Source organism: Equus caballus, chromosome 4 (genome assembly GCF_041296265.1).
Source record: "Equus caballus isolate H_3958 breed thoroughbred chromosome 4, TB-T2T, whole genome shotgun sequence".
Taxonomy (NCBI): domain Eukaryota; kingdom Metazoa; phylum Chordata; class Mammalia; order Perissodactyla; family Equidae; genus Equus; species Equus caballus.
In genome coordinates, this window is record NC_091687.1 from 102,227,573 (window position 1) to 102,371,751 (window position 144,179).

Sequence of the window (144,179 nt, forward strand, 5' to 3'; positions counted from 1 at the left end):
CATCAGTCATATTCAAATTTGTGGTTCCTTTAGCTTCATTCAATACACATCTCCCTTGGCCCTAGGGCTATGTCATAAGTAAATGTATAATTTCAGCCCTCAGGTGACTCAGGTCATAGTGTGGGAGAAGAGAAGAAAAAAAGGAAATAAGAGGTATATGGATACGAAGGGGGGAGAATGCCCAAGGACTTTACTGGCCACACAGTAGTAATGAATATCAGATTTGCTCTACTGCAGTAAACAAACTATAACACTGCACAAGATATGCAAAGCAGCTGTTTTCAAGAACTTGACAACAGATGCGCTGGGTGTGATTCTTGAGAAAAAGGAAGCACACAAAGTGAGCTCTCTCCAAGGCTACTTTCTAAACCGTGACATGGGGAAGTGAAACCCAAACCAAGAGCGGTGGCCTTGCTGGACTAATGAAACCCATTGAAGGCTGCAGCTGGAATTGGCGAGCAGGTACGGGAGAGGAGCTTGGGAGCAGCTTGGTCTGGCTTTTGGTGGTAAGGAGGGTTGAAATATGAGCTGATGACATCTTTTCTCCCCAGTTAGATCTCTACTCTCTGTGCCTCCCACAATGTTTAGGATGTCTCCTTCACATAAGCTCTCAGTAAATATTTTAAGTTCTTTGGGATGTTTGAGCCGGTTCCTGTGGCTAGCGCCTAAACAGATCAAGAATTCTCATGTATAAGGACTGTCCAGTTAAATTTCCTATGCTCTCTGATTTCATCCTAAGTATATCTATTTGCATTTCTGGGGGAAAAAAGGAGGGGTTCAACTTAATGTTACTAATATCATAATGATTTGAGGAATGAAAATATTTCATGACATCAAAACTAATTTTTGGTTTCTATTGAACTATACAATTTCAATAAAAAGCTTTAAAAACCTCAATAAATTGAACTCAAAACTATCCAATACTAAAATAATGAGAAATAATTTTTATCTCCATTATTACTTTTTGGTACTGCAGTCTTTCTCAGCATCTCATTCACCCATGCACTGTTTCATAGAAATTCAGAAGACCATTTCCCAGATAGCAAATGATACCTCTCAGAAATCAATTACATTTCAGGACAACACTAACACTACACATCTTTTTATTAGGAAATAAAACCACAGGATATGGATAGTAATAAAACTGGAATTATTTTACTGGCAAAGTCCATAAAAGTATCCAATAATTTCAAAATCAAAGAGAAAAACATATCCAAGATCTGCTACTGAGCAGTATTAGTCGTATTATTTCCCCCAAGTTCACATTAATTTCCTCTCTCCACTTCTGATATATTGCACACATTTAAAAAACCATGTGTCATTTGCTTACTCCCCAGTTATGGAATGCTGAACTTTCTCACATTATGCTAAAGTTGGTATCTTAATTCTACTCCCTCTTAATTGATTAATGAGGGAGGAGTGAAGGAAACAATGTTAGAGAGAAATTTCATTAGGTGTAAATTGCAAGACATTTGTTTGAATGAACATCATATCTCAGCTCTATTTTGATGGGCCTTCGGGGAATGCTTTAAGTATTACTGTAAGTACCAGACCAAGCCCTGAGCAATTTAATGGTGCCATTAGAGCATGGCCTTATATCTGGTTTTTGCTCCGAAATGTTCTTGGGGAAAACTTCACTGCCTGATAATAGGGAACAAAAGGATTCTTTCAAGTATATGTGTTACCAACAAATATTTCAGATGGGAGTTATTTAAGGTAAAGAAACAAAAAGTCTCTTTCTAAAGCTGAAGTCACTCTAATTTACCTCTTCTATAAAAAAGAAAATCTAGATCTCTCAAAGCTACCCATGACAAGCAAAACCAGATCCCCCACGTGACTTGTGACTTGTCGTGGTACTTGCAATGACCCAAGATTCCCTCAATTATTTTTCACCACCACCAATTTCTGTCATCTGTTATACAAACAGTGAAATTTTTTTAAGCTTTATGACATTTAAAAGAACAATAGAGGATAAAGAATAATATACAATTACTTACTTTTTTCCATCTAAAATTGACAAATTTAGTATTTTATCACAAATCTCTTTTAGTATTTTTTTCTCAAATAAATCATTATAGATTTATCTAGACTATTCACAATTCTGACTGTGGATAAATTCTGTGATGTTTACTCTTCCATTCTTTAAAAACAAACAAGCAAAACACATATGCTGTATACTGTGTTTTATGTATTTGTCTATGTGTGTGTATATTATATATATATATATCATACTATTGCTTTTTATAATCTATTATGTTAAGCTCAAGCCATGTTTATATACATATATAGATAGATAGATCTCGTTCGTTCTTTTTAATTGCTAAAAAGTATTTCATCATAAGGATACTGCATTTGTTCATTTTCTTGTGTTTATGTACAATTAGATTTGTCTCCCCTTCTTTATTTTTGTTATTAAAAATATGCTGCAACAAACCTCCTTGAATATGTTCCTTGTGCATATACACGCTTTTTAGGGGGAGGGGCTTGGGAGGAAGAGGCTATATATTCAGAAATGAAAGAGCAGTGCTTCCAGGTTGTAAGTGTTTTCAATGCTGTTAGGCTCTGCTTAACTGCCCTCTGAAGTGGCTGTACCTATTTTTGCTCCCACCTGCAGTGTATGAGAACTTCTTTCTTTAGATCTTTGCTAGCACTTTATACTATTGGACTCATTTGTATTTGACTTGATGGAACAAAAATGGTATCTCCTGTTTTCAATCAGAGGTTCCTTGATTATTATTGAGGTTGAACAACTTCTTGTACATTTATTTTCCGTTAGCATATCCTCTTCTGCCAATCATCTTTTGCCAATTTTTCCTATTTTTACCATTAATGTGTTTTTATTACTGATTTTCAAGAATTCTTTACATATCCTGGATACTAATTTTTTTCCTGTTCTTTCCTTGATCTTGAATATTCTTAACAGTTTCTTTAGCCCTACAGAAGTTCTGAGCTGTGATGTAGTCAAAGGCATCAATCTTTGCTTCGTGTCTTTTGATTATTGTGTCTTAATCCCATCTTCTCTACTCTGAGGTGTGCACACCCTCTCTTTGTTTTCATTTCTAAAAACTGTTTGAGTTTATTTTTTTATGTGACTTTTAGAAAGACACTTTTGATTGAAATTAAATTGAATTTATAGGTTAGTTGGAAGAGAATAAATGTATTTAATATCTTCTCCTGGCAAACATGGTATGTGTCTTCATGTATTCATAATTAAGTTAACTCTTTTAGTAACCTTGTGTAATCTTCTCCACAAAGGTCTTATTCACAGAGTCTCTGCTGAGCTCAGAGCCTCCTGCCCATCTCCAGTAGCTGCTCACAACTGGGCCTCGGGGAGACTTGTCCCGTGAATGCACAACATAGGATTTGGCTAAGAGCAAAATGGACACTGTCTGGAGCCGTCCAGGGCTCCTCCTCTCCTGTTCCCTGCCCATAAATTTCACTTCCCTCAAAGCCCAACCTCCCATCTGTGTCCTTTGCCCAACAAGGCCACTGCATTGTCTTTGGCTTCCATTTTGCTCCATCACAGCTTGGAAAGTAGAGCTTACTTTGGTTTTCTTTCTCTCAAGGACCAAAACCTGCACGTCTGTTGTCCAATTCTTGGAAAGATTTGCTTCATCCAGTGTTAAAATTTCTTACCAGTGATAGGGCCAGAGTCATACTTTTCACCACTTCTGATCTCTTGACCAATTTCTAGAAAATTGCCAGCTATTGTTGCTTCACATGTTTTCTCTCAGTCACATTCTCTCCTCTCTTCTGGAACTCCCCTTAGACAAATGTCAGAGCTGCTCATTCTCGTTGTCCTCCAAGCTTTGATTTCTCTTTTGCAGATTCTTTATTTCTTTGTGTTATATTCAGGGAGATGTCCTTTTTTCTTCCAATGTCCTAATTCTCTTTTCATTTGTGTCATTATTTTCTTTAGTCTACTGAGTATTTTACTTTTATTTCAATGACTTAACGTTTCATGCCTAGAATTTCTACCTTGGCTATTTGTCATTTTCTCCTTTTCTTGTTTTATAACTGCTTGTTCCTGTTGAACGATATTCTCTCCCTTGCTATCTTGTTGAATACTTTAAACAATCCTATTGTAAAATTGGTTTATTTTTTCCAGTTTGCTTTATTCTATTCTGTGAATTATCTTATTTGTTCATTTTTACATGGCCTAATATGGCTTTGGACTTGCTCATGTATTTTGCAATCCTTATGTATACTCATCATCTGAGAGAATCGTCTTGAAAGGTTCACAGGTGAGGACTCCTATGAAGCTACACCAAAGGATTGACTCTTCTATGGTTTCTGTCCTTCAAACCAAGTTTACATTAGTGTTTTGGGCTTATGCATTCTATGTGGAGAGCTTGACTTTAGACCAAACAAGCATGTGTAGCACAAGCTCGGTATTTCAATCTCTTTTTCATTGTAACTTTTTTTCCCCCAGGGCCTGAGGTTATTGGTTCACTTATGGCCTTAACCCCAGGTTAGCGAAGAGATATTCAGCTTTATAATCAGAGGAGGGCAACATGTTCTGGATCTCAACTTCATGAGAGAGAACAAGCACAAAATCTGAGCTTGTAAGGCCTCCAGCCAGGCCTCTCCTTGCTGCTGTGCTCATCTTGTTGGCTGTGAGTCTCCCGCGGGTAAGCCCAACTGCTAGCTATCCCTAGCTGCCTCGCCTAGTAACTCGAGTCTGGTAGGTCTTCAAATGGTGCTTGCCATTTTAAACCATTTTGTTTTAAAGATTGCTTTATAATTTATTTTATCTAATGACAAAGTAATATATATTCATTAAAAATTTAAGAGATGTAGAGAAGAAAAAGAAAGAGAGAAAGAAAGAAAATTAAAATACTTTCTAATTCCATTTTTCAGAGATAATATTTTTGGGTGTGTATTTCAATTTAGTAATCCATTCAACAACAGCTGCTGTGTGCCTCCTAACTGGCAGCATCGTTCTAGGACCTGGGTATATCACAGTGCCCAAAAACTTCAATTTCTTAATGTATACATACATTTTTATTTATATTTTTATTTTTTAACAAATTGGGGCAATTTTTTTCTTCAAAGGGAACAAGCTGCATGGTATCCAGTTGGAAGTGTGCGATGTAATTTTATAGGTTGTGATGAGGCCCACATTTTTCCCATTGGTGATATTCTCTTAAGCATAATGACATTTTGACTATAAAATTTGCCTGTATCATATTTTAATAGCTAATCATACAACTACATGTTTTTATTTTGTCACTTCTTTATAAAACTACTGGGTATAATCAATATTTTTGTGCAACTAATTGTACTTTTAGTTTTCCACTTACACTCTTTTAAAAATTGCTGCTTTAAGAATCCCATATGGAACATCATTCCATTGTTGGGCTTATTATGCCACCTCTTTATTGCCGAGAAGTCCAATTGCAGTCCAATGTTTGATATGATTTATAGATTCGTTACACATTATTATTCTCTTTCCTGTAGTATATGTGGCACTTAAATGTGTCATATTATTAGTTTGACTAAATATCATATAGTAAATCTTATTAGTACCTTATATGTTACTTTGTAGGGAGAAGAAATTAACATGAGGAGTTCATAACATAGCTAAGTTTGTTTGGTTCCATTTAAATGATGGTTTTAAATATCCAGGAATACAGAGGACAAACATTCTTTAAGAAATCAGTTTCATCAAAATGACATGTGGACAGAGGCTGAATGTATATGTAGATTTCCTCTGAAGAAAATATCTTTCTATGGAGACAGAATGTTCATGAAGAAGATGGATGTTAATTAAAACATCAAGAATTTAGTTTCCAAGGATTTTTTGATCTATATCGTCTTAAAAAGAATGTATTTAAGTATACATGAATATTTTCTTAAAGCAGAATAAATGGAGTTAATCTTTTTCCACACCATTTATGACTGTCAAAAGTTTGGAATATATCTTTCCAGACCATCTTTTAGGCATTGCATGTGTTTATATACAAAATATTTTCAAACTTTTCCCATACTGATACATATGTATTTACCAAGGAAATTTTTAAATGACTAGGAGAGTGTCACTGGGTCCTGTTCAGAGAAGAAGAGAAACTCAAGATATTTTCTCAATTTTTTTTTTCTGTTTTGACTTTGGAAAGAAAAAGTAGTAAGAAGAAATCAGAAGGAAGCAAGTTCTCCATGACCCAAATATGCTGATTTTATTCCCCTGAGATTAATGAAAGTAGATATTATTCTAGCTTGGGTGATTAGCCTTGCTTGCAAGTAACAGTGCCCATGTGACAGAGTTCTGGCCAGTGAGAGATGTGGTCAAGCAGATGCTTATAGGCACCACCTTTCCGCTATCCAAATTTGTCTTCTCTGGCAAAGGATGGGAGGGCTGCAGCCATAGCAGTAATCAAATGACCCTGATAAAAGGCCAAGAAAATCATGAAGACATTGCACCTGCTATCATAGAGCCACTGAGCCGAGCCAAGGCCAGTAGTCACTTAACATTTTCTCTTTCCTTTTTTTTTTTTTTTTTTTTTGCTTAGGAAGAGTCGCTCTGAGCTAACATCTGTGCTAGCCTTCCTTTATTTTGTAAGTGGATCACTGCCACAGCCTGGCTGATGAGTGTTGAAGTTCTGCACCTGGGATCTGGGCCCGCAAACCCGGGCCACTGAAGCAGAGCGCTTGAATTTAACAATTATGCCACAGGACCAGCCCCTCTCTTTCTTTTAAATAGATCTCTGCTTGATAAAAATTGACCCCTGCAGCCCAAAGCATTGCTGGTTATGAAAGAGTGAGTTTCTGGAGATGGAGCTTCCAGAGTCAATGAACTAAAAGGGTCCATACATCCCAGGAGAGAGATCCCGATCTGACCCAATGAAACCACACCACCACAGTATAGTGGACCAACACTTCTGGCTTGTAGAGCTGAGCCTCTTGATGTACATCCTGCTGAAGTAGCAGGAGAGGAACAGAGAGGAACAGAATAGTCGGGCCGGCTCCACAGTCACAGAGTTGGCTGTCTGTATCTTTTCAGAGGAAAGAGCTGAGAGTAACCCCTGATTTCTGTGGCTCTGACCCCTAAGGTACCTGCTGTTACAGCGTAGCAGGGAGTATACTGGTCCATACGTAGAAAAACAATCAGGATCTTGTCCTAAATGTGGAATATACTTTTCTCTGAGACTTCAAAATAAAACAATATTTGAAAGCAAGAGACGGATTTATCCCTTCACTTTTTTTGCCATTTAAAAAATAATTTTTGAGAACTATTTATAAATTAGCTCTTTATTCTGATAAAAGTGAAGCTAATGACTTCTCTCAAACTCAGTTTTCTTATCTGTAAAATGATGGTAATGGTATCTGCGGCTCCTACTTCACAAAGTTGCGAGCATCAGATGGAGTAAAGTGTGTAGAGTGATTTGGAAATATCAAGTGTGATCCAGTGGTTTCCATGTGGCTGTGAAAGGAGGGTGATTCTACTGACTACCTACCTTGTAATATTGTAGCAAATGAGATAATATATGCAGATGTGGTCTGAAAACTGGAGAGGACTCTGTGAATGTACAGCATCATTGTATTGCTCAGAAGGCTGGTCATTCAAGGGATGTTTGTGTTGGAGTATCTTACCTCCACCATGCAGTACTTGAGCACAGAAAGCTATTTTCTTCCTCTCTGTGTGAGGAAGAGTGAGGGCGCTCATGAAACATTTACTGTGCGTCAGGTTCCATGACAAGCAAGTTTATTTACATTATGTTATTTCATACTAACTTCTGCTCCGTGAAATACAGGTTATCTGCATTTTATAGGTAAGCAGTGTTATGTCACTTGCTCAGGCGAGAAATCTGGAATTCAAACAAATGTCTGCTTTGCTCTGAAATCAGTGATCTTTCCATTGCACTATACTGACGTAGTTAGTGGCTGGTTAGGGTTTGAAGTGGTAGAAGACGCACGTTGCTGAAGCTGATAGAGGACCGGCTGAATGCTAAGCGTAAGAAGTAGTGTTGTACTGGGCAAATCACTTACGTTCCAGGAATTTCTCTTATCTGGAACCAGAGGTTTTGAAACCAGAACTTTTTTACTAAGGAAATTTTCAACTCCCCAACTATGATGAGGACAGTACTCTAGGGGGATGGAGTAACAGGAGGGAAAGAAACTGGACGGCAGTATGACCTCATGGAAAAGAGCTGCCCCCTCCCCCTACCCTAGACCAGTTGGAACAGTATGTGAAACAGAAACGTCTATCTAATTTAGGCCATTGTATTTTAGGGCTTCTTTGCATAGAAACTTAACCTTTTCCTTAAATACTGTAGCTGTCCCAATTCTCAGAACAGTAACTTAGGCTAGGAAGTAAGCTTATTCATTTTAATGGAGTAATATAAGTGCCAAGCAGAGCAAAATTCTCATATTAAAGATCGGCACATAACCAAAGAGAAACTCACTCACTTTTTATGTCATGGAAATGAGCTTTTGGTTCTCTTGATTATAAACATGACAGCACATATAATTAAAGAATTAAAGAATATTGAAGCTTGAAAGAATTTTAGAGACGGAGGGAGAAAACGGAAGCCCAGATAATTGAAGTAAACCCTCCAGAGTCACATTATTAATTAGACAAAGATCTGGGGCTGGAACTGAGTAGTGCTGTTTCTACTCCCTATCCTGTTTTGTTTTTTTTTTTAAGAAAATCTTTTATATTAATTTCCATTGTAATAACTATAGGATGTTAAATTTGCTATGATTTTAGTGAAAGATTTATTTATGATGTAAACTGCCTCATTCTCTGAATGTATTATATTTTGAAAACTTTGCCAAAACAGGACATCAGCGTTTTTGTTGATTGATAGGGACATGTTTAGTTATGCCAATTTAATTCACAGAATGCTATAGGAGGCAGAGTCTGGGATCTCCAAATGGCAAATTTGAAAATGAATTCCTAATGAGAATCACTAGGTTTGAAAAGAAGTGAAAATGTTATTCGTTCCATATGTCATTTCTAATATACAGATAGTGACATATTGAGGTTCAATATTTTGAGCAATGGCAATTTCATTAAAAAAAGTGGTAGAGTCATCTTATCTTTGTATCATAGCAGAAGTGGCTCATAGTTAGTGAAAATGATGTCAGCCTACAAAATTATCACTAAAATAACACTATTGTAATTAATATACTTTTAAAACTGAAACGGAAATAGTCATGTGAAATGTTAAAATTTTTCTTTACGATCTAATTTAGTTATTTGGACCTTATTACTACTGAAACGTATTTTTAAGAATAACAAAACCTCCCAAGTGTGAAATGTCTTTATCAGACTGAGGAAAAAATCCTGAATTTTATACTGCGAATAAAAAACTTTGATGCTCTTTTTTTCTGTTACTCCACATCCTGTGATCAGATCACATACTAGGGACCCAACACATCTAACGCAACCATCAAATAGGGCTCACAGATATTAATCTCGACATCATATGTCATTCAGGCCTGCGTTCTGCCTTTGAGTCTGAGCTAGATGACAAGAGATTCCAAGCTCCAAATCTTGGCATTCATCGGCATATTTGAAATGGAAATTATCTCAGAATATAAAGAACATATAAGAATCCCAGGTTTGGGGGAAATCATTGCTTTCCTGGAGGGGTTTTTCACTGTATGAAATGTATCATGAGTTCACCTGTAATCTAGTCCAGTTCTGTAATTTCAGATTTTAATGGGAGAAGGCAACTCAATTAGATTTGAGTCTCTAAAATTTAAATTACGTCTGGATCTTGAGGTCTGAGAGCTCTCCAGCTGTCTGAGCAGCTCAGCTTTCCAGTCCATCTCCTTGTCTAAGTGAGCCAGATATTCTGATTTATTGTGTCCAGGTGGAGCTTGGGGATCAGTAGTTTTCAAAAACTCCCAAATGATTCTGTCATGAAGTCAATATTGAGAGCCACTTAATTAGAGGAAGGCAAATCCTAGCAGGTTAGTGTTCCAAGTCTAAGCCATTTTCTTCGGGAAGTTTCCATATTAAAAGACATCCTTTTTTTTTGTTGTTCAATATTTTATGTATGTTTAACATTATTATTATATTCTCCTGTTTACTGAGCGCTTATTATATGTTATCTTTATTTACATGATTTAGATTAATTCTCACAAAAATATCACACTGTAAGTGTAGAAACTAAGGCTTAGGGAGATTAAAAAATGTGGTCCAGGTAGAGCCAGGCCCATGGTGCAGCGGTTAAGTTTGCACGTTCTGCTTCAGGGGCCTGGGGTTCGCCAGTTTGGATCCCGGGTGTGGACCTACCCACTGCTTGTCAAGCCATGCTGTGGCAGGCATCCCGCATAAAATAGAGGAAGATGGGCACAGATGTTAGCTCAGGGCCAGTCTTCCTCAGCAAAAAGAGAAGGATTGGTGGCAGATGTTAGCTCAGGGCTAATCTTCCTCAAAAAAAAAAAACATGTGGTCAAGGTAATGTAAGTGGTAGTAATGACAGTCAAACACAGGTCTTCTGATTGCAACCTCTATATTATTGATCACTGCTTTTCTGTCTGCCGTTAGTATTAAAAGCAGATTGAAAAGAAAAGAAGAGAATTAGAATTTTTTTCCTAATCTGTTTTGCGGAATTGATGTTGCACCAAAAATAGACCACGCTCAGGCAGCTCAGCTGTATGTATGTAAAGGTATATGGAAAGAAGGCAAATTAGTAAGGTCTGCATTTTAAGCTGAATATAGAAAGAGCTACTTTTGTTTTGTGTACCTATAATTTTTGACTTGTCCATTGATCTGCCAACACCTGTCGTCAAGTACTTTTTGTGTCGCACTGGAGAGGGTGCTTCTGGAAATGTTGAAGTAGCTTATTAAAGGAACGTCTTACGGACATAAAATGTCAAAGCTTGAGGGATACTTAGAGGTCCTCTCAGGTCAAGTTCTTCACCTCACAGGGAAGGATAACGAAGCCCCATGAGGTTAAGGCAGAGGCCCAGCTTACAAAGCTCCGGAGTGGCCGAGCTAAGCGAACTCTGTCCTCTGTCCAGGCTTCTTTCCACTACAACCCCAGCTGTCTTGGTTCAGCAGCAGAGAGGAAGAGCCCTGAGCCTGAGGTGACAGCCACAAACCAAAGTCCCAGGTCCTTATGATCGCCCTGAGGGCAGCGGAGCTGCTGTGCTGGGCCTGACTCAAAAAGCTGGGAGGGATTCTAAGCAGGAAATCTATTCTCCATGTTGGGAGAGGGTTATAATTCTCCCAACAAGTGCCTTACCAGGATTCTCTTTTCTCTAGTGTGATGTTTTATAAAGACTTAGAGTAAGTGGAAAATTACATCATTGGATCTTATCTTTTAGTGGATAATTTCTAGGCTTTTTTTCCTAAAGCGTCCTGGAGTTTAAAGGTTTGTTTGGGGTTTTATCAGTTTTTCGGCAAAACAAACAAAAGTCTTGGGCAGTTCCATGGTTTCTCTGTGATGCCCTAACTATGCAACTTGGTTTTCAGGATCCCCAAAGTCTGGCTCACGCCTGCCTTTCCAGCTACATCTTCTACTATTTCCCTACGTAAAACCTATGATCAAGCCAAAAAGGTCACCTTTTGATTTTTTGATCATGCCTTATATGTTCCCCTATTCTATTAATTTTCTCAGACTGTTCCCACCAGCTAGAAGTCCTACTCCCCTCAATCGTGGTCCCTCCCCATCAAAATAGTGTTCACCCTTTAAGGCCCAGATCAAAGCCGCTTCCTGCACAGTCCCTGCTCTCCCTAGCCTGCAGTGATTGCTCTGAAATCTAACCTTTGATTGAATTTCCTAGTCCCTTTACATATTTTGGACGGGCTTGTCTGCCCTATCCCACCTCCGAATGGCTGTGGTGTCTGGTGTGGGCTTGATGCTTGTGAAGAGGAGATGACAACCTGGTGTTCTCCTGGGTTGTGACCCTAAGAAGTGTTGATTTCCTGTTACTACAGATACGTTAAAACAGTATTTCACCATCATGGATGGATTTTCATTGAGAAAGAATTTCCTGGGGCTAACTATAATTAAATTACTTAATCACTTTTTATATAGCAAGGGTAAACCATTTCAAAAAATTTCCACTCTATTTTTATTTTAATGAAACTATTTAAGTGGAAAACAATTTTCTGCATAAATTTTACAACAGAGATTAAATCCACCCATTAGTCCAATATTAGATATTAAAATGTCCACTACTGTCAGTTTTCTTTTCTTTTTTTTTTTTTGGTAAGGAAGATTGTCCCTGAGCTAACATCTCTTGTCAGTTTTCCTTTCTTTTGCTTGAGGAAGATTGCCCTGGGCTAACATCTGTATCAGTCTTCCTCTGTCCTATATGTGGGATGCTGCTGCAGTGTGGCTTGATGACCTGTGTGTGGGTCTGTACCCAGGCCACTGAAGTGGAGTGTATGAACTTAACCACTACTCCAGCAGGCCGGCCCCATGCTGTCCAATTTCTTTTGTGTCTACTATTTCCTGTGTATAAAAAGTACCCAATTTTCTTGAGCCAAATTTGCAGATCTAGTTTTTCAAGAAATTTTTGAAATTTTCAACACTTTCTAGTCATTACTAAACATTGAATGCATAATTTTAGTCATCAGTTTTATTTTGTAGTGATTATTACTACCAGAAAGATTCATTATGAATTGGATGCAGGATTCATAGCTATTATTTAATTCTTGATACAAAGAACAAAGAAAGTTAGCAGGTCTAAAGTATGGAATGTGGGGCATGTGGGGACTACATTTTGGGGTCAAAATATTCTGCTGGCCTGGTAGTGTTGTGGTTAAGTTCGTGCACTCTGCTTTGGTGCCCTGGATTTCACAAGTTCAGATCCCAGGTGAGGACCTACAGAGAGCTCATCAAGCCATGCTGTGGCAGCATCCCACATGCAAAATAGAGGAAGACTGACATGGATATCAGCTCAGTGACAATCTTCCTCAAGCAAAAAGAGGAGGATTGGCAATGGATGTTAGCTCAGGGCCAGTCTTCCTCACCAAAAAAAAAAAAATAAAATAAAAAAATAAAAAGTAAATAAAAATCCTGCTTTGAGTAAGACCTGAAAGCATAAAACTCCCAGAAGAAAACATAGGGGGTAAGCTCCTTGACATCAGCCTTGGCAGTCATTTTTTGGATTTGACACAAACATCAAAGGGAACAAAAGCAAAAATAAACAAATGGGGCTACATCAAACTAAAAAGCTTCCATACAGCAAAGGACACTATCAACAAAATGAAGGCAACCTACTGAATGGGAGAAAATATTGGCAAATCGTATATCTGTGATAAGGAATTAATATCCAAAATATATAAAGAATGCATACAACTCAGAAAAAAAGCCAAAACCAAACAATCTGATTAAAAAATCAGACAGAGAAAGACAAATACTGTATGATCTCACTTGCACATGGAATCTAAAAACAAAAAACAAAATACAAAACAACAGAAAAAGAAACCCAACTCACAGATATAGAGAACAGATTGGTGGTTGCCAGAGGTAGGAGCTGGGGGCTGGGGGCGGGGGAAATGTGTGAAGGTTGTCAAAATGTACAAGCTTCCAGTTATAAGTCAGTCCTGGGTCTGTAACGTATAGCATGGTGACTATAGTTACCAATATTATCTATTTCAAAGTTGCTAAGAGAGTAGATCTTAAAAGTTCTCATCACAAGAAAAAAATTGTAACTGTGTCATAATGGAGGTTGACTAAGCTTATTGTGGTGATCATTTTGCAAGGCATACGCACATCAAATCATTATGTTGAACGTCTAAAACTAGTACAATGTTATATGTCAATTATATCTCAAGTTAAAAAAATATTCTGTTTTGTTGACTCAATGGACAAGAAATTTGATGAATATTATACAGTAATTATGAAGCAAGGAAAGATTGTCTATCCCGGAGTAATCCTTCCTTCAGGTACCGAATGCGTCTTGATTTATGTGGTAGACCATTAGTCTGGGCTTCAATTCTTTCTCTCTCAGCCTGGACCATGCTGAGGCCACGCTACCAACGACAGCCCCTCTGATTTCTCTAAAACTCTCCCAGCTGCCTTGTCAGTTCTAAGCCTTACAACTATTTTATGTTCTTTCATTTCATTTTATTTATTATCCTCTTTTAAACCTGTTATGTACTCTGACCCTTGTCCGCTCTACCCCAAATAGGCATATTCATTCTGCTGGTTTTCTGTTACACATTCTTGGAAATATATATATATTTTAAAACATTTGTACTCTAATTTGGAAATGGACGTGTTTTTAAATCACAAGAATGCATTAGATCAAAGTTGCTTCCTGTTTTTTATTGATAGAGGATATCAATATTATGTAGTGGTATGAGCAAGGATTTTAGCGATAGGTGGCCTGGTTCTAAACATTTTCTTTACCACTAATTAGCTATTTGATCTTGGACAAGTCACTTATTCTCTCTGTGCTTTAATTCCCTCATCCATAAGCTGGGGACAGTGACACTACCTACCACATAGGGTTTTTGCAAGGAAGAAATAAGTTAAAATAAATGTAAAGTGCTTCAAACAGTATCTGACATAGTAAGTGTTACATGGCTGCTAGCTGTTAGACTATTTTATTTGTATTTTTTCTCAACTCTCTGTTTTAAAATCAAACCACATGCTGTTCACACATGTAATTCCTTGTTCTGATTGCTGCCCAGTGTTCCATGGTCTACACCGACTATACTTTACTTATCCAATAATCTAATATTGAAAGCCTAGATTGCTTTCAAATTTGTGCCATTACAAACCAAAATGTAATGAACATTTCCTCTTATAAGACTATGTGGGAATTTTTCTCGTATTAAAGGATCATGAGATGTGTCCACACTTTATTTTGCTAAGTACTGCCAGCAGTTTGTGGAATGGCTTTACCGGTTTACACTCCCGTAACTGTACATCCTAGCTACTACTTGCGTGATTAGTTTTCATTGGCTTCTATCTCCAATTTCTAATACAGGACCTTCATGCATATAAAGACACACCAGTTAGCTCTAGTTATTTCTCAGAATCCTTAAAGATATCACGCATAGACTTACAATACAAGTTTGTTCTGCCACTTTGTGATATAGTTGTTTTCTTCATTCCTTCTCCAGCCTATTTAGCGCAGTTTCCAGCACACACAACTGCCTGAGAGGGCCTTACAGCTGCATAGCTCAATTGCCAGTTATGAGAATCTTTTTGCCTATGCGCTGGGCAACTCTGAGTGCTTCCAGAGATGGTGGCCTTGCTACCACCTCTGGTTCTCCCTTTGTCTGCTGCCTGAGTGCCATCAGCACTCCTCTGTCCTCCACCATCTCTGCCACTCCTGGATTCCATCACCTCTACTCCTGACATCTACGTCCTTGAGGTTCCAGAGCTTCATTATGTTCTCTGGATCCCTCAATGCTCCAAAGTCATGGAATTTTCCGTGCCAAAGCAGCAAGAATGCCTGGCTCCTCTTCTATGTTTCTCTCTGTTTAGGCTGAGACAGTAGTGTGTGTGTGTGTGTGTGTGTGTGTGTGAGTGATGTGTTGGATGGACAATCATCCCCTCCCCTTAGTTTCTTCATTATTTACAGCACCCCTTCACAACCTCTAAGACCGGCCCCCTGTTGTGGTATGTGGACCACTGGTGACATGCAAGATGATTTTAAGTAGCATAGGGATAAGAGCAAGTTAAAAAAGCAAGCCATTCCAAAGTCAATGCTAAGGAAGGTGTGGAGCAAACAATAATTCAGGTCATATAAGAGCTAGCAAAAATTGTGAAAATAGTATGCAGAATAACTAAAGTTTGAGAAACACTGTCTTTGGATAAGTTCTCTTCCAGAATTCCCTTGGTCCCTAATGGACATATTCTTCTGGAGGGCACAGCTCCACAGCCTACTAACTACGCCCGGAGAAGTCTACAGCTCTTTGGTAGAACACAGCTTAGATTTGAGCGGGGCCCCCACCCCAGCTCTGCCTGACACCATCCCCTGGGATCCTTTCCTGTGGCTTTAGTTCTGGGGACACACAGCGATCTTTATCTTCCTCCTCATAGCATTTCCTCCTCTATCTTTGATTCTTAGAATTTAATTCATTTCAATGCAATTCAATCCAATATTTAGTGAGAAGACAAAAGATTTATTTAGATAAAACATTTTTTTAACGTTTCTTTTGGAATAATTTTAGACTTACAGAAAAGTTGTGAAAATAGTACAAAGAGCTTCTCTCTACCTTTCCTCCGGTTTCCTCTAATGTTAACATTCTATAACCACCGTACAATGATCAATACCAAGAAATTGACTTTGGTATGATACTATTAAGTAAACTACAGACTTCATTTGGATTTCACCAGTTTTCCCACTAAAGTCCTTTTCTCTGTTCTAGGATGTAGTCCACAATGCCAACTTTCACTGAATTTGTCCTGTCTCCTCCGTCTCTTCAAATCTGTAAGAGTTGCTTACAAGAAAGACTGTCTTCCCTTGTCTTTCATGACCTGGAAACTTTTGCAGATTACCATTGTTTTGCAAAACGGCCCTCAGTTTGCACTTGTCTAATGTTTTCTCATGAATAGATTGAGATTACGTATTTTTGGCAAGACTGTTGCAGATGTGGTGTGCTCTTCTCGGTGCACTGTATCAGGGAGTGCATGACGTCCACATGCCTAGTACCGGTCAGGGTGCTGTCTGCCAGCCTTCTCTGCTGTGACCGTACTAGTTTTCTTTTTTCATTAATAAATATCTTGGGGAGGTAGTTTGAGAAATTCCTGTTCCTCAAACTTTAACCCACTAATTTTAACATGTCTGAGTGGCACCTACCTGCACAATTATTACTGTGGTGTTGTAATGGTCTATTTCCCTCATTTCTTCCATATTTATTAATCAGAATTCTGCTGTAAATAAGAGCTATTTCTCTTCCCACATTTATTAATTGATACTTATTTTATTCTATGAGTTCTAATCCAATACTATTATTTGCTTATTTATTTATTCATTCATTCATCTCAAAGTGTTCCAGTGTTGGCCATTGGGAGCTTTTTAGGTGGTTTCTGTGCCCTTTCAATATGCTACCTCTTCCATTTTGGAGCAATTTCTTACTTTATGGCCCCTCAGGATGCTCCAGGCTCATCTGCCTTTTCTCTGCCCCAGTTCTGGAATCAAACACTTCACATGTTTCAGTTTATGGGAGAACACTATATGTAAACCGAGATGTGGGTGCCAAGATGTGTTCATTTCTATTGGGTGTTCTCGCTTCTAGGCTCTCTCAGCAAACAGAATTAGGAAATGTATATATATAAATACCAATCCATGCACACACACAGATTATCTGTCTATCTACCTACTTATTTACCTATCTGAAGACTATGAGTTCATAATAATTATACCTCCAAACCCAATCCATAGCACATGATTCATTCTAGTCTTTCTCTTCTTCATTTGAACGTTCTTTCTTCAACAGTGAAAAACCTGGCTTTCATTGTGTATAAACTATTTACTTATTTGTTTGATACTAGAGTATTCTTAAAGTAGATTCTAAATTGATAACCCATGCTCTGTAAGAAATAAATCTACTAGCCAGAGTACAATATTCACTCACAGTTCCTTTTTCTTTAGCCTTAAAATATCTAGTTAAAATACTGTTTTAAAAATTCACTTAGGGGACTGGCCCTGGGGCATAGTGGTTAAGTTCTGCATGCTCCACTTCGGTGGCCTGAGTTCAGTCCCGAGGTGCAGACCTACACCACTCGTTGGCAGCCATGCTGTGGTGGTGTCCCACATACAAAATAGAGGAAGACTGGCACAGATGTTAGCTCAGGGACAGTCTTCCTCAGTAAGAAAAAAAAAAATTGCTTAGGTTAGTTCTTTTTTTCCCTAATCCCTTCACTGTGGTTAGGAAGGGTATTTTGAAACAGAAACCACAATACCACAGGCATGAAGATTTTTAAAAGTGTAAAATCTTTCAGGTGTGCAATCACTGAAATTTATAGTGAACTCCCCGGTCTGCCTCCCAAATCTGGCCTGTGCTCTTCTCTCCTAGGAGATTTAAGAAATCTTTTCATTCTTTCTAGTTTCACTGAGATTTAGTCCTTGCTCCGGGTTCAGTTCTTCCACTGGACACTAAAGGAAACAGTAGTCAACAGGTTACTTTGGTTTGCCCTGGAGCTGCGTATTTTGCTGTTTCTAACTTCTATGACTCTGAATGTTTTTGTGGTTTATGTCAGAACCTCAGGTAAAAGCTCAGCTATTAGATTGGAACTCTTATCTTGGGGAAAAAGCTAACCGTGGAAGTTTTAGGAGACTCAAAGGACTCTGTCTCCACTGGCTTCTTGGCTATGGCTCCAGGCTGGCTACAATGACTAATATCCAGCATAGACTAGAGAAAGGTTGGTTAGATGAAAATAAAATCACTTCTCTGGGCCTAAAATCCTTCTAGTAAGGAAGACTGCCCTGGAGCAGAGTTGCCAAGGGGATGTTTGTCATTTCCCCAGAAGAACTATTGCATTTAACTACAGCAATAATAAAAATCCTTGAAAAGACAGAATTCTGATGTCATCTGAGATATTTTTCCTCAGATATATTTTGCTGTTCTTACTTCTTTGACTGTGAGCTCTCTAATCCTGGCTAAGCATGTCCTTCCCAAACTCAGCTTCTTGACACTTATTTGTGACCACACTGTAGCCCGTCGTCTCTTCTCACTTGCTTTAACACCTGTCATGACTCCACTCCCCCCGTCTGTCCCTCTGTCCTACTCTTGCTCTTGTAACAACCTGAGCACAAGCCCTGGTGGTGACCCTGATGCTGAGCGTGTCCCTTACTGAACCCAGGCTGAACCTCCCAGCCAGGGCATCTCTCTGTGGCTTGTTTTTGCTTTGTTTAACTGTATTCTGCCTACTTTCCTTCTAAGTCAGACTTTTTCACTAGATCCGTTTCATCGTGGAATTTTTGTTTGATTTCTTTGGTAAAGAATAAGATCTCCTGCTTACCCACTACCAAGGCAGTTTTACCGACAGTGTGTGCTGTCTCTCTCTCTCTCTCTCTCTGTATATATATATATATCTCTCCATCAAAACATACACACAATAAATCAAGATCCTGACTGTAAGGAAGCTGTGACACAGTGCAATCACTTACACCATCATGTAGGGATATTTAAACTTTGAATTCTATTCAACAGCCTTTCTTCACCCAACTGATTGATTTTCATACTATTTTATTAACTCCCACAATCTACGTTTCTGGCTGTTTATGCATGAGTTTGTTCCCAGGGGGAGGGCTGAAGATTTTGGTCTGAGTGAATCACAAACCACAGGTCCTGTTGGTGTAAACTAAATTATTTCTCTTTCCTAAGCCAGGGTTCCTCCACCTCTGTAAATCTCTAGAAACATCCTCAAGTAAATCTTTAAATGATTTCATCTTCCTCTGTATAAAAAACATTTACATTTCTTCAGTTACTCTGACTAACTTATTAGAACCACTCTTAGTAATAAAAAATTTAGTGGGAAACTGTACAAAGAAAAATAAGTCGAATTTCCCCCCATCCTCTCTTCAGACATGCAATGAGGGCATGGAGTGAGTTCAAGGGAAGAAAATTTGTGAGTAGATAGAGTTCAGCCTTTTGTGAAAAGGATTTTTAGTGCTATCACTCATCAAGCTTTATTAGGCTTCTGATCAATTTCTAATTAAGGAAAACATGAATCCTCATATGACAAGGGGAAAAGGTGATTCCTAAGTAAGGTACTGAATGTCTTGTCTCTGGAGTTCCCAGTCTGTCAAAACAAATCAAAACATTCTGATAATTTTAATCTAGCTTTTTTACAGGAATTCCTCTTTTCTAGGTATGAGAAATCCAAAAAGTTCTTCCTGAGTTTTTATTCCATTGCTTCAGACCATTTTGGGAAAAGAAATACGCTTCAGATCGTTTGGTGAAAAGATGACTAATGTAATTTCATTTCAGACTCTATAAATACAATTTTATATTGTTCATTTGAGATAGATTTATTACTTTCATATTTTTGGTTTTGTATAGCATAATAATTGATCCCATTTTTCTCAGATAAACCAGTAAGAAATATATCAGGTTGATAAAGTGGAAAAGAAACTATAGGAATAGAAACTATTTCTTTGTCAAATACTAAACATAAATTTGTTTAATCAAATACATTGGAAGGCAGGTGAGGAGGGAGAAGGGGGATGATGGATTATGAAATAACTAGACCAAGTTCATGTCAATGACCAGTTAATGGAAATGCCAGTTTATCAGATGACAGGAGTCTCCATTTTACATAATTAAGTCTGTCTCTCAAACCAGATATTCATAAATAAATTCTGGGTTTGTTTTATGTTTTCCCTTCATCATATAAATTATATTTATGGCTAATCCATTCATAGAACCACCAAGCTGAAGGCAATCTTAAAAATAATTCAGCTAACTCCTCATTTTCTATATGAGGAAACTGAGGTGAAGTCAATAGACATCATCATAGTGCCTTCACTTTTCAATCTTCTTTCACGGCCTTTGCCTAATTCAAATTATACCATATTTACTCACGTAACTTCATTTACTCCTCTCCCTGATTTTAAGCAAATGTTTATACTATATCAAGAAGGTAGAGACCAGGAAGAAATACCAGCCAGTAAACCACTACACTTTTCCATGAAGATTTTGTGAATCTGGTAAAATAGCCCTTGAGGTGGGATGAGAATGACCTATTCCCATTATTGGTAGGCTCCTCTCTCCTTGAATAAGATTCTGAAAACTAGCAGGCAGTCGGCTGATTCCTATTCCAGTCTTTTTTTTATACCTCCTTTCACATATTTATGAAATACTTCTTTCAACACATATTTGTATTTATGCTTTCCATTTATTGTTCAAGAAAAGAAGCAATAGAAAGCCTTGTGATATAGGCCAACAATATGGTGCCAAGTGAGGCACATTATTGATGGGTACGTTTCCTTTCATAAAGTTATTTGAAAGGGGGTTTATCAAGTAGAGATAAGAGTTAAAATGGGGGCTGAGTATCAGTGGATGGCAGTGCTGAGAAGTAGAAAGTGGCCTGGTCTAGAAGTCCAGCCTGAGATCTAATTCTAAATTTGTCACTAGTTATGTGACACTGGGTTAGCCAGTTAAATTTCCTGGGACCAGTTTTCTTAAACTGATAAGTGAGAAATTGGATGAGATTAATAGTTAGTTGGCTGACTCAAAAGACTTCAAGGACCATGGACTTAAATTTTGGATATGAAATGCCTAGGTATAAGACAACGGGAAGTTTTATGGACTGAGGAAGATGCACACAGACCCTAGACATATTCAAGTTAAAATTTATTGAAAATACCTTACCAAGTATTGGCGAAGAGTGGAGCAACCGGAAGTCACATATTGCCGATAAGTGTATAAATTAACTCAATCAGTTTGGGAAACCATTTGGCAGTTGTAAGCATCCTTATACACTATTTATAACTTGCAACCTAGCAATTTAATTCCTGGGTAGACACGCATTAGAAATGAGTGCTTATGTCCACCTAAAGTCACGTACAAGACTATTCATAGCATTTGTATTCATACACAAGAAGATGACATACTATGTGATTCCGTCTATGCAAAATTAAAAGCAAGCAAAACTAACCTGTGGGGATAGATATCAGAATAGCGGTTATTTTGGGTTATTTTGGTTATTTAAGAGGGCTGTAAGGAAACTGTGGAAATGTCCAGTATCTTGATTGGAATGTGGTTTACATAAGTATACACATATACAAAATTCACATTAAGATTTGGGCACTTCCCTGTATCTAAGTCATCCCTTGATTTAAAAAAAGAGAAAAATAGAAATGAAGAATAAAAAAAAAAAAAAAAAAAGAAGAAAAGGAGAAAGAAACATTTTGTGGGGAGAAAATAAACCCATCTGTAGCTGGACTTCTGCCTAAAGACTGCCGCTTTCTTGTCCCTGGGTTGTGCAATCTCTATAATCGTCTTCAACTATAATCATCAATGATTGTTTGAATAAGAAAAAAAGAAGGTGAAAATTTGGAAATGGCAAAGGAAAGTTAACACCAACTTTTATGGCCCAATATTATGATTGTCAATGGACCCATTAACAAGAAAATGATACTAACTATAAAAATTCCAAATTGCTGTGCCAAGTCTCCACTTTCCTTACCTGAAAGCTATGGTTACCTTGTGCATCATAACACTGACTATAAATTAGAAACCGCATTCACTTCCTCCATCTGCAGAGACCAGCGCTCAGAGAGGGTGTGTTTCAAATGGACTTTACAATTCAAATGCAGTTGCACAAAAGCTTGCCAATCTGAGCGAAAATAAAAAGCTTCCTCTTGCTATTGTAATCAGAACAAGACCCCGAGTTTACAGATTAGCTCTCTGCAGCCATTGTAACCAGAGTGATTTGGGTTAAACTCTGATTCAAACATCTAAGAAACTGAGGAGGTGGCGAAATCAGTGTCTGCTTCATTGGTATGTTTGATGGGAGGGAAGGGTCATCACCAACACACTCAGCAGAACATCAGCTTCTTCCCACAGGTTCAAACAGTGACAGAAATCTACAAAGTCATACTTTATAAGAATTACGGGATTGAGTCATTCTACCTTGGCATGATTATTCTTTCTTTTGTGTAAATAAGGGGCCTCAAAATTAAGATAAAATACTCTTGGAAGAAATAAAAGAACTGACATTTACTGAGCTTGTAACCTGTCTCAGGGTTCTAACCCTTACCCCTCATTTCATTCTAAAGCACCATTCTCACTTTGTAGATGATGCAAGTGAACCTCAGTGAACACAAACAGCCAACCCTTGCTAGGACACCCAGGATTCACCCCGGTGTGTCTGACTCTGAAGCCTGTTCTCCTCCCACTGCTGCCTTCCACAGCCTCCTTTAAGGAAGGGACGCTGCAATTTGCTCTGCTTTTAGAGTCACCCACAACTTTAGGTCAATGCTAAAGCATTGGCATAAATACTAGACCACAAATTAAGTTATGCAAGATATCTATCTTTCTTTCAATTCCTGTGAGTGGAAGTTATTTTATTTTTGTCCTCATTCTTCTGTTTGGTAGAAATTCCACCTAAGTCAATTCTAGATGTCTTCAATTCTCAGTATCCCCCATTCCTGAGTTTGCCCATTAGTCTTGGGAGGTTGATGAGTGTGATAACTAGTTATTATCCCTTCAGGCTGGCTTTTGGACGATCCTTAGCACTACAGGGTGTGTTTCTGTGTTTGCTGGGATGGGGGCTGTTGAGGACAGATGATTTTGGATCTTGCTCCATTTCAAGCCCTCTTCTCTTGAATATTTAAACTTGTCTGGGTATCCTGTCACTTTTCTCTCCTCTTCCTCAGAATAGAAACTTTATAGTCTGAGCGAAGGAGGGTGGGTAAAGGTAATGGAAAGGGCAATATTATTTCTGTCAAATAACACATTCTTCAAAATCGTTTCCATATGATATGGCTCTCTTTTGGCTCTCTAACTGGTTTACGCATAACGACTCTCCCTAGAGGCAATGAATGCCCAGTTAGCACTATAGAAAACACTGGGAGGGAACCATATACACTGTGAAATGCTAGCTATATGATGCATCTATGCTAAGCATATGATCAACACCCGGTGGATACTTACTTAATTGAGTTAAATGAAGTACCACAAAAGAGGTCATATATTTGCCAGTCTAGAGATTTCCAAACCTGGATGAGCATCAAAATCACCTGGGGAGCTTTAAAAAAATTCAGATTTCTATGCCTCATATCTGCGGTTCTAAACTTAATACGTTTGAGGAGGGATTGAGAAACTCTTCAAAAATACTCCTCCTCGGGTGGTTGGACAAGTTTCAGATCCATTGGCTTAGTTGATGTGATTACTGGAGTTTATCCAGTATGACCCAAGGAAGTGCAGAGCAGGGTCCTAAGGGGATGGGATATTAACAGAGATATTTTGGTAGTAGAAAAAGTAAGAATCTGAAACTTAGTAGAAAATGCGTGGAAGTATATAATAGAAAACTCCTTTTGTGCATAAATTTTGTTTGTCTCAGTACAAAGGAATGGATTCAGGGCACCAGTAACCCCATTCTTCAGAGACTCATTGCCTGCTTGATTTTTAATCCTCTCCTCACATCGAAATTTGATATAATTTATTTTAGCAATAAAACTAATTTACATAAGTGTATTAATTCCCAAGTCATTTGAATTTTAGCATTTTTTTCTCTAATATTGAAGTGAAAGGTTTGTGTCCCAGTAAAAGATTTTCATGAGTTGAAGAGGTAGTCTGAAAGATAGTTTTAGGGCTGCAATAGCCCTCTTGTTTCACAAATCATATCGTACCTGAGACTTGCTTTAATATTAAATCTACTTCAGAAATTTTGGTTTATATGTACTGGTGGTGGTGGAGGAGGATGGGGGAGATGGGATAGCAAAAAACCTAGAATAATCCCACTTGCTTCTTTCCCTTCATGTCAGTTAATTGTAATTTCTAGCATTCATTCATTTATCCAAATACTTATCGCTAGATATTGGTCCTAGTATTTGGAAACAGGAAGACGCTAGTATTTAGAAACAAGAAGATTTAGTAAGTTATGGTCTTGACTTGAGAGAACTTATAGGACAGTGAAGGAGAGAGATATATAAACAAATTTCAATAAAACATAAGTGGTCTGATAGAGATATGAACAGAGTGCTACATCATCATGTAAGACATATAGCCATGTTTAGAGAGATTAAGGAATGCTTTTTAGAGATGATGCATCTGAATGGGGTCTTGAAGAATGAATAAGAGTTTCTAGGGGAGGGAGGGATGGAAAGAGGTATGGGCACTCCATGAAGAAGAAACAGCAAAAGCAAGGGTTCTGAAGTAAAGGGTGTGTGTTTAGGTAAGGTATAATTAATTCAATGTGGCTGGACTTTAGAATGAATGGTAGAATGTAGGGCCAAAAATGTAGGTTGGTGCAAATTTAGGAAGGGCCTAAGATTCCAAGTCAACAATAACTTTGTTCTATGGATAGAAAGGGAGATATCAAAAGTTTTTAAGCAGAGCAGTGACATGAGTAGGCTTATATTTTAGAAAAAAAAATACACTCAAAGTATGCAAGGAATGCATTAGAGGTAGAAAGTGATGGAGGCAGAAAGTGAAGTTAGTACAGGAGCCAGAAGATGAGTGCTTAAAATAAAACAATTACAGAGGAAATGGGAAAAAAAGAAGATTTGGAAAGAAGGTAAAGAATTAGAGTTGACAGGATTTGGTTTGAAAACATCTCTTTTCTTAGTTTGGTTCTCTCAGAAGCGGATGGAACAAAGATTTGAGTGGAGGAAGTGCAGACAATGCTGGTAGGGGAGTGGGGAATGGATAAGGCAAAGGGAACGCAGCCAGTGAGTAGTGTCTGCAGGGGTGACTGCAGCGAATCTCCTGAGGAAACTGGGAGGCCGAGTGACATACATCCCTCAGAATGATCACAGTCATGGAGTGAGGGACCGGGGTATTTTATATTTCCCTTTGTCTTCGAGTTTAACAATGGAGAGGCAAAGGTCATTTTGTATTGGTTCAAAGAGTGAATACGATGTGTGAAAGTGAGAAAATGATTCTCAAACCTGTTAAATCTATTGCTGAGGACAAGAGTGAAAGAAAGCAGTAGCTTGAGAAAGATAAGACCAAAACCAAATATATGTATTTTTATTTCTGGAGATTGTTGGCCAGAGGGAACAATCAGTAGAGAGGGAAATATTGAAGATGAGAGAGAAGCTTGGAAAAAAATTTCGAGAAATGTTGGGAGTACATGGGGTCAAAACGACAGTTTTGGCGGTAGATCCTAAAGAACAGGATGGATCTTCCTCCTGTCAGGCGACGTGGAGGGAAGTGAAGATGGGAGGAGTATAAATACATTTTGAGGTGGAGGGAAGGTCAGTTGAGGGAGCTCGTGGCTGAGCTATAAAAAAATAGCTATAAAAATATAAAAAATAGTTTTATTTTCTGTGCAGTAAAGAAAAGAATATGGATGAGCCTAAGAGAAAGATTTGTCTTCCCCACAGACATTAAGATCTATGAGGACTAGAAACTTACCTGTTCATCACTATATCTCCAGCATCCAGCAGCGTGGTTGGAAAATAGGAGACTCTCAAAAAAAAGTTATGGAGTTGAATGAATGAATTAAAAGCAGAACACACTATAACAAGAAAAGAGTCAGAAAGACCTGGGTTCAAATTTTACCTTGCTTCATCACATTGAATAAATTATTTAAGTGTTAATTCTTAGGACACTTATAAAGATTAAATGAATGAATGAGTGTGTAATATTTGATACACAGAAAAATAAAGTCAAAAGTAATTATGTATTATTTTTATTCTGCTTATTATCATAACTCTCCAATAGTAACTCTCTTGGTTTTAGGATATGAACCTTTCTCCTTATTTTGTCCCACTGCAAAGGAAGGCATGTATTTAAGCTTGGCCTTTTAGTAGATGACTCCTAAATGTTATAATTTTCTCCAATGAAGCAAGAGAAATCATTGGAACACAAAGAATTTTTCTTCTTAAGATAAAATATGCATGCACATATTTTCTCATCCTGTTAGAATTTAACATAACATCCAAAGTTTGAAAGGGAGGTCATTCCATGTTATTGGAATTTTTTTTTTTTCAGGGGAAGATTCGCCTTAAACTAACATCTGTTGCCAATCTTCCTCCTTTTTTCTTCCCTTCTTCTCCCCAAAGCCCCAGTATACAGTTGTTTACAGTTGTAAATTCTTCTACCTCCTCCATGTGAGCCGCCGTCACTGCATGGCCACCGACAGACCAGTGGCGTGGTTCTGTGCCTGGGAACGGAACCTTGGCCACTGAAGGAGAGTGTGCCGAACTTTAACTGCAAGGCTGGCTCTTCAATGTTGTTGTATTTTAACTTCCCTGAATATTACTCAGTTCCGGGAAGGTAGCTAATATCACAGCAAACAAAATTAATATACAGTAGGTTTCTGAGAAGTTAGAGAAAGGACAGAAATCAATAGAGTGAGGTTTAATCAAGATAAATGGAAAGGAATTCACTAGGGAAAGACCAAATCTGAAGAAAAAACAAGAGTGAAAGCCAGAAAATTGTAGGTTTGGAGTCATTAATATGGAGGAAAAAAAGTGCTAAGGTGATATTCGTCAATAAATTTGATATGTTTACAATGAGATACTATCGCAAAAATGGGGGAACGTCATGTGAGAAAGTATTAACTGATACATCATATATATGACTGGGGAATAACAGTGTCTTTTAAAACCATATTGCTGAGTTTATATGTAAACTACAGTATTCAGTTGTTCTATGGCCCTTAGTTTGTGTTCTTTGAAATGGCTCTAAGATTTAAAAAAATAATACAAAATAGCAACAAAAACAACGCCCCTAACTGGAGAATTATAAAGTTGTCGCATCACACTGGATCACTGCTCTTCCTCAAACATGCCACATCTCATCCTCCTTCTGAGGTTTTTCCTTTTTCTGTTTTTCTTCCCTCTACCTGGACCTGCCTTTCTTCATTCTCTGCTTATAGAAATTCAATTCATTCATCTAGGCCAAGCTCAAATGTAATTCCATTGGTGAACGTTCTTGATTTCTACTGCTGTCTCCAATATGCCATGATGCCTTCTGTCTGAGAAGCAGAATGGGGCGGAGGGGAAAGTATTAGAATGGGAGAGAAAGTAGAGGAGGCTGTGCGTTTGACCTGGACAAGGCTGAGTCTAGAAGTGGAGATTTCAGAATCACCTACTTTGGGAGTCCTGAGTATGGATATGATCATGAAGTAGGGAGCACACTCTGTGAGAGACGCTCTGGAGGACACAGAGATGGTTGGGAAAATGAATGACCTCAACAGACCTCCTTGAAAGCATATTACCAGATCTCTGTGCCACTTATCAATGTATTGTCGCTCAGCTCAAATGCTTGATCAAGGGGGCCAGAATGTAAGACTAAGTAGGCAAAATTTAGTTTCTTAGTCGCTCTTTCTTGGAACATGAGTTTAACACTTCATCAAGGACCCCAGGAGTTGAGATGTACTCTTTTCAGGGGACACAGGAATGCTAGGAATGTTGTTCCTCTGAGTGACATGGAAGGCTGCTGGCATTGAGTGGCATGTGTGACAGGAAAGAGTTCTGCAGAAAGGTCAGGCTTCCCAGGCACTTGGGTCATATGATCCAACAGACTCTAAGATACTGTGGGTTTTAGTGGTGGGAAAAGATTCAGTGTGCATTTCATAGCAAGCCTCAGTGAGAAAATCACAAAAGAGGCCTCTAGAATTTGAAGCAAGACCATGCCAACTGCAGCAAAGAGTAACGTCATTTTAGACACAGTTCCTGGTGTGTTAGTGGGTGCTGGTAGAGACTGAACCTCTGATTATGAGGCACCAAGTGACTCTGTATCCGGAACTGCCTGTTGTGAGCTGGGTTATGTTGGATCAGCAGAGTCAAAAAGTCAGACAGGACCAGCAGCAGTCAATCACAAGATGGAAAAGGTACATTTGGAATTGAGTCCAGGAAGCGCCAGAGAACATGAATAAGCTGAAGAAGCAGGTATCCCAGATACGCACCACAGTAACCCCAGCAGTCTTTTCCCAGCTCACTCCCACAGTCATATGGTGGTCTTGTATGACTGGAAAAAAGAAAGAAAAAAATCATCAACTTCTGTTTATGAATGAGTCAGCTTTCTATGTGTGTGAAGGCTGAACAAGGATGGCAGCTCCATTGTAGCCGTATTCAAAGGTGGCTTTGAAAACAGCAGACAGGGAAACTCTTCCCTATGGGCAGAGCTGTGAGCAGTGTACTCTGCTTTTTATGGAATGAGAATGACAGTGGGCAATGGCCTGGCCAGCTGGTCATGGGCCTGGAAGGAGGAAGGATAGAAGATCAGAGACAAGGAGGTGGACATGGGAGTGAGAATAAAGCATAAAAATTTTTCTATCACACATTGATGCTGCCAGAAAGCATGCATCGGGAAAGTCACGGGACATCAAGTAGGCAAAATGGCTTGTCCAGTCAATGTTATCCAGGCTTTGTCACTAGCCATCCTGGATCTGGCCCAATAAGCACATTACTGGAGTGGTCATTATGGCAGAGATGGATGCTTTGCATGGACCCAACAGAAGGGACTCCATTTGTCATAGTCTGTCTAGATACTGATGCTTCTGAATGTCTGACTTGCCACCAACAGAGACCAAGTCTGAGCCCCTAAATGACACTATTCTTTGTGGAATCTAATCTGGTAGCAAGGAGACTACAACCTGGAAGGAATAGGAGTTTTTCCACAGTGATAGATACCTACTCTTGGTATAAATTTGCCTTCTTAGCCTGTAGTGCCTCAGCCAGAGCTGTTATCCAGGGGCTTATGGAATGTTTGATCCATAGATGTGGAATCTTATGCAACAGCCATCTGACCAGAGGATTCACTTAGAGCAAAGGAAGTACAGAAGTGGGCCCATGACCAGTGGATTTACTGCTTGTATCCTGTAGTACAGTATCCAGAATTAATTAGCCCATTGCTCTGACAGACCTTCTAGGAATGGCATTCTAAAGGCACAGCTGAGGCATAGCTTGGAGGCAATACTTTCAAAGGATAGAGTGCCATCCTCAGGATGCATTAATTATATGCATTAAATCAGAGACCCATATATGGTGCTCTGTCAACATAGAAGGAATACATGGCCCAGGAACCAAGGCAGGTAGCAGAAGTGGTTCCTCCTGTCATCACTTCCAACCATATATTGGGGGACTTTGTGCTTCTCATCCCTGTAACTCTGGTCTCTGCATTGTTAGAGTTCCTGGTCCAAAGTGGGTTTACTGCCAAGAGGCAGAGAAAGAGTCTCATTTAACTGAGCACTTTGGACTTCTTTTGTTCAGGTCCAGTAGGTAAGAAGGGAGTCATGATCTTGGCAGGGCTAATTGATCTTGATGAGCAGGAGGAGGTAGGGATGGTTTTAGACAATTGTGGCAGGGAGGAATGTACAGAGCTCAGGTGATCCCGTGACACATCTTGGGACTCTCTTGTCTCAGTGTAACTCTGAATAGACACATGAGCAACTGAACAGAGAAGGGCTCAGGCCCCTTAGAAATGAAGGTTTGAGTCACACTACTGGGTAGGCCGCGAAGACCCACCAACATGATCTCTGAGGGTGAGAGGAATGTGGGGACTCTCAACTTTGTCCTCCATAAGGCTGATCCCAGTTTCATTTTTGCTCTTTATTAATTGCAATGCTAATTTAATTTTTCTGTTAGATTTTAAATGCCTTCCAATTCTTATCTCCTCCATCTCTTTTTTGAATCTCACCTGATTGTCTCTTTTTCATTTCAGTCTGCATGACTTTCTGCAAAAGTTTCATAGAAACTCCTTGTATCTAAGGATACCCAACAATTTTCTTCTACTCCATAACTCAGAAGTCTGCTATTCTTCTAAGCCTTTGGAAAGCTATTTCCTTTTCCTCGCCCTGCAATATTCTCATTCCAGGTTACTTATATGGTAAGTGATGTATTCACATCTGGTAGTTGTCAACAACCAAAATTTATATTAGTAATAATATATAGTAATTAGTATTATTAGTAATAATATATATATTGTCTCTTGTCCTAATAATATATATATATATAGTCTCTGGCCCTACTATCTGTTTATTTAGAAGATTAAAGCTCCTTTGCATATTTGTAGTAGTTTGGTAAGTTGGTGTGTAAAGAATAATTAAATTCTCTCTGTATAACAAGTTCCACATATTTCCTAGAGATATATTGGCTTTAAATAGCAGAAATTCACTTAAGTAGCTTAAGTTAAAGCAAAAACAAAGTTTAGTATGAAACTGCAGAAGAGTACCTTGGAAACCACTGAGCAACAGGAGCCACTGGGCCAGGGATAAAATGCCATTGAGACTCTCTTTCTGTCTCCTCTTTGCTTTTGTGTTCACTTTCCATCTCTCCTCCTCCTCTTCCCTCCCTCGGTCCCTCCTTCTATGCCTCCCCACTCCCTTCTCCCCTTCTCTTTCCTGGCTAGCTTCCTCTAACTCACTCGATTCTGCTGTTGAAGCTGGTCTAGTCTAAAACATACCTGTCATTAGCTCCCAAACAACATCTCTTTTGTGATGAAACTAACCTGACTGATCTGAAATCTTATTCCCAAGTCTAAATTAACTAGCAAACAAGTTTATTGGCCCAGCTATTTTTCTCGCATGGTCCAGTCCACCTCAGATCTTTTCAGGATTTGGAGCAATTTTCTGTTTGCTTCAAGGCAATGACAAGGAATGACGAGGAGGAATATTTGTACTTATTTCCAGGTGGGTGGTGGCATAGCCCAGGTGGCTCACAGGTCTTCTTCTGTCATTTCTATCGGCCTTGTCATGGATGGAGTTTATTACAGATTTAGTTAACTTTCACTCTTCATTTACAGTATTGTGAGTTTTCATCTTTTTATTTTCTTAATATTGTGAAAGCAGCAATGAGGCTGGTGTTGGGGTCCCTAACACTGAGACATTTAAAAGTGGATATCAATTAATATAATTTATTGACCAAAATATTTTATTTTGAAAAATAGATATTTACCACTTTTGCTGAAGAGGCAGCATGTATTTCAGTGCATACGTAAAAAGACAATGGAACAATGTTCACAGTAGAAAGTTCTAGTCACACCTTTGGACTATGGAGTTAGCTTAGCTAACTGGGAAAGAGGGCTTGTTTTTCTATTAACTTGATTTGGTTTTTCATTATATTTAATTTCTCAACAGTGGGCACTTTAAAACATTATAAGTAAAAATAAAATAGGTTAAATAATTTAAAAATCTAGGTATTATTAAAAATAACCAAAATATCCATCTGTTGTGGTTAAATACATAATTTGTTTTAAAATATGATTATGAAAAATATAGTAATTCAGGAAATCAGCAAGGGATATAAGTAAAAAAATAGTTTCAAATAGGCTTTCCCCATTGACTACTATTTTTGAAACCCTAGCAGGATATAAAAGGAAATTAGTATTTCATAAAGAATTGGAAAGAGTGGGTAGAGATTCAGTTAACTAATTTAAGGAGAGGATTTTGAAATATGAATGAAATAGCATCAACAGTATTTTGTAGAATATTAATAAAGTCTACTAAGTGAGTTCTGAAACATTTTGTGCACTGTAAGTTGCTGATTCTTCTAGGTAAGTATGCTCCGTTATAAGAAGAGTCAATATTTGGATGACACAAGATTAAATAATAGATTGTCTGTATTGGCCTTGCTCATTTGAATTGCAAGATACTATCCTCTGAATTGAGAAGCATATATTTATATTCATTTTGAGTTTTGAACTGCTAAATTAGGCTACAAATCCAGACTAAAATGTAGTAATACAAATTTGGAAGCACGAAAACCATTTATGGGGTCAGGAAACAAATAGCAAAATCCATGAGAGCCAGCAAGTTTTAGCTTCAACTGCTTTAGTGGCACAACAATTGATAATGGGAATGAGAAATCCATAATAGAGAAAAGTGGTAAGTGATATGTAACAAAAGGAGGAATCCAATAAAGCTTTGACAGATAGACAATATATTCAAAATATCTTATGTAATTAAAAAGAAAATTATGAAGCATAATAATAAAACAAACATATCTGTAACCAGCACCCAATCTTAGCAGAAGGTTTTTACCAATACCATTGAAGCTCCAAATATTTCTCCCAATAAACGACTCCTTTCTCCTCCATTCCAGAGGACTGAACTGGATTTTGTGATACCATTCTCTTACTTCTCCTTGGAATATTGCCGCATACATATCTCTAAGCAATGTATTACTTGCTTTTGTAGTTTCTGAATTTTTAATAGTGAATTTATAATATATGTGACTTTTGAATTTGCCTCTTTCACTCAATCTAACGATTAATCCATGTTGATGTATGAACTCATAGTCCATTAATTTTCACTGTTGTATAGGATTCTGCTTTATGAATACATCATAATTTATTTATCCATTCCTTGGTTGATGGGTATTGTTTTGTTTTGTTTTAACAATGTTTAAATATCATGAACAATTCTCCTATGAACATTCTTGTCCATATCTATTGGTGCACATTTGTGAGTTTCTCCAGAGCACTGTCTAACCAAACTTTCTGCGGTGATAGAAATGTTCCATGGCTATGCTGTTCAATATCACAGCCAAACCCCATGTGAGGCTTTTGAGTACTTTCAATGTGGTTAGTACGACTGAGGAACTGAATTTTTTTATATAATTTAATTAAAAAATAAATTTTATGTGCTTAATTTCCAAGAAAAATCAATCCATGGAGTGTTGAAATAAATTTCTTATTTTGATGAAAGATTAATGGGAAAAGGGGATATTACATGTCATTCAAATTTACCTCATATAGTTTTACTGCTATTTTGTTTCTCTGATTATATCTCGTCTTTAAAAAAAAAAAACTTCAGCTTTTAGAACAGTTTTAGACTTACTGAAAAATTGTAAAGTTGGCATTGAGAGTTCCTATATATTCCTCACTCACTGTCTCCTATTTTCAACATCTTACATCAGTATCGTACATGTTAACAACGAATAAACCAGTACCGATACATTATTATCAACTGAAGACCATATCTTACTAATATTCACTTATATTAAATTATAATTTACTTACACTATTTTTACCTACTGTCCTTTTTCTGTTCTAGGACCCCATCCAGGATACCACACTATATTTAGTCATCATGTTCCTATAGGTGCTTCCTGAATGTGACTGTTACTGGGACTTTCCTTGTTTTTGAGGACTTTGGCAATTTCGAGGAGTACTGGTCATGTGTTTTGTATAGTGTTACTCTATTGGGATTTTCTGCTGTTCTTCTCATGATTAGACTGGAGTTATGGGTTAGGGGTAGGAAGACAACAGAGGCAGATTGCCGTTTTAATCACATGATATCAAGGGTATACCTACGAATGCTATCAACATGACTTGTCACTGTTGATGCTGACCTTGATCACCTGATTGAGGTCATGTTTGTCAGTTCTCTCCTCTGTAAAGTTTACTCTTTACTCTCCCTCCCTGTCCCACTTTTCCACATCGTACTTTTAGGAACAAAGTCACCATGTGCAGCCCACACTTAAAGAGTGGGAATTCTTTGGAATTCTTTTGCAAGGGGAATTTATCTTTTCTCCTCCATTTACTCTTTTATTCAATAATTAATTTACATCAGTGTGGACTGATGGATATTTATTTTATACTGTGGGTTATAATCTAACTTAGTTTTTCATTTTTTATTCCTACTTTGGCTATTGGGAGCTTTTCAGTTGTTTCCTGTGTCTCTTTAACATACCCCAATAGTGTGTGTGTGTGTATGTGTGTGTGGGTGTTTAGCACTTCCGTCCTTAATGGCACTACAAGATGCTCCAGGCTCATCTTGTATATTTCCTGCCCCCATTCTAGAATCAGACATTTCTCTAAGGGGTCTGATTCTTTTTACTAGAAAATGGCATTAGAGACCAACATCTGGGTACTAGGTCTGCTCATGACTGGGTAACATTATTTAATTCTAATTAACTAAAATTAAAAATTAAAAAAAAATTTATAGCCCCTTATGCCTAGTGGCTTCTGTATTGGACATTATAGCTACAGGCAACCTTCTTAGGAATAGACTTACTAAGTCACAGGATATGTGAAAGCTCAATTTTACGAGATAATTCTTAATTGTTTTCTGAACTGTATGTACCAATTTACACTCCCAACAGCAATGTTTGAGTTCTTGTGGCTCCACTTTCTCACCAATACTTTGTATTCCCATATTATCAAATTTTTGCCAGTATGGTGACATCTTTATTTTTGGCCCTATGTTTTTTCTCCAGAAAGAAATTGAGGAGAAGCTCTTTCTCCTTTTTACTTTTGTACAGATTTGTACATTAGCAATAGAAACAGAGATAGATTTTTAACTGCATGTTCATATACTTGCTTTATTTTGAAGAGGAATTAAAGCAATTTACAAAATGTCATGAAATAGAGAAGTATTTACTTTGACCTAATCTGCCTCCACAGGGAGCACCCCTTTCTCCAGAGAAGTAATCATCTACTACAATAATAGCCTTATGTCAGTGGTAGTTTGAAGGAATAAATCAGAGTGGTGCCCACCTTCAGTATTGCTGTACAGAAACTGTTAGCACTACAAGAAAGCAAGGTGATCTGTAAGTTGAATTAATTGGCTAAAAACAGAAATTGAGAAGCATTCTTGCCTTAAAGAAATGAAAGGTCTTGTGTACATCTCCACTTCTTTTTCCCTTTCCTCCAGCATCTGGAAAGAGTGGAGGGAATTGGTTCCCGCAGCAGGCTGGGTTGGATTCTGAAATAGTAGCTTTTGAAACTCACAAGACAGTATGATGTCAGCTGTCATCAACTTAAAAATATACACTTTGACAAGATAAAACATCAAAAATAAATTGTTGAGGAAATAGGGGTAGAGTGAAAATTGGAGTGGAAAAAATAAAATGAAATGAGGATGAGTGTATTTACTACACAAATTCCAGAAGCAAGATTATGCATTTATACTAAAAGTAACCAGCCTAAATAGGGAATACGTTGGATCATACAATTCATAGTCTCTATGAGATTAAGGGGAAAAAAAAGGCAAACCAAAAGATCCCCAACTGCTCAGGAAAATTACAGCTTTTCCTGGTGGCACAAAAAAATATTAGAAAACAAAAGCAAAAAGGGTAAAAACAACAAAAGGGTAAAAAAAGGTGTTGCCAGGGCCAGCCAGGTGGCATAGTAGCTAAGTTCTCGAGCTCCACTTCTGCAGTGTCCTGGGGTTCACGGGTTTGGATCCTGGGTGTGGATCTAGCACAACTCGTCAGACCTCGCTGTAGCAGCATCCCACATAAAATATGGGAAGATTGGCACAGATGTTAGCTTAATCTTCCTCAAGCAAAAAGAAGAAGATTGGCAACAGTTGTTAGCTCAGGGCCAATCTCCCTCACAAAAAAAAGTGTTCACTAACGACTCTCCTTCTTCTTTACTAAAAATCATTTATTTCTAAATCACATATCAAATTTTACCTGAAAGTAATGGAACATGTTGATATAGCAGTTGTGAGCATTCTCATTCCTTTCCACCCCCAACATAGATTTTTGAAAAGCTATAAATTTTTATGAAATGTACCTTTTTTCATTCAAATTGAAAATAGTTTCATTATGTATAATAGGAAAAACGTATACTTGTTTGGGCAACTTAGATCACTTCACTTATTCAATAGAAGAATATCAATTACCAGGTTGTAAATATTTGTTATTCCTAAAATGTTAATATCAGAGTATATTTTTGCAGTAGAAATTGAATGCCATCTTTTCAAAATTCATTATGAAATTGCGTCAATTGGGTCAAGATTCTAAGCAGACAAACTATAGCTCTTGAATGAGCTTTCCTATCGCTGACGTATATGATTGATACATCTGTGATCTTAGAGGGAAAGTATGAAGTATGATGTTGACTGAGGGTTTTTCCTAGAGGCCCTTTATCAAATGAGGAAATTCCCTTCTATACCTAGTTTGCTGAAGATTTTATGAGGAATGGATTTTGGATTTTGAAAAATACTTTGTCTGCATCTATTGAGATGACCATATGATTTTCTTTTTTAGTTTGTTAATATGGTAAGTTACATTGATTAATTTTTAATAGCTTTACCAAGATAAAACTTATATAGCACACAATTCACCTATTTAAAGTGTACAATTTAATGGGTTTCAGTACATTCAGAGTTGTAGGAGCATTACTGACTTTAGATCATTTTTATCCTCCAAAAAGAAATCTTGTACCCGTTAGCAGTCACTCCCCATTTCCTCCCAGTTCCCTCCACCTCGAGTTCCCAGTCCTAGGCTACAACTGGTCTATTTTCTGTGTCTATGTCTTTGCCTCTTGTGGATGTTTTATATAAATGGAATCTCACGTGGTCTTTTGTGATTGAACTATTTCACTTAGGATAACATTTTCAAGTTTCATCCATGTTCTAGCATATACTTAGTTTCTTTTTCTTGCTGAAAAATTTTCCATCATATGGATATACCATGTTTTATTTCCCATTCATCAGTTGATACATTGATTGACATTTGAACATAAACCAGGTTTGCATTCCTGGGATAAACCCAACTTGGTCAGGAGGTATTATTCTTTTTTTATGTTGTTGGATTCAATTTGGTAAAATTTGTTTAGTCTTTTTCATCTATACCATGAGGGATATTAGTCTGTAGTTTTCCTTTCTTATAATGTCTTTGTATAGTTTTGGTATCCTGATAATGCTGACCTCATAAAATGAATTGGGAAGTGTACCCTCCTCAATTTTCTGGAAGAGTGTGTGTAAGTACTGGCATTATGTCTTCCTTAAATGTCTGTTACAATTCATCAGTGAAACTCTCTGGGCCTGCAGTTTTATTTATGGGAAGGAATTTAACCCTAATTTCTTCAATAGCTGTAGCATTTTGCAAGTCCTATTGGAAGATGATTGGGATTCTTAGATGATTTCTTCTTAGCCATGACATTTTTGTGATGGTCAAGCATGAGCTTTCATCTCTTTTGAATTTCTGCACTTATTATAATTGCTTTAAGGATAAGTTTCCAGTTTGCCAAACAACCTTACAACTTGACTTCTCTAGCTGCATGTTTGCAGGGAAAAGTACAACGATCAAAGGATTTAAGAGATCGGTCCCCTCTGCAGTCATTTTTCTCACTGTAAATCACTAAATTGATATTCTGATTTTGCATGTTAGTTTTGTGAGCTTGGTTAATGTGACTGCCCCCATCTTTGTGTTGACAAATCACCGCCACCAACATGTAATGCCTTGGACTGTGGCCACTTAATTAAATGTTGGCCACTCTATGAAGCCACTTGGGAATTAGGAAGGGGCTTTCCTTAGCTTATTCAATCCCTTTCCCTCTAAATTATTGTGATGTTTGACACAATCCTTTACCTATTTGAAATTCTAAACCTACAACATGAAAATATAATTCTGAGCGAAAATGATTTAGCCCTGCTCAATTGATATGAAGGAAGGAGACAATGTATGTCAAAGTTTTGAAAATAAGTATTCAACAGATAAAAATTCAAATTCTTCTTGAATCTCTGCTCTGCTTAAGGCATTATTACATGAAAAGATATATTGCATTGGAGAAGGAAATCAATATCTGTCTGTGAAAAACCCAAGTGAAAACATCTTGAATGAAGTCTGGCATTCAATAGAAAGTTCCCTGTTATAGACTTCTAATTGTCCAGTGAAAGGAAATACCAATTCTTGACCTTCTTTAGATCATAGACCATTAGAAGTGTTTTGTAACTATGACCAAAAAAGGAAAGATCAAAATGAGAAATTAAAGGGCCCCCTAAAAAGCTATTGAAAGTTAGCAACAAAAAATCTTTAGAACAAAACTCCAAACATACCAAAATATTAAATTCTAATGCATATTTTCTAAATAGTAAGCACAAGAATAAATTACTTTCACTATATTTAATTAGTCCGTTTTATGTGCTATCATAAGAGACCTGTAATTGTCACAGAAGTGTGTATTTACAAAGCACTCACGTGCATTAAGGGATTTTTCTCGGAGAGTCCTTTTGGTTTGAATCTGCAAAGAGCATTTATAATTCTAAGTATGTCAAAGTCCTTAAAATGGATGCTTAATATTTCCTCATATTTTTATATTTATTTAGATATCTTTCAAAGTTTAATCGTTAATATTTTTTATTTTATCCTAATTAGGTCCAATTTCCTTTTTCATATCACTCTTACCTGATATTATCTGCAAAATATACTGTAAAAAACAAACTAAATTCATTAGCATGATAAATACTTAAAGAAAAGGAAAACTAGCTCTTTTAAAATGATGAAGTTAGGCCTTACCAGGTAGTATTGGTGAAGATGTTAGCACAGTAGAAAATCTCTACGTATATGGTACGAGTGTAAATCGGTAAATGAACTTGAAGGATAATTTGGCAATATCTAGCAAGGCTGAAGACGCACATGCCCTATGCCCATGAGTTGAAGGAGATAATATATGAGAACATTCCTTACCATGTTGTTTGTAATTAAACAGAAAATAACATAAATACCCTTCGATAGGAGAACACATATTTTTACAAGTTAATAATACGAATAGCAGTTAAAGTGAATAAACCAGAGCTCTGTGTCAATATGTATAAATCTAAAAAACAAAACTTTAAGTGAAAAAAAAGCAAATTGTATAAAGTTACATAAAGAATGATACAATGTACCTGTAGATTGGAAACTTGCAAACAATACTGTATAGTTTAAGGATACACACTTTACGGTCAAACTATGAAAACATGAAAGGAATGAATAATGCCAATTCAGGGTAATGATGACCATTGGGAAGGAGAGAGGTACACCATTTATGTCTGGAATGTTCTCTTTATTTTTTGGTATACCAAGTTCATGGTGTTATTTACTATCCATTTTGTACAACTGAAAATATTTCATAATAGAAAAAAAAATCTCTTTTAGGTTATTATTTCTATAGTACTTCTTGCCCAAAGTAAAACTATTCACTTGATAGGGAGTTAATCCTCTGGGCCTTAAATATGAAAAACCTACTTTGTTAGTTTATTTACCTCAGTAGTCATTTTTATTTGCGTGAAATGCACAAAACTTGAAAAGGTAGTAATGTAACTGAAATACCACTACTGAAAAATATTTCATAGTATTCCAATGATCTCCCATCAATGTGGCTACTAGGAATGCAAAGAGGGTGTGTCTTTTCATCACTTTACCCTTCCTTAGCTTTATTTCTGGGGACGGCATAGCAGTCTAGCACACATATGTACCAAAGCAGACGTAAGAAATTATTTTTGAGTGACATGATACAAATGAATTTAGAGAATAGCCAAACAGATGAAGTTTGTCTCTTGTACCAGTATTCTTATGTTTTCCCTACCCCCGTCAAACTCTTCCTTCTTAAAGTTTAAGCAGTGATAGTCTTCAGACTTGTACACTTCCAAATACTCCATCTTCTAAAATTATCACCCTCTTGCCAGGAACTGAAGCTCAATGGTGTGAGTTAAGTGGAAGATTTCCCAGGAGAACAGAACTCAGCATTGTATAAGGATTGTATACAGTGTATATGAGACAGGACACCTTGGGATACACACTATGAATCTGATGAGTTTAATGAACTAGTTAGCATGCCAAGCAATTGTTCTCTTAGTAGTAAAATTGGAAATTGGACCAGGTAAATTCTAAGATCTTTTCCAGCTCTAAAATTTGCATAATTCTACTTTATTTCGCCACTCTGCAACATTCTAAGATATTACCAGATAGCGGTAAGTAAACATGGCAGACGAGACAGAAATTTAAGAGTATGAGCACAAAATCTTTTTTAAAAGAACTTGCATTTAGGAACAGATAAATGACACAAAAGATACTGAACAACACAATAAAATATGCGATATACCGTTAATTCTTCAAAGAGATTTTCTATTATTAAATGCCATATATTGGGTACCTTTATCTATATCGCTTCTAAGTCTTAGAATACTGATAAACAAGTATAAATTATCCCTATTTTATGTTGATAAAACAAAGGCTAAGATAAATCTAGGACAATATTAAAGTTAGCCAGATAACAGGATGCAGAGCTATAGTTTAATTCAGGTTCTCTGGAAACACTGAAGTACACCGCCTGTATTACACAACGCTCTCTACTTGATCTCTTAAACTTATTTTTAAATAAGAAAAGTAATCTGAGATTACATGCTTATTGCTATTACATATGAACTATAGCAAATATAAGAGTGAAAGCAAGGTACCCCTTCCTAACCTCTTTCACCTCGGCATTCCCATCTTCTTCCTTCACAATTTGGGATTATGCTACTTATATTCTGTGACTGTTTTTAAAGGGAGAAAAATATCTTGTGGTTATTTCCTATCTGTTTGTATAAACCTATCTCAATATTCTATGCCATAATTTATTTAAGCGTTTCCTTATTTTTGGACAAAGTTGTTTGCAACTTTTTCTTATAAACAATGCTGTAATGAACATTTTTGTATTTGTCATTTTGGCGTCCCTTGCAAATATTGCTGTAGGACAGTTTCCTGGATGGGAGGTGCTGTGTCCTTAGATCTCATGAACTGCAGCAAATTCTGTTCTCACTCATTCTGAATTTAATTATTTAATTTTCCTGTTCTCTTTCCTCCCTCCCTCCCTTCCTCTCAACCTTCCTTCTTTTCTTCGTGAAGGTTTTTCTCTGAGGTATGCTTTCTTGCTAATTTCTGCCTCAATGTCTCCAACTCTTTAAAAATTGCTTGGGATAAATTGTTACTTCGGAAATTTTATCCTAAAATTTAACGTTAAAAACTGACTATAGAGCAAAACAGTGTTGTGTGTTAATGGCTTACAATTCATTATTATATGAACAAGATCCAACCAAAAAAAATGTTTTAATTTGTTTTATCTTACGGGCATTATGGAGAATTTAAAAATGAGGATTTTCCCTTGGGTGTACAATATCCATTGTAGATGTAAGTTTCTTTGAATTCACAGAATTTTGGAAATGATTTGGAAATTAAAGAGAAAGAACATAGTGGAAGTAATGGAAACGAAGTAGATTTTTGAGTCAGATTTGTTTGAATTTTAGCTCTGCCATCCATTGGTTTTTGGCTTTGGAGGAATCGTCTTAATTTTACTGTATTTAAAGTAAGAGTAATAATCACAACGATAACAATAATAATATTAAATGGCTTTCTAATTTGGTCTCAGGCAGCATTCTCCAAAGTGATTTCACTTAAACCTTGAAAAAAAATGTTCCAAGGTCAAGTTAATATAAGAACTCTGGGGTAAAGAGTTTTGCAGTTTCTTATTTTCACTCTAGATTTCCTTGGATGATTTAATATGTGAATATGTTTTGGGAATCTGAAAATCACGAAAGAGTTTGAAGCAGTACCTGAATTATCTAATTGCTAAATCCTGTTTTTTGAAAGGAACATTTTAGAGGACTTGAGCTACAAATAACCTATTTTGGGGAAATACCTGTTTAAGATTTAAAAATAATGCATAGAAAATTTCTGGAATATAATAGATACTCAATGGTTTCTATTACTATTATAAATCAACTTTTAAAATATAAAACAAAGGGCAAGAAAGGAGAGCTAAAGGTCTTCAGAGAAGAGGAAATGCAAAGAAAAATACTTACTAAAGAACCCCTCTCCCAAAAAGTTTTAGGAGGAACCTTACCCAATAAATATGCTTTAAAATGTAGCAAAGAGTTAGAGAGTTTAGAAAGTGAATGCCAGAAGTATTAGTTTTCAACACAGACACATTGAATTTCTCCTGTCTTTTCCATCATGGTCCCATGTGTGAGCACATCAGCCTGAGAGTAAAGAGCTGTAAATAGTCTGTAAGCACAAAAAACAAAGTATTAGAATGATGGCCTCAACGACAAGCAGCAGGGCAGACATTATGAAAACAGGCATGTGGAGAATGGGATATTGAAAAAACGAATTGGTAGGTGCTATTTATTCCTAGGGTTTGGTATATTCGTTTTGTTTTGTTTCACACATTGACAAATTCTGATGAAATAATGATCTCTGTTGATAATTTATTAATTCAGGGCATTTGCTTTGAATACAGTAGGAGTCTGTAGATTATTTCCGGTAACTTTTAATTGTCTGGTGCTTCTGATATTATTCTATTGATTGCACTTTTCCATTGTGTGTCCCAAAGGCAGAGAAGGGCAAACAGCAATCATGAAATATGAATGAGATGCCTCATTAACCTTTGGGCTTTTGAGGACGTGGCAGCATCTAATCTGTGTCATCGGCAAGCAAAGCCTGGAAGCACTGTGGGGGGTTGAGGAGAGACAGGAAGGACAGTTTACTTTGTGGTTGGTAAACTCCTCTATGCCGAGTGCTGGCGTGGTGCCTGCTCTGACACCACAGGATCCCGCATTAAACTAGAGATGCTGAGATTTGAGCAAACATCAATGCAATGTAGAAAGCTTGATGAAATTCAGAACATCAGGCTCATTTTCAAAGATTCTGATTCACCAGCCGAGGGTGGATTTCAGGAAGCTGCCTTGTAACAAGCGCCCGGCTGATCTGGATGAAAGTGATCCGTGGAACACACTTTGAGGGACATCACATGAGACCCACTCACCAAAGAGGGATTAAGCTGACAAAATTTAGATTCCTTGTGGTTTTTACTAGAACCTGTAGAACTGTTTTTATTTTCATATATTTTTCATGTGGAATATATTTCCAATCAAAGTCTGTGATATTTGGATTATGGCTTTTATTTCTATATCATCAGAAGCTACTTTGTCAACAAAGAGGTTGTCATTTAGACTATTTAGGGCTTTTTTTCTCCAGAATTTATAGTAGCCTTCCAGTTGTATAGCCATAATTATATGATATAAATAGATACTGTCCACTTACAGCGAGATAACTCAAAAATTTAAAGTTTTCAAATGTTAACAAAAATGCTATGTGATTCTGGAAGTTGCCCATGTATGATATCAAAGTAAATAATAGATAGCACTATTACGATTTCATGAGGTGGTAAATAGACCAAAATAACAGCTCAGGGAGAAGGGAAGTCCAGTTTTGTAGTGAGCCAGTAGAAATGCTTAAAGAATGTGAAAGGGAAAATTGTTTCCAATCGTCTGCCTTGAAGCAACTCTCTCTTCCCTTCTGGTTCCTTCAGAAACCACCCATGGCATCTTGGACTAACGGAGACTGGGGTGGTGAATGATTGGACTCAGTATCTCCATCCTACTTTCTATTTTCTTTGTCCTCACGAATCCCACCGATTCCATTGCTTTTCCTTTTATAGCCCAAAGCTTAGTTAATTCCACGTGTAACAGCTACTTTCTCATCCCACCAACACACTGTGACTGTTGTCTTTAATCCCCTACTTCCCTGCCTCCTTTACACTCTGCTTCAGGCCTCAGGAAAATCTAGAATCACCTTTATCTTTCTTTTCAGTTGAGAAGGTCAGAGAATAACTTAACACGATTGTTGAACGTAAAAATTATGACAGAGAGCTACATTATAACAAGAAAAAGAAAAGTCATACATTTTGAAATGTTAGATGTAATAATGGTTATAAGCAAAAGAGTGTCATCAGGATATAAAAGGTCTTGAAAATGTTCAGAACATTTTAAGAATTCCTAAAATGGTTTCCATCTACCAGCTCATTCTCCACTAATTAAAATTACTTTGCCTCGAGGAGCTGCTTTCAGGATAAACTATGTTTGATTAGATAAGCTATATTCAATTCTATTATTTTTCAGTTTTATTCAATTTCAGAGTTGTAGTGCTTGGTTTTTCACACACACACCCCAACACGTACACACCGACATAGACATTTTGGTTTGTTTGAATACATTAAATTCAGGATAAACCAGGTTTTCTTGGGGGAAATTGAGAGATTTTGCTTCAATTGAAAACATTGACTCTCCAGGAAAAAACCGTTCTAGTTCTAAAAACTGTCTTATAGTGAATTTCTGAACACAAAATAGGAAAAAACCCTGAGAGGAGAGGAAAGGACATGAGAAGTCATCTAACCCAGCTCCCTCATTCTACAGAAATTGGGGATTAGAAAGGTTAAGGTCACATCACTAATTAGTGGCAGAGCCGGCAGTAGAACCCATTTCTTCTAATGTGGTTTCTTTATAACATGCTGGATATTTGTACATTGGGATTGTCTATAGAGGAACTATGTTAATTAATTGTTTAATGCATGCATCAAACATGTATTATGTTATGACCATGTGCAAGAGTCTGTGGTAAACATCTGAAATACCAAGATTGGGAAAACAAAATAGTTTCAGCTCTCATGTTTTTCACGATGAGATTTATAGTATTATTTTCTTCAGAAAGAAGTAATCTCTATCTGAGTGTATTTGTTCTCAAGCAGCCACTCCCACAGTCCAATAATGAATGAATCCATGTTCAGACAAAACTATAACAGAACCCTGTGCCTTGAGGCTACTGTAGAGATTTTTGATCTTGCTCAATAGTCTCTTTTAAAAATCATTTGATGAGTTAATTAATAACCCACCTTATTCCAGAAATACTGTAGTTACATATAAGCCAATTCTTTTTCTTCCTTTTTATAAAAGTCTAGTGTAGCCTGGGAGACCTTTGGAGGAACTGATTCAGAAGGTTTAATGTAAAAGTTTTCAAATTTAGTCATTCATTTAACAAATACTTACCAAGTGCCTGGTTCATTGCAGGGACTTTTCTATTTGTGAAAAAGACAAATAATCCCTGTCTCCATGGAGCTTGTATCCTAGAGGTGGGGGTAAATTAACAAATAAGGAAAAACATAAATAAGCAAACAGAGTTAGTTTCAGATTCTGATAATTGTGTGAAGTAACTAAGCAAGGTAATATGGTAGAGGGAAGGAGAACTGAGGGAGAAATCTGCTTTGGATTGGAGGTTAAGAATGGATCTCCAAGAGCTGACGTTAAAGCTGAGATGTGAATTAGAAGAAGAAACCAACCAAATAAAGACCTGGGAAAAAAGAAGCTCCCGGAATTTGATGGCAAGTGCAGCAGCATGAAATGGGAGAGAATGTGGTGTACTAAGAACTGTGTGGCTATACTCAGTGAGTAATGAGATGAGCTTGGACACAGAAGCAGAAGAAATATCATGCAAAGTCTTATAAGACATGGAAATGAACTTAAATTTTATCTTAAGTGTTATAGAGGCCACTGGAAAGTTTTTTTTAAAAAAAAATAGGTACTGCAAAATATACTCTTTCTGTGTACAGTCCTGTGGATTTTGGCAAGTGAATGAAGTCATGTATTGATCACCATAGTCATGAAACAGAACACTTTCCTCATCCCCCAAATAGCTCACACTGCCCATGTGCAGTCAACTTCTTCCTTCTCTTTCCCTCTGGTAACCACTGATGTTTCCCCACCTATAGTTTTGCCTTTTCCAGAATACCATATAAATGGAGTCATACAATATGAAGCCTTTGGAATACGGCTTCTTTTACTTGGCATAATGCATTTGAAATTCATCCATGTTGAGGGAATCTAGTCCATTCCTTTTGATTGCTGAGTAATGTTGCTTGAATGGATGCTGGAGTTTATCAGTTTACCATTTGAAGAATATGTGAGTTATCTCCAGTTTTTGGAGTTTAAAAACTATGAATATTCAGGTAAAGGTATTTGTATGAACATAGTTTTCATTTCTAGGTAAATATCTAGAAATGGGATTGCTGGGTCATATGGTAAGTATATGTTTAACTTTTAAGAAAAGGTCAAACTATTTTCCAAAGTAGATGTAGCATTTTGCATTCCCACCAGCAATGTATGAAAGTTACAGTTGCTCTTCATCCTTCCAAGTACATGGCATTTCCAATTAAAATAAAAATTAGCCACTCTAAAAAGTGGTTGGTGGTATCCGCATTGTGGTTTTAACTTATGTTAACAATATCGAGCATCTTTTTATATGCTTATTTGCCATCAAGAGATCTTCTTTGGGGAAATGTCCAAATTTTTGGCACATTTTTTATTGGATTGTTTGTCTTCTTATTGTTGAGTTTTGAGAGATTTTTAAGTTTTAAAGACTTTCATTGACTTGTCTTCAAGTTTATTGATTTTACTTTCAATTATATCTTGTCTACAAAGGCATTCTTCATTGCTGTTACTGTTTTTCACTTCCAGCATTTTTTCTTCTTTCTTTCTCTCTCTCTCACACCCTTCCTCCTTCCCTCCTTTCTTTCCTTCCTTCCTTCAGTTCACTCTCTGGTGACATTTCCCATCTGATCTTCATTTAATGAAAGTATTTTGGAGATATTAATGTATTAGTCATAGTTATTTTAAATTCCCTGTCAGATAGTTCCAGCATCTGTGTCGTATCTGGGTATGGTTGTATTGATTGCTCTGTCTTTTGGCAATATGTTGCTCCCTGTTGCCTTTTTATATGCCTCATAATTTTGGTTGAAAGCTGGATATTTTGTATAGGACCATAGAGACTGAGATAAATAGGTTTTACGCCTAGTAATAGCTATGCCTTTCCTTCCACATCTGAAGGGTTCAAAATCATGAACTTGAAGTTTGCTTAGCATTTTTGTGTTATATGCATGAGAGTGATGCTCTTTCCAGGTATTCACATCCTGAAAAGAAACCCAAAGTCCATGTTGGAATGTTTTAAGCAGAGAAATTACATGATTTGATTGATTGCTATTATAAAAATTATACTGACTCCTGAGTGTTGGCTGGATCGGAGGAGGTCAAAAGTAGAAATAGGAGCACCAATTAATTTAAGAGACTATTGTAGTAGTTAAGGGGACAAATGACCATGGTTTGGGCTCAGCAACATATTATCTGCAGAATGTTGGCCTATTTCTGAAACTGAGTTAAAATACTGCATAGGACTGTTAAATACAAGCTAGTTGAATGTTGAGGGACATCTGCCAAAAAACATGATTTCATTTTTAGAATAGTTGATCTGCAGCTCTTATTCACAGCAATAATTACAAAAGAGTCTGTTAGAATCACTCCTAATTAATGAAAATAAAACCATGGCACCTGTCCCAAATAGGATTATATCAATTCCTCCTCTGCATCCCCCTAGGGGCTGCCTATGGCATTTCAAATGGGATTCAAACACTGTCCAGGGTTTCAGCCCCTGTCTACCTCTCTGCACTCATCTTCTGTTATTCTTCTTCTTGTTCACTAAGCTCCAGTCGCGCTAGCATTCTTCCCAGGCTTTCAACACTGCAAGCTGATTATTGCTTCAGAATCCTTGCTGTAACCAATCCTTTTGCCTGGGCCATTTATAACTCTGACTAAAGATGCTGAGATTTGTAATATATCAGGAAGGAAATGGATATAAAATTTCAATGAAACATCTCATTAGCTAATAAAGCTATAATCTGGAAAGAATTATGCATTGCCCTTTAGGCAACATTCTTTATCCAGCTATAGATGACCATGAACATATTGTTGATGAAAGTAAACAATCTGGCAAGAATCAATTAGATCCATCAGTGACAGTGGTTCCTGAACCATTCTGGATCTTCTCCAACTGCTTTATTTAGTGGGGCTGTTTTGAAGATAGAGTAAACTGTGTAATACAAGAGACTGTTACTGGGGCTTAATCAGAATGCATTCTGCAGACTAGTTTCGGACAGTTGACCTGGGCTTGAAAATTTGGGAAAATAATAGTCCCTGTTTTATACAGTGATCGCACTCATCTTTCTTATCTCTATTTTGTTTCAGGATCTGTTCTTATTCTTGACCCTCCTGGATAAAATCAAGATTTCCCAGAGGATGTATTACGGCAATAAAACTGAACATTTTTATATTTGGTAAGAGCCAAGGTTGCTTCTTCCAATGATTGTTTCACTTGTGCCCTGCCCCACCCCACTTCTCATACTGGAGCATAAGGGTTTAATATTTATGGCTAATGACTGGGGTGGGTATGGGCTCCTAAGTGGCACAGGTTGGGCTTCCAGATAAAATCCAAAACACTCAGGTAAATTTGAATCTCAGATAAACAACAAATGCTTTTGTAGTAAAATCATGTTCCAAATATTTAGAGAAAAATATTTATAGTAAAAAAGTAGAGAAAGAGTTCATTTCTCTTTGGGGTAAAATATTTTCCAACAGTTATAAAAATCAACCAAAATAAGAAATTTTTAACAAACAAAATATATTCATTGTTTATCTAAAACTCAACTTTAACTGGGAGTCTTGTACTTTTACAGATTTTGCTAAATCTGGCAACTCTAGCCATATTCACCATCTAGCCTGGCTTCAAGACTCTTATCAAGTAAGAATCCTTTAAGTTTAGCTTTCTGTTATTTCATTAAAATGTTTATTGCATAAATTATATTGTGAAACCAAGACTCTAAATCAATGTCAATTAAAAAAAATAATTTATGACTATGCTGTTCCAAGAAATCAAATGTTTAGATTTCCCATGTTCCCTTGTAGATCTTGCCCATGGTCACACATAATTTCAATATAGACATAATCATTCTGTAGAACTTGTCATATCTCACTTTTTCAATTAACATTATATTATAAACATTTTCCACTTTGCTAAAGAGTTTTTATCTTTTTAACTTTAACAACTCCATGTTTTATGATTTACACTATTTAACAAAAAATTTATTTTAGATATTCTGGTCCTTTATACTTTATACTATTGTAAATAATTGTATACAATAATAGTGCATTCTGTTGTGTTATTTTGAATGTTTTTATGCATGTGGTTTGTTTTTAACTTTTGGATAATGTATTTAGAATATCAAGAAATGTAAATATTTGATCAAGGGTTATAGCCATTTTAATAACTCTTTCCAGATTACCTCCTAAAGTGTTATGCTAATTTTCACCTGTCCCTGCCTTATATGAGTTTTGGTTCATATATATACTTTTTATATGTAGACTCACTGATTTTACGTATTTTTTTTGGTAATTATTGTTTTAAAATTTTTATCAAATCAACTTTTTGGATTTAAATACTTTTATTTACATTTTGATGCAGTGTGTATTAAAATATCTGATATATTTATAAAAATTTTCTCAAGAAGTTGTCTTTTTATTTTGATTTTTTGTCTAAATGCTAAATATTTTTGTATTCAATCATTTACCTTCAAAGCTAAGAAAGTTATCTTTTAAAATATTAGATAAATATTAAATTTATCTTCTAGTGATTTAGAATTTTAATTTTCATGTTTAACCATTCAATTTTTCTGGAATTTATTTTAGTATGAACTCCTTTATCTCAATGCTATTTTTCAAATGCAAAAATATTTCTGCAAAGTTTAGAAAAATAATGTTTTGAAAGTAAGAGGAGGTTTTTTTTGACATAAAGGAGATGTGGCTTGAATGTGCAACAGTAATTTGGAAATGGGAATCTATCATACATGATGACAGACTTACTAAGAGGAAGTGAGTAAAAATGAAAAATCCAAGGGAGATTTTTATTTGCAGTAGGATTAAAAAAAAATCCAGGTATAAAAATTATATCAGCATTCTCAGGGAATCTTTCCAGAAGCAACCCATTCTACACTGAGATTTAAAGACAATTTCTTGATTAATGCGCTTCCCTAAATGTCAGTGAGAATTAGCCTAAATGGAGGCCATTATTAGAAAAGTTAATAATTTTTAGAGCTATGGAAGGGTAAAAAAGAAAAGGAAAAATTATGATAGAACCTAGAAAAATTGTAATTGTTGAGTATGAATGTTTTTTTAGCATTATGGTACATACGTAGTTTCCTTCCTTCTTTCCTTCCTCTCTCCCTCTATTTAATATTTATTGAGAGCCACCTACAAGTCAGTATTTGAAGGTACGTAAATGATAGATAGAGTCTTTACCTTCAGAGACCTCATCCCTAGTTAGAGAAAGGCAGGGCATGGAGATTTATAACATGGTAAAATAAACATAAACACTTAGATATGGGCAGAAGAAGAGAGTTCACTAAGAAGGCTTTGGGGAGGTTATGCCCCACCAGAGCTTTGACAGATATGCAGGAATTATGCAGGAAAGAAGGGTAAATCTGATCCCTATTATTCTATCTTGCTCAGAAGCCTAGTATCACTTTTATGATCAGAAAACTGAGTTAAAATAATCTTCCTTATTTTCCCTGTGTTTTTATTCACTGGTTAGCTTTGTTTTTAAAATATTTTCTCTCCCTTCTAGGCAAAGAGATAGGGCTGAATGAAGATGACTGATCTGAGATTAGTGGACAGAGACTTTTCTCATCACAAATAAACGTATTCACTTTCTAATATACAAATCATTTTTTAAAATTTTGTTGTTGAGTCAATGAGTACATGACTATTTTATGTGGATTAAAATATAGTTTCTATACAGGCAAAAACCGTAAGTGGAATTTTGGGTACAGATTCAACATTTGATGGCCAAATGAATCTCCTTTCTTCCTCACAGTATCACCTGCTTTGTGGGCTCTAGCCTGGTTACAGAAACCCCAGAGGAAAACATACCTTCAGCGCAGAAAAAAAGAACATTTGATCAGCTTGGGTTAAGGGACTCTGCTATTCTATCAATGACTGAGAGAAAAAGAAAATGTAATCTTTGCCTAAGAAAGAGAGCTGAGAGTTATAGTTTGAAAAAAGACTTGAGGGAGGGGAAGATGTTGTAAACTAAAAAGAACTCTGTTTTAAATCCCATGTTGAACAAATGAACAGATATGGAAAAGGGACGAGTGTTGAACAGGGAGGTTATACGAATGAATACTTCATGAGCTTTGCTGATCAAAAGGTAGCTCTTCATTTTAACCTACTGGCAGAATTGAGAATACTGCAACTCAAAAAAAAAAAAATCTTTTTCAAGATATTTGGACTTGAGTAAAATATAAAACAGTTTTTCCATTACAGTTCTCTGTTAGGGCAAATGGATTCATTTGGACTCAGCCTCATATTCCTTGAAGTTTTCAGGTCCATTTTATTGACACGTGGTCCTTATCTTCTAAATCAAAAAGAACAAAGGGCAGTCTATCTCCATTAGTTATGAAATTCTGCGTGTGGAAGAGGCATAAATGAGTGCTCCGTTATTTTTTTTTTCTTGAAGCAATAACGCACTGTAGAAACATCACTAGCAATGAACACAACCCAGTACAGTTTCCTGCTGTATAGTGGCATTCAAAGGTTTCGCAAATGAATAAATATGCAAATGAATGCTAATAAAACACGAGTTCATTTCTTTGAGTTAATTATCATGTTCATCATCCAGAAACTTTATCTTTTTATTTAGGTTCATAAAAAAATTGTTAGGTTACATAAAGTCCAATGTAATATCCCGAGGACTTTATTAGACATTTCACCTTATTTGGAAACTATCATTTAAAACTGTATTATGTTTAAAATAATCACTTTAATTTTTTTCTAGGAAAAATTATGTAGGTGACTGATGATAATCTTTCCCCAAAGCTTAATTAACATATGGTGTAGCTATTTTAGTTTTGAAATATAAAATGAAATGGTTTTGATGTTTTTTTACATTTTATTGATTATCTGTTATTACTTGGATTCATTTTTCATTAGGCAGTTATTGAGTGATTCATTGTAGTCATATTTTCTACTGCAAGTTCATTATTATGACTGGACTCTCTAGGGAGCGGTAATTTGGTCAAGGATCTATCCCTTAAAGATGGAAACAATGATGTTCCATTTACTTTGCTGGTCAGAAGATACACGTATTAGCAGTTCTATTGACTCTTTTTTTAAATAAAAGCTTTATTGAGACATAATTCACATACTGTAAAATTCATACTTTTAAAGTATATCATTGTCACTTTTAGTATATTCACAAAGTTATGAACTCTAGAACATTATCACCCCCAAAAGAAAATTCATGCCCATTAGCAGTCACCTCTCATTCTTCCCCACCTCCCGCCCCTGGCAATCACTTTCTGTGTCTATGGATTTGCCTATTCTTGAAATTTCGTATAAATGAAATCATATAATATATGGCCTTTTGTATCTGGCTTCTTTCACTTGGCATAATGTTTTCAAGGTTCATCTATGTTGAGGCATGGATTAGTACTTCATTCCTCTTTATGGCCAAATGGTATTCTATTACATGGAATTAACAAGGTTCTAAGGGAGGATTTTAAAGAAACTATAATCTCATTTCTTTTCTTTTTTTTTTTTGCTAAGGAAGATTAGCTCTGAGATAACACCTGTGCCAGTCCTCCTCTATTTTGTATGTGTGTCACCACCACAGCATGGCTATTGAGTGGTGTAGGTCCACACTCAGGATCCAGGCCTTGAACCTGGGCCGCCAAAGTGGAATATACCGAATTTAACCACTATTCCAAGGACTGGCCCCTATAATCTCATTTCTAAGATGAGATGTATTGGCTATGCTTATATATTACACATTTTCTTTTTGGAGTTGAAGGAAAATGTGATGGTCTGGGGCTTTCAAAGAGTCAGAAGAGATGTGATGCAAAGTATAGTTGGGGTAATTATCCTTGAGCAGATGAGAAAATACTTCATCTTGTGAGAGGGAGAGAAGAAGGTGTGGGTGGGAGAGAAACAAAAGGGCAGGAAATTGAGATGTTTGTAGCCTGATGGCCTCTATTTCTCTGTTATACAGGAAGCTTGATGCTTCTCTGAGGATGGAAAAAAGAGAGTTGAGTGTGAGACTTTGAAATAATTGTTGTAAGGAAACATGGAGGGGCCAGTTGAGGCTATCATCCACACATTTAGAGTGGAACTAATTTGCCTAGTTTTGAGTTTTTATCCAGCAAAACTCAGCATCCAGTATTGGGGATAAAGAAGAAATATTACTGAGTTTCTATTTTTGTGTTGTTTTTAGTATTGTGGAAGGACTCAGTTACAGGGATTTGAGATTATCGGCAAACATTAATCCTACGGAGCTTCATGGAACCTAGGCAAAAAGAGAAAGAAGGCAAAACATTGGAAATATGCTGATTGAGGAAAAAAATGGAAGGAATTAGAGAACTGGAGATGTCAATGACTCTAAGAACATGTGAAGTGGAGATAAGGGAATTAGAGCTCTATAGGGATTGGAAGTTGTGATCGTTGAGTTGGGCAAAGGATTAAAGGCTTCAGAGCTGTTCTGAGTGACGGCAAGGTCAACTGTGTAGCCAATGGAATGGATGACTGAAGTATAGTGCAAAGTGAAATCAGTTCAGTTGAGAAAATTAAGAATGGTGGGTATTAGGTTGAGTCAGCCAATGAACCCTGACTTTTGGTAATATATTTTAATAGGATGAACCAGCTGTCAGTCATCCTCTATAGGTTCAGTTCACGTCCTTATTCTTAGAAAGAACATTTAACTGGTCATTAGGAAACCCAGCTCCACCGCTAGCTGTTATGTATTTTTGTGAACTTCCATTCTATAAATGTCACATACCTCCTTTTAAGTGAGTAAGTTAAACCCTCTGCTTTGTAGTGTCGTCATGTTGTGTTTAAATTCTTTATGCTTAAACTTTTTTCAACTTCAGTAATCTCCTTATTGCTCTTTAATTTCTCAATACTTCAATAATGAGTTTTAATAGAATCCTTGGTTTGATTTATTTCTTCTGTCTCACTATCTTTTCTTTCTAAGCATTTCATAGCATCACAGTGGGCAATTTTACTTAGGAAAGCTATACTGGAGGTAAAAAGAGGGACTCCCCTCCCCATCTGATTGTTTACTTATTTGTAAAGCACTTTACATACAGTATTTCATTTCAACATTAAAATATACTTATGGAACGTTATTATCATCTTTATTTTATAGATGAGAAAATTGAGGTTTAGAAGTTAAATAACTGAGCCCACGTCATATAAATAGAAAGTGGCAGAGTTGCTATTCAAACCCCGGTTTGCTTGAATCCAAAGCCCATTTAAAACAAATCGCTTCACTGTGCTGTCCCAATACATGGTCAAAGATGCTTTCATGTGGGCACTAATGTATACTGTCTTGCCCCATCTCCCACAAATATTCCACGTAAGGTTATGATTTAGACTCGTTTCTTAAGACTGAGAAAATAAAATGACTATCCACTTGCACTCTGATGAACATTTCATTCAAAATGTTAATAAAAAGGGATTTGTTTAAAAAACAACATTAGGCTCATATTGTGTGGCACAAACTGAGCATTCTATGCTGAAAAATTAATGATAAAAGGTGGTACCAGCTCTCAAAGAACTTCTGTTCTATTTAGGTTAGTTAGGTAAATAAGTTCAAGAAGATATTACAGACCAGAGTAAACAATTTTGGGGTGTCTTTCCTGCTTAAAATGTTACCCATTTGTCTGAAAAGTTTCCTTTATCCACAGGGTTTGGGCACTGGCACTCAGGTGACTTTGCTGTTGAGCTATGATCGCTTGCTCCTGGGGTTCACCTAATACTATCTGGTTTAATCATTTTCCTTCTATGTGGCATTGAACTCTAAATGTCAGTGAATCTCTGCATGTGGCTGGACTGTAAAAGTAGCCACTAGAACTGTGTGGCAGTCAGATTGCAGTATGTGGGCAGAGAAAAAGATAAGACTGGTCTGCAGAGATAAAAAATAATCAAACAAAAATGAAAATGAAGCCAAGATGAGAAAGACACTCCAAAATGTTTTTTTCAGTTCAAGTTCTATTCTGAAGATGGCTATGTTCATGCTCTTTCTATTTTCTAATTACCCTTTAAAATTTGCTGGAGTTGTTTTCTGACACTGCAATCAAAAAGCCTCAAACAATACATACTGTGATTAAGGGCTTGTCCTGCATACAGAAGACAGAAAAAGGGGTCTTGTTAATTTAACATGAGTGAGGGCTGGCAGATGGGCAGGACTTCACTCAGGTTAGCTGAGTTTTGAACGACGAGCAGCATTTATCAGTTGGACAGACTGGGAATTTGGGAAGAGAATTCTACAGACTGTTGGATAGAAAAGCAAAGACCCAGAGTTTGACGTAATGATTTAGTGACTCTGTTCTTTTCTATCTGCTAATTCTTATTATCCTTAATCTGAATTATTATGTTCCTGGGAATGTAGACAGAGCACTGAAAAAATGGCTTTAAAAGAAAAAAAGCTCCAGTCATTCATTACATGGAAGTGCTGGCCTGAACCTGAGTAATGGGTTCTCATAAGGCACAAAATCCAGGAAATAAATCAGGTGACCCTAGTGAGGTGAAAGATGAGTGCATTTTGTATCTACAGGAGTGAAAACGAAAACAAAAACCTACACAGGTATTTTCCGTTCATGGCCTCTGTAGATCTAATCTTCAAGCTTTGAAATATCTTGTTTCCCTTCAGTACCTGTAGAAAACCACTCATTTTAAAATGAAATAACTTTTCAATTTACTCCACTATTGTCCTCATTGTTGAAGCTTGAAGTTCTTCTATGGGGGTCATTTGCCTCAAAGAGTGAGCTCTGTGCCTTTTGTGAACTGGGCCCTCTACCGTATTCCTACCTGACTTTCCATTTCTTATCTGTTGAGCTGTTGTTCCCAGACAAGAAGGAATGGTGGTGACTCTTCAATAGTCAGCAGTAATCTAGCTCTTAGAATGTCCAAGCTCTTGCTCTTCCACTGAGGGCAATAGCATTCCGGAATTAACTTTATTCCCAGATTTTTCTTGGTCAATACCTGGCTCTGCTACTAAAAGGAAGAACATGACTGAGCTCTCCCGGGCCCACATGATTTGTTTTTAAACAGCAAGAGCTGAACTATATAGAAGCAGCCAGAGAAGAACAATAAGATTCTGGTCTCTAATATATCTTACTTTATTTCACAGGGTATGGTGTGGCAGACAAAGTTTACTTTCACTTCTTTCCTGCCTCCAACTCATTCCTGAAGTGAGGAGCACCTTTGGAATAAATATGCAAAGATTTTTAGTAGAATAATGTAGTTGATTTATGCTGTGAAAGCCAGTCAATAAAGATCTTACATCTTACAGATGCTCTACCCTTAAGTCAGAAGATCTCATTCTATCCAGTGATTCATTGAATGGATCCGTAGCAGAGCCCCTTTGTAACTCCTTCAAGATGGAGCCTGGAGTTCTAGGGTCAAGGACAATGGTAGAAAAGGCTTAAGGAATGTGAAGGAAGGAGAGAAGATGGAGAACGATTGGATTAAAGTAGATACTATTTAGGCATCAGAGGTGCATTTGCATGGACTGAAGGAGATATCTGAGTGTTCTCATTGCTCTCCGTTCCATGACTATCTAATAGCAAAGGTGTTTGTTCCTCTGGTAACGCATGGCACTGCAGGTCCTTCCAGACATTTTGGATCTGAAAATGGAATAGAACTCTGTTCTTCCATTATACAATCTCATTCCTGTCTATGTCTTCAATCTTGTTTTGACTCCTGCCCTGTAGGAATGTTCATGTTCTGGTCAAGCTGATTGGCAACCAAATAGGTAGTTCCAATGGAGATTAAGTCTGATTTAAATTGAATTTACCAGTAAGAGTGCCCAGGAGAATATCTCAGTTTTATTGACATTTTAAAGCTATTAAATTGCAAACTGTAAAATGCTTACCAATCTAATAGTAATTCACTTAAATTTGTGTTTCTTTAATGTTATGAGTTTTAACATTTTTTCGAATGTTTATGGGCTATTTATCTTTCTCTGTATTTGTCTTTTGTGGTTACCTTTTCATATTCTTTATAAGATTTCCTACTGCATTTTTGTTTTCTCGCATTGTTTGGAAGAGTTTTTTATGTGTTAAGAAATGTATTTTTATCTGTCATTTTTGTTACAAATTTTTTTTTCTAGGTTGTTTTGTCTTTTGACATTATTTATATACACCCTGGTATAAATCTACTAAGATTAATACTAGAAGATAGTAAATTAGCTGGATAAAAAAAAACCTTACAAAATTCATTAGGTTTTATCTACACTGGAAATAGTTTGTGTTGAAAATGAAAAAAATAAAACAGTGACAAAACTATAAAATACTCTGCAATAAGCTTAAAAAGACAGTGCCTATCTCCACACAGAAATCTATACATTGTATTAAGGGTTACAAAAACATCTGAATAAAGTTCAAATAGTATCATGTTCTAGGATGTAAAAAATTAATTTTCTATCACCAAGTAAACATACACATTTAACAAAGTACCACTTCATATGTTTTCTTTCTTTTTGAAACAGGATACTGAATCTAAAATTCAAATGGACTAATAAATATTGGAGAATAGCTCCAAAATTAAGAAACAATAAAATAGTGAAAAGATTCTTGACCAGTCAGATATTCAGTCTGACTACAAAGTCACTATAATACAGAAAATGATAACAGCAAAGGAATAGATAAGTAGATCAGCAGAAAAGAATAATACCCAGAAATGTATCTAGTATATACAAAAGTGTAATGTGTAACAAACGTGGTATTTCAATTCAGTTATAGAAGAGGGTGACGTTTAAGAAGTGGTATGGAAAAAAATGGCTTTCCATTTGGAAGAATACTAGCATAGACTTCTTCACTTACCGAGAAGATGAAATATAGCATAGATAACTTAAACTTTAAAAAAAAATTAAAAGTTTGGAAGAAAAATATTTAAAAATCTTAGTGAAGGATAGCTTGTCAAGCAAGAAAGCAAACTCAAAAACTTTAAAATGAGAGGCATATTTGACTACATAAAAATTAAAATTTGTGTAAATCCAAAGAAAGTATAAGCAAAGTTAAAAACAATAGCCTGAGGGAAATATTTACAGTGTTTACATCAGATAACAGTTAATATACAGAATTTACAAAGAGCTCCTATGCAATAATAAGAAAAAGAGATGTAAGTCAATGGAGGCGAAGCCTATGTATAGGCAACGCAGCTAAGAGGACATCCAAATCCCAGTAAATCAGTGAAAAGATGCTTTATCTTCATTGCAGCAGGAACATGTAAATTGAAAAATACCGATTCTACTTTTTGCCCATTAGATTGTCAAAAAATAAACAATGATAAAACTGAATGCTGTCAAGAAGTTGGGCAAATGGCACTCATGTATCACTGATAGCTGGAGGTTGTCAGGTAATAATGATGAAAATTAGTAATAAAATATATACATACCCTTCAATAGAGCAATCCCCTTTCTGGTAATCTTTCTTGTAGAAATGAAAGCTCGGCTATGTAAGGATATTGCCATACAATAATATTTATTGCATTATTTTTGTGATGAAAAAACTGGAAACACCTTAGTATCCATTCACATGGGAATGATTAGAAAATTGCTCAGCAAGTTTGAGAGTCAGTTGGAATAAACCATTTTTTTCTTTTAAGAGCAGAAGACCATTCTAATTGATCAACATCCAGGCCATACCAATTGTGTTTTTTTCCAGATTTATTGAGATATAATTGATATATAATAATTGTTAAGTATTTTGAATGTCATCAGTAATCCCATGGGATGTTAAATAGCTATCATAAAATGAGTTTGATTTGTATCTGTCGACCTGAAGTGATGCCTATAACATGTTTTTGGGTGGGAAAAGCAAGTAATGGAAAAAATGAGTATTATATGATCTTATTATGGTTAAAATAAAAGATAAAAAGAAAACTAGACACAGTTTGGGATGGGCCCAGGAAAAGGCAGGGGAGGGTGGAGAAAGGAAAAATGCTTTAGCCAAATGAAAAGAATGGCACAATATTCAGAAGTGAAAATTACCTACGACGTTACTCCCTTACGTGCATACGAACGAAGACTGGAAGGTCTAAAATGAATAAACGGAGAAAGAAAATTAGCATGTTTAAAGTTCTGAGATCTTTTGCACATTGAAAACTCCAAGTTAACTTGATTTAACCCAACACTTCTCAAATTTATTTCACTATAGCATCTTTATTGTTTTTAATCAAATAACATTTAATATCCAATTGAAGAGCATGCTGCTGAAAATGCCGCTCTGGAAAGTGGAGATTACATGATATTTCTCTATATGCCCAAATTCCAAGAAGAAATCCTCAAACTGTCAGGCGTTCAGTAATATTTCTTAACTTATAAACTTGCATATTCCTTTCAGCCTCAGAGTGACTCCTAACCCTAAAGCAAGACATGGAACAGTTGTTCCCAGCAATAGCAGTGCAGCTTTGGGGTTAAGAGCACAGCTTTAGCTACTTAACCTCTCTAAATTTTAGTCTCTGTGTCTGTAAAATGGGCATGATAGTACCTTGATTTAGTTGTAGGTATTCAATAAAGTAATCTAGGTAATTCTCCTGACACAGGAAATTGTAAGTAAATAATAGCAATTATTATTAAGACATATATTTATTCTGTCTCCCTGGTTTATTTTCAACAATTTCTTGGATGAGGCTTCAGGGAAAGTCACCATCAGTAACTCCCTCTCTATGGCATCCATTTTAATGGTCAGGTTTACATTAAAGAGAATAAATTGAATAGCTGGGTTGGGAATCCCACTGTGATGGGATAATTAACAGTATTTTATTGATAGCAATCTGTGGCAGAGACTGCTATTTACTGTCTAATATCTATCATCCTCTTATCCTTAGTAAAATAATTCCAATCCTATTCTAGGTGGCAATGCACCCAGCTAAATGACCACACTGCCCAACTTCTCTTGCAGTATGTTGGCCTGGTAACTAAGTACAACTGTTGTGAGTGACTTTCTTAAGGCCACCTAAAGAGAGTGGGTTCATCTGGGAGAAACACTTCTCTTGCTTCCCCTCCTTATCTTTCCAGGTAACAGAAATGCTTATGCAATTGTGGACCTCCAATGATCATAGTATAACAATGAGATAATCTCACAAATAAAAGCCACCTGCTAGAATGATGTAACAGGATGGTTCAAGCACCCTGTGTTCTTTATTACAATGGAGCTGCTATACCAGCTCTGAGATGCCTATCTCTGGATATCTTTTACATGGGAGAGAAATAATCTATATTATCTGGGCCATTTGTATCTTGGGGTTCCTATTATATGCAAACATACCTAACGAAACTGATGTATTACCACTTCCTTAGGTCCTACAGTTTAAAGTCTTGTCAGAAATGAGAAAGAAAGTTAAAGAAATGGTATTTAAATTTGTCAGACATTTTCTGAGAATAGTAAAATAAATTAAAAAAATTATGATATCAACCCAAACAACTCATGGCACAATTTTGATAAAATTTATGCCAAGGTTGTCAGTGGAGCAGGATCTGGATTAATTTTGTCACAAAATTCCCTAGAAATGTTTAATTTCAGATCAAGGCTCTCAAGGTAACTGCAAAGGTAAAGCAGCGTAGATTAATACATAGGCAACTGTTTAGGCTTCAAGGATCGATATCATAACGTTACCTAAAGCTCCCAGGTCCACAGGAATCAGAAAGGGAAATTGAAAAGGATACAAGAAGGAATGTGGGAACCTGAGGGAAATCCTCAGATCAAGATGTCAGAGTAGGAAGATACTGAGCTACAACTACATATAGAGCAACTAGTGCTGAGAATGATCTGAAGACTAGCAGAACATATTTTCCATAACTAAGGATATAAAGAAAAAGCCACAGTGAGATGAATAGGAGAGGTGGAGACACTGTCTAGTCAGGACCCCCACCCCCTGTGCAGTAACCTACAAGTGTGAGGGATGTCACAACCATGGAGGTCCTCCTGGACAAGTGAGGGGTGCAAGGCCTACATCAGGCTTCCCAGCCCAGGGGACCTGCACTGGGAAGATGAGTCCCCCTAATGTCTGGCTTTGAAAACAAGCAAGGCTTACATCCAGGAGAGCTAGAGGGCAATAGGAAACCAGGACGCCACTCTTAAATGGTGTGTGCCCAAGCCCACTAGCTCTGAGTCACAGCACAGAGCCAGCAGTTTGAAAAATGCCTGGGTTATAAGTGAAGGGATTCAGTGACTAAATTTAGGGGGTGTGCTGGAGGAGCATGGATGTGTTGGAACTTTCTCCAGGGATGGATGCACTGATAGGCAACATGTTTTTTCTCTCCTTCTGCCCAGTTTGTCCAGCTCTGGTGGGAATCATTTTTGACACTCTCCGTCTATCTTGCTAGTACCACTCACCCTGCCCAGCATTCCCCTGTGGACCTGCCCCAGCTGACACCCCTTTAAAGTGGCTCCTGTCCTGCCCCATCTGGTGGGCAGCCCTGGCCAGCACTGGAGCCCTTCCAAAGCAGCTCCAGTCCTGGGGTGACAGCCCCACATGGCAGAACACCTGTAGCAATTGCAGCCCAGGCACAACAGGAGGATACATGCAGCCTACACAGGGGACATACTTGAAGTGCCTCGCTCTGGTGACCAGGGAAGACTGTGATACTAGGCTCCACAGGACATGTTTTACATAAAGCCAGCCATTCAAGACGAGGAGATCTAACCATAGAAACAAATACAGAGAGTTAGGGAAATGAGGAGATAGAGGAATATGTTCCAAGGAAAAGAATAAGACAAAATCTCACAAAAAGAACTAAATGAAATGTAGATAAGCAATCTACCAGATAAAAAGTCCAAATTAAAGGTCAAAGATGCTCACTGAACTCAGAAGAAGAGTGAATGAACACAGTGTGAACTTCAACAAAGAGGTTGAAAATATAAAAAGAATCAGAGCTGAAGAATACAATAACTTGAATGAAAAATATCCAAGAGGGAATCAACAGCAGATTAGACGATGCAGAAGAATGGATCAGTGATCTAGAAGATAGAGTATTGAAAAATACCCAATGTGAAGAAAAAAAAGAATAAAAAGAATGAAGATAGCTTAAGAGACCTCTGGGATAACATTTTAGCTGTTTTCATAAAGTATTTTTAAGTACTTTGATCTCCATGGAGAAAAGGCTGGGAGTAACACCATAGTTTTGTCTTTGCCATTCCTGAGGGCCCGGAGTGACTTTCACCACTCAGTGTTAACCCAAGCACAAAAATCCTCTCTTCAAATGTGAGCCATTTAATTTGCAAAATCAAACAGCAGATCAATGATATATTCACACATGATATTTTTAAAAATCTACGTTGACCATTAAACAATCCTTAGGGCTTTATAGACTATGAGGAAAAACAATCATTGAGATTGAAGTTTCTATAGAGACAAATTCATATATGCAGAATTCTCCTGTGTAATACATATGCTAAGAGCAGGCAGGGGCAGCCCCATGGCCAAGTGGTTAAGTTCACGCATTCTGCTTCAGGGACCCAGGGTTTTGCTGGTTCAGAGCCGGGGCGCAGACATGGCACCTCTCATCAGGCCATGCTGAGGCGGCGTCCCACATAGCACAAGCAGAGGCTCTCAGGACTAGAATATACAACTATGTACTGGGGGGCTTTGGGGAGAAGAAGAAGGAAAATAAAAAAGATTGGCAACAGATGTGAGCTCAGGTGCCAATGTTTAACAACAACAACAAAAGAGCAGGCAGCAGGAGATTACAAAACTATCAACTGATAGAAATTTGAGAAACAAAACACCATTCACATAAACATATTTTCTGTAGCTAGACAAATTAGAAATCACTAAATGAGAAACATACCATACATTTTAAAAACAAAGTTTTTTCATAATTCCTTATTTTATTTCCAGACATATGGATTTCTATTTACTACTACAGTTTAGAGAAACTTGCCTCTGGCATTTTAATCAAATATAGGTCTTTTCTTTGATTATGAGCCCTGAATTATTACTTTCAATTCGTAGTGCCAGTTTCTTACCTTGTTCTATTTATTTCATGCAATATTCTTCAAGTCAGAATCTTCAAAAAAGATCTTCACATGAATTAATTACAATATATTTTCTAATTTCTTTGCCCAAATTAAAACACGTAACATGATTTTACATTTAATATTAGACGATATTATTTTACATAATTTTCAGAGGGGCTATATGGTGTTTGGTGACTATGAGAAATCACTGACAGTTTTACCTCAATGAAAATCAATGAGGTTAGTCTTTTTTTTCAGTTTTATTGAGATACAATTATCATATAACATTGTGTAAGTTTAAGGTGTACAACATAGTGATTTGATAGATGTATATATTCTGAAATGATTGCTACAACAAACTTAGTTAACACATCCATCATCTCAAAACAATATTTTTTGTGTGGTGACAATATTTAAGATCTACTCTCTTGGTAACATTCAAACATAGAAGACAGTATTGTTAGCTATAGTCATCATTCTGTACCTTAGATCTCAGAACTTATTCACCTTATAACTGGCAGGTTGTACACTTTGACCAACCTCTCCCCATTTCCTCCACCCTCCAGTCCCTGGTGACACCAATCTATTCTTTGTTTCTACGAGTTCAGCTTTTTTAGATTCCAAATACAAGTGAGATTGCACAGTATTTGTCTTATTTTACTTAGCATAATGCCCTCAAGTTTCATGTGTTGTCGCAAATGGCGGGATTTCCTTCCTATTTATGGCTGAATAATATTCCATTATATATATATGTAAAATCTTTATTTCTGTATCTATTCATCTGTCTATGTACACTTAGGTTGTTTCCAAGTCTTGGCTGTTGTAAATAATGCTGCAATGAACATAAGGTGCAAGTCTCTCTTTGAAATACTGATTTAATTCCTTTGGATATATATCCAGAAGTGGAGTTGCTGGATCATACGGCAGTTCTATTTTTTAACGTTTTTTGTGTGTGTGTGAGGAAGATTGGCCCTGAGCTAACATCTGCTGCCAATCTTCCTCTTTTGCTTGAGGAACATTGTTGCTGAGCTAACATCTGTGACAATCTTCATTTTATGTAGGACACCACCCCAGCATGGCTTGACAAGTGGTGCTAGGTCCATGCCAGGGATCCAAACCTGTGAGCCTTGGGCCACTGAAGTGGAGCATGTGAACCCAACCACTATGCTACCAGGTAGGCCCCCTCTTGTTAACTTTTTAAAGAACATCCATACTGTTTCTCACAGTGGCTACATGAACTTGCATTTCTGCCAATGGTGCACAGAGGTTCCCTTTTCTCCATATCCTTGCCAGCACTGGTTATCTCTCATCTTTTTGATAATAGCCATTCTAACAGGTGTGAGGTGATATCTCATTGTGGTTCTGATGTGCATTCCCCTGATAGTTAGTGATGTTGAGCATGTACTTTTCATGTACTTGTTGGCCATCTATACATCTTCTTTGGAAAAATGTCTATTCAGCTCTTTTGCCCATTTTTCAATTGAATTGTTTTTCTGACTAAAGTTGTATGAGTCTTACATATTACAGATATTAACCCCTTATCAGATATATGGTTTGCAAATATTTTCTCCTAGTCTATAGGTTGCCTTTTTATTTTGTTGACTGTTTCTTTTGCTTCACAGAAGCTTTTGAATATAATGTACTCCCACTTGGCAATTTTTTCCTTTTGCTGCTTATGCTTTTGGTTTCACATCCAAAAAAATCATCACTGGCTAATGTCAAGGAGCTTTTCCCCTATGTTTTCTTCCCTTTATACCCACTTTGTTGAGAGTCTTTTTTTTTAGTGATAAGTGGATGTTGAATTGCGTCAAATGCTTCTTCTACATCTACTGAGATGATGGTATGATTTTTATCCTTCAGTCAATGTGGTGTATCACATAGAATCATTTGTGGATGTTGAGCCATCTTTGCCTCACTAGAATAAATCCCACTTGATCCTTTTATTGTCCTACTGAATTCAGTTTGCTAATATTTTGTTGAGGATTTTTGCATCTATGTTCATCAGGGATATTGGTCTGTAATTTTATTTTGTTGTAGCGTCCTTGTCTGGTTTTGGTATCAGGTTAATTTTGGTCTCACAAAATGAGTTTGGAAGTGTTCTCTCCTGATCTATTTTTTGAAGAGTTGAGAAGGATTGGCATTAGTTCTCGAAATGTTTGGTAGAATTCAGCAACGAAGCCATCTAGTTCTGGATCTTTCTTTCTTGGGAGGTTTTTGATTACTCATTCAATCTCCTTACTAGTAATCAGTTTGTTCAGATTTTCTATTTTTTCATAATTCAGTCTTGGTAGGTTGGTGTTTTTAGAAATTTAGCCATTTCTTTTAGGTTGTCCAGATTGCTGGTGTAAAATTTTTCATAGTAGTGTCTTATAATTCTTTGTGATTCTGTGGTAGCAGCTGTAATGTCTCCTCTTTCATTTCTGATTTGATTTACTGGAGTCTTCTGTTGTTTCTCTTGGTTAGTCCTGTAAATATTTGTCAATTTTGTTTATCTTTTCAAAGAGTCAACTCTTCATTTTACCTATTATTCTATTTTCTTTTTAGTCTCTATTTCATTTATTTCTGCTCTGATCTTTGTTATTTTTTTCCTTCTCCTAACTTTGGGCTTAGTTTGTTCTTCTTTTTCCAGTTCCTTGAGGTGTAAAATTAGGTTGTTTATTTGAGATCATTTTGTTTTTCTTAATGAAGGCATATACTGATACAAACTTCCTTGTTAGAACTGCTTTTGCTGCATCTGGTAAGTTTTGGTATGTTGTATTTCCATTTTACCTGGGTGTTTATACCTTATGCTTTGTCCTCTTTTTAAGGTTTTATCCTGACATAGGAAAAGCAAAGAATTTTCTTCCTATTTCTTTGACCTCTTTATCTCTCTTTTTCTTACCCCTAAGTCGTTCCCCTTACCCAATATTCAGGGATTGGAAAGGCTTTCTTTCTTCCTGTGGAATGGAAACTTGCCATAAATCATATTATAAGTTTCTTGCTTATCTATTGTTTACTCTATGGTTAATTTCCCAAGCTTTGATTCTTGTGATATAAAGCCCCAGCCATGTAAATCCCAGAAAAATCTTTTCTATCCCTAAAGTCTGACTTTCTAGATTATTGTCTCTGTCTGAAATTAAAAGAATTCAACTAAAACTGTGCTGTGATCTAATGCATCTGGTAATTCAGCCCTCCTCTTTCCCTACAGCAACCTCATATCCTAGTTTTAATGATGGAGTAGCCACATGGGGAGGGAAAAAATTTGAGTTATGGAGAAGGAAGAATATATCATGTTGTAATTCAGAACATTAGTCTATTATTATAGTGTGTTATCTATATCCACTTATATTTATATATTTTTGAGTTCACAAAACATATATGTGACTATTTACATACACTCTCATAAGTATTATGATACATTTCCAAAACAGTTTATCATGGAAGTTTTCCAAGTTATTAAATATGCATCATCAATTTTATTTATGACATAGAATTCTACTTCATGAATATATCATTATTTAACTCACCTCTTTAGGTTGTATTTAGCTTTTCATTGTGATTTTTATATTATGAACAATGTGGCAACCATTTTGGTTTACTTGTCTTTCTTCCCCACTTGACAGTTGGAGCACTGTGTTCTTGATGTATCTACTTTTATATTCTTAAAAAAGTTAAACTGTACCTAGTATATCGTAGGACTTCAACTTACACATGTTTAGTAAATGAATGAATGAATTCCCTAATCTCACATATCTTGTAAACTGTATCAAGAATATGTAACTGAACGCTCAGTGAGATAGAGATTGATTTAATGAGATAGGGGAATAATTAGAGTCTAATATATGATATATTAATTTGAATATAAAGAGTCTATCCATAACAAAAAAACAGTTTTGGTACTTCTAGGTATAAAAATATTTTTTGGTTATATGAGCACATAAAACTTTATGAAAAAGAGAAGTTCTTGAGCGACTTAGCAAATGCCTACGTGATTTACCTGCGTATGTTGTATTAAAAGTGGAAGCAAGTAGCAGAGTACCAGGTTAATCTCAAGAATGGAATGATTTACTATGGCTTGCAAATGCAAAATCAAGAATGGTCTTCACATTGACAGAGTTGATGTTCACCTGGGTGATATAATTTTAAGGACTTGGCAGTATCCCCTCTTAAAAATATCCCTCCAAGAGCTTATCACTGATGCCAGACATTCTACAGCTGTCAGTTAATCCCTTTAGGTTACTAAAATGATTGTTTCGTTTTGAAATGATATACTCTTGAGAAACCATTTTAATAACTGCAAGACATTTTAAATAAGAGACATAAGGATTATAGCTACGGAAAATACAGGAAAGAGTAGAAGAAAGGTCATTTGTATTTGAGAATGAAGAATCAATGGCAATACCGTATGCTAGCAATTCAGTAGCTCTATGGAGAGACCATGGGTCTACGAGTTACTTCACTAAATGTGACCTTTGATGCTTACCTGTAGTACTAATTATTCACACATTTTAAAGCGTTTGGATTACAAAAGAGAAGTACTTGATGGTCGCTTACCAAGCCACAGCTCCAATCTTTCTCCTAAACTCTGTACCTGCATTTCCACAGGTCTTCAGGATACCTCTACTGGGATGTTGTGCAGGTATGTCAAACTAAAATTTCCTTCTACAAACTTTGCATTTCAAATGTCTGCTACAATACTTTTCCCATAATACTTGCTGAGTAAATATTTCTTGAATAAATTAATGTAGAAATTTTATTTAAATTAATCTGCTTATACTATAGGTTATTATTTAATGCTATGTAGACCTGGTTAATCATAGATTGTCAAATCTAGAGAAGACCATAGCAATCATCTAATTTAATCCACTCTTTTTATTTGTGAAGAAACCATGTCCTGGGAGGGGAAACAAATTTCACCAGATGGCAGAGGCAGGAATACAATTCAGGTTTTTTGATTCTAAATCACATACACTTCATGTCTTAATTCTACATGGTAATTTGGATCATTCACTGCCTAATTACTTTCTGATTTAATCCTTCCTTTATCCCCAAAAGTATTATTCAGCTTCACAGTTAATTTATATCAATATCAACTTATTAATCCCTTTGCTGATTTTAGATTCAATTTATGGCATGGTGTTTTATTTTTTATATTATTTCCCTCCTTTTCAGAAGACTCACAACTGAAATTATTCAAAATATCCCTTATTTAACATGATACAATTTTGAATGCGATGTAGTCAACAATCTCCCTAGGAAATATGCTCAGTTTGAATGGTACTGATTTCATCTCAATGCACAGAAGTCCTTGTCACTTTGTAAAATATCTTGTGCAGTGGGAATCACTTTTTAAAAAGGTCAAAAATCTGTAGGGTTTAGTGAATCAATACCATCTATTCAGGGATGAACTAGTGCTCGCTACTCATGACAGAAGATGGACATATTTATAAAAGCAATAGAAGATGGCTTTAGGAGAGTGGTGACACATTTTAATTTCATGTAGAATTGGATGCAGACGTGCTACACTTGAACAGACGAAGAGATAAAATGTCAGCCGAACAATTTGGAGAGCAGGAAGCTTGAGGCCGATAGCAGTAGAGGGGAAAGTGTTACAAAGGAAAGCGGATTAAAAACTCCCTTCTGAATCCGTGACCACATCTTCTCTTGCAGCAATCTCAAATTCTAAACATATGCTGGTGCTAAACTTTGTAAACGCTAAGGTGGGTCACTGGTGAACTGTGAAATATGTATTGACGAAATAGACAATCAAGTTAAAATGTAAATAATTTATAACTAGTTCCTGTTTAACTCTCTGAACTCGTATAAGAAGATGTGAGTTCTAGCGGTTTGTTTCATGGGGTATGTTTAAATATTTTTTATTAAAAAACAAAATCTTAAACAATAGACAACACGTTGGAAGTAAAATGTTTGTCTTTCTTTTGCAGTCTATTGCACACATTGACTGTTACTTTAAAACTCAAAACAAAACCAAACCTTGCTTTTAATTCTTCATATGGTTATAACCAACAGTAGTGTCTTCCTCAGAGCTTAATTCATGCTTCCACATGGCATCCTACACCTTCAGCCCATTAGACAGGGAGGAAATAGAATAAGACTCAGAGGCCAATGTCAAAATTTAGGGGTAGTTATTCCTTTCTGGTTTAACATTTTTATGGCATTGCCTTCTCAAATCACCTGATATTTTCTGAATGTCTCCTCTGTGCACGTGAATTAAACTTTGTTTAAAGGACTTAGGCTGACTCTTATCAGGAAATGAATGAACTGCATTTGTGCTACACAAGCAGTAAACTAGAATTATAGACTAAAATAGAACTCAATGAACTTTATTTTGATTATTTTAGAATCATACCAGGGCCAGCCCCGTGGCTGAGTGGTTAAGTTCGTGCACTCCGCTTCGGAGGCCCAGGGTTTCACCAGTTCAGATCCTGGGCACAGACACAGCACTGCTCATCAGGCCATGCTGAGGCGGCGTCCCACATAGCACAACTAGAAGGACCTGCAACTAGAATATACAACTATGTGCTGGGGGCTTTGGGGAGAAGAAGAAGAACAAAAAGAAGATTGGCAACAGATGTTAGCTCAGGGCCAGTCTTTAAAAAGAAAAAATGAATCATTGAACACGTGCACTGACAAGACCTCTGTGGTTTGCATTCTTTTTATAATCTTTCAGATTAGTTGTCCAGCTTCTGCTTGGACACATTTAGTGAAGGTGAACTGAGGATTTCCTAAAGCAGGCCCTTCCCTCCTTTGACAATTTGCATTTTAGAAATTTCTTTTTTGTATGGAGCAGAAATTTCTTCTTTTACTTTTCAAATCATTGACCAATTAGCTGTCTAACTGGGAGTTTGTGTAATCCCTGAGGCACATCAGAGGTCCATTTTTTTCCCTGGGGCCGAAACGAAATACAACAAAAAGAAATCTTGGACTTCTAGGTTAGGAGATACATATATATTCAACATTATATAGTATAAATAATGTTAAGAGATGGCCAACAGATTTGACCAAACACAGCTTCCTTCCCCCAAAATATACAGGCAGTTTGGACATTAGAACATAATTTACAAATAAATATCTGCTCCATTAAAGGACAATAGAATTGACTCAATTCAAAGACAGCTGCCAAAGACCAGGGCACCATTCACGCTTCCTGGAGGGCTTTTGGTCTCTCTTCCTACACACAGTACCTGCCACCTCTTCACTGGCAGCCAGAGGAGTTACTCGCATGTCTGCTGGGCAGCCCAGTGGAGCTCTCTCATCTCAGCCCATGCAGCTCTCCATGGTTGAGTCTCCTCCTGCATTTTTGTTCTTGAGCAGAAAAAATGGAATAATGGATGTTCAAATATGCCTGAGCATTACCCTACTTTTAGGATTAACCTCCCCTTCAGGTTTTTGGTCTTCTTCATTTTGCACTTTCTAATTGTCCCCTTCTCTATCCTGGGACAGTAGAGAAGCTCACAGCTTTGACTCAGCAGGAACAGGTCTGCAGGAGCTGGGCCAGCAGGCTGCAACCTCTGGAGCACAGGCAGGGAACAGGCGATTAGCAAGCGGTGGCCCTGGCTGCAGAGCGGTGGGGTTCCAGAGGCTCAGTAGGAACACCTGGGGCATGAGACAAGCATAGAAGGTGGAGGGGCTGCAGAGGGAATGGGAGCTCCCTCCTTCTGCAGTGCTGGTGCTGGCGGGAAGCCTTCAAGGGGCATGGGTTTCTGTGCAAAGGTGATGCGAGGCAGAGGCTTCAAGGTGGCCAAGGCAGCGCTCTGGGTGGGTGTCTCTGGCACAGCTCTGTTCTGTGTTCTCCTGGAAGACCCCAATCGGCTGCCAGAGACCACAGGAGAGCTCCTTCCTCCTGCAGTGTCCCTCTGGTGCCTTTGGAACACTGTGCTCCCGCTAAAGGAGAAATGCTCCAAGAGATCCCATCATTTATCACAGAGCAGATACTGAACGGAACATTTCGAGCTGAGCCAATGATGTAATAACTGGCAGGGACGATGAGTAAGAAATGGATGCAAGTCGACCTCTGGCACAGTGCAGTGTGACCTTGTACCGAGTCAGTTCTTTCTGCGAGAGGCCTTGCCTCCCGCTGAAGCTAGGAGGTCAGTGCGAGGCCAGAATTGGACAAAGCGTGAGCAAGAGTGGAGGAAATCTGAGAGTTAGACAGAGAACAGAATACGAGAAAATGAGAGACATTTTGCTTTGTTGTTTGAATACGTCTTAGTGATAAAACTGTACCTTTCTTTGATTTTTTGAAACAACATCAACAAAATGCCTTAATCATAGTGGAAGGTCCATGGCAGTGTGGTGGTGACACATCTACCTCTAGGTTTAAATCTGACTTTGTGGATTAATCTGCGAATCAACTATAAGTGACAGTGTTACTATGAGAAAATAAGTTTTATGGTTAAAAATCATCAATTTGTAACCAGAATATATTCAGTTTTTAGGCTAGGGAATACCTTCAGTTATCAATTAAATATATGGTTGATAGGGTTCAAGTTTAAATCAAAGCTGCCAGAACACATTAACAACGTAATAAATATCAAGCTGTTATTCATTAAGATTTGATTTGGGGAATGCCATGCACTGTTTTCCAGCGCTGCAGGTTCAAACAATAATATAATTGTAATGATTGATAGGGGCATCATTAAAACATCAGACTGACTTTTCTTCATGAAATAAAGGTTCCAAACTTCTCCATAAAGTGTTGTTATTATGCTGAATGGCTGCTGCCACCTTTTCAACAGTCTCAGCCCAAAATAATAAGAAAACAATCTTTCAAGAAGTAATAAAACTATATGACAAGTAATAAAGAAAAATGTGCAAAATTCTAAGATGCCATCTTATTAAGAACAGATATTCAAGTTTAAAGCCTTAAAAAACCCCACCATATCAGCAGGAAGAAAAGAAACCATGAAGAGGCACAAATTAGGACTTATCAAACTAAATTTCAAATTCAATATAATGCTGACAGTACATAGATCCTCAAATCATATAAAGGAATGGCGCCATGTGAATAGGGAATGTGATGTAGTGAGATGAAAAATATTTGTTCCAATGTGGAATCTTGGAGTTTTGTTACCTCTCTTCATTTCTAGATACGACAGAACACAATTTGCCCACAACTGACGGAACATTTCAAAAGACTTTCAAACCTCTAAATTCCAGGTACTTAAGTTTTAATTACTAGAAGAAATTGATTTATTCTTTTTAAAAATATTTTTATTTTGAAATTATATAAAGTCATCAGAAATTACAAGGACAGTACAGAGCGTTCCTGGTACCCTTCACCCGGTTTCCCCAACAGTTCCGTCTTACATAATTATAGTACAATAGCAAAACCAGGCATTTGAAATTGGTACACTGTGAGTGTGTAGTTTCATGTCATTTTATCTCATATGTAGATTCATGTAAACACAACTGCAATCAGAATGTAAAACTATTCCATCACGACAAAGATCTCCCTTTTACTATCCCTTTATAGTCACACCCGCCTCCCTGTCCCCACCATCCCTAGCCTCTGACAATTACCCATTATTTTTCATCTCTATAATTTTCTCATTTTGGGACTGTTATATAAATGGAATCATACAGTATATGACCTTTTTGGTGTGGCTTTTTTCACTCAGCATAATGTCCTTGAGATCCATCTATGTTGCATGTATCAGTAATTTGCTCATTTTTATTGCTGAGTAGAGACTTATTCTCGCTTTTGACTGATCTAGATTTTAGTTCCTGGCGTGGTCTTTCTTGCTCTAACGAGGCGTAGAAAAATTTATCTAGGTATCACTAACACATTGTAGGAGTACAGTAGCCAGCAGACATGAAACACTAGGGGAAGTGGAGACGTGCTTCAAAATCTTTCAGACTTAGGAGGTATTTGGAGGATAAAAAGTCATACGTAAATATTTAAAACCAATCTTGGTTTGAAATTTAGAATTCAAGAAGTGTTAGGAGTGTTCTATATAATGTAAGTATAAAGAACAGGGTTAGATTACGGGGTTTTTGATAACAATCAAAGATTAGTGAGGACTTTCCCTTAGAAATTACTTTTCAAAGAAAAACCCTTACCTAATGTGAACTGTATTCCTTACCAAGACATTTAATATTTGGAATTTTTAAAAAACATTTCTTTTCATAAATAATATGAATAAAAACATTAGTGGATAAACCTTGATTCTCCTCCAAAACATGCAATTTATAGTTGAGACATCAGGAATGATGCCAAGATCTACCACCTGATGGCAGTATGTCCTGACTGCATACTTCAAGTGGGTAGGTTTTGAGGGTAGGGTAGGAGGGAGTGTGCAGCTCTGTGAAATCTAAATCTGCTGAACTTAAAGTTTGGAGTTGTTACATGCTTCACACTAGTTGGTTGTGGTTGGCTAGGTTGTTTCTATCTGTGAGTAGACAAAAGATGTTGGAGACAGTGTACTTTCATACAGAAAAATTTTTGAAAACTAGGCTAGCCTATAATAGCTATCTAAATTCCAAACTTTTATATACTGGTGTAATTGATTAATTAAAGCAGAACTAACAACATTGCTCTTTTATACAGCATCTCTTAACATATGTTTATGGCTCCATGCCAAAGTATAACGAAGTAAAAGAACTTCTAAAGAGTGCAAAAATAATACAGCTTTCCCTACCCCAACAGAATATTAAAGGTTTATTTTCTTTAGTGTGTGAAATAGATGGTTTCTGAAATGGAGGACATCAGTTATAACTGAAAATGGAGACACTATACGGAACAAAGTTCAATTAAGTGAACAGAGGTGTATATGATACAGATAATCTCTAGCATTATTCTCTTATTTTGCTCCTGGAATTTAATATCCAATGTTTTTTTTCTATTCTCCTTTTTTTTCTTCTATTCTCCTTAGAACAGGAGAATAAAAGAATCTTCTCTGGAAAATCTGAGCAATCCAAGAGGAAAGCTCTAAAGGTATGGACATCACTGGTTGTCCAATGAAATGATGTAGTCTGCTCACCCTACAATAAAGTTAATGCTTGAGAGGCTTAACCCGTGTACTCAATGAGTCGACTCTTAATTTCTTACTCTTCAATAAGAAGAGACAACTGAGAGTTGCCAGATAACTGAGAAAACCCTCTTACATATGTTAAAAAAAAATAGAGATTTAATGAAGAGGGGAAAAAAGAAACTTAGAGGAAACGGAGACTATACAGAGAGGAGATGATGAAAAAATACCATCATGAATATCCTCAGAGAGCTAAAGAAGATACTACAATCACGAAACAAGAACAGATGCAGTTAAAAACGGTCATGCAGCAGACAACTTCTCCAAAGTAAAAATGTAATAGCAAAAAAGAATAACTCAACAGAAAGTTTCGGAAAATAAAATTAAAGAAATTTCCCGGAAAGCAGAATTAAGAAAAGAAAAGGAAAATAGGAAAAATAAATAGAGGACCAGCACAGAAGATATATTATCTGAATAACAGAAGTTTCAGAAAGAGATAACACAGAAAATGGAGGGAAAGAAGAATTATCCAGGCAACGATTTAAAGAAATTTCCAGAACTGAGACACGGGAGTTGTCAAACAATCAGGCCTAATGAGTGTCTAGAAAAATGGGCAAAATTTGGCCCTCACCAAGGCAGATTTTCAAGTCCTATCAGAACACTGGAAGCAAAGAAAATATCCTAAATCTTTCTTGAATTTTCTTGAATTTACTTGAGTAGACACTGTCTAACAAGTAGCCACTGCCAACATGTGGCAGTTGAGCACTTGACATGTAGCTAGTCCAAATTGAGACAGGCTATCAGTGCAGATTTTGCAGATTTAGAAGACTTAGATTAAAAAAAAAAGATTGTGGAATACATTATTAAAATGTTGCATATTATTACTTGTTAAATAGTAATATACATTCTGGATATATTTAATTAAATAAAATACTAAAATTAATTTAACTTTTTAAAAATATTTTAAATGCAGCTACTAAATATTTAAAATTACATGTGTGGCTAACATTTGTGGATCACATTAAGTTTCTTTTCTTTTAATTGAAGGAATATTGGTTTAAGACATTATATAGATTTCAAGTGCACATTATTATTTGACTTTTTTCTACACTACATCGTGTTCACTGCCAAAAGTCCAGTTTCCATCTGTCACCATACAAACACATTAAATTTCTATCGCACTGTGCTATCCTAGAAAAACTAAAAATAAAAATCACAGGGCCAGCCCGGTGGTGCAGCGGTTGGGTTCATAGGTTTTGCTTCTCATCGGCCCGGGATTCCCCAGTTGGGATCCCGGGTGCGGGCATGGCACAGCTTGGCAAAAGCCATGCTGTGGCAGGCATCCCACATATAAAGTAGAGGAAGATGGGCATGGATGTTAGCTCAGGGCCAGACTTCCTCAGCAAAAAGAGGAGGATTGGCAGCAGTTAGCTCAGGGCTAATCTCCCTCGAAAAAAACAAACCACAAAGGATCAGGAATCGTATGAGTTCTCTGTCATGCTGGAAGCTAGAAAACAAAATTCTTAAGGAAAACAATTTTCTGTTTATAATTCTATACTCAGGCAAATTACCAATTCAGTATAAAAACAAGTAAAGATACTCTTAGAGATGGAAGTTCTCAAATATTTGCTTCCGATGCGTCCTGTCTTGGAAGATTCTGGAAAACATCCTCTACCAAAATAAGGAAGTAACCCAAGAACGGGGAAGGTACAGGATAGAAAAAATTAGGAGAGGAGAAAAAAGGGAATCTCTAGGAAAGAATGAAGGCTCAGCAAGCAACCAGTCCATATGGAAATAGCTCAGATGATTACAGGATATAGTTCTTAAAGAAGATTAAATTAATAGACTACCTGATGCATTTGGTATTTATCGAGGGGAGACATAAGATTGCAGAAAGTTTAGGGTTGAATTAGCGATAATTACCTAGAAAATTAAACAATTATACAATTATTAACTTCAGGAAAAGCAAAGAGTTACAAACTCAATCAGTCATAGTTTACTGCATAGCTCGGTTGAGAATAGTGTTTACATAGTGCTATAAACATAAATATTGATCTATTTTAAATTATGATATAACTATATTGGGAGGATAGGGAGATAAAGAAGAGGCAAGTACAGAAGGGTAGGAGAGAAAACGGAGCTTCGTCCTTATCTTCTGTAATAGGTATGTTTTTAAAAAAAACTAAAATTGAATAATCAAGAATTAGTAAGCACGTTATTTAGTGATATACAAGTAATTTTTTTAAATGTCAGCCTTAAAAGAAGGGTAGGAGAGGAGAGCATAGGGCAAAGGGGAATTGGTCAGGGAAATTACTATTTCATATGACAACATTATGGAAATATTTATCTTTAAAACACAGGCATATATAATTTTGATAAAAATAAAAACATATTTAAACAAAAAAAGTAGAATTGGGGTTATTTGAGGAAAAATCATGTCCAAAGTCAACGTGTGGTTCTAATGACCCCTAGGCCTGAGAAGGCCCCGTGTGCCATTTGTCAAGAAGAACGGTGGCATGTATTTGAGACAGATTGTATCATAAATTAATGAGTCTACAATTTTGGCTGAAGGAAGGAATGAGTTGCCCTTTTAAAACTTGGGCTAGATGACCCTATGCATCTAGGTAGCTGGAACCATGCCAACTGTGGATAACAAGAAATGACCAGCCAACAATCAAAGCCCGAGGTTCAAAGAACTCTTTGATCAGTTCTTGGGTTGGGAATCTTCCCCAGGTGTTTTTTTTTCAGGTTTTCAAATAAAATTTTATAAAATTAGAAAGCATTGCAGCAACTCACTTCTATAAAACTGAAAGAATATGCATTTGTCTCAGTTGTGCAGAAATATTCATGCATCATAAAATCCTCTCTCTTTGTAATGTGACAATTTCTTGGTAAATAATAAATTGCGATTTCCTTTAAAGTTAATTATTTAGGAAACATGATTCTTTTCAGTGATTTTGGTACTGTCTTAAATAAATTAGTTACTGTGAATACAAGCGGAAGTTCTCTCAGGTCATTAGGAAACATTTTAATACATTTTGTCTTTAGAGGAAAAAACCAAGTTGGTTTGAAGCATTAGGCCAAAGAACTAGATTGAATTCATGTGTGGGTCACTTTGCATCTCTTTCTATGCCCAGCCAGTTATTTCAGGGGGCATGAAAAGGAAGAGTATCAATGAATCAGCATACATGGCAATACTGTTCATGGATTGGGGATGTTCTATTAGGGTGTGTGTTCCTATGGAAATGAGAGTAACTCTGAGGTCATTGTTATGGTTTTGAAAGATCAGTTTTATTAATTCAGCAGAATTCTGTGCTTATGTATAAACTACTATTTGTAGGAACTGGCCCACTGAATGTTTGCAAAACTACTTTTTCTGCATTCCAGTAAAGCTGAAGTTTATTTTCGTTTGGGTCAATATTCTAGCACATTGAGGCTTTTTTTAATTCATTACATTATAAGCTATTTAAAAAACGAAGGGATTATTACTAATACTTGAGCCTAGTGTCTTCCCAATGGGAAATTGCCAAGGGATTTCTTGTTAAGAAGCAACACTGTTGTTACAGATTCCTGTCCCCCTTTTATAAGCTCCTAATCTGTAGTATGTTTCCTGTCTATTCAGTGAAATTTCTACAAAGGAAACTCTGCCCTTACTACTACTTATCGGAAATTAAAAAAAATATATATAACAAAATGTTAAGAGAAAAGTTAAACAAATGAGAGTATTTTATTAACTTTTATATTCCCATAGTATAGCAGAGTTGAGATCTAACAAGAAAGTTAAACATTAAAGCTAAGATCTAAAATTTCAGATAAAATAGGTTAAATTCATAATAAAGGCTAAAGCCAAATTCTAAAAACATTAGTATAGAAGCAGTAAAAATTTTCAGCAAAATGATAAAAACCAATGAGATGGAAACCTTAAACTGTTATTCTAGATGAAAAGGATAAGGAAGGATAAGGAAGAATCAAGAGCTAAAAATACAAAAGTAATAAACGAGAAACTTAAAGGGAAAAAAGATTGTGAAAATATGTAAAATATAATAGAAATTAAATCAGTTGGGCATGCTACCTCCAAGATTATTCTTCAAAATGGAGTAATTCTACAAGGAATTGCAAAATCATCAGCCTTTTAAAAATGTCACAGTTCAGTAACAGAAGGGTGATTTGCTCACAGATGGTGTGAGTCACTGGATTGTGAATGCAGGTCACAGATGTCATGGTGTCCCAACCCAATCTGTGCAGTCAAGGTTGGGGGATCCATGTGGAGCCACACAGAGAATAGAGGGGACATCCTGGAGGCTAGCTGGAAAGGCAGACTTTGTGATAATTCTTGATTGGTTTTATGTTTTAGTGGGTCATTAAATTCTGATTTTAATGCAAATATATATTCCAGTCCATTTCTTCATATATTATATCTGCATTCCATTTCTTAGTTGATACCATGGAAATAAAAATGAAAATAATGTAAAGAACATATCCAGAACATATTTGGGCTCACTCATGCCTGTTTTTCTATTTTTGTGCCCTTTTGGAGTTGTTCTCTAAACTCCAGAGGTATCACTAAGACAGAGGAAGTCAATTCCAGTCACCATGTTTAACAGTTTTCTACGGAATAAGCTGAGTTTGAAGAAGAGATGCAGACTAAGAAAGCCACAGTGAGACAGACAGAGACAGGAGGTCTTGAAACAGAGCTGAGGGGTTAAAAAATCTTCCTTAGGGCAAAAACTTTGAGGTCAGCTTTGCTAACTGCAGCTATGCATATTCAACATAGTCAACTATTGTTCAAAACTAACCAGCCATTCTCTCCCTCCTTAGTAAGTGAGTGAGCTGTCTTTCCCAGAAATTCAAGGTCCAGATGTCAAGACTGTCTTCAAGGCCAAAAGCGGGCTGATGGGAAGGTGCCAACCAACAAGGCCACATGCTCCCCCTCCCCTACCTAAGACCCTGGATAAAAACCCTTACCTTTTTCCCTTCAAGAAGGTGGATCTGAGTTCCAACTCCCATCTACTCATCTGGCTGCCTTTCCATAATAGTAAACCTCTTTCCTTGCCACAAGCCTGGTGTTTCAGGGGTTTTTTTTCTTTATATGCCCTCTTGCGTGATGAGTAAACGAACCTGTGTTTGGGTTCAGTAACGGTCTGACGGAGATGTGGAAAGAGAGAGAAGCAAAGAGAGAGGTGAAGTGTTAGGAGGCAAGAGACGAGGAAAGAGAGAACAATAAGATCTGGAGACAGAGTCGGGTCAAGATTTTATAACCAAGTTCTTTGGGTGCATCTGACGTGTGCGAGCTGAGACGTCTGTTGAAGCAGAAAGACCAGAGGCCTCCCAGGAGTTTTATGTCCTTACTTTCTTGCTCTGCGTTTTGTCCTTAGAGCCTTCTGGCCCTTAGCAGCAGTTACTTACAAAGACAGGGACTGAGATTTGTTGAGAAGGTGGCTGAGAGGGAGGGAAGAAGCCCTGGTTTCTCAATTCAAACCAACAAATGGATGAATTTTCTGGTGGTACGACCAGGGAGTTAGGATTTTTCAGTTCATTAACACAACTTGTTGTAAAGAAGTGACCAAAATCTAAATATTTAGTCTGTATATGGAAATTTTAAAAAAATCCCTAAAACATTTTTTTCTGAGAACAGTGAATAAGGAAACAACTATATAACCATCGTATCAGGACAGTTCTGTGTAATAGGCAATTAGTAGAAAGCAAACACATTTCAGGAAAATTATTTAAATAAGGCTGTATTGTACAGTATTGTCTATTTCAGAGAAGTTACGTTTTCTAAATGGGCGAACAAAATTGTGAAATCCATGCAGTTGGTGTTCAGCAGCTCTGATCTTTCCTTTCTGTAGAGTTCCCTTGTCCCCTTGGGGATATTCCATCCTCCTCCACTGTGTTATGGCACCCGGGGCCCTCAAGATCTCAGTCCTTTGCAATTCTGCCCTCCCTCCAAGCAGGGAATTCATTTACAGCAGTCATTTACACTTTTGTATCAGAGTTAAAAAAAAAATCACTCTGAACTCTGTATTTTAAGACATATGTTTTTGTGAATAAAATATTTGCTTCTGTTAAAGAGCTTTCACTCACCTGTGAGCAGAGTCTTTCAGAAGATGGAGGGCGCTTCCATTTGCACCTAAAACCACCTCAAAGAGAGCTTGTTCTGGCAACCATGAAGGCTGCAATGGGACTTTTTATTTCCTGAAAATAAAAGAAACAAGGAAATATCAGAGAATACTTTAATATATATATAACATATGTATATATGCGTGTATATGTATATATATGCATATTACATATATGTGTGCCTATATACACACATAGGTACACATATACATGCAATGAATAGCTGACCTTGTAGAGGGTTTGTACAGAAGATTAACTTTAATAAGTTATTTAGTTTCTTTGGGTCATAGAAGTCTATCCCGGTGGTCTGCAGAGGCAAGAGGCTTAGATGAGGAACTGTCTGATGTTCATTTGGCACCAGATTTTGAGTGGTGTGTTCAATGTCAGCATATACTCCTGTAGATTAAACTGCTGAGTGTATTCTCAAGTTTGAAATGTGTCTTAAATCTCATGGTAGCAAAATGGTGCTTTGAGGAAGGCACTCTTGAAGCACTCAGTGCTTGGGAAACAGATCTCAAGTCCTTGCTGTATTACACAAGAAGCACTAGACTCTTTCAACTGTTTCTTCTCCGCAGCCCTTCAATGACTTCAGAACCCCCGCCATTGCCTGAGAGACGCCACGAGCCCCCTCCTGTCTGCGCGCTTTGGGACATGAGTTGGTTGAAAGGCTTGGAGTGAGGCTGAGCTGAGAGCAAGCAGCTAGAGTGCTGTTTACCAAACAGGACAAACTGTGTACAGTGCCTATGAAAATAGATTTAAAAAGGGAATAACATTCAATCTGCAAATAAAAATAACATGGGAGGACATGGAATTAAGAGAATTTTATCATAAGTGCATATCTTCGTTATGCGGAAGTTCACATGAAATATCTCTGCCTGGGGCATATTTGCTCAGTTATGCTCTTCTCCATCAACCCATGCACATATTAACTTGGCTTCTTATTACGATAAATCAGTGAATTGGGCATTTATCTAAGGCTTATTACAAGGCCGGCACCGTGCTAGAGAATGTGAGGGCATTTTAGAAAGTTAAATGACGCATTTCGTTGCTAAGGAAATTACAAGCCTGTTGGGAGAAGAAAGAGCCATTACTAGCCTCAGGTTAGATCTTATTCTGCATATCAACCTTTGAAAACTTTGTGACAATTCAGCTGCTCCTGAAAGTCTATGTACACAATTGTTCCTTGCCCCAAAGAGGATGGGAAAACGTCTATGTGAATTTCCCAGGCCCTCTGATCATCTGAGTTGAAGATCCCTTGAAGAGCTGTGACTGACTTCCTCTCAAAGGTGCTTTGCCCTCTGTCCACTAGGACATGTGGCTGTTTGCATCATGAGTGAAAAGAATTCCTGGGAAATGAATCTCCTTTACTTGCACACTTGGGATTCTTAAAAAGTGTTGCTGCAATTTTTGATCATTCTTCTGTGTGGTACTTGATAAAGATCACATTTTAGCTACTTCTACCCAGTGCCCCAGGCTTCATCAGCCCTAAGACAGCCGTTCTTCAAGTGTGGTTTGTAGAACACTGGGGGTCTCTGGGGCCCTTTTACGGGTTCCCCACGTGCATACTATTTTCATAATAATGTAAGGTGTTATTTGCTTTTCTCACTCTGCTATTTGCACCAGTGATGCACAAACCGGTGGACTGCAACACTGCTGTTGCCTTAGCCCTAATCAAAGCGGTGGCACCAACCTGTATTTGTCACCATTGTATTCTTCACCGCCAGGCACTCAGAGGAAAAAAAAAAGTCTTGATGAAATAGTTTAAGGACTTAAGAATGTCCTGCTGAAAGTAAGTGTGTTCATTTTTGATCTGGTAAAAGTTTCCCTCTTTCACCATGGTTTGAAAACATAGTTATTTTCCATAAGACGTTATTTGTGTTAATATTTGCTGAGTTCTTTCAATATTCTGTGTGATAAAATGGGATGTATAAAGTACTTCTTCTGCCCCTCAAAGCATGAAGATTATCTCCAGGAGAAGGACCTGTGAGACAAGTGACTCTGGTCACTTTTCCATAGAGTATCATTTTTACTTAAAAGAACAACTGATAGATAAACTACGGTTATTCAGACTTGGGTATTGGGAGCCATTTTTGAAAATGAATGAAGTCAGCCTGTCACCTTAAGGAAAACAATGGACAGAATTTGTTGCCAATGACAAAATTCAAGGTTTTAAGATACAATTAGAATTCAGGAAAGCGTTTAACTGCACTGTGAGCTTGACAGCTTCTCAATACTTAAAGGCCTTTCTGAGGAGATTGGTGTTGATAGTAATGAATGTGATCTTTTAATATTGTATAACGGAGCGTGTCAGTATTTGGAAGATGTTATAAAATCAAGCATGGGTGAAAAGATCCATTCAAAGTGCAGGATAGACAAATGGATTTTTAAGTAACTAAGTATGAAAAGTTCATTAATTCTGAATTAATAAAATTCAGATTCCACATTGCAACTAACATTTAAAAAGCTACGACTTGTGGAATTTTGGTGTAGTATCAAAGAATTACCTGAAACCACCAGAATTACCTGAAAAGGCTATAAAAATACTTCTGACTTTTCCAATTACATATCTGTGTGAAGCAGGATATTCTTTACTTCAACTAAAACAACACACTGCAGCAGACGAAGACAGAAGAAGAGAGGGTGCATGTCAGGCCCTGCCAGTGGCTCCTTTTTCCTTAATGGCTCTTACTTTACAGCCCTGGGCTTGGCCACATCCTAAGTATATCCATTCCATTTATACACTGGGAGACTGGGGAATGGACCACAGAATAGATCTGCAGACTCATTGACCCACTGTTACACCTTCTTGGGCCAGGGTTTCATTTCCCCTCTGGCCTCCGTATGTCCCTACTTTAATGGGCAGCATGATGGCCTTTGCGATTCCCAGGTGTTGTGTCAGATCAGATGTTGTGTCCAATAACTCTCAAAATGTTTGAATATTCCTCTTCCTCAGGTTACACTGGGGGATTGCCAAAGGCACCTATGGGGGAAGGATTGGAGGCAATATTGATGTTACATACTTTACATACCTCTAGGAACATTACAGGGTCTTTGCTTAAAGGAACATTGCCTCCTCATGGATTAATGGGCTCTGGGTCTGGGAACTTGCTTAGACTTAGAAACAGAACGAGAGATCACAACTTTTCAGTGTGGTAGCTGCCGTTAACATTCTGCTGAACAACTCTCAGTTTCTTATTATACAAGGCAAACAATTGGCTTCTCATCTTTTTAATCCCTAGGAACACCATGGCCTGTTACCCTTGATCTTTGTGGATCAAGGTACCCTGGTTGCTGCTTAAGTCTTGCTGCCCATCACAGTAATTACATTCTTATCTTTGTTGGTTAAGGACTTCCAGCTAGTCTCTGGCATTCCAAAATCCTATTACTCCCTGGTACTAAAGATCTCAGTTTTAGGACAGCCATAATCAAACCATTAAAATGGACAGGCCATCTATGCCTGTGCATTCTTTACTGTGTTAGTGAAGGACTTGTTCTCTGGGCCCTCCCTCGAAAAGTGGTCAGATGGCAGGTTCTCCAACCTTGCATAATAAATCCATTTGAACATTCCCAAATCCCCGAGTTATTCCTTGGTACTCTGCTAAGGCAATTCTACAACATTTGTTGTAGCTGATGTTACATCCTAACTTCAAGGAGCCATCTCAGAGACATATTTGGGGTGGCACTAAGCGTCCTTGCCATGACATTGAACTCTGAATCATGAGAATTTCCCATGTCAATACATTATTGCCTATCCAGATTTCAGTCCTTCCTGGTCTGATATCCTCAAGAGCCACTGCCGCCCTGTTCCTCTGTTAGCTGCTAGTACCTATTTAGCCATGTCTTATAATTTGGGGGGATGTCGGCTCTTTTCTCTTAGAGTAAGCACTATATCTCCTTGTGCAGGCTTTGCTAGGATCCAGCCCCAATTATTGGTCTGGAGGCAATGGGGTCCCACCTAGGGAGCTCTAGAGAAGGACAAATATTATGCAGCGGGACATCTGCCTCAGCTGAGGTATTTTCAGCATCCAGACAAGGGACACTTCCTCTCCTAGCAATCGGGAGACAGTTAATTCTTTTGGCCTGAAGAATTCAGAGAACCCTAGGGGGTTCACGAATCTTAAGTTCATCTACCCAAAGGCCTCATCTCAGGGACCTACTACTGCCCTCTCAGCTGTTGAGTTTCTGCACACAGTCTTCTTTGTAGCTCTGTTACCCCTACAATTATGTCCTGGGCCTGATTTTCAGTATAGTCTGTCTCATGACTCCACAAGATAAAGGTTTCTTTTTACACCACCACTGAAGTTTTCTGACTTTCACAGCATGCCTTGAGTTGTAAGTAGACTAACTTTGAGCCTATCATTTTTTTCAATGCTTCTGAAGTCAACAAAAGTCAACAAAAGCAGCCAACTCTACACTCTTAAAATTACCTTTGCCCCATATTGCTCACTGTCACGGCTACTGCATTCACTTTCCACTCAGACCTCATCCCAATTCACCACCTGTAAGAATCTTAGTACTTAGTACTGGCTACCATGTGCCAGGGGTTGTCACCACGCAGTTACTACCATCTGACCAGGTCCAGAATTCCACCTCAAGGGTCTGCTTTCTAGGGCCAATTTGATGTGAGTTTTCTTAGGGTTTCTGTCAGAAAGCATAAACTAAGACAAGGGCTTGAAGGCGCGTAATTTACCTTGGGGGAAGTGTTTTCAGGGAACTGGAGTGGGTGACTGGGAAGAGCAAGCTAGAGAAGTAGAGAAAGCCAACACAGAGTATGTTTTGTGTGTGTCACCGCTGTGGGAAACTGAGGCTAGACTATCCTGGGATTTTCTAAGGAGCTGTGTATAATGGGCTTCAAGGTTTCCACTTGAGGGACAGAACACAGAATCAGTCACCCTCAGCCACTCCCATGGATTAGACTTGCCCAGTCCTAGAGCCATTCACCAGGCTTCATAAGCAGCAGGGTTCCAGACTCAGGAATAAGTGAGAGTTCAGTGCAGTTGAGACAGTGCTGTCCAATTACCTATCTTGAGAATGGGGGCAGTATTAGTGGCTGGAGCACATGGTAAAAGGAGAGGATGTGTGATGGGCACAGTGAGCGTCCAAAACATGATCTCAACCTTACCCATCTTTGGTTTCTCCTCCATTTCCGTTTCTTGAGACCATGGCCACAAACTGGGCATTGCCTTCATCTGTAACTGCCTTACTCTGAAATATTTAGCTCCCATTTCCTACTCTCTGATTATTGCAAAGTATTTTTAACCAGGATTGCACAGTACCTCTTGATAATAAAAAGAGAGCTAATAAAAATTAACATATACAAGTTGGCATCAGAAGCTCTTTAGGAAACATATTTAGAGCTCCCTTGTGCTATTATTTCCAAAGCTATAATTTAGTGAGCCTGACTTTATTCATTCATCACATTTTTATTGTGAACCTAATATAAGCCAGGCACTATGCCAGGTACATGAGAGAACAAAGACAAATATAATAAAAAGCGAGAAGTAGGCATGGAAATAAACTATTTCAGAACAGTGAGAGAAGTTCTATTATATAAATATGCACCGTACTCTGGGATTAGAGAGGAAGGAGGAACAAATATTGGATAAAAACGTAGAAAGAAGGTTTCATGAAGGACTTAAAGTTTGAGGTGGATTTCAAAGGATGAGTTGAGCCCGGGGAGATGGAGAAGTACCCACAACATTTGCAAAAGCACAGAACAAAGTGTGCCATGTTCATGATGGAGGGACTGAAGCAGCATTTTTGGGGTGATGTCTAGTGAGGGGACAAATATGACATTTAAAATAAGTATGGCAAGGGAGGTTAGAAATTGATTGTGACAGATCTTGTATAGCATATTAAGAAGTTCTTTTCTTGTCAGGAAATGACAGACTTAAACTTTAGCTTTATGATTGAGAGGAAGATAAATTGGAGAAGAGGGTTGGAGCTAGGAGCTTGGTTAGAAGGTTAGTATAATAAGCCAAGTCAAGAAGACATATGAACTACAGCAGGAGCAGTGTGAATGGAGGATGATGGATGGAATTCTGAGATACATATGAAACAGAATCAACAGAATGTGTCTAGTTAATTGACTCTGACTCTACCGGCTCTCTTTTATAAGGACTCTTATCCTGATGTTGCCCCATCTCAATAATTCAATACTAAAGTAGGGGAGAGGGAAGAGCCAAAGTTTCTATTCTGATGACTGGTAGCAGTGCCATTAACTAAGACAAAGATGACAAAGGGAAAGCCATATTTGGAAGTGAGGAGAAAAAATGAGTCTTACTGGGAGATGTTGAGGTACAAGGGAGGCAACCCATATGATGATGCCCAGTAAGGGACTACCCTTTCTTTCTGCAAAAGCCCATCTACTTCCACGATTTCAGTTACCACCTATATGATTAAGACCACATATTTACATATCCAGGACAAATTGACCTTTTTAGTTCAAAACAGTGTCTCATAAGCATCTCAGATTCATCAAATCCAAGAGTAAACTTATTTTCCCCCAGATCTTCTCTTCATCCAATGTTATTTATATTAGAAAATGGCATTACCATTCAAGAGTTCATCCATTTTGTAAATTTATTCACAACTTATAAAGTACCATTTTCCCCATTAGATATTCACTGGTTTAGGGGATTAGAATGTAGACATCTTTCGGGGGGGCGTTCTTCTGTTTGCCACACACAATAATATGCATTCCGTGCAGTGGGAGAATACATGTCAAAGCTTTGAGTTAGGAGCATGCTTGGGGCTCATGTGAGGAACCTGGGTGTCTCACGTCTAATCAATCACTGTCTTTTCAATTAAAACTTCTAAACATTTCTTGATTCTGTCAATTTCTCTCCATCTTCACTTCCAGAACCTCTGATCAAAACACAACAATCTTTTATATGGAATACTATAACCATCTCTGAAACCGTCTCTTGTATCCATTCTTGACTGTTATAATGTATTAACTTCAGAGAAGTAAGGATCTTTTCAAAATGCGAATCGAATCATGTCTACTCTCTATTTAAAGTTCTTATGTGAATTTCTGGTTGTTCTTAGGTTAATTGGCTGTCTATATGCAAATTTCTTTGCCTATTATCCTAAGAACCATTTAAGTTAACAAGGAGCACACAAAAAGTCCACTGCATAAACAACAGAACCGGCATTGGAGCCACTGATGCCACTGCCAGCCTGAGTGCATGGACAGCACAGGAGGATGAGTTGAACAACTGCAAATAGAAGACTGGGGAGCTGAGGACACAGACTGAGCACAGTCAAAATCACCGCAGAAAAGGCCCAACACTAAGTGTTCCACTACTAGGCACAGCTCTGGCAACACGGAAGGGCCTCAAAGTATGTGGACATGAATCACTGCTTCAGAAAAGCAGTGCTTCGAGAGGAGAAGGTAAACAGAAAGCGGGAGGCATGCTTTATAAACACGTAGTGGAGAGAGAAATTTAAGGAGGAAATCAAGCATACCACAGAAATATAGAGAACCACAAGACAAAGCCGCTCGCCCTACCACTAACCATGTTATCTAAGAAGGAAGCTGCACTTCTCTCTAGTAGAAGAGGGCACGTCTGAACAAGGTGTTCTGTCCAGAAAAGGAACTGGAACAAGAAAAAGCAGATCACTTCCATACAAAGTTACCGTGAGAAGAAAAGAGAAAATGAAAATCAAAACCACTACAGCTGTTGAAAATTTCCCCCACACAACCCAACCACAAAGCAGAAGGAAACAGTAATGCAACTCTCTAAGCTGATTAAATAGCATTAAATAAGCATCTCATGATTTTTACTGTAACTAAATATAAGTGAGGAACCAACTATGTAACTAATTAGGAAGGAAAAGCTCTTCCTTTTAGTCGAATGCCAAATAATGGATATATATTGAATGATGAAGTTAGAAAATTGCAGTTTTGCAATCATCATAGTTATAATTCAGGTAAGAATTTTCAACAGGTGCTAAAACTGGTGGGTGGAATTTTGATGAGGATCAGTCTTTTTGCACAGAATCAAGATATTGCTATATAGAGGTGTATTTATTACAAAAGGAAAAGTAGTAACATTGTGGTGGAGAAACCCAGTGGGTACTACTTTAACCTCGTGATCAAAGTGAACATCCCTAACAACGGTTATGTTGACATCACATGTATCCTCATGTGATGCAATGGGAGGAACACAGTATCAGTTATTCAGTACTCCAGCCCTAAATGCATAACCTGACTCTAATCATGAGGAAAGATTAGATAAACTCAAATTGAAGAAGTGTCCTCTAAAAATGTCAATGTTGTGGAAAAAATGAAAGATGAAGGAATTATTTCAGACTAAATGAGATTAAAAAGATGTGATAAATAAGTACAATGCATGATGCTTGGATCCTAGAGAGGAAAAAACAAGGCTACCTAGGACATTCTCGGATGCCAAGTGGTCCAGCAGGCTCTAAGCAACAGCACAGTGGCGGCCAGCGTCAAAAGGATCCCTCCTGCATCTGTCGAGTTGACTTGCCATGTTTTCAAGGACTGGGTAAGTAAGGAGACAGCAAGCACAAATGGATTCAAGCAGTTCATTATTTACACAGCATAAACAAGGTCATTATGGTGTCAGCTCCCTATGTCCCTCATCTCACACGATGACACCAACTGGAGGGGCCAGGTGGCATAAGCGGTGGGTCCCTGAGGAGCTAACTGTAAGCTAGAAGTAAGTAGTTCTATAGACTCAGAGGCCTGTGCTGTCTTGTAAGGAGGGTGGGGAGTAGAAAGTCTTGTGTTGAAACTAGGGAAAGGGATGAGAGACAGCTTCACGGCAGCTCCTCCCAAAGCCGCGTATCTCCCCTCCATGCAGGAGGAATCTAGTATGTCTGCCAGGAGACAGGTCAGACTGTGGTCAAGCCTTTCCTACATGGACTATGTGGAGACACGCAAGACGTTAGCGTGCCATGTGGCAGAACTATTGCTTTGTGTTGCAGACAGAATGATGCCCCGCCCCCTAATGATGTCTACCTCCTAATCCCAAAAGCTAGAAATATATTACTTACGTGGCTAAGAGATTTTTCAGATGTGATTAAGGTTACAGATCTTGATGGAGGGAGATTATCCTAGATTACCTGAGTAGGCTCAACCCCATCAACTGAGTCTTTAAAAGCGGACGACCTTCCTGTGGTTAGATAGAGATGACAATTCTCGACCCACCATTGCTGGCCTTGAGGATGAAGGAAGAGGGCCACAAGCCAATAGATGTGGTCTCCAGAATCTGGGAATGGCTGTCATCCTACAGCCAGCAAGGAAACAGGGATCAAGGAACTGAATTCTGCCAACAACCTAAATGAGTGAGGTAGGAATTCCGTCCTCGAGCCTCCAGAAGAGAGCTCAGTCTGCCAATGCCCTGACTGTGGTTTAGTGGGATTCATACCTGATTTACGATCTACAGAACTGTAAGAAATAAATTTGTATTGGTTTAAGCCACTAATTTGGTAACTTGTTACAGCAGTGAGAAAAAATGAATTTAGCCCACAATGAGTTAACTGGCTAAATTGGAACATGGGCGGTGATATTGTAACACTTACTAGTCCCAGAATTTGAGCCTGTACTCTGGTTGTGCAAGATAATCCTTTTGTTCTTAGGAAATGGTCAGAGGTACTTAGGAAATTGGGAATTAAATATGCAACTTACACTCACATGGTTCAGGGGGAAAATGACAAATGTGACTAAATGTTAATAATTGGTGAAATCTGAGTAAAGGGTACTGTGGGGGCCTGCAAGTGGCCGCCCCAAGATATGTCTCTTTGGCATGAGGATTATTTGGGGCTGGTTACTTTTAATAAACTGTAGACAGGAAAGCAACTGAAAAGTAGAATTTACTTACCCTTTGTTAAGAGAGATTTACGTTGTAAAGGAAATCTCCATCTGTAAAGGTGTCTTCCTCTCTGTACCAGGAAGAATTGGGGCAGATGACCTTATCTCTAGAGACTCTTAATCAATGCCAAAGGCAAGGAGTTAAATCTGCATTTGTTTACTGTACTTGTCTGGTAATCTCCCATAATCAACTCCCCCTCAACCCCAACATCCTCCTTTACCTTTAGCTGAAGATGATATTTAAGGTGGTGGCTTCAGCCATTTTGGCGAGTTGCTTAGGTTGCCAGGGCCTTTCCCATGTATACATGTTATAAAGCTTTGTTTAATTTTCTCCTGTTATTCTGTCTCATGTGAATTTAATTCGTTCTCTGGCCAGAAGAACCTACAGCACGTAGAGGAAATGTCTTCCTCCCCTACAGTACCATTCTTCGACTTTTCTTTGCCTGAAGTCATTTCCAAATAAAAAGTTTTTGAAAAGTACTAAGTGACATCCTCCTTGTTCCTCCTATAGAAGGCTTAACATGACCTGCCAGCTCTGTGGGATGCGGCTCTGGCTACCTCTTCCTGGCATCTGCTTTCCTCTTCCCCTTTCTCACCACGGCCCCAGCTGTGCTGCTCCTCCTCAGAGCCTTCATGCAGGCTGATCTCCCTGCCGGGGACACTCTTGGCCCCTTCTTGTTTGATGGCAGTGATACCAAAGAAAGATAAAACAGAAAAGAATACAACAAAACACTTTCAACCATTAATGCACTATACAAGACAAAAATTAATAATACATTAAAAGACTGAATAAAATTTTAAGTGCATTTAAAAAATTTAAATTCCTGACTTAGGAATAAATAACTAATATAAGGAACAGCTGTTTTCCCAACTAAAGATTTGCATTTTTCTATATAGAATGTTTATGGTGAAAGCTTACTTTAATGATAAGAACAGAGAAGTGATTTTAGGAGAATACTGAGGATATTTTCTGCAGCACCAGACTTTGGATAATGCCAGGTCCACTCTTGGAATGGAGTGGGCTCTCTTTGGAAGTGCCTCCTCAGGGCTCTTCTAGCCACAAGTTTACCGGGAAGAACAGGGTCATGCAATGTTGCATTTCATTGCACACAACGTTATATTGCATTGCATTACATACAACATTACATTGCATTGCATACATTATATTTATATTACATACATTACACTGCACACATTACATTATGTTACCCAAAACATTACGTTACATACAGCATTGCAACCTAATGTTCATTACATTACAATATACCTTACATTATACAGATTACATTACGTGCAGTATAACATTACGTTATCTAAGGTCATACAACATTATACTCGTTTATAAAATTCAAGATCTAGTCTCAACACTTTTTGGAGCTCTCCTGCCACATCCAAACTGGGATAACAATGGCTCGTTTCCTGGTTATCCTTATTCACTGAACACTTACGAACTGCTTTTTTGCCCAGGACAAACACTTGCTTTCTTATATGTCCAACTCACTGCATATGAAGGAATAAAGTGTTAAGGAAACAAGGACATGTCCACATGTAATGACCAAATCAGAAGACAGGTGGAAATTACCAGAAAATGTTCAAAAGTTGTTTTAATATATTTAATATTTGCTTTTACTAATTTTATCCTGAATTTGTACAAGAGGTGGTGTGGCTCAGAGATGGTAAATAACAAGTGCCCCCGCCTCCTGCTCAACACCTTACTCCTGGACCATGCAATGAAGGCCAATGGAAATTCTTCAAACATGGTTGACTGGACACTCCGTGGGTGAGGAACAGAGGACAGTGAATTACCAATGGACTCTGAGACAGCCATTCCCCTCCCTCCTGAAAGGAGAGAAGAAAATTGTTCGTTTGAGAAGAGATGGAAGGGATCCTGAATTCTCACCCCAAAGTTGTTTAAATGTACATATGTCTTTCCAAGGGCCAGAGAAACGCTGGGTATCTCTGACTTTTATGATCTAGAGATATCTCCAAGGTCTGGATTCCACACCTTTTGAAATGTCAGTGCCTAGGGAGATAGTACCTGAGTCTCCCTCACATCTTGGGAGCTTAATTTAGGGACCTAATCCAGGCTATAAGAGAAGTTTCATTCTCCTTTCCAGTGATCTCAGAACAATTAACTAAACCAATGGATACAGACCTAATTCTCACGGCTTGTGAAGACTCTATGGAGGGTATGCTTTTCCAGGAGCATTGAGAAATCCAGGGAAATGAGAAAGTAATAAAGAAGCGATGAAGTTAAAGGAAAGAGGCATGATGAAGGATTAGGATGATATGATACGCAGGTGATATGCAAAATCTTTGTGAAAAAATTTCTTTCAACTGAGAGTTGAAAAGTGACTATCATTTCAATAAGTACAATTAGGAGAGGGTGGTAAATTCTTATAATTTATGAATAATAAAAGTTCTTATGTATAAATTATGAGTTGCCGTTAATAATTTATAAGGGTTCCCAGAAACAATGCAACGTCTACATGTGGTCCATTATTGGTTATTCTATACTTGAATAAACTTTGCAAAAATAAGAATCTTTGCAGTAACACATTGTCAACCTTGTATATAAAAGAAACAAAAATAAAATGATCATTGAATTTGAATTTATTTGATAAAAAAAACTTAGGTGAAAACATTTAAAACTTTACTTGCCTATGATGTCTTTTCTTTGTCAGCTCATCAAAGTGACTCTTGTCTTTTATTTAGTTTTCCATTTGAGATCAGATTGAAGAAAGGTAGACTTTATTTTTTTTTTTTGGTGAGGAAGATTGGCCCTGACCTAACATCTGTTGCTAATCTTCTCTTTTTGCTTGAAGAAGATTGTTGCTGAGCTCTGTGCCAATCTTCCTCCATTTTGTATGTGGGATCCGGCCACAGCATGGCTTGATGAGCAGTGTGTATGTCCATGCCCAGAATCTGAACCCATGAACCCTGGTCCACTGAAGTGCCATGCATGAACTTAACTACTATGCTACCAGGCTGGCCTCTAGACAATTTTTTATTTTCCTAAATTAAATAGCTGGAATGAGTTGTCTTCTAGGTAATTGTGCTTTTCTTTCCTCACTTCCCTATTCTTTTGGATTACAGAGGGAATGAGAATATTGCTCTGGACTTACTGTTGCAAAATACTCAGGAAGACAAAGCATAATGAGAAAAGACACGGGAGGATGGTCAGTACAAAATTAAGATTTATTTCTCCCTAGAAATAGGTGAAACTATATCATCACCTAATATTTAAGAAATTTCTAGTAATTAAGTAATTATTCAATGCAAAGGATAGTTATTATTTTAAACAGGTCAAAAGAACAAATTCCATTGCTAATAATAGAAATGGAGGTTGAACACAATTTGAAATTGAGCATATCATGGAAAATGAAATATATGTTCTTAAAGGTGACCAAACTTATGTGTTCTATGAAAGACATTTTTAACACAGTATCATGAAGTACTCAGTGAGAAATTAAAAATCAGAAACACCCAGACACAGCTAAACTTCATTCATACATTTTCCTTTTTCACTCCCTAAATATTTTATATATATATGTGTGTGTGTATACATATATGTAATATATTATTTAATTCAGCAAAGTAGTAAGAGATGCAAAAACAGTTGTATTGAGAAAGAACTTCTAAATTTAGGTTTTTTGCTTTTTTTTTTTAGGAAGATTAGCCCTGAGCTAACTGCTGCCAATCCTCCTCTTTTTTGCTGAGGAAGACTGGCCCTGAGCTAACACCCGTGCCCATCTTCCTCTACTTTACACGTGGGACGCCTACCACAGTGTGGCTTTTGCTAAGCAGTGCCATGTCCGCATGAGGGATCTGAACTGGTGAACCCTGGGCTGCTGAGAAGTGGAACGTGCAGACTTAACCACTGCGCCACTGGGCCGGCCCCTAAATTTAGTTTTAATATTTAGGTCAAAACTATTTAAAAATAAAATTAATAATTTTGATTAAGTAATCATATTTTTTTGGGTACCCTATAGAAGAATACTTTCTTCAGCCCATCAAAATTCAACTATTTTGTCCAAAATATTACTTAATGTTCTTTTAAAAATGGAACTTACATTGCATTGTGCATATACTGAAATAACATTGCTCTATTTTTTTAGACAAGGTATCATTTACCCATAAGCAGAAAAACAAATTTGAATATGAGCTTAAATTTCCCTCTTATTATAAGGTGCTTTCTATAAATGGAAAGCTTAATGTATAAAAGTTACAAGGAACACCCAAAATTCATGGAGAAATGAACAGTAAACACAAACAAGTACTACAGGGTTTTGAATGTTGTCTTCTGCTCACTATAAACCTGTGTTGAGCTTATGTGAATTATTCATCCCACAATCCATTGATAAAATATCAGCCCTCCTCCACAGGTTGTTTTTAAAACCTGAATGGGGACACAGTGCAATGACTACATTTCCTCACTGCTGTGTGTGCTTTAAAAAAACGCACTAACAGGAAGGTAGAAATTGCCTGCTAAAATCTTTCCCAAAGATTGTTTGGTTTTAAATTGTATTTAATGCTGAATTGAAACATATTCCACGTCCAGGGAAATCATTCTGGTGATGAAACCCCTCGATGCTTAAAAGAGTGTTGAAAAAATCCTGCCTGCCTTCTAGAATTAGACTGTATGAAGGTAATTGAGCCAAATGGCAGTTTTATTCCCCAGTGAAATTACTTCCACTGCATAGAGTACGAGGCATCTGAAGATTTATCTGACATCCCTGATACCTCAGCAGTGACACTGATATTGGATGACACATTTGGCATAAGGGAAGGATCATTTCTCTTTAGAATCCTCTATATTTGTTAATTAAATGATCATTGCTGGATGCATCCTCTTCATGAATATAAATTACCATCCCAGCAAACGACTTATATTTGTATGGCATCTTTTATTATGAAGCATTTCCCGGGTGCAATGAACCCATTTTATACTGCCACTTGACAAATATAGGGATTGCTGCATCCAGCACTGCAAGATTGTCCTTAAATAACTGTTACATTCGGGCTGTAGTTCAGTAAATACCACAGCTCTTATCCTGACTTGTGGAGGTTAATTTTTTTCCCCTAACTAGGCACTTACTGACAGCAGAATTTTGCACACTCAATCTCTTTGGTTATGGGCTACAATAATTATCCATATTTCTGTCAACATCCTATTGACAATTACTGACATGTCATATGCTTAAATTTGACTATCGTTGATTTCTATTTCCTGTTTGGCACTATTATTGAAACAGTGTGATTTCTGAATAACGGACTATGCTCCAATGACTAGTTTCTCATGGAATATAAGCTCCTAGAGGGCAGAGATTATTGTCTATTTTATTCCCTATGTATCTCAATGCCTCAGAGAGAGCCAGGCACATAGTAAATGCTCCAAAAATGCTTTTGACTGACTGAATCAATGGTATAAATACAGTAGTTCCCCCTTATCCATGGTTTCGCTTTCTGAGCTTTCAGTTATCTGCGGTCAACCACTGTTGGAAAATATTAAATGGAAAATTCCAGAAATAAACAATTTATAAGCTTTAAATTGCCCACCGTTCTGAGTAGCATGATGAAATCTTGCGCGGTACCACTCTGACCTACACAGGACTGAGTCATCCTTTGTCCAGCAGATCCACACTGTATATGCTACCCACTTCTTAGTTACTTAGTAACCCTCTCGACTGTCAGATCAACTGTTGCAGTATTGCAGTGCTTGTGTTCGAGTAGTCCTTATTTTACTTGATAATAGCCCCAAAGTACAAGAGTAGTGATGCTGGTGATTCGGATATGCCAAAGAGAAACTAAAGTGCTCCTTTAAGTGAAAAGGTGAAAGTTCTGGACTTAATAAGGAAAGAAAAAAATCACATGCTGAGGTTGCTAAGATCTGTGGTGACTTTTATTACAGTATATTTTTACAATTGTTCTATTTTACTATTAGTTATTGTTGTTAATCTCTTACCGTGCCTAATTTATAACAAACTTTATCATAGCTATGTATGTATAGGAAAAAGATAGAGTATATGAGGTTTGGTACAATTTGAGGTTTCAGGCATCCAGGGGGTGTTGGACCATATTCCCTGTGGATAAAGGGGGACTACTGTAAATAAAAGAGAATAAATATATATTTACGGTAATATCTTTTAATTAATTAATTAATTTTTTGGTGAGGAAGATTCACCCTGAGCTAACATGCATTGCCTATCTTCCTCTTTTTGCTTGAGGAAGATCGTTGCCAAGCTAACATCTGTGCTAATCTTCTTCTACTTTGTATGTGGGATGCTGTCACAGCATGGCTTGATGAGCAGTGTGTATGTCCGCATCCAGGATCCAAACCTGCAAACCCTGGGCCACTGAAGTAGAACATGTTAACTTAACCACTGCACCACTGGGCCGGCCCCTACAGTAGTATCTTTTTTGAAATAATATAGAATAATGGACTAATTCCAAACTATAGATTAGAAACAATATGACACCTAACATGGAATAAATTTTACAGAACTACAGATAACTGGAAAAATATCTAATAACTTCCCACTTTAATGGACATTTGTCATGCTTTTTGCTACTCAGTTTCTTTTCAACACCTCTCTTATGTTGGGAACATTCTCATGAGAATGTTCAAGACTCTCATTTCTGATTTTCTACAATTCAAATCCTATATTCCCCTCATTTTAACCTCTTTTTCAGATATATTATCAGAGTCATGTTTTATAGGGTATCCATATTATTCATTACACCATTGACCTTATACATAATATTCTGAAGTTTTTATAATAGTTGACAGGTTTTGATATTAAGTTTATGTTCCTCCCTCTTTTTAAAAATTTTCTGCAAAAGTTTGTGTAAAACTTTTCCTTGAATGTTTGATAGAACATATTTTAGTTGTGGGTCCTTCTAGTTGTGCTATGTGGGATGCCGCCTCAGTTGGCTTGATGAGAGGTGGTAGGTCTGTGCCCAGGATCCGAACCGGCGAAATGCTGGGCCACCGAAGCAGAGCGTGCGACAAACATTACCTACCAGATAATGTTTTTTTTTAAAGCCATACATATCATGAAGAGGGAAAAATAGTCTTTTATATTTAACTGTTGGTGACAAATTCTCTTGGTTTTCTTTCACTGGAAAATGTCTTTACTTTGCCTTTATTTCTAAGGAATATTTTTGCTGAATATAGAATTCTAGGTTGAGAATGTTTTCCTTTTCGTTTCCTTTTTTTCTTTCACCATTTTAAAAATGTTATTCCACTGTCTTCTGGCCTCCATGATTTCTGATGCGCAATCCACAATAATTCATATTGCCCCTTCCTGTAATCCCCATGTGTAATGTGTTATTTACTTGCCACTTTCAATATTTAAAAAATTTTAATTTCAGCTGTTTGATTATGATGTCTTTAGGCATTTTGATTTTATCCTGATTAGGATTCCCTAATTTTTTTGAATCTGTGAATAAAAGGTTTTCACCAAATTGTGGAAGTTTTCATCCATTATTTCTTCACATTTTGGGGGATACTAATCTCTTCCCTTCTTTTTCTGGAACTCCAATTACATGGATATGAGACCAGTGATATTGTCCTACAGCTCCCTCAGACTTTGTCCATTTATTTTCTTAATATATTTCCTTTCACTTCTTCCAAGTGAATACTTTTTCTTGTTTTATCTTCATGTTTACTGCTTATCTTTCCTGACATGTTCACTTTGTTAATGGGTACATACAGTAAGCTTTCAATTTCAGATTTTTTATGTTCTAAAATTTCCATTTGGTTCTCTTTTATATTTTCTATTTTCAACTTTTCATTTCCCTTCTTTTTATGGTGCACATTTACAGTAGCTTTATAAAAGTTTTTGCCTGATAATTCTAACATTTTGATCATTATGGGATTGCCATGTGTAGATTGTCTTTTTCCTTGAGAATGGTCTACATTTTCCTGATTACTTGCATGTTGAGTAATTTCAGATTTTATATTGGATGTTTTTAATGTTTTGTTGTATAGGCTCTGGGTTTACTTATATTGTTCTGGATGATATTGCTTTAGCAGTCAATCAAACACAGGTTTTACAGTGAGTTCTGCCTCTCATTCTGTGGGTAGTATTCAAACCTCAGGTAAGCTTTTACTTTTCTTGTTTGGGTCTGTCTCATACATGTGTATTTCAAGAGTTAGGCTGATCCTTGTGCAAGTTTATGTATAAAACTAGGTGATGTTCTTCTCTGGCTCTATCTCCCTAGCTATTTCCTCTTCTCTGTCTGGCACTAGGAGGCTTTCCCTGATTCCACTGATGAGAATGGTGGTGGGGTCCTATTGGTGTCCTAGCTGACTGAGCAGCACTTCCCACAGCTCTCCCCTGCACTGGGGGGAAAGCCACTTAAGGGTAACACCCTAGAAAATTCATCCCCAGGCAATTTGCTTCTCCAAGTTTTGACTCCCTTGAACAGCCTGACTACTTTCCTTTCCTTTTCAGAGTTTTCAGGTAGTTCATTTTGGATTTTCTCTAGAATTTATAGCTGAAATCAGGAGAATAAATGGACCATAGGAGGCATACACCACTACAGCAAAAGCAAAATTTCTGTCTTGTCTCCTTAACTTCTGCCGTATCTGTAGTTTTGTCTACTTTTTAACTAGAGATTTTATGTATTTCTGATATTTTCTTAATGAAACGTGTAAGCTGTTTGCTATTTTATTAACTGTTTAAAAGAACTAAGTTTGACCTTATTTCTCAATTGAATCTTTATGTTTTATTTCTTTAATTTCTGAGCTTATATTTATTATTTAATCATTATATCATTTTTTATTGGTTTTCCCTAAATTGTAAAAATGTCTAAAATGAGAAGTTTAGCTAATTAATTTTAAGCCCTGTTTATCTAAAAATACAAGCGTTTAAACTATAAAGTTCTCTTTTTTAACAAAGCAGCTTTGTTGAGGTAGAATTGGTATACAAAGAACTGCAAGTATTTAATGTGTACACTTTGATAGGTGTGGGCATATGCAGACACCGTGAGACCATCACCACAATCAAAGCGAAAGATACATCCAGTGCCTCCTGAGTTTCCTTGTGTCCCCTGCTCCTTTTTTGCCGTAGGGACACTTAACCAGAGATCTACCCTCTTAACGAATTTTGAAGTGCACAATGCTGTGTTAACTATAGACACCATGTATACAGCACATCTTTAGAGCTTATTCATCCAGCACAAATGAAGCTTCAGACACAGTGAACCACAGCTCCCTATTTCCTCCATCCCCAGCCCCTGGAAACTGCTATTGTATTCTCTGCTTCTATGAGTATGACTATTTTATATACCTCATATAAGTGGAATCATGTAGTAAGTCCTTCTATAGAGTTCTCCTTAAACACCAGCTTCGTCATACTCTATGAAATATAAGGTAGAGTATTTAAAAATATTATTTAGCTGTACTTTTAAATTAAATTTATATTAATTTCATGGTTTAATGAGTTATTTAGAAATATGTTTAGAAATTTTGAAATAGAAGTTTTATCTACTTTGTGTTTTCGTTATTATTTCTAGTTTAATTACCTTGGGGCAAATAATTTGCCTTATGACTTAGTGTATAGCCAATTATTACAAATGTGAGGGATATCTTACTAACATGAAGTATGATATATAGGTGATGGAATATCTAATTGACCTTGATACTTATGAATTTGAAGTGGAAAAAGGAAATACAGTTATTTTATTTCTCAATAAATTTTCTGGTTTTTATTTAGAAGTCTGGAGAAAGAGATAATTATAAATAACCCATTTTTAAACAAATAAGTAACAAGAAGGGAAAGACATAGAAACAAAATTTGAGAGTGTTTGCCAAGGGTAAGAATACGGTGATGGGCTGTTGAAGCATAGTGTCTAACCTGTGTTAAGAGGAAGGTGAGATTGTGGTGAGAGGCAGGGAGAATGGCTTTAGAGATCTGAGAGTGAGAACAAAGAATTTGAAATCTAGGAAGTATTGATCAAAGAACTGGATGCTTAAATTGAGGTTTCAGAGGGTATGGACTTACTGTGATTGTGACATATACTGGGAACAGATGGGGTGGAGGAAAACATTATTGGAGGTGAGATGGGCAAGGATCTGAGAGAAGCGAGGGTGGATGGGTCATGTGAGTGCAAATATAAAACACCAAGAATGGTTACAAGAATTGGGGAGGAGAGAAAGACAAGAAACATGGAGAGAAAATCATCTTTAAATGACAGAAACTGACTAAAATACAGCACATGATGGTTATGTACTGAATTATGTTCCCCCAAAATTCATACATTGAAACCCTAGTCCCCAGTGTGACTGCAATTGGAGATAGGGCCTTTACTGAGGTAATTAAGTTTCAATGAGGTCATAGGGTGGGGCCCTAATTCATGACTGGTGTCCTTATGAGAAAAGGAAGAGATACCAGGGATGGTGCTCACAGAGAAAAGGCCATGTGAGGACGCAGTGAGAAGCTTCCATCTGCAAGTCAAGGAGAGCAGCCTCAGGAGAATCAACCCTGCCAACACCTTGATCTTGGCCTTCCAGTCTCCAGAAAAATAAATGTCTGTTGTTTAAACCACCCAGTCTGTGATATTTTGTTATGGCAGACTAACACAATGACAAAAACTATGAGACTTGTCAAGGGATGTAGCTAGGCGGCATGAACTTTAGAAGAGTTTAGATTTTGAAGGAAAAGGGAACACAAGAAGCAAATAGTGAGCAATGAGGGATTCAGCATCGCTTCTTTGTGAGTGATTTGGAATGTAAGAGAAACTGTCTCAATTTGAGTGTTGCAGTTGAAGCTGTGCTCACGAGGAAGAGTGAGGTTTCAACTCATGGAATTGGTGAAGTGACCATTTAGAGATGACAAGTATTCAATGGACTGTGTTAATGACAAATAGGGAGTTCCAAAGTGAGCAATGAATGGGGGCCATGCCTCTCTTGACATGCCTGCCTTTGTCTCTTATCTCCGCAGTTCTTGCACGCACCTCTGAACATCTGTAACGGTTTCAACTCCCAAACTCCAGTGGTTTTTATTTGCACAGCTCTCTACATACTGTTGGATCCATGTTTTCTATAATATTTTTCCAAGTAATATAATTAACATCTATTGGTCTCTGCGGCATTTTTCTTTTCCTCTCATTTTAATCATTAATTATTTAAATAGTGTTGATCTATCATTTTGAACGTGTGTAAACATGTTACCAATTAAGATCTAAGAACACTGATTTCTGACTTCAAAACATATTACAAACTTACAATAATCAAAACAATGTGGTACTGGCATCCAGCCAGACATATAGACCAATGGAACAGAATAGAGAGTCCAGAAATAAACCCACACGTATATCGTCAACGACCTTTGACAAGTATGTCAAGACCAAATAATAGGGAAAGGATAGTCTCTTTAACAAATATTGTTGGGGAAACTGGATATCAACATGCAAAAGAATAAAATTAGACCCTTTTCTTACACTGTACACAAAAATCAACTCAAAATAGATTAAATACTTAAACATAAGACCTGAAACTATAAAATCTCTGAAAAAACAGAGGGAAAACTTCATAACATTGGTCTTGGTGATGATTTCTTGGATATGTCACCAAAAGTACAGGCAACAAAAGCAAAAATAGACAAGAGAGACTAGATGAAATTAAAAAGCTTCTGCTTAGCAAGGAAATAATTGACAGAGTGAAAAGGTGATCGATGGAATGGGAGAAAATATTTGCAAGGCATATATCTGATAAAGGGCTAATATCCAAAATTCATAAGTAACTGCTACAACTCAATAGCAAAAATAAATAAATAAGCTGATTAAACAATGTTCAAAGGATCTGAATAAACATTTTTCCAAAGAAAACATACTAATGGCCAACAGGTAGATGCAAAAATGTTCAACGTCACTAATCATCAGGGAAATACAAATCAAAAACAGAATGAGATATCACCTCACACTTGTTAGGATGGTCATTACAAAAAAAAAAACAACAGAAAATAAGTACTGGGGAGGATGTGGAGAAATTAGAGCCCATGTGCACTGTTGGTGGTTGTCTAAAACGGCCCAGCCACTATTGAAAACAATATTGAGGTTACTAAAATGATTAAAAACAGAACTACCATTTGATCAAGCAATCTCACTTTGAGAATTTATCCAAAAGAATTGAAATCAGAACTTCAAGAGATATTTGTATTCCCATGTTCATTGCAGCATTATTCACAATAGCCAAGAGGTGGAAACAACCTAGATATTCATCAACATATGAATGAGTAAACAAAATGTAGTATATACATACAACAGAATATTATTTAGCCTTAAAAAACATGGGAATCCTGTCATATGGTACAAAAACATGGACGCCTTGGCTAAATGAAATAAGCCAGTCACAGAAAGACAAATAGTGCATCATCCCACTTATATGAGGTACATAAAGTAGTCGAACCCATGGAAGCAGAAAGGAGAATGGTGGTTGCCACTGGTTGAGGGAGGGGGAATGGGGAGTTGCTCTTCAGCGGGTAGAGAGTTTCAGGCATGCAAGATGAAAACGTTCTAGAGATCTGCTGCACAGCACTGTGCATATAAAACAATACTGTATACTTCAAAATTTAAGGGGGTAGCTTTCATGTTGTGTATCTTTTACCACAAAAAACAAGATCTAAGAAGACTGAAAAAATACCATCATTATGTTTTCTTTTTATTTTCATAGCATGTTGGATACGTTTAGGCATACCTTAGGTGCTACATGGACACTACAGAGTTCTTGGAGTTTCTACAACACTTTTCAATGCTCCCACATTTTACTGAAGCAGACATAGTTCCAGAGAGGCAAAGAAATTTACTCTAAGTCCTACAGGTAACTCTCAAATGCTAGGATCTTCCTCCAAGCTCAGTACTTTTCTACTTTACCATGCAGTTTCTTCTTTCTTGAATTACTTTAAATGAGGCAATCTAATTTCCAGCTGGTAAAATTAACGCATTCTGGTGCCACTTTCAGCATCAATTACTATCTTGAGAAGTGACAAAGAAAAATAGAAATTATGATTATAGGCTTATAGGAAAGCCCCAACGTGGGGAAAAAACCTACTTAAATTCAGAGAAAATAAATGATTTTGTATGTCTATTTGTGGGGGGAAGGGGGTTGGCAGAAAGAATTTGAATATAGGAAATTAAAATACATGAGTGAATTAGGAAGGTATTTTCCTTGGTTCTCTTAGGACAGGGAAAGCATACAAAGCATTCAAGTTAAACATTATGAAAAATTTCTGATTTTAAAGTTGCAGATAATTAAAACTTATTCAGATGGGAAAGTGTGTTAGATAGCAAAGATGACTTTAGTTTGCGTGAAGTATGACCAATAGACTAAAAAACTACCTCTGGATGGATGTGGAGTATATTCAGTACTGTCTGGCAGTAGTGAGGATGTCATCTGATACGTCACTCTGATTTTTTATGTTTTGAGAAGAACGATTCAATGGTTCCAAGTCCTTTCACTCTCATATTTTCACATTTGCATCCACAAATGTGAGGCTAAGGAATGGCAAATTTTTCCGGAAGGGAGGAAACATCCAGGCAATCTTTTAGATTGATTTATTTCTCATATATAAGAACAGTAATTCTTGTGAGGCTTATGTCTACAGTCCTTTTTGCATTAAGAACATCTTTTTTTAAGGCTGAAATATATATATACACAAATAGAAAAAGAAATAAATATGTAAATATGTATAATACTGCCGTTTGTGACAACATGGATGAACTTGGAGGACATTATACTAAGAGAAGTAAGCCAGACGGAAAGAAAAATACTCATGTTCTCACTTATATATGGAATCTAAAAGAGTCAAATTCACAGAAGCAGAGGGTGGAACAGTGGTTACCGGGGGCAGGAAGGTGGGGGAATTGGGGGGTCTTGGTCAAAGGGCACAAAGTGGCAGTTGTACAGGATGACTACGCTGTAGAATCTAATGCACAGCATGCTGACTACAGTTACTAACACTGTGTCGCATCCTGGAAATTTGCTAAGAGTAAATTTCAGGTGCTCTCACCACACATGCACACACAAAAGTAACTCTATGAGGAGATGGATATGTTAATGAGCTTGACTATAGTACTACCGTAATCATTTCATTATGTATATGTATATTAAAACATTGTGCACCTTAACAATTTTTATTAAAAAAATAAATGAATAATAGGAAAAAGTCTTCTTAGATTTACGTTGAGGAGAGCCCCCGGTGTTCTGAATACCATGAACACTGACGAAGCCTTAACCACATGTGGAGCGGCCGAGTCAGGAAGAGAGGAGATGTTGTTCTGACCCTACTTTTCTGCCCACTTTTGTTTAAACAGCAGAGTGAAACCAAATGTCTGGGAGAATAGAATTTCTAAACTCTATATCAGCTGCCTGAACTATTAGCCTTAATAATACCCTGGTAAGAGTCTCTTTGGCTTCATATAGCTGCTGTGCCCTCAGCAATCTGAGCTGCCTGACAGCATCAGCTTGACTTAAGTGAACAGGTTAGCATTGGCCCTCAGGGGACAGAATGTCATTGAACATACGTGCAGTTGGCAAGGCATGTTATCCAGGAAACAAATAACCCCTAAGATGGAAAGTTTGTGGCAACCAGAGTTAAACAGTAAGTAGAGAATAAAAATATCGGGATTCACTGAAATATTAAATGACTATTTTTATGTATGCCTATATATCTATATCAATATCTACATTTATTTAGGAGACAAGAAAGAAGAAAAATAGTTTTTCTCTTTTCCTCCTGATGACAGGAAAGTGGCCCAGATGTGCGCATTCATCTCTAATCTGAATGAAAGATGTGAATGTATTTTCAGGGCTAGAGCATATTTTCCTCAAAGAGCACTGCCTTATCATCATACATTTATACTCAAGAAAATGAATCAAACTTCCACTTAAAATTCAGTATATGTGGTAGAAATTATAGAATTGATGATCGTTCAGAATTTTCTACAAATTGTAAATCTCTCGTTGGAATTGGTACATGCTATTTCTGATCATTATAGCCACTTTCACTTCTCTCTTTTTTTAAAACAGGAAAAAGATTTGTGAAGACGTATTGGACTGAATTACTCATTCTGAAAGTGTGTCTACTGGACAGACTTCCTCTATTATGAGCATATCTTCTATAAGGTCACATTACACGGTAGAGACAAAACTCCCACAAGCAAGAATTTCTGTGATCAAGAATGTGAATATTTTTTAGACCTGATTGTATAAAAATATTGTTTTTCATTTATTGACAGGTCACATGGTATTGCTGACAATTTTGGCAATGGTCCAAGTGATGAAGAATCTGCATTGATTTGCCATCTCAACATAGAGCTCAGCACATAATAGATGTGCAACATAAAGTTGAATGAGCAAAATTCCTTTAAAACATTTTTTTAAATTGAGGTAACATTGGCTTATAACATTACATAAATGTCAAGTGTACATCATTATATTTTGATTTCTGTGTAGACTACATCATGTTCACCACCCAAAGACTAATTTGCCATCTGTCACCATACACATGTACCCTATCACCCCATTTGCCCTTCTCCCTCCCCAAGTCCCCTCTGGTAATCACCAATCCAACCTCTGTATCTATGTATTTGTTATTGTTGTTGTCTTCCACATATGAGTGAAATCATACAGTGTTTGTTTTTCTCTGTCTGACTTATTTCACCTAGCATAATACCCTCAAGGTCCATCCATGGTGTTGCAAATGGCAAAATTTCATCTTTTTATGGCTGAGTAGTATTCTATTGTGTATATATATCACCTCTTCTTTATCCATGCATCCACTGATGGGCACTTAGGTTGTTTTCAAGTCTTGGCCACCGTGAACAATGCTGCAATGAACATAGGGTTGCAAATATCTTTCCACATTAGTGTTTTCCTGTTCTTTGGATAAATATCCAGCAGTGGAATAGCTGGATCATATGGTAGATCTATTCTTAGTTCTTTGAGGAATCTCCATACTATTTTCCATAGTGGCTGCACCAATTTACATTCCCACCAACAGTGTACAAGGGTTCCCTTTTCTCCACATCCTCTCCAACACATGTTATTTCTTGTCTTGTTGATTATAGCCATTCTGACGGGTGTGAGGTGACATCTCATTATAGTTTTGATTTGCGTTTCTCTAATAATTAGTGATGTTGAACATCTTTTCATGTGCCTGTTGACCATCAGTAAATCTTCTTTGGAAAAAAGTCTGTTCAGATCATTTGACCTTTTTTTTTGTTTTTGTTTTTGTTTTGTTGAGGAAGATTCACCCTGAGCTAACATCTGTTGCCAATCTTCCTCTTTTTGCTTGAGGAGATTCACCCAGAACTAACATCTGTACCTCTATTGTACTAACAATCTTTCTCTGTTCTGTCGGTGGGACTCCACCACAGCATGGCGACTGAAGAGTGGTGTAGGTCAGTGCCCGAGAACCTGGGCCACCAAAGTGGAGCATGCTGAACTTAACCACTAGGCCGTGGAGCCAGACCCCACCTTTACCCACTTTTTAATTGGGTTGTTTGTTTTTTTGTTGTTGAGTTGTATGAGTTCTTTATATATTTTGGATATTAACCCCTTATCAGATATACGGTTTGCAAATATCTTCAAACAAGCAATATTCTCATAAGGAAACATTTGTTTTCATTAGTGTTAAGTATACCAAAATGAAGCTACATAAATTGTAGAAAAAAATCTCCAAACCAAAAAGAAAACCCACCGTAATTCCCAGTCTTCCTTGCATCTAGAAGTGCTGTATGGTATGCTTCTGTCCAACAAGATGCAAGTGGAAGTTGCCTGAGTGGATTTGCAGGAAAATTTTACTGTTGGGTAAAATGCACACATATGAGCGGTACTGTGCCTTTCGCCCTTCGTCACGCCTTGAAGACCTGTGGCGCCAGAAGTTAGGCCAACATCTTGCGACTCTGAAGAAAATGCTGAATAATTGCAGACAGCCGGCTCTGTCATCCTTGAGCTGCTGAGCCAAAGTGAGAGGGCCGCTAACTTCGGACGGTCTGAAATGTGAGAAACATAAACCCTAAATCTTAACGGAGCTGTTCTATCTAATTTATAGTTTAATGCATTTCTGATTGATACAGTGACACATGGAGTGAACAAAAGTTGCCAGTTCAGTGAATACACTGAAAATATATCAAAGAGGGAAGAAATTTTTGATAAAGCAGTCTCTTGTAAAGACAGAAAAGGATAGAACTAAACAACAGTTTGTTTTTTTTTTAAAGAAAAGAATGACTTAAAGGATAATGAAATAGACACTCCTGGCTCTTCGGGCTTCTTGGCTTCAGGTGTGTTAACTGTAAAATGAAAGCACCTAGACGAAATGACCTCCAGAGTTCCCTCTATTTCTGCAAGCCTATGATTATAATACTAGTTCTGTTCTTTCTCTGAGTCTGGAAGTTGTATAAATGTAGGGACATTGATTCTTGGATGTGAAGAAGAGAGGCTGTGTGGCCTGAGTTTTCTCTCTCAATCAATGAAAGTAGGGTAGTGGAATCACTGAGAGCCGGTGGAGGTCGGATTGAAGCTGCACAGCATGAATTATTCACGGGTGGGAATGTAGTGTTCTGGTCTTCCTCCAAAAGTGCTCTTCAAGGAAGATCAAAAGTGGAGGGGTGAGCTGCGTGGGGGATTCTTGACAAACTCGGATATAAAAAAAAAATCAAAGTGCAGGATGGAAGGGTATGTACACAACAAAATGAATAACAAGTATCAGAAACATCTACGAGTAGGGTCTAAAGTTCAAAAAAAGCTAGTTATTTGACATGAGAATAATGTCAAAAGGAAAAAAAGTTTATTATTACATATTTTATAGTTCTTTTTAATGCATTAAGATGAATGAGGAAAGGGTAGGTAGCATAGTGTTTATAGATTTATTTCATTTATTTAACATAAGTATATATAGTGCTTAACAAAAGCCCTGCGCTGTTGACAAAAAGAATGTGAAAGTAATCGATTCTGGTTTTGCTTCTCTTTTCCCCAGCAAAGAAGATGATTTAAAAAAAAAAAGTTTAAATTCCACATCAATAAAAAGTAATCAACTATCAAGATTACACAAAATATACGGAGTGTATTTAATCACTTTTAATCGGTCCTTTTTCTAAGCCTAAGTCCATTATATAGAAGGAGATCGGGATTTTAAACGCGTGTTCTCAGAAACCCTTGTACGGTTACTTCCGGAAGACCTCCTCTCCGGGGCGGGGGGGGGCGGGGGGGGGGGAGGATACCCTTTCAACCAGCGGAGTGGACTGTGGGTTCACAGATGAACTGTTAAGCTGTCTGCCCTACGTTCTTTGCTTGTCTCTTACAGACACAGCCGCCTTAGCTCAGCACTATACTGTATTCATAAAACAAACCCAAACTCCAAAACTTTTTGCAGGTATCATGTCATAGCTTCAGGAGACAAATCGTTTTCTTCTACCTAGAGCACAGGTGAAGCCTGACAAGATTCCTTGTCTTTCTTTGTGAACACACACACACACTTGAACACACATGCACACGTGTACACACACACACGTTTCTACCCTACCCATTCCCTAAATGTGCAGCCTTGGCAGACTCCCTGCTCTTTGTGGAGTGTGAGGTCAAAGGCCCTGCTTGTGCAGGGGCAATCGAGCCCTTTCATGAATGAAACTGTCAAACACGCCAAGGTTGCAAATGCTGTCATTGCCTCCATTACAATTCTGGTTTTCATTTTCCTCTTCTGTTCTAGTTTTTCAAGATGCCCCTTATTTTCTTGTATTGCATTTATAAGGATATTTGTAATATTTACTTCTCACATTTTTAGCAGTTTTGTATTAGAAGGACCTTTTTTTTTTCAGAACAACTGATTCCAACACACTGTTGAAAGTGGCAATCTCTAATACATTATTTAAAATTTTTTATTGAAGTGTAATATACATATTACATACATGCAGAAAAGTGGGTATCATAAGTGTGCCACTGAATGCAAATCAGAAAATGAACTTAATCATGTGACATCAGCCAGGTCAATAAATGGAACAGTATAGCCCCCAGAAACCCATTTCATGCACCCTCACAACCACAACCATCTCCCTCTACTCAAAGATCACTAGAATATTGATTTCTAATATTATTACTTTTTTGCATGATTTTGAATGTAATCATACTGGATGAATCATATTGTGCCTGGCTTTTTTGTTCAATATTAGGTTTACCAGAATTATTCGTTGTGTTCCATGTAGCTGTGTTCACTAATTTTCAGTGCTGTTGTTTCTATTGTATGAATTTACCATAATACATTTATCAATTTTACTGCTAATGGGCATTTGGGCTACTTTAAGTTTTATTACTATAAATAATGCTGCTATGATCATTGTTGTACAGGAACTTTGGCTGCCTATGTGAATACATTTCTGTTAGGAATTACCCAAGAAGAAATGTGAAAATACTGTCATAAGGTATTCAGTTTTTGTGTTAGAAGACAATGCCAAACAGCTTTCCTAAATGTTTATACAATTTACCCTGTGTGATCAGCAGTAAGAGTTCCTTTGACTACATTTTTGTCAACATTAGTGATTCAATTAAAATATTTTTTAGCTATTTTGTTGGATATTGATATCATGCTGCATTTATAATTTGCATTTCCCTGATGACTAAAGAAATTAAACAATTTTCATTAGTTTATTGGACTTTGTGTGTGTGTGTGAGGAGGATTGGCCCTGAGCTAACATCTACTGCCAATCTTCCTCCTTTTGCTTGAGGTCCATGCCCTGTATCCAAAATTGTGAACCCCGGGTTGCTGAAGCCGAGTGTGCAAACTTAACCACTATGCCCCTTACTGGACGTTTAAATATCATCTTTTGTGAATGTCTAATTTAAACAGTTTGACTGTTCTTCATTGTTTTTTTTTTCTCTTACTTATTGATTTGTGTATACTTGAATAGGAACGTTTGTTGGTTGTATGTCTTGCAAATATCTTCTACCCAGTGGTTATTTTTGTATTTTCTATTTGATGACTTTTAATGAGCATACGCTTTTCTTATTAATATGGTCTGATTTATCTAACTTTTTCTTTACAGTTAGTGCTTTTTGGTTTCAGGACTTGCCCTATCCCTGTGGCATGATAATATCTTATCATTTAGATCCTAGAAGTTTTATTATTTTACCTTTTGTAATTACATATAAAATTGGCCTGGAATTGGTTTCCAAATATGGAAATTTCCTTCTTTTATAGTTTGCTAAAAGTTTGTTCTTGTTTTTGACATAAACAGATGTTGAAATTTAGCAAATGCTTTTTTTGTGCCTATTGAGATGGTCATATTTTTTTCTCCTTTATTCTCATAATGGGCAAATTACATTGAGTTTTTCAAACATTAAAATACCGTTGTGTTCTTGGAGTCACTCCAACCCTGGTTACCATGTATTATTCTTACATTGGTGGATTTTGTTTGCCAGTATTTTGCTTAATATTTCTGTCTATTTTCATGCCAGTTTTGATATCCAGACTATGCTGAATTTTTAAAATACATTGAGAAGTATTCTCTCCTTTTTTGCTTGTGAGAGTTTGTGCAGGAGTTGAATTGCTTCTCCCTAAATGTTAGTAGAATTCAGTCATGAAACTTGAGTATTCTTTGCGGAAGTTTCGTAATTATGGAATCAATGCCTTGAATAGATTTTCAAGATTTTCTATTTATTTTTGTTAGTCTTCATAAATTACGTTTTCTTGAAATTTTCTCCGTTTATCTAAATTTTTAATTTATTGGCAATATTTAATATTGCAATATCCTGTATTTTTTAATGTCTGTAGACTATGTGGTGATGTTTATGTCTCTGATTTTTGTCATTTCTTTTTTTTCTTTAAAGTCTTACCAGAAGTTTATCAATTTTAAAATTCTTTTTGAAGGACCAACTTTTGCCTTTGTCGATGGACTCTACCTTAACATTTCTTTATGATTTCATTGATGCTTTCTCTTTATTATTTTCTTCTTTCTTTTGGGTGAACTTGATCTATTGAAGATTTTATAATTTCTTAAGATGGATGATTGTCGTTTTTGGTTATCAATCACTGTGTAACATATTATTCCAAAACTTAGTGGCTTGAAAAAACAATGTATTGTTATTTCTTGTGGTTCTGTGTGTCGTTAGGGCTTAGCTGGGGTCTCCAGTGCCATTTTTCTTACAGATGGTACCTGGGCTAGGAGTCACTGGAAAGCCTGTCTGAGAAGGTCACCTAGGATCTCTTCTTTACTCAAATGTCTGGTGCCTTGTATTGGGATGGCTGGAACAGTTAGGGGCTGGTTGGACATCGCCCTCTCTCCACACTGTCTCTTCATTGTAAATAATTTGGTCTTATTTGCAGCAGGGGAGGCTCAAGATAGCTGAACTTTTTTAAAAAAGTAGTTGGCTTGCCCTCGAGTGAGCAAGCTAAAAGAGATAGATGGAAGAGTTCTAAGAAAATGCGGAGGAACAGTCTAAGGGAGCAAGGTGCAAGCTATAAACCCATGACCTGGGCTCAGAATTATGCAGATTCACTTCTGTAGCATTCTGCTGGTGAAAAGCCAGTCAAAGGGCCAGTCTAAATTCAAGGGAGGGGACCACACAGGATGTGAATACCAAGAGGCAGGCCTCATTGGGGGGGCCATCTCTAGAGTCTAGCTAACACATTTTGTTTATTACATTTTCTAGAATGTTTATTAAAAGGTATACATTTCTTTATAAGCACAGATTTTTCTGCTTTCTTTAAGTTTGATATATTGTATTTGCATAAGCTTTCAGTTAAAAATACTTTCTAATTTCCATTGTGGTTTCTGCTACAACGCAAGGGTTGTTTAGAAATGTGCTTGTTAACTTCTAAATATATGGAAATTCTGCAGTTGCTTATTTATTCTTGATTTCTAACCTATTTCTCTGTGACCAGAGAACACAATCTATGTAATTTAAATTCTTTGTTTAATATCCCAGAATTTGTTGATTATGATTAATGTTCCATGTGTATTTGAAAAGAACGTGTATTTGGCAACTTGCAAACAGATCACTATATGTAATTTACTTGAATTTTGTTAATCATGCTATTTAAATCCTTTATATCCTTACTGAAATGTTGTTTCATTGAAAAATCTCCCAATGTGACTGTTGATTTAACCATTTTTCCTCTTAACTTCTGTCAAGTTTTTGTTTATAATTTCCGAGTCTTATTAGGTAACGCAAATTTAGGACTATTTTCTCTTCCTGTTAACTAAAACTTCTATCTCTAGGAAGCGTCCTCTTTATCTCCAGGAATGCCTTTTGCATCACCTCCAGAGATCTCGCCCTGCGATTGGCTCATCCAGGTGTAGGCAGCGACTCAATCCATCTTCCAATCATCTGCCTCAATTTCCCCACTGTGCCTGTTTTCCCCACTTATTCTTGCCCGATCTTACCTACACCTGCTGATCAAACTCTTCTCAGTTCTCTTTCTGACTTTTGAAGGTATTTTGAAAAGAAGCCCCTTCTTCATACTTCAAAAATCACGTCATGGTCATGTATTTTATGTTTAAGTGATTGAAACCATTTTTATTTGCCTCTCAATAGACTAAATATTCACTTTCAAATTCTGTTTAAATGAGTTTTCCCTTGATATGTGGAAAAGGTAATCTTCTACCCGTTCTCTTTCCAAATAACCATACATTTTGAATTAAAGTATTTCAAATTAAGCCTAAGGCTTCCAGAGGAATTAACTCCAGCTGAAACTGTAGACCAATGACCCACAATCTGAAACTGCAATGAACCATGTTTACTTGGTGAATTAAGTATTAAACTCCATTATTGCTTTTCCACAACTAAATTATGAATGGAATTACTATCTAAAATGAAAAATAAAACCAAATAAAACTGAAGAAACCAAATCCTAATGAATTACTGAATACTCCTGAGGAAGATGAGCTGAAGTTGTGAAGTTGCAATAAGGCAGACGCTACACTCCCAGTCACCATTCCAGGGCGCATCAGACCTTGAATACATTATGGCCCTAGTCTATTTTTTAATATTCCTAATTGTGTGGTAGGAGATGCTTCTTTAATTTGAAATATGTTTCTATAGCATCTTGGAGAACTTTTTATATTTTGAGGATTTGTGAGCTCACATATTTCAAATAGGCAATTGTACACCTTTAGCTTTATTTTCCTCTCCTCACCATAAATATCAGACGCTATAATTAAAGCAAGGCATGAAACTGGAGTACGAAATAGATGGTGTGTCTCCCAAAAGTACAACTTTGAAACAAAAAAATCCCTGTAAAGCAACGGGAACGTGCTCTGTGATTATGTGCTCTGGGGCAGTAACACAGCGAGCATGATGGGGATTACAAATTTGCTTGCTCTGGCAGCAAGGATATGCCTATTAACAGAAACCAGCTGTTCGGAAAAAATGCTATGCCCAAAGTAGTGAAAGGATGTCTTAATTTAGCTCTGGGCCACGTTTATTACTGCCGAAAAAAATTGCAGAAACTATCAACTCTATTCAATTAATAACATTCTTGTGGATTTATGCAACACAAAGGAAATATTAAGAATAGTTCATCCAGAGTAAATCAATCTCTATGGTTTAACAACTCCTTTCTTTCACCGCACGACGTCTTGAGGCTCTCTGACTTTCTATTTTTCATCCAGGCCTATGCAAGGAGGGAATCTAGTCAACTTAGTAGAAAATGTTTGCTCTCTCCCTTTCAGAGTGACCAAAGACTGGTTAGGTCCCCTAGAACCCTCCCCGAGCCGTGAGAAGGGAGGACAACTGTATTTGGGATTAACTGAGCATCAAATCTCTCTACTTTTCTCACTCTATGACTTTTGTACAAATATCCAGTCTCTTCCTAAATTTGAGTGAAATTATGTTGCAATTTTAACATATGTTTAACTTTAACATGGTTTACAGAAATATTTAAATATGTAAAATGCTCAAAGACAGAAAAAGTTCTAGGGGCCGGCCCAGTGGCACAGCGGTTAAGTTCGGACATTTTACTTCAGCGGCCAGGGTTAGCTGGTTCGGATCCAGGTGCGGACATGGCACTGCTTGGTAAGCCATGCTGTGGCAGGCATCCCATATATAAAGTAGAGGAAGATGGGCATGGATGTTAGCTCAGGGCCAGTCTTCCTCAGCAAAACAGAGGAAGATTGGCAACAGATGTTAGCTCAGGGCTAATCTTCCTCAAAAAAAAAAAAAAAAAAAAAAGGACTGATTGGAATTTGTAGGATCCAGAATATAAAAGTCTTATTTGAAGCTCTGAAACATCTTCATTTCCAAAGTAACCTCTATGAATTTTGGCATCTATTATAATGTAAGGATTTTTTGGTTTTGCTTGAGGAAGATTGGCCCTGAGCTAACATCGGTGCTGGTCTTCCTCTATTTTGTATGTGGGATGCTCTCACAGAGTGGCTTGACGAGCAGTGTGTAGGTCTGCACCTGGGATCTGAAGCCACAAACCCCAGGCTGCTGAAGTGAACAAACTTAACCACCATGCCACCGGGCTGGCCTCAGTTATAATGTAAGGATTTTTATTAAGAACCTAATAACGGCCAGATGAAGTAGTTATACAACGTTTACTGTTTATACAACGTTTGATACTGTAGATTTCCTCTTGCAACTTGGTTGAGGCAAAACAATCAACGATCACAAACCTAAGTGAAGATACTCAGAGGATTATAAGAGTTCAGAGAAAGAACACTAAAAAGAGGTGATTGACTAAGGCTGGGTGTGGTGCGTGAGTGTATGTTTGTGTGTGCACGGGCACATATGCGCTCTTCCACAGAAAGGAGATATTGAAATAAAGAATTGAAATGTTGATTGGACTTCTTCAACTAAATTTGGTGGATAATACAGAGAAAGGCATTTCAGACAAAGGGATCAGCATGGTCGAGCTTCTGAGGAGCTAAATAAGTTGTGTAGCTCCTTCAAAGAGTGTGAAAGGACCGAGGTACAACTGAGGCCAGGAGGTGTGCAGAAGGCAAGTCAAGAAGGGCTGTTTGAGCCATACTAAGAGGTTTGCACTTTATCCTAAAACATCGAGAAAACCTTGAAGGATTTTAAGCAAAGGAGCGACATTAGCTTCAAGTTAGAAATTTCAACCCTGCCACTCTCTTCAGATATCCCTCAGTTTGGGTGGTCAGAGCAGAGGTGAAGCTTTGACCTCGTAAGATCCTTGAGGTCAAGGACTAATCTGTGAGACATGATTAAATATCCAGAACTGAGGAGATTTTCGGGAGTGCTGGATGCCTTTGGTAAATATATTTGTTTTGAATGGCTGAATAGATAAATGAAAGAACCTGCAGGTGTCTATGCAATCACCGCTCTTCTCCAGACTTAAGATAGAGGTTGAGCCATTGCCTGCCCTCGCCTACAATATTTAATTTACCCCATGCTTTGGTACTGTGCCTGAACAAGCTCTCAAATGTCTCAACTGTTTGTTTTTATCAATCACAAATTTGTTTTATTACAACAACCATTGAAATTCACCGTGCGTATGTCAGCGTGCTAGGTGCAAGAGTAACATAAAGACAACAACGCCAGGTCTTTATCATCCAGCAATTTATCATTGCACCTCTCTTCTCCTATAAACATAGTTTTCCTAAATCTTTTATCTTATTTTTTATAAATGAACGGAATTTTCATTGCATGAGGGTAATTCAGGAACTATCATCTTTATTCAATATTTCATTGTATCAATTTCCTAACCACTCAAGTGACTTGATATTATTTTATTCTCATAAGTGTTTGCCAAATTTCGATTTCAATTAAAGAAATATTTCCCCTTAAGTTTACTTTATAAACCAATCAATCATTTAAAACTTGGTCATATTCTGCTATCCGGAGCATATTGCTGCACACTTATTATCAGTTCCATTATTCGTACCATATGAAAATTTGATTTTAATGGATGGCAATTGACAGCTCTGCAATTGCAGGGAGAAAATTCTATTTATTTTTGCTATTTTAATATAAACAGACTTGCTTTGCTTTATACGTGAAAAAGCTGAAGTTCTCCATAATCATAAATTCTGTTTTGGTCATTTGGATTTCTTTACCACATACAATTTTCTTAACTGCCCTATAGACTCAAGTTTGAAAGTGACAGATCTTTATAACGGTCGTTTGGAGAGATTCTTTGATATACTTTTTTTGGTACTGCTTCTGCAGCTTAATTGTATTGGCTAAGAGAAAATATACTGTTAAATGCATAGCTAGGGAGGTTGTGAAAAAAACCCAATTAAAGGTTAGAACAAAGAGGTCCTTATAACCAATTGCTCTGAATCTCTTCCATTGTGGATGCATGAGGTCAAGCAGCATTTAAATCTGTAGTTTTAGATATACCTTAAAAGCTAACATTTTTAATGCACAATACTCAGAAAATTCAAAATTTCTACTTTCTAGGTTGAAACCAAAAATTGTCTTTATTTTAACATGACTAAACCATATATCATAAGATTACTGCCCCATTACTGTAAATTTTTGAATGTTGGATGCTTCAGTTTTGCCCATTTCAGTAATTTTTTTTGCATTCATTTTCTTTTCAAGTAAGAGAGAGAAAAGAAACATTTAAATATGGAAGAAAATTATATGGTGCATTCATAGTTTTCACTTTCTGGGCCAATTTGAAGTGTTTTACAGCTATGCCATTAAATAAACGTTAAATACACTTTACGAATTGAAAAAAAGAGAGTGTAAAACTTCGCATGCTTGGCTGAGGTCCAGAAGGCTGTTTTCTGGGTGGTAGATCCTGATGGGCTTCTCATGAGGATAAAAAGAGGACCACAGCGTTTAAGAGTCTGGGGTCAGCCATCCTTCTTGCTCTGAGCTACAGCTTGGGGCATTTCCCTATTACTGAGTAGTCTTTTGATGACCCTGGAGAGAGTACTGGAGAGGTCTCTGGGATATTGAAGGGGAGCCTCTCCTTTTGCTAGGGCTAAATCCTGCACCTCTTGGGAGTGCTTCTCTGTTCCAGAACAAGGACAGTAACAGTGACAGCAAAGGCAATTTACATTAATTAATGGTTATGTGCCAATCTCTGTGCTAACTGCTTTATAAGCATCACCTCCTTCAATCAGCTAGGTGAAGTCAGTTTACTGTCCACATTTTAGAGATGAAGAAACTGGAGTTTACAGGAATTAGGCAAAAGTCACAAAAGGAGGATATGGTGGATTTAACCCACAGTCCACACCTTCAATCACTGCCTTCACAGTTTTTCTCCTGATCCCGCCTGTGCTCCACTAGACCCTGTTCCAGAAGCAGGCACAGGCTCTCCGTTCTTCTCCTCCTAAGGATCCAAAGTCCTCATGGTTTTTTCCACTTCTCCCTATCATAATCTGCTGGTGGGAATTCCACAATATGGTCATTAATTATCTCAGTGTTAAAGAGTGAGATGCCACTATTCTTCCAGAGGCAATCTGCACCCCCAACTCTTGGGCAGTTTCAGCACATCTACCTGAAGTCTTTGGGTGGATTTCATGTGAATATCTATAGAGGGTGCCATATTAACCCCACTTCCCTGATTTCGAAAGGTTTGGGGGCTTTTCAAAGTCTATCTGCATGTCCTCTCTCCGAAATTTCTGACGCAATTCTCCATCTAGGGAGGAATCCCATCATGGAGAATCACTACGTGGCCAGTTACTCTTGCTACATGCATCCCTCAGGCATATTACACCTAAACGAGGAAATGAAAACTGTTTTTAAAAAACTCCAACACTTTTTCCCACCTGGAAATGTTTGAATACTGGACAAGTATTCTTAACTCAGTTGCATTAAGAAGATCAAGCAACAGATAATGACGTACCACACTTTGCTCAAATAATCAGATAGTTTCCTTATATGTAATATAATTCCTGGGCATCTTCAGCCATTAAAATGATTGACTGACCCTCTCACTCACAGCCATTGCTAAATTTCCCGCAGGGGCTGGGATGGAAAACCTTCTCTGTGTTTACTTCTCTGCTTACACTTCCCCTGTGGAAGCCAAGCATTGTAAGTCCCTTTTGTGATGCAGGAAAATATAAAATCAGAAACATGATTCTTCCATTAAAAAAAGAATCAGCCTCAATTAAAGGGAAGTTTGGCAATTTCCTGGGGTGGGGGCAGTATTTGTATATTCAGTTTCTGTCTTATAAATCCCTTCTGTATGGCTTATAAGAAAGCTGACATTTTGACCTAGTAAACTAGACAAAAAAGCATTGGTTGGGTAACTAATCATGTTTGAAGTAAATTTCTCAAACAAGCTTAAGCTTGACTATGCTCTGCCCTTGGGATGGTGATAATTTCTCTGCGTGTTTACCTGCCAGTCTGTGTAAAGAGGTAAGGGCACATCCGTTGTCACTTTCCTCAGGTGAAATGTAGCATCTTAAATGTGGTTTGGTATTTGTGTTGCAAGTGTGTGAACTACATTTCAGATAATTGAGGAGAGTCTTAGAACATGACAGTGGGGAAGTAGGGATAGCTTACAATTTGCATTCCTGGTTAAAAAACACAGAATCAGGGGCTGGCCCGTGGCCGAGTGGTTAAGTTCACATGCTCCGCTTCAGCGACCCGGGATTTCACTGGTTCAGATCCTGGGTGCGGACATGGCACCACTCATTGGGCCATGCTGAGGCAGCGTCCCACATGCCACAACCAGAAGGATCCACAACTAAAAATATACAACTATGTACTGGGGGGCTTTGGGGAGAAAAAAGAAAAATAAAATCTTTAAAAAAAAAACAGCAAAAAACCCCCAGGGAATCAACTTAGATGAGCTATTATTTTTAATTACTACCCCACTCCATAGCCAAGCTCTTTATTTTGAATACATACAAAGATCTTAGTAAAATTTCCAATATTTGGAAGCAGCCCGACTTCCTGTCTCCTGGCTGCAGATGTTTAGAATAAGCTTGAAATGCTTCTGACAGATTCAAATCCAAATCGTAACATACAACTTTATTCATATTTTCCCACATACCTCCAAACTCCAAAAGCATTGCACTTTTGAAAATGTATTAATTTCAATTTCCTCCTGATCCTAGGCTAAATATGTACACCTCCCCTTATGTGTGTAGCTCACTTATTCCCCAGGACAAGCTGTTCCCACAACCTACATGTAATCTTGGATTTGGATGCTTTGTTAAGGAGATCTAACCTCCTCAAGTGGATAAGACAGAAACAGAGTATTTTATTTATATACGGGCTTCCTTGATAACTTTTGAAATCGTGCTACACCAATAGCTAATTTTTTCAGCAATGTGAAGGAAATAATGATAATGCTCACATCAAAGCCTGCTTTTGAGCCGTTATGTACTAGGCACTCTGCTGAGAGTTTTCTTCTTATTGTGTCACTTGAGAGTTACAAAAACCTTTTGAGTAATATAATTGCAAGGTCTAATTGGCCAAATTATAGGCTCCTAAGAGTAGGAGGCGTATCTGTTTTGTAGACTGTCCCTTCTCCAGTGTCTGACACACACCTATGCTCCATTAATATTTACTTAATTATTTAATGACTGCTGTCACCCCTACTTTACACATGTGGAGACGGAGCATCTGAGAGGTTACGTAACTTACCCAGAATTACATCCTTTGTAAGCGCTGGGCCAGGATATCTGATGTGGAAACCCAGACTCACATCAGTACGTTCTACTGCTTTGTTGCACTAAGGGGCGGATGTAATTCTGCTCCTATGTTAAAAGGATATAAAGTCAGAAGAGTGGGGACTCTTAGGGGTTTGTAATTTTGAGGCACAAAAACTCCATCTCAAGTATATAAGCCGATGCACAGCCTTCTCTCATAGAAGATAGTCTATGCTCGTTCTCACAAGACATAAAACACCATATTCTGACAGGATTTGGCTAATAATAATGGCCTGAATTCAGTGGGAAATGGACTTATTCAGCCTGTGTCAAGGGGATCCATCTATGCTGTTGCTGAAATTGGCTAAATCAGAGTGGTGGCTCTTCTTTATTAATCATTCAAGATCTTTGCCATGGAAAGCTTAAAACTATCTGTAGGACAAAAATGTTTTCTCAACCCCCAGTTTCACAATGCCTCTTCCATCCCTCCCCCAGACCAAAGGGTAGCAACGAAGTGTAAAATTCTATTCCAATGGTTTAGTTTGTCAGCTCTATATTCACCTTCTGCTTCCTTAGATTGCACTCTTGTCTGTGAGAATTTGAACTCCTAATTGCCCCTGAGGCTCTCTCTGACATCCCCCTGGCACCCATCCATCTCCCATTACAGAGATAGCAACTCTCTTTCAAGGCTATGCCTTCTCTTTGTTCTGGTGAACACAAAAATATTCTGGGAAAAATGTCTTTTCAAAGTTGTGTGCTTTCAACTGAGATCTAGATTGATTCTGGACCAAAAGACTTTTAAAATATGTCCTTATTTAGAATTCAGTATCAATGTGAGATTTTTGAAAGTGTCCATAAGGGATCTTGATCTGGTTATATTCTGACTAAAATATGCTTCATAAATTAGAGGGAGAATAAAAAGATGCAAGTGCACTTGTTCGTTTCAAATCCCACTGTTTTTAAAGGAGAACTACCTCCCTCACTTGTTTTGTTGTTAGATGGTTAAAATGTGGAAATATGCTGCTATGAATTAAGCACTTCTCCCAAAACATTAAAAATAGATGAAATACCTGTAAAGTCTTTCTCTAAAAGATGAAAGACCAACTCTTTGTTGAATCTAGGTGCTGATGTTACAAACCGGGTGGGTTCCATGGATACTGAAAAGACATGACCAGCAGAGAAACACAGGCACCAAATCTTCTGTTTCCAGCCATGCTGCAAAGGAACCCTCTCCAAATCTGTAATGGAAGAAGGAAAGGTTCTGCCTGGCACAGATGCTCCCCGCAGGATCCCCTTTCCACACACTCAGGGGGGTATCTTTTAAACTGTTTTCTTATGTAGGCTGACAGGCCTACATATATAGGTCTTCTTAGCATTTGAAATATTCATGCAATTCATCAATTGGTTGGCAAGGGTGGACCCCAAATCAGCCTTGTGTAAGTTTTGCTGTCTTGATTCATTTTGTCCAAGACCTGGTGAAACTAAGACAAGCTAATCGTTAGGGTACCAGGCCTAGAGAATTTAGCAAATGAACAGTGTACAGTGGCGTATAGAAAGATAACAGAAGCTTGAGAATTCCTGGACATTCATCTTTTGTTAAAAATCACAACAATAACATATTAAGATATAAAAATTCATTCCGAAGCATTTACTTTCTATTTTAAATGAGTATTTTACAAAATTTTAGGCAAATACCAAAGCAGCTTAGCATTAGACAGAGGTGAGGAATAAGTATAGATTAATTGAAAATCTTGGGTATGATAACTATTTACAGTCATGCGTCACTTAACGGCAGGGATATATTCTGAGAAATGCAGCCTTAGGTGATTTCATCACGAGGACATCACAGAGTGCACTTCCACAAACCCAGATGGCATAGTCCACTACACTCTTAGGCTCTATGGTACTAATCTTTTGGGACCACCACATTATATGTGATCTGTTGTTGACAGAAGCATGGTCATGTGATGCTGCATAACTGCGTTTTTCTTTTTCTTTTCTTTTTGTTTTAATTACTCCACTTCCCAGGCTCTAAATCCACTTTAGGTATTTCCGGCCAAAGATAAAATAAAGTATGTAGAGAATATGGGACATTTAAATTAATTTTCTCAGTGTTTGTGGTTGAATCTCTCTATTGCCCCCCCACATCCCTTTTTCCCATCTTCCTTTTAATAATAGAAACCCTGAAGTTCTATCTGCAAAAGTGACTGAATGGCTAGAGACAGCACCTGAGAAGATAGCAGCTACAAAATGGAAGAAATCTGGTCTCTGAATGATCCTGAATGACCTCATGGAGCACTAATTTTTATTCTCTTTTGTTATAGTATTTTATCATCTTAGCCTGTACCCTAACTGATACAATGTTGGAGTAATACTTATATAGGAAATCATTTTTTTATCCATCTTTGATTCTTAGATTTTAACTTATTTCAATTCAATTTTTAGAGAAGATAATGACTTCCGCTTCCAGCTAAGATGGAATAACAGAGAGTGGATTTACCATCCCTCCTAAAACAACCAAGAAAACCAGACATAATACATAATACAATGGTTTCTGAGACAATGGACATCAGGCAATGAACAGTGATCCCCGAGGGGTGGGAAACAAATGAGATGAGCCCTATGATTGTCCTAGTTTGCTGCTTGAAGGAATTTCCAGGTCCCAGTGCTAGGAAGGGAAGCCCGGCAGAGCCAGCTGGGGTCCCTGAGTTGAAGAGAACTATCTAATAAGAGTCCAGGCAGATCAAGGTGACTAGAGTCTATAGGAGGGAGTACCAAAGAGGAGACGGAGAGAGACCCACACATTTGCAGAGGGTCCCCTTTGAGTATTCTAGATGAGTGTCCTCAGCGTATTCATATAAGGAAACTACCTAAGGCCAAAGGAAGAGCCCTCCAAAAGGATTAGAGGTAGTGCCCCGTACTCAGAGTCGAGGATAGTGCCCATTTCCAGGTAACTTTCTGATTCACAAGGTACTGGATAGAGTACTCAGATGTATCTTCCTGCCTCAGTAGTAGCACTATAAGCACTGCTCTTGTTTCACCTAACAAATCTTAAAAGCAATACCTGGAAGGATCAAACTGTTTCCAACTAACGGAACGGTGCCTCAGAACAAAGCTCAAGAATATTTACAGGAATGAAAAAATATTCAGCACCCAATAAGGGAAAATTCAGTCTGGAATCCATTCAAACAGGCAGAGAAGTATGAATAAGGAAAAGAATCCATTGAAACTGATCCAAATGTTAGAATTAGCAGAAAAGGGCATTAAAAGTTATTATAAATACGTTCCATGTGTTGAAAAAGTTGAATAAGGACAGAGGATATTAAAAAGAACCCATATTTAGTCAATTGCTGAATAAATGAATACCTGAATTGGATAGAAGTCTAGAGATGGGAGGAAAAAAACCAGGCTGGATATTTATTCAGGGCAGCCAGAGGCACATTGTGTGAGGGAGAAACCAGAATTTTAATGTAGGGGAAACCAAGATCTTAACCTGGAACAGCGATTCTCAAGTTGAGGTCATGAGACCCTCAGTGCATTCTTCCCACATTCACAGACCCTCAAGTTCTCCACTTTCTTTATATCTATCTCTCTTTATATGCTTAATTATGTAATTTCTATTTAGATGACAATAAAACAAGTTAAAAGCATGCTCTTAATAATCTTGATGACCAAGCTGTAATCAGGGAGTGCCATAACTTTGGTGTCATTAGTGCATATGTGCCTGTGACCACTTTGTCCTCAAGTAGCCCTCTAAAGTAATAGCTTTAACAGCAGTGCAGCATTTCTCAACTGGGATCTGATATCATGTGTGCTTTCAGATGCATTTTGGGTATCTTCAAGTTCTCTGGTTCTAAGTTAGTGGTCTAGAATGTTGAGCATCAGTCTTGGTTGAATAAATGAGTGTATGAATTACGGGGAAAATACCACATATGTGCTAGAAATTTAACATTGTAAAATAATAACTTTTATTATGTTTATGATGTTAACAGAATATTGTGAGTTTTGTACAGCTTGTTGAAAACATTCAAGGAAGCAATAATTTTTGTTTTCACAACTGAAATGGGAAAGTTCAGAAAGAAACCACAAGAACATACTGAGAATTCAGGTTTTTCAGAGTAGAAGAGGATTATTCTAATTAGATTATTAGACTTGCAAAGTGACAATTATTTCAGCTGTAGAAGAAAGCATAAATAAAAGATGCTCAAAGCATAAATGGGACAAAACAAAGTATGTCTCCTTAAGACAAAAAGGGGGAAACCATATCTGACTTAGATTGTTGAAAGACAACAACTGAGTTTAGAGGAAGAAGATAGATAATTTATATCTTCTATCTTATTTCATATAATTTCCTTTTATACTAGGCAAGTATAGTGAATCAGAACATTTGCGGCCATTATTTTAACTGTCTTCCTTCTATAACAGCAGTGATCATATTGTCTAGATCATATATTATACTTTGGATCTTGGTTCTCTGTGTGTAGAGATACTTCCTCTTGATCTGACTTGCCTGTTAGCCTATTAACAGTCATTACTACCTCTTGATAGTTGATGAAATTGCACACACACAGCTAGCAAGAAGTAATCGACATTTCTAGGACTTATATAGAAAACAAATTTATGAAATCACAGTGGATGACATAGAGCTTCAAATTAAGATGCCCGTGAATATAGTAATTCCGTGTTCAATACAGAGAAAATGTTGAGTTTTAGTGGATTTTTTTCTTTTGTACCATATGTCTATCATCTTTAAGTTATTCATATTTGGAGAAATTTCCCAGGATTATTACAGTATCCAATTATTAAAACTATGGGAGAAATGAGTCATTACAAATATTTGATTCCAATTTTCAATTTTTATTTTTGCATTCAAACTAACCTCAGTTCTTAGGTTATAAGGTTTTAGGGATTTCTGGCTATGTTTGCCTTTAAAAGAAGTCTAAATCTAATATTCATTTTGTCTTCTTTGCTCAGTGCCTAGTAATTTTACATAAGAACAGAACTGAACATTTTTACAGCTTTGTGATATTCACTACCTCTTAAAATTTAGTCGATTCAAATCTTTAAAGCCTATAAATTTACATTTCACATCAGCACATCAAAGTGCTCATTTCATCATCTTGTTTCTTAGAAAGAATTAGAATAACCACGGAAAATCACCATTGAGTACTACCTGCAGAACAGAATCCTATGGGATGAATAAATAGCTTCTGCCAAGATTGCAGGGCAAGAACTCCGCTAAAGAGATGGCTTCAGACACTGGGAGTCATTAAGCACGTTATTTTTTCTTCTGTAAGCATTAATCCATGACTTTAATCTGGCAAGTATTCTGGGACAGATAATAATCAGTTCTAGTTTATCTGTATACCTCGTGATTTGTATTATACTGTTGTACCAACACACAGATCCTTGAACTTACATGGTATTACCCTTGCTATGTCAATGATTGAGCTTCAAATAACCACACTCAGGCATATATATATATATATATATATATATATATATATATATATATATATATGATATATGCCTCATATATATATGATATACGATATATGATATATGACATATGATATATAATATTGGCTCATTGCAGTGGATGCTTAAGAGCTGCCTTCTTTCCCAGGGGAAATCAAATGGCTGTGAATGGAGAGATGTATTTATCCAAGATAGACCCAGAGATATAGGTTGGAGAGAGGAAATTACTTGGAGAAGAGAAAAAGTTTTCAGTTCTCAATAAACAGGAGACCAAAAGAGAAAGCTTCTGGAATAGTCAGGTTAGTTCAGATGGGACTGAGAAAAAGAACAAGCAAGAACAAGGGCTAGCCCTTGGATGGTAGCAGCCAAGCCAGACAGCCCGTTCGGCCACCCCAACTTACTGACTTGAATATTAACATTTTTCTGGCCTATGATTTCCTTTAATTCATCTCTCCGCTATCTTTGCTTCCATTGAGCAGGTCTCTAATATTGTCCTTTCTTCCAGAATTTCCTGTCTTCCTGTAATCTTGTACTTATATCATACAAAGACAGTTTTTTTCTAGGTTACAACAGGATGACTACTGTTTCAGAGAGAAGTGATCATAACGGTGTCTTACAGCTCTAATGAGCTTTTAACTTTTCCAAACAGTTTCATATCTATTAGTTATTAGCACATTTCAATCTCACAACAACCCAGGGGCTGTGTTGGACAGTTATTAGGATTTCCATTAGATAAATAAGGAAAAAACAGTTGAAAACTATGGTGGAAATGGAGGAGAGAGAGGTGAAAATGCAGCTGATAGCAAATGAGTTTAGCTACCTAATAAGGCAAGGATATTAGATTTGTAAGGGAAAAAATATGAAAAAAGGAATGTTTTCATGTAGGTTTTTTTGGTACATGGATGAGGCTCTATTCAAATTTCTAGAGAATTTCTGCTCATTGATTTTATATGCTGTTGAGCTGTGTTCTTTTATGTATTTTCTGTGGCTATTTTTTGATCTTACATTCTCAAACAATACTGTAAGATTCCTGGTGGCATATCTACTTTTGGGACAACTTGAGGTAGGGTTCTGAGGTGGTTAAAAAGGTAGTAAATTAGTAACTTTAGCCTCATTTAGCCAATCAGAAAGTAATAAGAATAATTTTATTAAGACAATATACTTGAGTTATGTTGTCTTCCGTCATCCATCTCTGTGAATTTTGGGGAAAGATTGATTCATATTAATGGCTTTGTCTGTAAAATCATGTTTTGGACTATATGATTGCTAATACTTCTTCCTAGACCTAATGGTCTACCACACTCTCTAAAATTGTTCTCAGAATTGTGGTGGATTATATTTGTAGGAAAAGCAAGCAAGGTAAAACTATATAATTTGAATATCCTTTTTAAATTGAAATACAGTTATGATACACTATTAAAGAGGCTCTTGATACTCAATTTTTAAAGAAGCAACTTCAAAAACTTTAGCCAAACTCAGGTGATGAACTCATATATAATAAATGTCTATACATTCTAAAATTAAGTTAAGGCAAAGCAGTAACCAATTTCCCAAACTTAAATTATATAAATACTTTTTACAGGAGTGTTTCTCTGTGTTGGAGAACAACTTCTTGATGGGGCCAAATAGGAATTCTAGGATCCAGAGATTCCTGGGTATAGAAATTTATTTGAGATGTTAGTTTGCTTTGAATAGTAAAACACATGGTATTAGTTGATACAGGAATTTGCTTTTAAAAAAATCGTTTTCTTTCCTAAACAATGCAACTTTGCTGCCAGCAGATGACAGTAGATAGAGGACAGCTGATGTCTCAATAAAAGCCAAGAAATTGAGGTTTGCTATGAAAATATATTTCTCTTTAATAATGTCATTGAATATTTATTTCATTCATTTAACAAGTATTCACTGAGTGATTAGTATATGATTAGCGCTGTGTTTGCTCCAGGGAACACTAAATAAACACCAGGTAGAGTTACTACCCTTCTGAAGCATTTTGAAAGTAATTTAGAAGAGATGACTTACTTACTCCAAATAATTATTTAGCCAGATACAATACTATTTTGTTCAAAGGTATGATATAAGCAATAATTCAATTAGCGATCAATTATTGTTGGGAAAGCAAAAGAATGTTGTTTTGGAGAAAATGAAAGGAGCTTCAATTGACTTGAAAGAAATGGATAGATTGGGGCTAAGGATGAAAAATGGCAACTTAAACGTAGGAAGCATCATAAGCAAATGTTTGCAGCCTATAATGAGTGTGATGTGTGCAGGAGATAATGATACCAGAGCGAGAGGTGTGGAGATTTGTGTTCAGATATGCTGGGAAATAATGGTAGGTAAGGTAAGGCCAGACAATTGACAGCTTTGAATGACAGGGAATTTGGGTTGTATTTTCAGACAAAGGAGAGCAACTGGCAGCTGTTGAGAAGTTGAAACTAGTGTTTGAAGAAGATAAATATGAAAGCTGAATAATATATAGGTTGGGTGTGAGAGGAAAGGTAGTGTATTGTCAGGGAGATTTCCTTGGTTATAATTTTCATTCTAGAACTTGCTAGCTATATAATGTTGGATAATTCACTCAACTTTTCTGGGCTTCAACAGCATCATCTGTAAGGTTGGTAAGAAAGTGGGTGGGTCTTTATTAGATAATTTTTTGGGGGGTTGCTTCCAGCTTAGCTGGATCAGGAAGACCAAATATATAATTATACTATTTATCCAAGTGTGAGTTAGTAATGAGCTGGAGAAATCAATGAATATACAGGAAAAAGGAGATGTAAGGGCCAGAGGGGGCCTTGTTTCTGAACTGGTTGATTATTAAACCATGATTGGAAGTGGGTTAGTTAGAGGGTTAGGTGTGAAATGATTAGAGGAGAAATCCTTATCTCACACATTGACGACAATGTGATGTTAGAACATTCAATTCTCTGTGACTTAATGTAGACAAGTAGGTAGTATTTTGTAAGCATTCCAACAATAGTATTCCTTTAGTTTATATTCTTTTCTGTTCACTCTACTTGTCCTCATCCCAATATCCAATCTATTCCCCAATCTTATTACTTATCCTATATGATGCTTGTACTCACCTAGTTCTCTCCACCCCATTTTGCCTCTAGCTGCTTGGATTACTGCTGCAGACTTTGTGAGAAATTGGCCAAGAAACTAGCTATATTAGGGATTATAGAAGCAATCTAAGAAAATTAAGCTAGTTTAAGTCAAGTTGTCTTCCTAAAGTACAAATCCCTCCATCAATCCTCGTATGACGCAGCTCTTGCTTACTGCTATAGCCTCAGTTCTTACCGTTTTCTACTTTGCACTCGGTATCTTAGAACTAAACTTCTTAGAACCTTCAGATGTGGGATACAGCTCTTTTGCCTTCATGCACATTGTCTCCTCTGCTCACCACTTCCCTCTTGCCCTACTTTACCTCCACACTTCATTAGGCTCATTCCCAGTTCGGTCTTAGACTTCATTGCCTATGGGAGCCTTCATTAAAGCTCTAAAGAATTGGCACACTTCCATGGGCTCCTGTCATCCCATAAGTCTCCTGTCACATTAAAACACTGTTGCAATTTTCTTCTTCCTGACTCACCTTTAGCCTCTAAGCTCTGTTAGGACAGGGGCTGTGTCTGTCCTGTTACCCTTGTTCTGCTCTTACCTATGCAGTATTTGGTATGTGATAAGCAATAGATACATATTTAATCAATAAATGGATGAATAACACATGATAGGTACTATCCTTCTTGGTTTACATACATAATTTCATTAATCTTCATATAAAATTTTTGATGCATATATCTTGTCCCCATTTCCAGATAAATAAACTTAGATTTAGAGAGGAATTAACTCACTAGACCTTTCAAATTCCAATATCCATGTACTTTTCAATACATTAAACTTCTACAGAAAGCAGTTGAAGATGGGAGACTGAATTTCAAATGAATGTTTGTGGTTGTAGTCATATATTAAGGTCTCTTTAGTTTAGGGTTGGTAATTGAAAATTTAAGACAGCACTATTTCTTTATGGAAAAGGGAATGGAAAGATTGTAGGACAGGGCTGAGAAGTGTACCCCTGACAGTTTTCATTGAACTGTGGAACTCCGCATTCTTAAAATCTCTTACACATATATGATAATTCCTTGTACACCTTTCATTTCCTATAAGGCTCTCCAGAATGCTATTGTCACTTTTCCACAGATCCTATCATTTTTACATCATGAACCAATTCTTGTTTATGGTCAGGATTAACTCCAGATGAGCATCTTCCTTACTATTGCTGTTACTTCTGAGAGACAATATTTTCTTTTAGTATCAGCAAGGTGAAATAACCACAATTTCTATGTTTAGATGAATATATTTCTAATCTATTTATGTTCTAGCTTCTTCTCTAAACTGACTCCATCACCTTTCATGGAGATAGTATATATGCTTCATTGGAGGGGTTGCTTTAAGAACTGTGGGTGGATCTTCCGTTTTCTATGTCCATCTTTCATAAAGTCTTATCTTGTTTTCTATTATTATGCATTGATGTCCATGAACCACTTCTAATAGTGCTCTGAATTTAGACTTTCTGCATTATTTTTAAAACAAGAATTTTGAGCTACATTGGCACTGTCTGACGGGCAACAGTGCTGTCTTGTCAGTGTTGCCAATTTGCACATAATGTTTCTTCATTATTTGAATATTTTATTGCATTTGGTCTTATTCATTTACCAAAAAAATGAAGTGATAAATAGAAAAAGTGATAATCTTAGGTCTCATAAACTTCATAAAATTGAGACAAAGATTGAATTAATTGGCTATTAAAAAATGGTGAATTTTCAGCTCCAGTTGAGTACTCTGTTAATTGTGGGCTCAATTATAAGGGAAAAGAATAAAATTAAAGAACATGTACAAAATGCTGGAAATAGATTGCCAAGATTGAGTCTTGGAATTCTATTATAATTTAAAAATTACTGAGAATAGAGCCTACTTATAAGACCTAAAACGTTCACTTTATTTTTGCCATTTGAAATTTTTTCGTGTGTGAGGAAGATTCGACCTGAGCTAACATCTGTTGCTAATCCTCCTCTTTTTTTTCTGCTTGAGGAAGATTAGCCCTGATATAACATTAGCCCTGAGCTAACATCTGCACCAATCTTCCTCTACTTTGTATGTGGGATGCCTTCACAGCATGGCTGACGACAGGAGTAGGTCCCCACTGGGGATCCAAACCTGCAAAGCCCAGGCCACCGAAGCAGAGTGTGCAGAACCCTGACCACTCAGCCATGGGCTGGCCCCTGCCATTTGAATTTTTGTAGGAAGAAATCATGATTGAAAGTAGAGGGCTGCCTCTGTTGAGTTACTCCTTTACCCAATTCACCTGTCAGCCTTGGTCAGAGTTTTTGTAATTAGGAAGGAATTAATACTCCTTCTAGATCACACAAACATTACACTCAGTAAACATTTTCTGTTCCTACACGTTAGAAATACATATATCCAGTATTCTGCAATATTCTCTTTTTGCTTGTTCATTTCCATATCTGTTTAATCTGTTGGTGTGGGGAGTTGTTCAAAGCTAACAAAATTCCAGTAACAGAACACAACACAACAAAACATCTTCCATTACGGAAATTCACTTATTTATTAGATTTTTGTTGTCAGCATGTCCCGTTGACCCTCACTTGATTTTCCTGAGTATAGTCTTGGCTGATTCCATTTGGTCCAGTGTAGTCCAACTGTTCTTCCCTCCCTCACAAATATTTTCTTATAATTCACTAATTTATGGGAAACTGAAAGGAGTCTCTTTAGTCTTCTTGGTCTAAGTCACTCTGTATACATTTGCTAGAAAAATATTCCTCGAAATTTTTTACATCATGGTGTTGGCTTACTCAAAATACTCCAACCCATTCCAAATCTCCATATCTGGATTTTAATACATCCTGTCAATTCCCCCCTCCTCATTCCCATCCTCACAAGCCTCATTTTTCATTATTCTTTTACTTTGATTCATTAGTGAAGCCAAATTCGTCTTCTTGGGTTCGATTCCCTCCTTTCTTATTTTAGATTTACGTAGGCAGGTTCTTCAAATATATGATACGGTGTCTATCCACATACTGCTCTTTTTGCGTTCAGAGGGAGTATAGGGAAAGAAAAGGGATTGAGAATGGAGACAGGCAGGGGCAAAGTGGAGGGGGAAGGAAAGGCAGAGGGCAGAGGAAGAGAGGGGACTGGGACGGAAAGGGGAGAGGCCAGGCTAGGCTTCTGCTGTTACATGTGGTATCTTGGCATGAATTTAAAGCCATCTTCTCCTTCCAACGGAGACAACCCTAAGCTGGGTACACAGCTTCATGAGCAGAGCATGGACTAGACTTCCCCCAGCCACACACACACAGACATACACACAAATACATGCCGCTTTAGCTACGCAGGGAGCTTTTTTTGCAGGTACAATTCTGTGTAGCCGCCCAGTTTATGCATCCTGATGCTCTAGAAAGCAGATTGGTCTTCATGGTGCTAATTTCCCCTCCCCTCGGTAATGAGTCCATATTGCCTTCCTGCAAACCTAGAATCCCTGGAATTCCTCCCTCTCCCTCTGCCTCCCTCTACATGTGCCTAGACCTTCTTGGCTCATCGGCCCCCACGGCATTTGTTCCTTCCTGTCTAAGAACTGTCAGCTCACCGTTAAACGCTAAGGCAAGATGTCCCTTCTCACTGAACTCTGTCAAAACACCAACTTTCTTTTCAGATGTGCAGATTGAGTATGTTTCACTTAATACTGCTGGTGGTGAGGAGCTAAGGTAAGGCATGAAGAATATTTAACCTTGTAATACTGCTATGGATCAGCTAGAATTAAGCTGGTGGCTTTTCCTCCTTGTTTTAAACTCATATGTCATCCCATATTTGTATAATTGAATTATAATTAAATAAAAACACTAAAACAACATCCTTATATAAGGGATAAGTTAGAAATCACAACACTCTTCTAAATCTGTATCATAGAGCTGCAAGTATGTGATCATTGTAAAATTCTAAAGTACCAAAAGAAAAAAAAAAAGAGAATGAATTTTCTTACCATAGGGAAAATATAGTGGTATATATAACCAAAGTTCTTGCTCCCCTCATGAATCTTGAGGATTGACTTCTCACAGAGAACAGACAGGGTCTGTTAAGGGAGAAATCCAGTCCTGTGATGTCAGGCTCACACTGAGTTTCCTAAGTCTCAAGAGAACATTTTTTACTGTCAGAATATGAACAACTAATAACCCAAAAGATTTTCCTCTGACAGCCCCTGTAGCTTAAAAATCTTGTCAGAGATATATCCCTAGCGCATCAGGAAGTCCGCTCCCATGACGTGACCCATTCTCACACAGGCATTGCCAGGAAAAATTGTTTCACAGCTGCCATGACTATAACAGAGTGGTACATATTAGCATTTGTATCTTTCTACATACATTTAATTGTCTCCAGTTGCAAGAGTTGGAAAGGACAATGAAATTATTCAGTCACTATGTCCTCCTATAATCTATTTGAGTTTATTAAGGGAATACATTAAGAAGACAATTCAGCTGGTAGACTTCGTCTTAACACAAAACACATTTGGCAAATGCTATTTTCTTTTTCTTCTATTCAGGTGCACAATGTGTATGGGTTTTCTGGAGGATAAATTTAGATATTGCCACGATGGGAAAGATACATAACATCTCTCATTTTCAGAAGGAAGAAATATTCTCCTCCTTGTCATACAGAAGAATTTTGACATTGATGCAAAGAAAAAAGAAACAAAGATAAAAGAGGGAAATAATCAAGACAGGAATATAAGCACCAGGCTTTTGGGAGGTGGAGTAGATAGAATATGGATCTTAATGACGGGACTCTAAATAAATATACAGGGAATCTGAGAGTTTTGATAATTTATGTAACAGCGGCAGTGACCTGACAGATGGAGCAAAGCCAGTGTGGAACTCAGTCAAAAAGAAACATAAGTTGGAAGAGAAGAGGTTGCTTTAGAAGAGCCTATTTAGGAAGAAGGGCAAGACTGAAAATTCTAACTCTAGTCACACACGGCTCTCAGAGGGTTACCTGTCCCTACCGAGATGTTATCACGATTTTAAAACTAAAGTCCCCACTGTGTATACCCACAACTCAGTTCCAGGCAAAGAATACCTGTGTATAGTTTATCCAGAATGATGTTTGCTTTCCTCAATAATTTCATTTTCTCCAGGGTCTTATTGAAGAACTCAGTCTCTCTATATTCCATCAGAAATACTAGATCCAGGTACACGCAGTGACCAACTAAGTGACTCGAGTCTATCATTTTATGCTTATTTAAAACAGAAAAGTGACTTTGCATTTCTGCTTTGGCCACGATGGTGCTACAACCAATACCAAGCTTACTCTCCTGCTTCAAACAACTATAAAAATAATGAGGCAACTGTTCTCAGTCATTGAACCTTAGGCGTCCCAGGACTGTGATCCTTGTAAAAGGAAATACCTCAGGTGAGTTTTCTACTGCTCTGTGACAAATTACCGTAAACTGATTGGCTTAAAACAACACCCAGGGCTTGAAGTCCTGGAGGTCAGAACCTTCAGTTCTGTAGGTTCTAAACTCTGGCACGACTTAAGGTGCCACAAGGATGAACTCAGTCTCAGTGAAGCTAAGTTCTTGTCTGGAGGCTCTTGGGGAGAAGCCACTTCAAGGCTTATTCTTTTTTTTTTTTTTTTTTTTTTGCTTTTTCTCCCCAAATCCCCCCAGTACATAGTTGTGTATTTTAGTTGTGGGTCCTTCTAGTTGTGGCATGTGGGATGCCACCTCAGTGTGACCTGATGAGCAGTGCCACGTCCGCGCCCAGGATCCGAACTGGTGAAACCCTGGGCCACCAAAGCTGAGCACGGGAACTTAATCACTCGGCCACGGGGCTGGCCCCTCCAAGCTTATTCTTTTTGCTGGCAGAACTCAGTCCTTGCTGTTGTAAGAAAGATTCTGGTTACCTTGCTGGCTGTGAACCAGGGACTGATCTCAGCTCCTAGGGACCACCTGTATTCCTTGCCACATGGCCCCATCCATCTTCAAGTCAGCAAAGTCACATCAAATCCTTCCTGTGCTTTAGACCGTTGACTTCCCCTTCTGCTACCGTCTCGAGAAAATTCTCTGCTTTTAAAGGGCTCATATGGTTAGGCAGGCCACTTGGAATAATCTCCCATCTTACAGTCAACCATGCCATATAACATAACCTAATCAGAGGAGTAAAATCCATCATATTCAATCCTGGGGATCATGCAGGGTGTATACACCAGGGGGGTAGGAAATTGTGGGGCCAACTTAGAATTCTGCCTATGTCACACCCTTTGGTTCTTGAGCCTATATAGTCTTCCTATCAAAGATATAGCAGCACATAAAAGTAGTTGGTTTAAAGTGAACCTTGCATTATAGAGAATGGACCTCATCCTTGCAAAATAGGGTCTCCAAATGGACACTTCAGCTATGCCTTTAACAGGCTGTCTCATTGCTGTCAGGTTGGAAGCTTCTGGATGGTATAGAATGTAATACAGTAAAGGGAATCTTATGGTCATATGTCCACACCTGACATCCCCTTTATATAATGTAGGTTATAATGTTGGACTTTGAAGAGTGATGCTGCTGAGGCCCTGTGGGCAGAAAAAGAAAATAAACCTATACCCTCAAATATGTGTCTATTCCAGTCAAAAAAATTGCTACTCCTTCCAGGGTGGCACGGGTCCAGTGTGTAGTAAACTTGCCACAAGAGGCTGGTTGGTTGCCTTGAGGAATGATGTCATATGAGGGACTCATTTTAGTAAGGTCTCTATTGCTGGCAATTTGGACATTGGATGGCAGGAGTAGCTAGATCAATCCTAATATGTGAGGACCCATGCTGTTGGAACATATGTGACCTCCATGCCAGCCTCCATGGATGCTTTCTTCATGTGTCTTAAAAGTGCCAGGACTTGGTTATCTGATAACAAAAGCTGGCTGATGGCACGTGGTTGAAGTCATTTGGTCCAGTTCATTTAAAAAAATTTTAAGAAATTAAGACTTTATTTTTTTGAGCATTTTAAGATGCATAGCAAAATTGAGAGGAAGGTACAGAAATTTTCCATATATCCCCTGCCCCCACACATACATAGCCTACCCCATTATCAACACTCCCCACCAAAGTGGCACAATTGTTACAACTGATGAGGCTACACTGGCACACGATCACCACCCAAAGCTGATAGTTCACTTTAGGTTCACTGTTGGTGCCAGACATTCTATAGGTTTGGGCGTATGTATAATGACATGTATCCATCATTATAGTATCATCTTTCTTTCTTTTTTTGAGGAAGATCAGCCCTGAGCTAACATCTGCTGCCAATCCTCCTCTTTTTGCTGAGGAAGACTGGCCCTGAGCTAACATCCATGCCCATCTTCCTTTACTTTATATGTGGGATGTCTACCACAGCATGGTTTGACAAGCAGTACATATGTCCACACCCGGGATCCAAACTGGTGAACCCCAGGACGCCGAAGTAGAATGTGTGCACTTAACCACTGTGCCAGTGGGTCAGCCCCCAGAGTATTTTCAATATCCTAAAAATCATCTGTGTTCTACCTATTTATCCCTCTCCCAACCTCATTTTTTAGTGCCTTTTCTTTGATTGATGCTCTATATTAGTCCTTAATATGGGATCTAAAGGTCTTCATCTTTCCTGCTCACTTGCATTCGTTTATTCACATGCTTCTACCTTCGACCTGCTTGTCCCTAATCTTTCAATACTTCTCCTTCCATGCTCCATTTGCCACTGACCATGAATAAATACACACGCGTGCATGCACACACACACACACACACACCCCCATTAGGTTACTCCTCTTTCCACACAAAGTGAATGACCAGTTACAACAAGCTCTGCCAATTTGGAGTATTTCCCTTACCACTGTCTCTCAAGGCCCCCCTTGAGAAGGTGTACATTACATACCTGGATGATGCATCTGTGACCCAAACTCAAGTGTTCTTCCTAATTTTAAATCCCTTATTTTATACACGAAAGAAAGAGGCACAGTGAGGTCATATGTCCAGGGTCACACCAGAGGGGCACTGGCAGAGCTGAGAGGAGAGCTGGAACCTCAGGCTCATCAGTGTGATGATCTTTCCCTTATATTGGCTGTGTTTGTTTGATAATGCCAAAGACGAATGAAAAAAAATCTCTCCTGATTAGCTTACATTATGGTTTAACACCAGTTATTGGCCTTTTGACCAGGAGGGAAGGTGGGGATAAATCCTGAGGAGAGTCCAAGTCAGCTTGGGAGGAGAGCTTTTGGCATCTTCTTTGACCAAGGGCTAGTGCTCGCTTCCCCTTTAAAAGAGAAGAGTGGTGAGGAGTGGACTGCGTTTGCAGAGGGTTTAGAGGGTTTAGGAGTGTCTGAAGATTCAAGACTTTGGAGTCACCAACTCTGATGTGCCCAGCCCATGTGTGGGAGTCCAGGGCTCTCAACCAGAACTCTGTCCTTGCCATAGCAGACCTGCCTTGTTTGGGAGCTGAACCTTCTGTGGAGCTCAGCTACTCTTACAATTAAGCCCTTGGCCTGGACCTCAGCTTTCTTTGTGCTTTTGCTGCAGGAGATGGGAACTTCATTATATGCTACCCAGGAGGTGTCTGGCCTTCACATTTTACTTTTAATTACTGACCAATCCACTCAGCTTTGTGTTATCCTTCTCAAAATCACCAATCATACTTAGCAATAGCCGCTTAGTTCCATTGCCCTTAGAGTTACTATTCTCTTTATATTTCTCAAATGTTGATAACATATCAGCTAATACATTTCTTTCCAACAGAATGCCATCCCAGTTCACCACTGGAGAAGGTTTTAATAAGTGCACTGCTATCTTGTACCTGGAGATATCTGTGTTCCAGCTATCACTGATGGAATCCTTATTGCCATCCAGGTGGTGGGTGACCCAGCTCCAAAATCTCATCTCAATGTCTGCTTTCATGGACCATGCTCGGCACAAACTATCACAGGTTGGGTTCCTCGGGAAGCAGACTCTGAAACAGAGACTACCATGCAGGGCATTTATTAGGGAGGGCTCATGAGATCCATGGCTAGGGAAGAGAAGGAAATAAAGAAGAAACAGGCAGAAGGAGTATTTGAGTAGTAATGCAATTCCAGCAAAGGTCTCAGCTAGTTTCATGGGAGTTTTGCAGTTGGGATGGCTGTTTAGAGTTGTCCAGAGTTGGGACTACAGGAATGGGCCTTCAGAAGAAACTTTCATGCACTCCTCTTGATCAGGCACTGGGTGTGGGCATACCCACAAAGAGGGCTTGATCTTGGATAGGGCAGCTTTACTGAGCTGAGGCAGTCTCTGAAGGGGCTGACAGGCAGCGCTACCAGCGGGTTAGAGAATGGGCCCTTCATGCCTGAAGGAGGATCCGGGCAGTACATCATAACATCTAATATGCACGTATTTTAATAGAGAAAATTCAGTAGAAAAGCATGAAAATTATTTCCCCCTCAACTATAGTTTCCTATATGGTTGTTACCAAGATACCGCCATATACTTGGGAACAATAACTTCTAATTTCAGATTCAGTATAACAGAAGAAATTAATAAATTCAGTACTGCTTGTCTTTCATAACCAAATATATTATAAAAGGCCAATATTATGATTACATGGAGGAAAGACAATCCAGCAACTCTGAAGCATTCATTTAGAAATAGTTCAGAACATCATATTTATCTATAACACCAATAAGTCAAAACCAGCTGCTTATAACAGCCAACACAGAAAGATGGAATAACTGTCTATAAGGATATAAGGACAAACTACCCAGGTTTGTTTAAACTTTACACAGATCTCCCAGCAGAAATTTCTCAACGCTCAGTAGCTTTCCTTCCTAGATTTATCTGTGTCTTCCTTGCCACTTCCTTGGAGTTTTAAATCACCCTCATCCAACCACACGTGCAATCTGCTTCAGTTTTTGCACGACTCCAGGGCTCAGACCACTGTCCTTACATAGATTTTTAATTCTACCTGGATCAGCCTTCTCAGGGAGTCAGCAGTCGTTGGCTGATTCCAACAGCTGCTGCTAAAAGCACACTCACAATGGATCCGACTTGTTCCACACCAGTTTAATTTGCTGTTCCTCACTGTGGCTACCCAGGATGGAAATGTCACAGACTGGTAGCTCACATTTGTTTACTAGAAATCTAAGTGTTTATATTCAGATTAACAGAATTATTTTAAGGCACCCATAGGTGACATTTGCTCGTCTTTCCTCCCACTGAGCCACTGTTGGGGCACTGAGTCCATTGTAACCAGAGCTAAAAAATTGTTTCCTCTCTTTTTTTGAACCAGAAGTGTTTATTGCAGAAATTTGGCCAAGGTTCCGATTGGGTATCCGCAGGTGAGGTGGGGTAGGGGCCCTCTGCCCAGAGCTGGGCAGGTGAAATAGGAGAAGGGAGAAGGAGCATTTCTGGGCCGAGCCTCAGAGCAGGCAGAGGATGCTGGAGACCAGGCTGCAGGTGAGGCCTGTGCCATCCAGCTCCCCATTCAGGGACTTCACTCTGCCATCCTCTATCACCATGCAGAACCTCTTGAGCCATCAGTTCCCAAAGAGGGACACCAAGGAATCATCTAGTAACAAATCTGTCTCCTTCCCAAATGCCCCCGTGGGGTCAGCTGAGAGCCAAGCCTTGCCTTCTACGTTATGGGCTGGTCCCCACTCTTCAGTCACAAGGACATCATTGACACTCCTAACTGCCGCCACTTGGATCACCCAGGCCTTCAGAGCCCCAGCCTGCTGCACAGACCTCCGCAGGTGGGTCCAGAAACAGTTGGGGATAAAGGCTCCAGGGACCCCAAACAGCCCTCCCTTCTTGTCCTTGAACTCTACCAGGGTCACCTTGTTACCGGGCTCCCATTCAAATGCCAACACTGATAGGATGGCATCTCCCTCCTCAATCAGGGGCAGTGCTTTTGAAACCCCCGAACTCACCAAGCATGTGTTCTCTGACTCCTCCTCTGTCTCTCTCCTGCTCTGCCACTCTAGCCGCCTGGGGAGTAACTCACCTGCTGGGTTGCCCAGGATGCCCCAGTGCAGGTCCACCTGTTGCACGCAGGCCCCAGGCCACAACTGCCCCATCCCCTATTTCCTCTTTGACAGTAATTTTTTTTTAAATTAAAAATTTAAGTTTTAAATTTAAAGAAAGGGCTGTGGTGAAGGAGATAAGGCAGTTTGCAGTTTGTGGATGTTTTGGATCTGTGATGGATAAAATCATATTTGCTTGGAGAACCAGTATTGGCAGTGACATGAGGACGCTCAGCCCAAAAAAACATACTACCTGGTATTTATCATTTTACTGTTTGTTTCTTACACAGGTGAATGGTTTTTGCCAGTTCTCTAATGCTTGATTAGTTTGTAGCCAGAATGGGCAAGGAGCTCAATTAGGCATTTTCCAAAATCAAAGAATACTTCCTTCTTTTTCGTCAAGCCTAATTTTTAGTATTTTTTAAATAAAAAGGGCAGGGAATTCATAAAGTCAAGAGACTTAAAAACACGTCTTCCCCTTTATTTTCTGCACAAAACAATAACACACACGTTCACGCCATTCTCGACTGGCTTCAGTCCTCTCGAGAGCTTTTCAATGGACTATCTTTTCCATACGTCCATGCAGACTCGATTCCGAATGTTTTCGGGGTGAACACAGAGGATTTTGCCCATCACCAGGGATCTGCCTCAAGGAGGAGAGGTTTGCGGCTCCTCTGATTACAGCAACCATAGGCAGGGTGAGGGCCAAGCGTTACTCCGGTACTCCATCAGAGGCGGGTGTGAGAGGGCCTGTCTGTTCTTCAGTAGCAAAAATCAACAACGTCATAGAAACTCTGCAAGTAAATGCTCTTGCAATAACGTGCAACCTTTATAAGGTAAATATGTATGTTTTTATGTGGCAAAAATATAGTAGCACAATTTAACTTTCTGAGAAAGGTGCACCCAGATCTTAGCGTCACTTAATTGAGAATAATGGTTAACAGTCTTAAACTTCTCTTTTCAGTCTTTTTCTTCAGATGAGAGCAAAATATTACTATATTTGTAGTAGGTGTATGGGGGATGTTTGGCCTATACTGTGGCATTTTATGAAGTATCTACTGAAACAGAAATTATGAAAAATCAAGTGGGGAGTATTGTGATTTTTTTGACAAAAGTTCAGCTTCAGAGGTCTTGATGGTATATGTCTAAATCTAAAATCTCATAGGACTTTGCTAAAAGAAAATGTGCATATTTACTGTAAAAAATTCATGTTTATTTATGTATTCATATGGTGAAACCAAGAAAATAATTATCTTAAGTAAAGAATAAGAAAGACTTCATATGTAAGCACCATTTAGTTTGAATAAGGTTTTTTTGGCAGTCTCAAATAGTGGTACTATTGAATGCTGCAAAGTAGTAATTAAAATCTTTTTCTGTTCCTGAACTGGGCAGGAATTACAGCTGAAATAGCACACTCTTGAGAACAAAGGCACTATATTCATTACGGCAGAGTTATAGGAGGGTCTCATTCTAGGAGGGCAACTCTCTGCAATCTCCCAGGGATGAGAGAAGGTTGGTAGCCTTGACCATGCGAGACATAGGAGGGGATATGAGGCAGCCTGCAGGAATCAGCTTTTTGGAGATTTTAGTGTTCATAAAGAGAGACTATCCCAAGATAGACACTGATATCTACCGAGAATAACCTGACAGTTATGAAGGTTCAAATATGCTTGGGTTAGTTACTGCAGCATTTTGCAGTACTATCTTTAGATTTGGCTTTATTATAAGATACATCTGACAGTGATATTGTGGCAAAGGAGGCCTCTAGCTTTCCCCTGCCTCTATTGAATGCATGACGCTTGCTGGGAACCAGGCACTAAAGATGGCTATTGACTGGGGTTGTTTGGCAGAAGGGGAGACTGACTCCTGTTTTCAGTGGGTTGGTTCATGAGCCGTTGGGCTCAAAAACTTGTCACTACCAGAGGCGGTTAATTAGCACTGGGGAGCAATAACAAGAGTCAGCTGGACCTGAAGTTGGATCATGTGATAGAATCTCCACGGGCATAGGCTGACCTGGAGCTCTGGGCCAAGAACACTCCCTGCTGTGGGGAGGCAGCTGGGATCACCAGATTTTATCCTTCTGTATGTGGAAAGACAGAAGTCCTTGCTCACTTTTTGTAACCAACCCACTTTTCTTACAACACTAATTTCAAATGCTCGTTATGGAATCCACTACTGCTACTCAGATGGTGATGGCTGAAGTTTGTAGAGGCCACCTCTGAAGCTTGGACTCCTAATTAGGGTCCTTTATATAATAATTAACGTACTGTCCCCCCGTGCTTCCCTTGACGGTACTTCAAATGGTAACTTCCCTAAATATAGACCCAAACTTCTCAACCTATTAACATTCTGGACTAAGCAATTCTTGGTTGTGTGTGGGAGGCTGTCCTGTGTACTGTAACATGTTTAGAAGCGTCTCCAGCCTCTGCTAACTGTATGCCAGGAGCACCACACCCAACTGTGAAAACCAACAGTGTCTCCAGACATTACCAAATGTCCCATGGGAACAAAATCTCTCGGTTGAGAACTACTGGTGTAGACAAAATCAAACGTGCCCACACATATAGTACACTGTTTAAGGTGTTTTAAAATATTTACAGACACATTGAGGCTGGCCTGGTTGCATAGTGGTTAAGCTCGCATGCTCCACTTTGGTGGCCCAGGGTTTGCCAGTTTAGATCCTGGGCACAGACCTATGCACCACTTATCAAGCCATGCTGAAGTAGCATCCCACATATAAAATGGAGGAAGATGGGTACACATGTTAGCTCAGGGCCAGTCTTCCTCAAAAAAAATTTACAGACACTACCACAAAACCAAAAGAAAACTAGAGCAAATATAGAAAAACTAAAAGACAATATCCACAAGCAGTTGTATACAGAGGTGTCTGCTTTCCTTCTTTCTCCTCCCGACCTCACCTCCAGAAGGATTAGCTTAAGGAAGGTTTTGCAGGCCTGAGAAGAAAGTCACTCTTGATTACGGAGGCTGTTGGCATTTGGCCCTCCATTAAATTTTCAGCTGAAGTGAGTGTCTCTCTTGGTCTTGCCCTGGTCCCAGGCTCTGCATAGACAACCAAAATGACCCTCTGCTTTCACACCTGAGTTTCAATTGGCTTTTACTCCTCTCAGCTTGTTTTATCTTTCTGCAGCACACCAGCACTTCCGTGGCTCTTAGCAAAGCCATCCAATACCACTTCCTCCGTATGTTTCTAGTGCTTGGCCTGTCCCACCTGCTAATGGACTCTCTCCCAGTAGTCCACTGTCCCAATCCAGCAGCAGTGAAAGTGTTAACAGTTGGACCACTCCCCTGTACCAGGGGCTGACTGGCTCCATTATCCCAGTGCCAGCTTGGCAGTAAGGATTCCTCTCCCAAACTCCACCACGCTTTCTCAGATTATTTCCAATACCAACGATTGCAGCTTGGGTTTTCTGGAAGCAGATGCTGAAATAGGATTTGGGATAAAAGAAGATGTTTATTAGGGATGGGCAGTAATGAAAGGAAGGTGAAGGAGCAGAGTTGGGCAGTGCGGGAAGCTGAACTTTGATGAAGGCTTCACAAAGCCTCAGGAAGCCCAGTGTTGCATCTAGAGTGAGCATTACTCTAGAGTTGGGTCTCACTGGGCCTAAAGTGCTAGGACATTTTATTCCCACGTTGCGGAGTCTTCTGATGTGGGTTGTCCTGGGAAGGGTACCACCTTGAGTGAGGTGGCTCTCTACAGCTTAGGTGGACCCTGAAGGGGTTAAGAGTTGAAGGTTGTCTATTTTTTTTGACAAATAAAAACTGTATGTATTTAAGGTGTACAACTTGATGTTTTGATATACGTATACACTGTGAAATAATGACTACAATCAAGCCAGGTACATGTCTTCATTCACATAGACACTGTAGGGAAAGGCAGCTGCTGCACGCCGTCTTTCCAGTTTCACTTCTCTGAATAAGAACGGGCCTTGGGCCTGGAATCCTTCCTTCCGAGAGACAAAGAGCCCACACAGCCTTGCCTGGCTTATCTCCTGTGGTGGGAATATCTTTCCCTGTCCCGGCCTCAAAGAATGCTCTTTTGCCTTTGCTCGAAGCGTGTATATCACGTTGCATCTGGTCAACTCCTGTTATATCTGTCTCCGAGGGGAGGGGATGGGGTGCTTCTACAGCACCTTGAGAAGGATATGAGTAGGCAAGCTGCCCTGCACTGGCCTCCGGAGAGAGAGCTGTTGGCCCTGGGGGACCAGTGTTCACTATTGAGCTGATATTGCTCTGTCTCTTTATGTAAGACGTTGTTCCATCAGCGCTTGACTGCGTTGTGTTCTTGGTGACTCCAATACCAAGATGCAGTGGGCAGAGGTGTTTAGAGTCCTCCCTTAGGATTGATAATAGGTGCATGATTATCTACTTGACAGTTACTATTTTCTTTTTTTTTGTAGTGAGAAGTAAGATCTACCCTCTTAACAAATTTTAAGTATACAATATTTTGTTAGCTACCATCTTATTGCTGTACATTAGGTCTCCAGAACTTATTCATCTAATAGCTGCAACTTTGTACACTTTGACCAAAATCTCCTCATTTCCCCCTCCCCCCAGGCCCTGGTAACCACCATTCTACTGTCTGCTTCTAAGTGTTTGCTTATTTCAGATTTAACATATAAGTGAGATCATGCGGTATTTGTCTTTCAGTGTCTGGCTTATTTTGCTTAGCACAATGTCCTCCAGGTTCATCCACATTGTCACAAATGGCAAGGTTTCCTTCTTTTCTAAGGCTGAATATTATTCCATTGTGTGTGTGTGTATATATATATATAGATATACCTATATCTATATATACATACTACATTTTCTTTTTCCAGTCATTCATCGACATTTAGGTTGCTTCCGTATCTCAGCTAGTGTGAATGATGTTGGAATGAACGTGCGAGCGCAGGTTCCTCTTCGAGATCCTGATTTCATTTCCTTTGGAAATACATCCGGAAGTGAAATCCTGGGTCATGTGGTAATTCTATTTTTAATTTCTTGAGGAACGTCCATGCTGTTTTTTGTAGTGGCTGCACCAATTTATATCCCCACCAACAGTGTCCAAGGGATCCCTTTTCTCCGCATCCTTGCCATTGTTATCTTTTGTCTGTTTGAAGATCATCTATTGACTGTGTTCTCTACATGTAGTCAGAAAGTTCTTCCTTGAAGGCGGTTCTGAGTGGGCATCCCCTGTTTACTACTTTACAACCTGTTCCTTTTTCACACCTGCAAAACCTGAGACCGAGTGAGCAGAGACAGAGCTCT

The 144,179-nt window shown here is 37.7% G+C and overlaps 2 long non-coding RNA genes and 1 pseudogene across 2 annotated transcripts; 1 reads left to right on the forward strand and 2 right to left on the reverse strand.

Annotated features, from left to right (window-relative positions):
* The first annotated feature begins 310 nt into the window (after window positions 1-310).
* Window positions 311-72,070, forward strand: LOC111773282 (uncharacterized). The gene is made up of 7 exons (XR_011438016.1): window positions 311-462; window positions 4,433-4,631; window positions 48,090-48,178; window positions 48,578-48,642; window positions 63,973-64,085; window positions 67,496-67,529; window positions 72,001-72,070. It is a non-coding gene; the product is annotated as an uncharacterized lncRNA (long non-coding RNA).
* On the reverse strand, window positions 38,332-55,848 carry LOC111773281 (uncharacterized). Its single transcript, XR_002807652.2, has 4 exons — window positions 55,758-55,848; window positions 45,066-45,142; window positions 42,086-42,246; window positions 38,332-38,464 (listed from the first exon to the last, which is right to left on the reverse strand). It is a non-coding gene; the product is annotated as an uncharacterized lncRNA (long non-coding RNA).
* A 66,238-nt stretch (window positions 72,071-138,308) lies between the features above and the next one.
* LOC100058787 (peroxiredoxin-5, mitochondrial-like) lies at window positions 138,309-138,965 on the reverse strand (annotated as a pseudogene).
* Between the last annotated feature and the right edge of the window lie 5,214 nt (window positions 138,966-144,179).